The 105419-nt window shown below is 33.7% G+C and overlaps 18 protein-coding genes, 1 long non-coding RNA gene and 3 other non-coding genes across 32 annotated transcripts; 10 read left to right on the forward strand and 12 right to left on the reverse strand.

Annotated features, from left to right (window-relative positions):
* Positions 1–2823: 2823 nt before the first annotated feature.
* Positions 2824–6488, forward strand: LOC111200042. 2 transcript variants are annotated; one of them, XM_048738663.1, is made up of 2 exons: positions 2824–4221; positions 4393–6488. In XM_048738663.1, the coding sequence occupies exon 2, from the start codon at positions 5921–5923 to the stop codon at positions 6302–6304; it is 384 nt and encodes a 127-aa protein (XP_048594620.1). In that variant the 5' UTR covers positions 2824–4221; positions 4393–5920; the 3' UTR covers positions 6305–6488. The 2 variants fall into 2 exon arrangements, with proteins under 2 accessions (XP_048594620.1, XP_048594621.1); XM_048738664.1 differs by having other exon boundaries at positions 4410–6488.
* A 1368-nt stretch (positions 6489–7856) lies between these two features.
* LOC106360670 lies at positions 7857–11383 on the forward strand. 5 transcript variants are annotated; one of them, XR_007315711.1, is made up of 4 exons: positions 7882–8168; positions 8351–8421; positions 8517–8650; positions 11049–11383. It is a non-coding gene; the product is annotated as an uncharacterized LOC106360670 (long non-coding RNA). The 5 variants fall into 5 exon arrangements; XR_001272802.3 differs by lacking the exon at positions 11049–11383 and adding an exon at positions 10655–10931; XR_001272806.3 differs by lacking the exon at positions 11049–11383 and adding an exon at positions 10658–10931.
* Positions 11384–11681: 298 nt separating this feature from the next.
* Positions 11682–11755, forward strand: TRNAT-AGU. The gene has a single exon. It is a non-coding gene; the product is annotated as a tRNA-Thr (tRNA).
* Positions 11756–12288: 533 nt separating this feature from the next.
* Positions 12289–12402, forward strand: LOC125577489. Its single transcript, XR_007315901.1, has one exon. It is a non-coding gene; the product is annotated as a small nucleolar RNA Z107/R87 (small nucleolar RNA).
* A 1458-nt stretch (positions 12403–13860) lies between these two features.
* TRNAL-CAG lies at positions 13861–13941 on the forward strand. Its single transcript has one exon. It is a non-coding gene; the product is annotated as a tRNA-Leu (tRNA).
* Positions 13942–21047: 7106 nt separating this feature from the next.
* On the reverse strand, positions 21048–21580 carry LOC106360671 (cysteine proteinase inhibitor 4). Its single transcript, XM_013800309.3, has one exon. It carries the CDS (start codon positions 21510–21512, stop codon positions 21177–21179), a length of 336 nt encoding a protein of 111 aa, XP_013655763.2. The 5' UTR covers positions 21513–21580; the 3' UTR covers positions 21048–21176.
* Positions 21581–23779: 2199 nt separating this feature from the next.
* Positions 23780–24124, reverse strand: LOC106359606 (cysteine proteinase inhibitor 4). The gene has a single exon (XM_022690533.2). The coding sequence runs from the start codon at positions 24122–24124 to the stop codon at positions 23780–23782; it is 345 nt and encodes a 114-aa protein (XP_022546254.2).
* A 5642-nt stretch (positions 24125–29766) lies between these two features.
* LOC106358795 lies at positions 29767–32009 on the forward strand. The gene is made up of 2 exons (XM_013798596.2): positions 29767–30957; positions 31014–32009. Exons 1-2 carry the CDS (start codon positions 29767–29769, stop codon positions 32007–32009), a joined length of 2187 nt encoding a protein of 728 aa, XP_013654050.2.
* A 923-nt stretch (positions 32010–32932) lies between these two features.
* On the reverse strand, positions 32933–34858 carry LOC125577315 (golgin subfamily A member 6-like protein 6). Its single transcript, XM_048738665.1, has 2 exons — positions 34777–34858; positions 32933–34693 (listed from the first exon to the last, which is right to left on the reverse strand). The coding sequence occupies exon 2, from the start codon at positions 34402–34404 to the stop codon at positions 33199–33201; it is 1206 nt and encodes a 401-aa protein (XP_048594622.1). The 5' UTR covers positions 34405–34693; positions 34777–34858; the 3' UTR covers positions 32933–33198.
* A 1776-nt stretch (positions 34859–36634) lies between these two features.
* Positions 36635–38584, forward strand: LOC106440554. Its single transcript, XM_013882255.3, has 5 exons — positions 36635–37015; positions 37116–37193; positions 37271–37355; positions 37424–37512; positions 38265–38584. The coding sequence occupies exons 1-5, from the start codon at positions 36731–36733 to the stop codon at positions 38400–38402; spliced, it is 675 nt and encodes a 224-aa protein (XP_013737709.2). The 5' UTR covers positions 36635–36730; the 3' UTR covers positions 38403–38584.
* Positions 38585–38653: 69 nt separating this feature from the next.
* On the reverse strand, positions 38654–39239 carry LOC106440538 (protein GOLVEN 1). The gene has a single exon (XM_013882234.3). It carries the CDS (start codon positions 38996–38998, stop codon positions 38753–38755), a length of 246 nt encoding a protein of 81 aa, XP_013737688.3. The 5' UTR covers positions 38999–39239; the 3' UTR covers positions 38654–38752.
* A 717-nt stretch (positions 39240–39956) lies between these two features.
* LOC106440553 (autophagy-related protein 8f) lies at positions 39957–41314 on the reverse strand. Of its 2 annotated transcripts, none has more exons than XM_013882252.3 (6): positions 41165–41314; positions 40885–40939; positions 40744–40799; positions 40524–40576; positions 40325–40443; positions 39957–40253 (listed from the first exon to the last, which is right to left on the reverse strand). In XM_013882252.3, exons 2-6 carry the CDS (start codon positions 40919–40921, stop codon positions 40162–40164), a joined length of 357 nt encoding a protein of 118 aa, XP_013737706.1. In that variant the 5' UTR covers positions 40922–40939; positions 41165–41314; the 3' UTR covers positions 39957–40161. The 2 variants fall into 2 exon arrangements, with proteins under 2 accessions (XP_013737706.1, XP_013737707.1); XM_013882253.3 differs by having other exon boundaries at positions 41120–41236.
* A 3532-nt stretch (positions 41315–44846) lies between these two features.
* LOC125576918 (protein ALP1-like) lies at positions 44847–45862 on the forward strand. The gene is made up of 2 exons (XM_048737456.1): positions 44847–45792; positions 45834–45862. The coding sequence occupies exons 1-2, from the start codon at positions 44847–44849 to the stop codon at positions 45860–45862; spliced, it is 975 nt and encodes a 324-aa protein (XP_048593413.1).
* Positions 45863–47147: 1285 nt separating this feature from the next.
* Positions 47148–48705, reverse strand: LOC106444522 (putative 57 kDa heat shock protein). Its single transcript, XM_013885991.3, has 5 exons — positions 48470–48705; positions 48021–48356; positions 47870–47905; positions 47697–47759; positions 47148–47611 (listed from the first exon to the last, which is right to left on the reverse strand). Exons 1-5 carry the CDS (start codon positions 48504–48506, stop codon positions 47286–47288), a joined length of 798 nt encoding a protein of 265 aa, XP_013741445.2. The 5' UTR covers positions 48507–48705; the 3' UTR covers positions 47148–47285.
* A 2216-nt stretch (positions 48706–50921) lies between these two features.
* Positions 50922–52231, reverse strand: LOC106444521 (zinc finger protein ZAT9). The gene has a single exon (XM_013885989.3). It carries the CDS (start codon positions 51827–51829, stop codon positions 51200–51202), a length of 630 nt encoding a protein of 209 aa, XP_013741443.2. The 5' UTR covers positions 51830–52231; the 3' UTR covers positions 50922–51199.
* A 4994-nt stretch (positions 52232–57225) lies between these two features.
* LOC106440552 (WAT1-related protein At4g16620) lies at positions 57226–59581 on the reverse strand. Its single transcript, XM_048738666.1, has 7 exons — positions 58896–59581; positions 58707–58772; positions 58500–58616; positions 58167–58401; positions 57915–58079; positions 57681–57832; positions 57226–57583 (listed from the first exon to the last, which is right to left on the reverse strand). The coding sequence occupies exons 1-7, from the start codon at positions 59081–59083 to the stop codon at positions 57430–57432; spliced, it is 1077 nt and encodes a 358-aa protein (XP_048594623.1). The 5' UTR covers positions 59084–59581; the 3' UTR covers positions 57226–57429.
* A 6621-nt stretch (positions 59582–66202) lies between these two features.
* Positions 66203–70734, reverse strand: LOC106440550 (DEAD-box ATP-dependent RNA helicase 28-like). The gene is made up of 19 exons (XM_048738667.1): positions 70270–70734; positions 70008–70193; positions 69865–69933; positions 69670–69776; positions 69497–69575; positions 69123–69296; positions 68797–68945; positions 68618–68713; positions 68399–68501; positions 68252–68314; positions 68089–68150; positions 67893–67989; positions 67676–67794; positions 67561–67603; positions 67377–67478; positions 67190–67282; positions 66962–67081; positions 66586–66890; positions 66203–66494 (listed from the first exon to the last, which is right to left on the reverse strand). The coding sequence occupies exons 1-19, from the start codon at positions 70681–70683 to the stop codon at positions 66479–66481; spliced, it is 2397 nt and encodes a 798-aa protein (XP_048594624.1). The 5' UTR covers positions 70684–70734; the 3' UTR covers positions 66203–66478.
* A 4096-nt stretch (positions 70735–74830) lies between these two features.
* Positions 74831–77977, forward strand: LOC125577316 (O-fucosyltransferase 29-like). Its single transcript, XM_048738668.1, has 10 exons — positions 74831–75284; positions 75352–75442; positions 75613–75689; positions 75804–75892; positions 75985–76174; positions 76265–76446; positions 76525–76627; positions 76715–77043; positions 77328–77674; positions 77750–77977. Exons 1-9 carry the CDS (start codon positions 75093–75095, stop codon positions 77665–77667), a joined length of 1593 nt encoding a protein of 530 aa, XP_048594625.1. The 5' UTR covers positions 74831–75092; the 3' UTR covers positions 77668–77674; positions 77750–77977.
* A 227-nt stretch (positions 77978–78204) lies between these two features.
* Positions 78205–79677, reverse strand: LOC106440549 (pheophorbidase). Of its 2 annotated transcripts, XM_048738669.1 has the most exons (4): positions 79102–79610; positions 78785–78839; positions 78711–78730; positions 78205–78625 (listed from the first exon to the last, which is right to left on the reverse strand). In XM_048738669.1, the coding sequence occupies exons 1-4, from the start codon at positions 79477–79479 to the stop codon at positions 78344–78346; spliced, it is 735 nt and encodes a 244-aa protein (XP_048594626.1). In that variant the 5' UTR covers positions 79480–79610; the 3' UTR covers positions 78205–78343. The 2 variants fall into 2 exon arrangements, with proteins under 2 accessions (XP_048594626.1, XP_013737703.1); XM_013882249.3 differs by having other exon boundaries at positions 78711–78839; positions 79102–79677.
* A 721-nt stretch (positions 79678–80398) lies between these two features.
* LOC125576919 lies at positions 80399–82040 on the forward strand. Its single transcript, XM_048737457.1, has 2 exons — positions 80399–80407; positions 80760–82040. The coding sequence occupies exons 1-2, from the start codon at positions 80399–80401 to the stop codon at positions 81045–81047; spliced, it is 297 nt and encodes a 98-aa protein (XP_048593414.1). The 3' UTR covers positions 81048–82040.
* On the reverse strand, positions 81912–83210 carry LOC106440547 (60S ribosomal protein L15-1). The gene is made up of 3 exons (XM_013882247.3): positions 83069–83210; positions 82784–82950; positions 81912–82511 (listed from the first exon to the last, which is right to left on the reverse strand). The coding sequence occupies exons 1-3, from the start codon at positions 83070–83072 to the stop codon at positions 82068–82070; spliced, it is 615 nt and encodes a 204-aa protein (XP_013737701.1). The 5' UTR covers positions 83073–83210; the 3' UTR covers positions 81912–82067.
* Positions 83211–90114: 6904 nt separating this feature from the next.
* On the reverse strand, positions 90115–94427 carry LOC106440546 (probable glycosyltransferase At5g03795). Of its 4 annotated transcripts, none has more exons than XR_002662643.2 (7): positions 92906–94427; positions 92222–92823; positions 92031–92143; positions 91730–91956; positions 91598–91642; positions 91316–91475; positions 90115–90770 (listed from the first exon to the last, which is right to left on the reverse strand). XR_002662643.2 is itself a non-coding variant. In XM_013882246.2 (2 exons), the coding sequence occupies exons 1-2, from the start codon at positions 91526–91528 to the stop codon at positions 90396–90398; spliced, it is 588 nt and encodes a 195-aa protein (XP_013737700.1). In that variant the 5' UTR covers positions 91529–91591; the 3' UTR covers positions 90115–90395. The 4 variants fall into 4 exon arrangements, 1 of the variants encoding a protein (XP_013737700.1); XR_007315713.1 differs by having other exon boundaries at positions 92222–92462; positions 92565–94409; XR_007315712.1 differs by having other exon boundaries at positions 92222–93592.
* Between the last annotated feature and the right edge of the window lie 10992 nt (positions 94428–105419).

The following is a 105419-nucleotide window of genomic DNA, read 5'->3' on the forward strand; positions in this document are numbered from 1 at the left end:
TATAAGGAATAGTCTTTCCTTTTCATTCCTTCTCATTCCTTTAATTTTAGAGGAATATAGAACAAATTTGTTCCTCTCCCAAAGTGATGAGGAATAATTTTCCTTTTTATTCATATAATTTTATTCCTCTGCGTTTTTTCCATACTCATTTCTAATGTTCCTCTAATGGTCATCAGTTAGATCCTGAGTAATATTTTTTCCTTCTGCTTGCTGAGTTTGAAAAACATGTCACTGATGATCCCCAAACAATAGTCATTCCACAAATGTCTCCAGTCACCCACCCTGATCTTTCGTGTCCGTTGTTTTTGAACAAACCTACGTCAAAGTTACATTTTACCAAACCTGGTGGTGGTCTCTGCCAACGAGTGTTATTATTTGGAGACTATCCTTGAAGTAATTGTTAAGAACAGCTGTTGCACTAATCCAGGCTTTTACAACCTCATGTGTCCTTTTTTTTTTTTTTAAACACCAACCTCCTGTGTCCATTTTGGTTGAAGTTGAGGATTTATTTTTTTGTTTTTCTATTTAAATTCAATTGCATCTTGATTTCCAAATTCTCCATAAAATCCAAAAAGACTAGAGTTGTTGTTCCGTAGGAATGTCATCCATTCGTTGGAAATTAAGTAATGATTCTATCATTTTCACCATATAGAGTGGAAAATAAAAATAAGGGTTTGAATGGTAGCATGCGGTGTAATTCTAATAGTATTAAAAACATATAAATAACTATATATAGAAATATTTTATTATTAACTGCAGTGTTCGTCCGTTGAGTAATTAGTTTTACATAGAGTAGTTGTAAGAGCATGATTAATGGGGGATTTCTATGGTGGAGTTCTTAACGGAATATAAGAAAATATCTTTTAACTTTTAACTAAAAAAACGAAGAGCCGGTTCTTAGCTTTTTTAATTAAAAGTTAAGAGACGGTTTCTTATATTTCTCTAAGAACCTCATCCCAAGAACCCTCTATAATTGTAATGGGAGTAAAAGAAATTGGCACGCCTTGTCACTAATCTCTCTCAACTAACCTAAAGACATTTTATGTTTTGTCTCATCCGGTCCCACTTAACTATAATTATGTTAGTCCTCTCTATCTAATTGGGTTTATCATCATATCAGAGCACTATCGATAAGTTCGCAGATACCGAAGCTGAAATTAACAATAAAGAGAGAAACGATGTAAATCCAAACCCTAAACGTCGTATAGCAGCTTCAGCTTTGGTGTATGCATGCCATTACATTCCAATTACTTCCCGACAAACATTTGCTCCCACCACTTTTGATGTGCCTTTCAGGCTTTACATCCCCATGTCCACTTCTCCCTGTTCAAATCCCGCTCTATACTGTCTCGCTTCTTTTGTGAGAGATTGCTACTAATCAAACTTTCCAGATTAATCTAATTAATCAAAATGAAGACATATCGATGATCATTAGGCGGTGGATAACTGGATATATAAGTTTGCCACAGCTCTATAAATTTACATTTTTCATTGTGACATGATAAAAAAGCAATTTTTAGAGCATGATTAACCCTAAAACCTATTTGGGTTTCTTAATTTTTTTTTTGATCTGATTAAAAAAAATAAAAAAAGAACCAATTGCGAGCCGCCACATGTCAGTGGGACCCGCGAGTAGTGTCGGTCCTATTTCAACATTTTTGCAACCGATTCTTGGGCATTTCGGTGGGGCCCACCCCTTACTTTTTGGGAAGAACCCCCAAAAAATACCCCGATAATCATGTTTTTACTTACTTTGAGTCTGTCTCCGTTCTTGCCCAAAGCAAAATAAGTATGGACTTCCAACCGCAGTTAAAATAAATATTTAATCAATAAAAAAATTAAAGTGTTTTTAATCAATTTGGTTTAGTGGTATCTTATCAATTTAAAATGAGTTGGGATTGAATCCACCCTTGTGCATTAATATTTGCATAAGCTTTTCATCATGGGAAGGGAAGTTAGGCTAATTTCGACCGAGAGATAAAACGAGGAGATCGAGATGGAAAATCTTTGGTGACCAGGGAACGGCAAGGAATACTGCATTCCCTAAGGTTCCTAAAAAAATCACCATTCACAAAGAATAATAATTCCCTCTAATTTCCTTTCATTCTTTTGTTTGTAGAGAATTAAATAACAAAATTATTTCTTGTTAAATTTGATAAGGAACAATCATTCCTTTTCATTCCTGCTATTTTATTCTCGTACATTTATTTTTTATTCGTTCCTCTTGTTTTCCGAATGGTCACCAGTCAAATCCACTAATTTATTAATTTAAAACACATCCTATTATAAAAAAAAGCACATCCTATTATATGCTGATATCATTATTCCCTACTCTTGAACTCGTTTTGTCCTTTTTCCAATACACTACTTGCCAAATCATAAGAAGTTAAAATATAAAAGTGGATCAACTAATTTATAGAAACCACTAACAACTTTTGACACCCCTCTTGAAAATGTGTTTCAATTTAAATTTTATGCCAGTAATATAACTTTAACTCCACCGTGAAGATTTGATGTAGAGACAAATAAGTGGCTCCATTTCACCATCTCCCAAGCCACCAAAATCTCTCCTAAACCCTTTTGTCACTCACTCTCGTTACTTATTCACTCATTGCCCAGGAATAGTATAATCTCATGTGTGTTTCTTAAATACAGAAGATATGAATATATATATATATATACTAGGGTAAACCCGCCCTACGGGCGAGCGAATATATAAACTATTAATATATATTTATTTTAAATTTTTTATTTATTTTAAATAAAAGTATGATTAACATTTATAAATTTATTAACAATTTAACTATTTATTTTACTATACATTTAAATATATTATTTTTTTCTTTCAAATTTTATTATAGTTTAACTATAATAATTGTCACATAGATTTTTATAAAATTACAGTCGATTGGGTTAAGCATATCGAAGTTATTTTTCTCTCGGTTATATATTGGTTTCATGAATTAAATTATCTTTATATAGCAACACATTGATCAAGCTATCGAGAAACATTTTACATATACTTATCCACAATGCAAAATCCAATTTAAAAAATTTGCCCACAAACAACACCTCATAATTAAGATTAGTATAATACTATTGATCCTTTTGCAACATCAATTTTAGAGATTCTCTTATTCTACAATATATAGTATCTGAAACGTAGAGAAAAAACACATAATGTAGGTATTTATAAAGAAACATGAATATGAACTCGAATTCCGAGGCGAGAAACTGCTTGACATAAATATTGCATATTCTTAAATTTCAAAAAAAGAAGAAGATATATTGCATATTCTTCCCATACGGAAGGCGATAATCAATTTTGGTTTTGTTAATTTTTACAATGAGGCGAGAATCAAATCATTAGTTACAGATGCTGTCACTATAAAAATAAAATATGTTTTTTTTTCAAATATAGCCTCCGAAACTTCATAACCGACACTGCTTCTTGACCAATTAACTCTAAATAATATCTTCGTGAGCATCATATTTTGAAACATCATAAGATAACAGTTCCAGATGAGCTTTTTTAAATTATAATAAAAAGATTCATGAATTTTTCATGTTTCTTTTGGTGTGAGTTCTCATATGTTCACATTAGTTTTTGTCGTGTTAGCTTTCAAATAGAAAAGATAATATAAAAAATACTGCAAGAACACGAAACCTAGTAATTATTAATTATTAGATTTAATTGGTTTACAAAATAAATATAATTTACAAATTTAAATCGGTTTATAAATAAAAATTTGGTCTACAAATTAAAATTGGTTTACAAACCTAAACCAACACATATACTTAAACCTAAAGGGTCATTGTCTTCTTGCGCCGTTAGGGTATGGTGTGTCTCTCTCTTTGTATCTCTCTCTCGATCAGTTCATAACTCTGGGAAGGAGAAGCTCTGCTTGCTTTCCTTTCTAAATTTATCTCAAATTGAGAAACCTAGAGAGATGATAAGAGAGTTTGCCAAGAACAGAGTCCGGGTTCCTTCATTTCTCAAATCAGCGAAATTGAACTTCACCGAACTCGAAATCAACTCGTTGGTTTTGATGGGTTTTTCTTAATTCTCTAGATCCTGAGAAAAATCTTGAAATTCCCAGAAGATGTTTGGGTTTGTGTGTGAATGTTTTTACTTGAGCCGAGATATCTCCGAGTTTGATTTGGAATCGTCCGAGCCAAAGCCCTTCTGGTTTCCTTCTCCTCTTCCTTGCTGGCCACATGGTAAAAGAACCTTTCTTTTCTGGAAATTGCGATTTTTCTCTTTAATTATGATACTGAAAACTGCAATTTTTAGCTCAGTTTTATTATATTTGAGTTTAGAAAGGAGATCAAACATTCTTATGTTGTTTGATCTGCTCATCACATCTATTGTCTTTCTCTCATTCCCCACAGATTTTATTTCCATCTAGATCCTCGCTGCCGATCAACCTCCATGTCCTGTCGATCGCCTCATCTTCCGCAATACTCCGGGTACCAAAAATGTGCTCAACCTCTTTCTCGATCTCTGTGACTGGAGCCTTCTCGCGCTATTTCCACACCACCGATGTGCACCGCCAACGTTGTCATTACCTGTGTGATCGGAAAAAGATGGAAAAATCCTCATGGAGTCTCACCAAAAGAGATCCGACGGGAGTATCCACTCCTAGTTTCTTCCTTTGTCGGAGAAGGTGACGCCTGAAGAAACACTCGACGAAGCAGTCTTTGCAACGTTAAAGAAGAGTTTATATTAGTTTCTCCTTCCTATTCAGTAACCCTCTCTCTTCTCCATGGTAACAAAAGATAACAGGGATCGTAATGCTTGAGTGCAAGAAACTGATGTATCTCGCAACACCAAGCACTGTTATTTATAGTTCTAGATTGAGCGAAGAGTGGGTGCATTGAATGAAACCTTGTGGGTAGGTGAAGTGGATCATTGGTCTTTAAGGATTCAACTAATATCTTTTACTGGATGCATCGGCGGTTACGCATCCATGTCATCGAACTGGTTCGCATGAACATAAAAGGACACCACATGTGACTTGGGTTTCAATAACATAAATTTCATGGCCCAACTACGGATCTCCCTCTCTGCTGAAAGGTGCCATAAAAAATAGCTCACCTACATATAAGCCCAACAAAACATACATCCGATACATTTAAGTTCTTGCTGATGTGTCACTCTCTCCTTGCACTATTTACTGATGTGGAATCCTATGTGGCAGCCTTAGGAGTGATCCAAACACTACTTTATATATAAAGATGTATGTATATCAGTATATAAGCTTTTAATTAGTCTTCTTATTATTAATGGTTAAGCATTAATTCTCCTTGCATTACATATGCTAGGTTTTTTGGTATTTTACCTTGACATTAATCCACGATTGAACATATTGATGTAGTAGATCGATTCAAGCATTAACAATACATATATATAGTCTAGATTAGTGGGAAATAATAAAGTTTCTATTAGAAAAGAGCCCTTAGGGGAAGGTAAGTGGGACGCATGAATAAAGGGGGTTTATATCACCCAACAATAAAAATCACCCAAATAAAATCAATGTGCTTCCCTTTAAACATTCTTCTTGTCATTTTCCTCACAACCATCTTCTACTTTGGCCAACTTTTTATCTTTTGTTGCCGTAAAAAAGAAATTCAAATATGCAAATCTCCACTCACACATTATACATTCTCTTTTTACAATCCTTAGAATGCCCTTTTTGCCGTCTTCCCCTTGTCCTCTTCCTGCTGTACTCCTGATTCTCTTCCTTTCGGAATTTCGTCGAAATATTCAACAACCCTATATTTTTAATTATATTCTCATGCAGATTAAATAATAAGAATATATCGCCCCTTTTCTTCCATATATAACACAACATACGTAACATGACCCCAAACCCTATAGCAACACACTCTCCACGACTCATATTATACCGTGTACGTCATGAGTTCAGTAGCAAGAGACCGAAAGGAACAAATGGTAATCCAGTCTTCAATCGTGTTGCTTCAAGAAAGATTCAGACAACTTCAGAGAACGCGAGAGTTAAGAGCTGAGCGAGAGCTCCTTAACCCTAAACCTAACCACCAAGACAACAATATCTTACAATATTACACCCAACCCGCGAGTTTTGATTTCTTCCAGTTTCTACCTCTTAACTCTCAAACATCCTCGTCACAGCAGCTCCTCTCCCTCTCCTTATGCCCTATCTCCACATCTGATTCCACTGAAAAGCCTAGCTTTTATCATCACTGGCCAAATAAAGACGACAAGAAGAAGGTGGTTGGGACTGATCGACACGACGATGTTGATACGTCTCTGCGTCTCTAAGTTCATAAAGTTTCTCCTCAGTCTTTTTGCTTTTTATTTATACAAATGTGTGTATAACCCTTTCTGGTCGGTATGCTCTTATAAGGAGTCTTGTATCTCTTAGCGAAAAAAAGGCGTCTTGTAGGTGGTAATGATATGTATGTTCAAATGCAATCATATATAGTATTACATGTTTCAGAGCTAATTCTTGTGATATATATCTTATTACAACGATAACGATCTACGTACTCATAAAGTTATTAATTATTGTATGATTGTATCATGTTTATGGATGGTTACCATCATTCCTTCAGTTGATCTACTTATACGTATCGCTGTAAATGTTCCGTCTTTGTACTTTACTATATATATAATTATAACTTATATTCAGCCAAAACTCCATACATTTACTTGAAACTCGATTTCTTTGGTCTCCGCTTGCGCATGATCAGACCCTCTTTTGGTTTTTAATTTTTAATAAATAAATATTTTATAATACAAGTCATGTCATTAAAAGTTGTCGGTCACAATCTAAACTTATTTGCATGTATTTGAGTCAGTACTCTTTAACTCTTATATATGTCAGTAACAATGAGAGATAGATACATAGAAACTAAAAGGCCATTCAATCATAGCTAAACGTTAATTGGAAAATATGTATATTCACACATAATTTAATCTATTAAATTATAGTCTTGTTTTTATCTACTGATAAAGATTTATCATTTAAGTTTTACATGATGATCTTAATAAAACTGACTTATATCATATGTTATAATAATAATATCCTGATTACTCTAACCAATTAAACATCACAATAGAAACAAACCGATTAAATATAAACAACCCGGTAGTAATTAAAATTTTAGACTACATACGATCAACATTAACATCATATCATCTAATTTAAATGAACAATAATACATTAACAATCTGAGATTTGTTTCAGCTAATCTTCGGAATAGGTTTTAACATAAGATAAAAACATGCAATCATTTGTTTTGATAAAACAAACATAAGAGAAAATTTAATTTAGGATAGATAATGGAAGAAGAGGGAGCAGAATCTAGGTAGGAACAAGAAAGGGAAAGGATACGTCTTAGAGATAGAGAAAGAAGACAGTTTATGAGCCAATCTGAAAGAGAAAGGCATTTGGCTCAGCGCCGCAAAAACTACCAGCTCCGAAGGCAAAAGCAGAATCGCGTCGACTCTCAGACCCAAGCGATCACGAAGTGAACCAAGAAACATTAAGCTCACATTCTGATCCCGGAACTAGTAATATATCCACGCTAGCTGAGTCTGATCAATGTAAGGATGTTGTCACAACATTCCCAAACATAAGGTTCATTAAGAACTTGAAAAGATTTAAGAAAGGTTGATAATTACATGATTACAAATTGTATCTTTTAATTAGTTCTTTCCACAAACCTGCATTCAAATAAGAAAAATTTACACTCACAGACACATTTTGACTTTACAATATCACAATAAGACACATTCCACTTGCAACACACATTCTACTTGTGTAATGTCCATGATACCCTCTTAACCAGCACCTCGTTCTCGCTATCTTTTTACTTTTTTGTGCTTTAGTTTTTTTTTTTTTTTTTAATTTGCTGATTTAAAGAAAACAAAGAAAGTCACTTTCCCAAATTCCCAATTCACGAACCCTAATCTTATTTGTTAGATTTTCTATGGTTGCAATTCATTGTCATTTTCTCACCCTAATCCATTTCAGTCCCTCACTCCGTAAATCATTCGCGAATCAAAATCATTTTCTTTTCCACATTTATCTGTTTCGTAGCGGTAGTCTCTGAGCCACCGGCCCACCGTCGAACAAAGCCCCCACACCTGCTCCCGTGAGCAACAGATTTCTAAATGCAAGGTTAGTTAGTTTGCTTTTTTGGCTAATTTGGGAACCCTTTGTTAAAGCAATTTCAGTCAAGATTTGGATATGACAAAATCTCATATCTGGAGTGTTGTTCATTGGTTAAATCTCCATCTCTTTTCTTTGATTGTAATTGGTTAAATCTATAGTAACTGCCCAAAAAATTGGAACTTTTTCAGATATTGTGGATGTGCTGGAGCTATCACAGCACCAAGATGTCTCGTGAAACTACACAAAGAAGAAAGTTTTGGTGAGTTTCGTGCTTCATTCAATACAACACCAATAGAATTTGATTCTAACAAGGCTTGTGAAATTCTTGTGTGTGTGTGTTTTGTCATGCAAAAGAATGGAAGATTTTAATGAGAGCAAGAAAGAGTAAAGATAAGTTTACGCCGTGGAAGAAGTTAGATGGTAACGAGTTCGGTATACAAAACTCCATGAATCTACACGTATGGTTCCCAATAAGCTCAGGAAAAGAGGTACCTCTTAGTTTTTCCCAGGCTTTGACTTAGGCTTCTGGTTAGCTTATATAGTGTGTCTAAACAATTTTTATTAGCGTACGTTAGAAAGCTTATGTTTTTGTAATTGTTAGTCGAATATGGACCTGACAAATCTCTTTAGATTGCTTTATCCAGTTTTTTTCTGTTTGATGGAGAAAGAAATATGATATCCATGTTCATAGTTTTTGTGTCCATGTCCATAATTATATTATAACTATATTATCCACAATAAGGTATCAATATGGTAAGCATAAAGTACTTGTCCACAGATACTAAAAAATTATGTAAGATGATTAAGAATATAAAAACTTGTCCAAGAAAACACATCAATGAAACTTAGTTCATGAAACCTCATCTACGAAAATTTTAAAGAGATTTTCTATATTTTTTATCCATCCATGTCCACATCTTTTTATGTTCACGTATTTTTCTTACATGTTCACAATTTTGCATCCACACTTCTTATGTCCATACATTTTTTTATATAATTGTTGAAATATATAAAATATATATATGAAAATGGATGTTAAAATATAGAGAAAAACAAATTACAATTTATTGTAATAATTATACTTTCTTCAAATGTCTTAAACTCTGAGAAAAAAACAAATAAAAACATAAGAACTTTGCAAAAAGAACAAAGAAAAAGTTGAGAAAAAATAAATAAAATAAAAAAATGCAGCCATCCTCTAGTTTCTCTGAACCAAACGTGAAGGGTACTGCTGTAAAACCACAAGGGGTGGAAGAGGACAATGTGTCCCTCAAGTGGAAAGTGCTTTATCTTGTAAAAAAAGAGAATAATGTGTCTGATGATGTAACGCACTCTTCAAATAATCTACTAACTAATTTTCTTCTTATAGTTTACCGATTCCAACTTTATTAGTTCACAAGTTGAATGAGAACTTCATCAATTAGTGTTTGTAAAAGTGAATCTATTTTAAAGATAAATCTTAGATTTTTTTTTTTAGAAATTCAATCCTTTTGTTTGTTTTCAAACACAAATGAAAATACATGACATTATTCATTTCTTATTTTGGAAAGAAAAAAAATATTATTCAACAAAAAAAATTTACAAAGTCGGAGCTGTATTCAATGTTAAGGTTTACCTTGAAAAAAACATAGTAAAGCTTTAGAAGAAATAATAAAACAGAGCGTATGTTGGAACAAATGCTATAGTGACCCACTTGAGTATCAAAAAATCTATTTTATACCTCTTTGAATTTTAATTTCTTTTTTAATTAAATTTAATATAAAAAGGAGCAAAATGTCCCTAAAACCTGAAAACTTTAAATTATTTACCAACCTAACCATGTAAGTCCGGACCCAAACCCATATATCCAAAACCCAGCCCAGGTTGATTTCATTTTTTAATATTAAAAATTAATATTATTAGTTATACCAGTTGTACTAGTTATATCAGCTGTATTAGTTGTACATTAATTTGAACTAGTTGTACAATTTTATTAGTTATATTAGCTATTCTAGTTGTACAGTTGACAAGAAAAACATAAATTATCATTCAATGGATAACGGTGGCGGATAAATCTGAACAGAATTTTACCAAAGCTGACGTGTCCAAAATCAGACCACAGATCCATCTTTTGATTCGTCAATACCACTCACAAAGGCAACCCCCAACCACAAAACCTTGACTTCAAAAGAGAAGGTTTGGCTCTGAACCCTAGCCACCAAATCTATGAATAATGTTTGTAAACCTCATCCACCACAACTATTATTCATTGTGTGATTAAACTTGTAATATGTTGTGATTAGTTTATTTTCTATAACATTATATATATATATATTTTTTTTCTTTAAAATATAATATTATGTATAACACTGTAATATGTTGTATTAGTTGTATTAGTTATAAAATTTAATATAAAATTATTTGTTTTAACAGTTATTAGTTGTATTAGTTGTACTAGTTGTATTATTTTTGAAAAAAATGCATTTTTATTTTTTTTGTTCTCGAAACCGAAGAAGACATCTACGGAGCCAAAAGGTTGCAGTAGAAGAAGATTCAAAATTCTTTTTTTTCAAAAAAAAAAAAATCATAAAGAAGCCAGCACGATCAAGGTGAAGAGAATGAACAAGCATTCATGATTGGATTTGGACTTGTGTTGGAACCACTTACTCTTTGTTTTTTGTTTCAGATTTATTGTAGTTTAAAGACATGTAGTGTATTTTTACACTTAAGTTATATTGTATTTTTTGACAAATGAGTGGTATGACTACAATAATATTACTAGTTAATCTACAGTAGTATTAGTCTCACTGGTACAATAGGTTTAACAATAATACAACTAGTTTAACTACGTGTTACTATGTTGCCTTAGTTGTACCACATAAAAATACAATTAACTCATTTGTACAGCTTGGCCAGTAGTGAAGCTCGAGATAGTGGTTGACATCGCGAATTGATGACGACCACGACGATGAGTGTGGCGGTTCTGGTAAAAAACAATGTCTATTGCTATGGTGGAAAAAGATGATTGCGGTGACAAACGGCGAGCTTGAATGCCATTTGAGACCACGGGGAAGAAGATCTGCAACAGTTTAGATTGGTGGTCAAAATTGTTTAAATACGCAGTAGAAGCAGGGTCTTAGTGTAGATAAGATAGCGGGTTTTGGTAGAAAGCATTGACAGAAACTTGAATCATGTAGAAAGAACACGATAAAGGTAATAAGATAATTTTTTTAATTCATTCATTAAAGTTGTTAAGGTAATTCATATGACAGAAGTTCATACAAATTAATTTAGGTTGTAGTAGATTTTTTTAAGCCTTTTGGTCCATTTCAAAATTTTGTCCGCATATATCTTTATCAAAGAAATAAGTAAGGTGCAGAGCTGAGCGAGGACTAAAGCTGGAAAAAAAACATGTCTGGATTTATTTCTGCACCTAATATTCCACAGTAGACCCAATGCCAAATAGTGGAGTAAGAACTGACGCAGAAGCCGTGTCCTACATATATAAACAAATACTACTTGTAACAAAAACGTTGTCAAGCTTTCATAGCTCAGTTGGTTAGAGCACCCGTTTAGTAAGCGGGAGGTCTTGAGTTCAACTCTCAATGAAAGCATCATACTTTTTGGGTTTTATATTTCTGATCTCTTTTATGGACCACATTTTGAAAGGGCCCATTCCTTAGTTTGGGTTGACAAAGTATTGACCATATTCTAATTATCTTGCTTCAAATCACAGAATTAATTAGGGTTTTCGCCTTATTTCATATAAATACTGCCTTGGCACATTGCCCATTGTCATCATCTAACTTCGTTCTTCTGTTCTAAATCTTTTCTCCGGTTAGAAACCTATAGATGTTGTTTAAAATGTCTTTATGAAACGTGACGCGATTTTCTCTCCAAGAAATCGATTACTTGACAAGGGGCAACATAGAACAATGATGGTTGCATAACCCTAAAAGTAAACGTCACAAAGAAACCAAAAGGTAGAAGGAGCCTTAAAGGGCTTCTCCGTCAGAAGCATCGTACTAAGGGTCTCATATTCCATCGCCTTGCGGAGCGGCGTTGCTGCCTTTACCGTTTGGGACCGGCCATGACACCTACATTGATTTATTAGTTTGGTGATAAACCTCTCAATTAAGTAGAGATGAAAGGCAGTGATGACTCGGAAATATTCAAGCTCAACAGACCGGAATTAGGCTTTTCTTTCTTTTAATTTGAGAGATTCGTTTCTGTGTCGATAATCCCACTGAACTGAGCCTTTCCAAGCATTGAGTTTCCTAAAAACACTAATCCAGTTTTAAACAATCGTTCTCTCCTATTAATCTTATCAGTGCTTCCAACTTACTTTTTTTCTTCTTTAAACTTGTGTCTGAACCACGACGTATTTGCCAGAGACTCTTAGCAATGAAATGTTTTTACTCAATATTTAGTCCATTTAATTTGTTTTTTTTTTAATCTTTGCCGGATTTGGTATGATATAGACTCTGTTGTAAAGACATTTTTTTTCAAATAGTTGTAAGTTGTTGCGGTCGCACAAACCGAAGTCCCAAGTTCTTGAAACTATCGACCACTTATCTACCTGCTAACAAGAAAGTGACGGGTAGCAAATGGATTTACAAGGTCCAACAATTTTGTTAATTATATTTTGATGCTAAACTGTATTATGAATGAAAGATCGATATATTTCACTCACTTCAGATTAGTACGATGTGAGCTGACAACAATCAGAACGACATTTTTCTAAAATGGTAAACCATCAGAACAACACGCCATCATAACTTATTATGACTTCATACCTTCAAAGGGATGGCTAGGCGCTTTAAAAAATAATCCAATCAAGACTTGAAAATTATCTTACCCTCGGCAGTCTCTTGTGGCATTTGACCCCATCCTATCACTATTCTAACGTGCTGTGTCGCCTTCTGAACCATTTACATTCACCAAAGAAATGAGTTATCAATCAGTACCAGCGAATCGCATTCATTACCCAAATGTTCTCTTACTGAATCGAGTCTCAAGACCAGCACTCTTACCAATTAGCTCCTTAGCCATCCAAACCAAACCTATATATGAACACGTACATTTTATTCAATCTGGCTAGAACCTGGTTCTTTTTTTTAACTCCTGCTTTCTCCATTATTCTTCTAACCTTTGAGGCAGCCTCCAACAATCCACAACGTAATTCCCCCCGTCCTTCGGATCCAACTCGAAATATTTCGTAGCTGCGAGTTCTGGACCACCTACTTTCTTCATGTTCTCGAAGAACTTAAACACCTCTGAAACTTGCTCATGATACCCATACCTAGAGATCAATGAGGTAGGTCCACATAACCTCTTTACTGGTGGGAACTTGATCAAAAACTTTATGCATCAGAGACACTGCTGCATTATTTGAAGTACATATCAACAAGAGACCTATTGACTATAATATTCAAGTCAATACAGCTCTTTATCATGACAGCATGGAGGTATACTGGTCTGGAACTATTCAGTGGAGCCTCATATCGTAATTCATAAAAGGCCCTTCTTGCTCAAGACCCTTTCTCACACACCCTGATATCATTTGCAACCTACGAAAGAGAACCCCAGCTGTGTTGAAGATCACCTGATAAAGCGTAAAGTATTAACAACTTGAATTTCAAGAACAACTAGAGCATATATTCGTTTCCCTTTCAACGTTTTCGTATTAAAATAATGTTTGAAAATTAGTAATCAAAATGTCAAGATGGCCGAGTTGGTCTAAGGCGCCCGCTTCAGGTGCTGGTCCGAAAGGGCGTGGGTTCAAATCCCACTCTTGACATCAATTTTTTCTTTTTTTTCCTAAGTATGGCTGTGGTTTGATATAAACAGTATAAAAATTTATGAATCTAACAATTCTCCTGGATCATTCAAAGAATGTGCTAGCAAGTAGTGAAAAATTGCTATTGCGATAATGCTTTGACTACTTTAACTTTTTCCATGTTATCTGACGACTGAGATAATATTGTATAGAAAACTGCTTGAGCATATCTTTCACAAGAAGATTAACGTGTGTTTTATAGTGATGGTGAAGCTGAAATGCATCATTGGGTCTTAAACAAATTTTATGTCATTGTGCTCTGCAACACATAGCTATGTGTGTTTAACATGAAAAAATTGCAAAGATTGGGTTAAAGCATTTTTGCAGCTAATTATCTCATAAGTTTACCTTCCTTTGCACTCTATAAATTCTTTACGCTGATTCTTTGGCTGTGCGTGTTGCACTTGCAATCCTACTCCAATCACTTGATCCTAGGAAAGGAGACACATGAGAAATTAAAAGACATGATCATTAATGGTTGAGATTTAAAAAAATCATCATTAGTGAAATTCCGAAGATGCTATCTTATCATCCTCTCTTTTTTACTATTCTTCTTCAAAATGTACTTGAAAAAACAAAATAGTTGTCTCACAAATACTGTGACCAAGAAAATGCACAAAGGAATGGAAATAAGGTAGACTTAGAATGCATATATATGGAAGGGCCGGAACCTATTTTCCTTTTCAAGTACATATTGAAGAAGAATAGTAAAAAAAAAAGAGGATGACCAGATCGAACAAAAAAGAGAGAAGAGTAAATCTAATATCAGGTAATTCAATTTATTACTCACATTATTTCGTGTTTGCCTGGCTTGAAAATACTAGATCTCGCGCAAAGACTTGTTCTTGCAACAAGAAATTTGTATGAATTATACCAATAATAGCCAGGTCCAACTATTACAGTTTTTAACTAACACTACACAACTTTAGGAGATACGGTTATTTTATTTGACTATGAGATTGAGGAAGAAAACACAACAATTAAACATTACCATTTTCTACTGAAATGTTCTTAATTAATCTTAAATGTTTACTGAAGGTTCATCCTTAAGACATACAATTTTTGTGTAGCAAAAGCATCAAAGTTAATAAGTGAAATCTTATGTTTTGTGATTGTCTATTCAGAAGAGTATGGATCGCCCAATGGATCACTCGATATCACTAGACACTATTATCCAAAGCGCATTTCATTATTACATACTCCGCTATACTCAGAATGAAGGTGCAAGACGGGTTTGTTATAACTTATAAAGAGTAATACATATAACTACAATGTTCTTTTTATTTCACAAAGTAATACCGATAATAATTAAAGTTTATCTTTATATAGATAAAGCGTCTTATTATCTCTCTTCCGAGTTGACTAACATGTTACACTCAGACAGAGACACCAGTCTAACACGTTCTTAGATCAAACTAAACCAAGAACCCCTCTGACCTCCTCATGATTCCTAGCCCTTATATTTTGTGTCTACCCTTATTCGACACCAAAACCCTTATGGTTACGGCCTTCTTTTGAGGTGTTACATAATCCTAGGCACGTCTTTCTCTACTTATACTTGTAGATTTCGTGGCTTGCCTTAACCAACTTCCCAAGGAAGAGATATTACCATATCTTCCTTTCTGGAATATTTCCAAATCTTCTTCAAAGTCTTTTGGAAATCTTCGCTTGATGATTTACATTTTCTCCAAAGTAAATCATAGCTTGCTTAGCCTCTAAGTAGTCTTTACTTCAGCTCTAAGTCGGCTCCAATTTCAGTCTTCAAGTCAGCTACACAGCTTAACTTCAGTTTCATTTCACGTAGCACTTCTTGTACGACTTCATGTAGTACTTCACGACTGGTACATGGACACTCCGAGGAGTTGTTTTTCTTCAGCTTCTAAAACTCAATCGTTACTACACTAACAATCTGCCCCTTGATGATTGAGTTATAGAATACAACACCCATACACTGCTTTAGCGCCCATACACTGCTTCAGCTCAGCCACCATGCTTCATGCAGTACTTTGTCTTAAGTCTTCCCTCTTGCCTTCAGGATTTTCAATAGTGACTTAAGTGACCTGCTCTGATACCAATTGAAGGTGCAAGATGAGTCTGTTACAAAGAGTAATACATACAAGTACAATGCTCTTTTTTATTTTACAAAGTACTATAGTAGGATAACAATGAAGGTTTATCTTTACATAGATAAAGTGCCGTACTAGCTCCCTTACGAGTTGACTAACATGTCATACTCAGATAGAGGCACCAGCCTAATACATTCCTAGATCAAACTAACCCAAGAACCCCTCTGACCTCCTCATGACCCCTAGCCCTTATGTTATGTGTCTACTACTCTCATTCGACACCAAAATCCTTATGCTTACGGCCTTCTTTTGAGGTGGTACCTAATCTTAGGCACGTCTTTCTCTACTTATACTTGTAGATTTTGTGGCTTGCCTTAGCCAACTTTCCAAGGAATAGATATTACCATATATTTCTTTATGGAATATTTCCAAATCTTCTTCAAAGTTTTTTGGAAATATTCCTTTGATTATTTACCTTTTCTCCAAGGTATATTATAGCTTGCTTATCCTCCAAGTAGTCTTTACTTCAGTTTAAAGTCGGCTTTAATTCCAGTCTTCAAGTCAGCTACACAGCTTAACTTCAGCTTAACTTTAGCTTCATTTCACGTAGCACTTCTTGTACGACTTCATGTAGTACTTCACGACTGGTACATAGACACCTTGAGAATTTGTTTTTCTCCAGCTTCTAAAACTCAGTCGTCACTGCACTAACACAGAATATACCGAAGCACTCTTTTCCCATGGCTCATGTCTTCAGTACAATTATCGGTCAATTGGTTCATCATCAGGAGATCTGATTGAAACTCCTCAGCATCGGACTTCGGTTAGCCACAGAAAAAGCCGATAACCCATATCCTTGATCTGGTCTATGAGTCAAGGGGACATCGACTCGGTGTATTCGGGATCGTGGTGATCCGTATTCTGTTGGAAAATTGCTCATGACAGAGATTCAGATAGGAAGCAGTATGTGTGATATTTATAGGGTATGAGGGTGATCATGAGTGGTTTATTGTCTGAACGGATGTGTGAGTCAGCCGAGTATGGCAAAGGATCGTGATCTGAGCAGGACTAAGGCAGTTAAGTTTGAGCTTTATGTACATGTATCGACATGAATCAATGCGAGAGTTTATCAGCCATGATAGAGACGAGTAAAGGACAGGTCAGGGAGATGACAGACAGTGGGTCAAGTCAAGTGCTGATCGGCAGGATCTGTGAGCCTAAGGATTGTTGGGCCAAGTTACTGTTTTGACTAATCATGTGATGATCATTGTCTGACTGTGGTGTTAGCCTGGTTATCAATCTGACTCTACTGAATGGCTGGATTGGAGACCAAGCCATCTCTCTTTGTTTATTTGGTCATTGAGGATGGTTGGTTGAGTAACTAAAGAACAAGAGGATTCAATAAATTATTTGATCGAGCTATTCGCTAGAAAAGGAAGCATGGCGACGGTGAGGACTAGCAGTCAAAGTAAGATCGAATCATCTCGAGACAGTTATGTACATGTTTTATATGCTGTCATTCTTAGTAGTAATCCAATAGGATGTTGGATTAGACTAGGTGAACAATGAAAACTAAACTAAATCTAGTTGAGGAATATTGCATAAAAAATCCTAAATACATAGAATAATCTGGAAATGACCTCGTTTGGTCCATTCACTATGCATGTGAAGTGAAGCTTCGGTTAATACTTTTGCTAATTAAGCGGATTCAGTTCATACTACATGGTAATCATATCCACGATTCAGAGGTTGATTGTTTTCAGTTTCTAGTTTAGTTTTTGGTTTTTGTTTCTTCCAAAACCATTTTCTATCCAATCAAGTTTTTGATTCCCTAAAAATTAGAAAAACTGATTTTGCAAAAAACTAGTTTAAAACCAATCAAGATTCTGACAAAAAAAGCTTTCCTATAAAATAGGGAAACTGGTTTTTAGATCTTTTGACCAAATTCCAAAGAAAAACCAAAAGCCATGTTTTGGTGGTTTTGTAGAGTGTACGATTACTTTTCATATATTTTTTTTCTTATTTTTTGTAAATATCAATATAAAATACATGACCATTATATGTATAGACTTTCTATCTTTTTGTTTAAGTAATTTTGTTTTAATAATGTGAAATAATTTATTTGTATTTCATATATGTAAAATAAATTTAGATATTTATTTATAATACTAACTAATTGTAAACTAATTGTAAAAACTAGTTATTAAATTCTATAAATATAATTATTGAATAATTATAATAATTATTAGACATTCAAAAATAACTAAAAATTATAAAAAATTAAAATATTTTTTAATAAGCAAATAGAATATATTAATTTTTAAAATAAAAAGTTGCCATTCAAGTTTTAAAAAATAAAAATAATTTAGATATATTTATGATTTGTATTGTAGTATAATATAAGTTTTTTTTAATAAAATATAGTAACTAAAAACACGTTAATGTATTTTTATGTTTTAAATAAGAACTAGCTGATAACCCGCGCTCTGCGCGGAGTGAGTAGATTTAAAGATATTATCACTTTGAATTTGTAGATATTATAAAATTAAAAGTCATAGAAAAAAATCCCCTATATGGTATAAAGTATAGCTTTCACAATCGAACAATACTCACCTTCACTCTCCACATACTCTTAAAGAGTTTCAAGTCGGCAACGGAGTTAAAACAATTTTTGTGATTGCTAGAATGTAAAGCTAAGGAGACAATGGTGAGGAGATGTAGTAACACGTCTAGTATTTATATATGAAAAGCGCCTAGATATAGGGTCTGCACGATTTCATTAATTACGAAACAATATTTCAGTATTCAAAATAAGGTGCGAATATATTACTTGCCATGTTACATAGCAGTGGGATATGTTTGCTAAAGTAAAATAGGAATGCTACATTCGATCTGGTCACGCCAATTAAGAGTAAGAATCAAATATGGATGATTACATATTTGTTTTCAAAATGTCGTGATGATATCATATCAATCAGCAAAGAAACCACATTCGTCAAAGGCCATATACAGAAAGCTCCTCTTTTCATGTCCACCATATTTTCTCACGTAATTCTCGGGGATTGACAATAATTTATTTCATCTGTGATCGACAATTCATATTTGATTCAGGAATTATGGCAAATAACGTATCAACGTATTTAAGTTGGGTGCCTTTGATGCTCAGTATTGACACAAAACTATAATAAAACAATCTCTGATGGTATATTGCATTTATAATTATGGAAATGATAAATCATGGTTAATGTGTACGAACATTTGAAATTGTAATCGACCTCTGGAAAAATATATTGGACATATTAAAAATGTGGACATATTAAAAAATTTCTTGAACTTTCTCATATAAAAATTCTTAAATTCGTCATATAAAAAATGTGATTTTGCCATTAAGAAATTTATATTGCATTTATATATATGTAGTCAAAAATGTTTCAAAAAATAAAAAATATATATGTGGGCTAACTATATAGAAAATGCTATATGATGCATGATAATGAAATAAACTATGAAGAATCTCTGCATATCCCGTAATGAAATACTTGTGTATATTTTCAGCGTGGTTAAAGCTGCTTACGTTTAAACAATGAAAGCGTATGTAGTTTCCATGTAGGTATGCATTTTGTTAGTCAACGTTTAAGCATTAAATGTTAGGGTGGCCAGGTTATTTATTTTGTTAGTCACGAATCTTATAGTATATCTCGTTTTTTATAATGTAATGAGCAATGGCAAATATCGTAATTAATCTAGTTAACTAAGGGTTTTTGTATATATCATGTGAGAGAACTTGTGGAACTGTCACGTAAAAATGACATTTTTGAAATAAACACATGAAGTAAAGGTTAATTTTCTACAATGCTCTTCAAATAATAATAAAGGGATCACAATATTTTGATCAATTTTAATAGTAACTTCTAAATGTTTAATTTGTATTTTTGTTGTATTATTTTAAAATAATGTATTACTTGCTTTTTTTGAAAAACTGAAAAACTACAGCAAAACCAAAAACCAAAATCAAAATCTAAAAACTAAAAACCAAAACAAAAAGCTGAAAATCAAAAATAAAAAGCTAAAAACTAAAAACTAAAAACTAAAACCAAAATCTAAAAACCAAAAACTAAAACTAAAAACTACTCCAAACAATCATCACCTCCATATTTTATTTCATAAGAACGATTATATTAAAACAACTTTAATCATGGTATCTTTAGCATGACCCATTAGTTAATGTTTAATAAAACAAATAAGAATTGACTTGTGGTGTTTCCGAGTTTGATGAGAAGAAAACTCAGCGGGCCACCTCTATTTCACACATTGGTTACGATAAGAAGATATGTAGGAGTAATGCTCTTTTATAGTTTTGGATACATGTTTAGGTTTGTACGTAATGGTGAAAAATAAGAAATAAATGGACATGGATAACATGAAAAAGGTAAAGTAGTCAAAGCATTATCGCAATAGCAATTTCTCAGTACTAGCTAACACATTCTTTGAATGATCCGGGAGAATTGTTAGACTCATAATTTTTTTTACTGTTTATATCAAACCACAAATGAAATGTGCTGGTTCAGATGGTTATTGTGTGATTTTTTCAGTAAAAAAAAAAGAAATAAAAAGGACGTCTCAGCTTATTAGAAAGGATGAGACTACATTCATATGACGCATTGACGCCATGCTTTTAAGTTTTAATACTTAGACAACTCTTTTGGGTTATTCCAAAATTTGTCATTACAGTCGTTGTGCGTATAAAAATCTAAACGCTTCCATTCTCAGGAAAGCTGTCACTTAATTGTTTTAGAACGTGAAAGTTTCCCTCCCATTCCTCATAAACACGCACGTGCCGGTCTCTTGTATGTAGCGATATAGATAAGATAAGCTCAAAAGCCACGAGCAACGCACGTGCCGTCTGCAACACCAGCACATTCTCGTCGATGAATCACCCCCAAACCAAGAATCAGAGCTCCAAGTAGTAACACACATCTTTTTTTTGTTGTAAATTAACAGTTTTCGTAACACACATCTTTTTATTGAATCTCAAGAAGACATTTTATTACAAAAACAACAACATATAATGTCAAAATCTCAAAATCATAGAAACCTAGATAGATATCAGATCAAGATTCCAAATCAGATCTACACCGCCTGGAAAGACTCAAGACTTCTGTAATGAGCCCACACCCTTTCCACCACCACGGCCTCGTAGTTCTTCGTCACACCACCACCATCCTTAGCCGCAATCTTCAGATCGTACTTTTTTCCGTTGATCACTTGCTCCTTCCCCTCGACTATCTTCACGAACACCAGATTCGCTTTCGACTGCTTGTTATGCTCATCAACCGCATACTTCGCGAGCGAAACCACGTTCGGATCCGATAAGTTGTCGATCTTCTTCCACCCGCCGAGATTGCCTTCCACGACGGCGATGAGAGGGAGGAGGATGAGCGAGAGACAAACCAAAGACTTCATCATTTTTTTTCTTTTTCTTTTTCTTTTTGGATCTTAACGACTGTGTCTTCGTGTTTGATGGTTTTTATAGATTTTTTTCAAGAAATGGTGTTGCTTTGGAACGTGGGCAGATAGTTCCAGAAATTTACGGACAGCCCCTATCATCTTACGCGGTGATGAGAGTCTATTGTCGTTCTTACACCGTCAGATTTTGACAACTGGATAATGTCCCACGTGGTTTAAGTTACGGACACGTTAAAGAGTCAACGTAAATTGTCCCGTCACGTGTTTTTTTTTTGCCAAAGATTTATAGTGGAGTAATGGAGTTTATTGGTAGAGCACTAAATGGGCCCATGTTTGTTGGTTTGGGCCGACGTGGAATCGCGTCGGCAATACAGTGATGAATTTATATGACGTCGTTTTGGGTAATGTGTCAAAACCTCTTGAGCAAAGCCTTGTTCTGTGGCAAGACTGACGATATCGCTGTCGTAAAAACCTACGTTGCACGGAAGCTTCATCGAACGTACGCTTCCCGCTTCGGAATCAGAATCGGAATCAGAACCTTGTGGAAGCTTACGGAATCTTGCTTCCAAAACGCTTCTAAAATATTCTCTTTAAAAACACGTTGGAAGCTTACGATTCCGTTTTGTCTCATATTTCTCGGAGCCGTAATGGTCGGGCAGATGCGCTAGCAAATAATGCAAGGAACAGAGTCTACATGTTTACCCATATAGATCAGACCCAGATAGATGGAGGTGCTCTTAGGAGAACCGGCTCGTCTACTCTTCACTTGATCTAGTTTTTAGATGGGTTGGGAGAAAAAAAAAAAAAAAACACAATATCTTATATCAATAAAAATATAAAATTTTAATTTTAATTTATATAAAATCTAAATTTTAATAGTATTGAATAGATTGAATAGAAATATAAAACAATTAAAATTAATACTATAAATTATCTTTATGCATTGAGATATTTATTAAAGATAAATCATATATTCAAATATATTATGTCAATTAATTATAAAGTAATAAAAATAATTAATATAATAATTTAATTTATGTGTATTTCACAGTTTTAATATGAAATCATATAATTATCATAAATATAAATGATTTATTTTAAATTTAAATAATATAATTTTTAGTTCTAGATTTTTTTTAAAAATTCTTATATATGTATATATATATATACGCTTCCAATACGTACCCGCTTCCTAATTTTTTTTTAAATCTCGCTTCTGCGCTTCCATACGCTTCCATACGCTTCCGCTTCCACGTACCCGCTCCCGTTTCCATGTAACATAGGTAAAAACTGTTTAATGATAAACAAACATAAATTACTTCAAGTAATTGTCTATATATAGTGTACTAATACGCCTAGCAAATTTCGCAGATTTAAAAATTAAAATGTTCAAGTTCTAGGATAACAAGATCAACTCAATTGTCATTCCAAACTCAAATCACTAAGGTGAATTCAGCTTAATCTCATAGTTATAACGATTTATCTCTAATTATTCAAATAATCAATTCTCATCAACAACCAAATATATTAATGATGTAAATAAATTAATAACGCAATATAAAATCAGGTTTGATATGTTTGCCGTATTACTTCAAGTAATTGTCTAATAATGTATGTATCAGTATGCACAACAAAAACAACATTGTACATGGTGTAGAGTCTTAACCTAATTTGAAAGCTTTATCTAGTCTTATCGATTGATCTTCTTTGTTATCCCAAAACCAACCGTTTGCTTTTTTTCTTCATTAGTTATTGACATATTTTAGAATACCCTAGCTCATAAAACAATTATATTAACTTTCGATTTCTCCAAAATCAACGGTAAGGAAGAATGGAGATAGTCACAATAAAAACAATACCATGGGTTGATCAAAAAAAAAAAAACAATACCATGTAGGGGTTGGTGCACATGTCTTATCTCAATTTCCATGAAAAAGAGAAGTTTTGTTTTGGATTAGCGCGCTTAGCAAAGGTTGCTTTGTAGTCTATGCATTAACAAACACTTCGCTGCTAAAGTTTGTACTAGGTTAATCCCCAAACCTTCTATGTCTCCAATATTCATTTACCAAAAAAAAAACATTATCGTTAACACCAAAGTATATATACTTTGATAGTCTTATTTATTTTATTCCAAACAAAATACGTATTTACAAACAACAGTACGATATACAAATCTCAAATCACCAGAAATCTTATATATATATATATATTTTTTTTATCTTATATTATATAATTTCTGATGGAGATTCAATTTTACAAATCCCAAATTACCTTATCTTCCTGAAAAACTCAAGGATCGGAGCATTCTTATGTTCCTTGTCAAACACTGATGCCTCATATATCTCTGACCAATCTTCACTATTCCTGACCCCGATTTTAAAGTAGTCTCTTTGTCCCGTATCCATTTGCTCCCTTCCCTCGAGGATTCTAATGAACACCAGTTTATTTTTTGAACGCCTGTTATGCTCATCGACTGCAAACTTGGCGATGTTAACGAAGTAATCACGATCTAGATTCCTAATTCTCTTCCACCGACCCGGTGGCGCTTTTTCTCCTACAACGGAGATGACAGGGAGGAGGATGAGACATAGACAAATCAAAGCTTTCAACATCTTTTCTTTGTTCTTGAACCGTTTTCTTTTCTGATCTTAAAGGTATCGTTGGTTTTGTAAGTTTTATAGCTGGGAAACTTCTTAAAATATAAAGACTAAATATAAAAAAATTGAAATTGATTATTAACAACTTGATAAACTTAGCATAATTATATTTATTTGGCTAATCAAAATCCATTTGATTTTCTCCTCAAATGCAAAAAATACTATTTATATAACAATTTATACTATTAAAAGGGAAGAAATCTTTAAAAATCTACTTATAAAAATCTACTTATTAAAAAACTTTAAAGTATTATCAAGTTTCTATACTATTAAAAGGGAAACAATCTTTCATTAGAATGCTATATTTTATATCACCTTAATTAATCATCTCTACATAGTATGTTTAATATTTGTGCCAAACTAAAAGATTTTGTGACCATATTTTGTGCTTATTAAGAGAAAATAATTATAATAGCATTTATTTTCAAGGGAAGCAATCTTTAAAAATCTACTTATAAAAATCTACTTATTAAAAAACTTTAAAGTATTATCAAGTTTCTATATACTATTAAAAGGGAAGCAATCTTTCATTAGAATGCTATATTTTATATCACCTTAATTAATCATTTATTAAAAGGGAAGCAATCTTTAAAAATCTACTTATAAAAATCTACTTATTAAAAAACTTTAAAGTATTATCAAGTTTCTATACTATTAAAAGGGAAGCAATTTTTCATTAGAATGCTATATTTTATATCACCTTAATTAATCATCTTCACATAATATGTTTAATATTTGTGCCAAACTAAAAGATTCTATGACCATATTTTGTGCTTATTAAGAGAAAATAATTATAATAGCATTTATTTTCAAATATCAAAAAAATAGTGTTTAGATATATTTCTATTGTCATCTATGATGATCATTTATCTGATCCACATAAAGGATGATTTACAATATTTATTAACATATTATATGAACCAAATTTTTTTATACAGAAAGTACAACTTTTATGTAAAACATAATGTATAGAAACATGACAATACTTTAAAGTTTTTTAATTATAATCAAATTTTATACGCATACACGAAATATGTTTCTAAAAATCTAACATTTTATTTGAAATCTAAAACATTAACCAAAAACCGAACCTGAAACACAAAAGAATAATTGTGATACCAAAGACATATTCGAAACAAAAAAATATATTTAATATACACAAAACATTTTAGATACTCAGGATACCGGTTCAGATCTCTGTAAAATCTAAACCTAAACCGACACTGCGGGTCTGAAATATACCCAGTAGATACTTTGCAGTAGACTTGGATCTGAACCGAACATGTAAATTCGGATCGGTTTTTATTCGAACCAGACAAAATGTTTGGACCTAAGAGAGAGTTACATAACAATATACATACAAAATTTTAAATAAACTAATTCATAAATCATATAGTTTTATAAATTCTATGCTTTGATATAATTCAATATTGTAACATAATAACATACAACAACCATTAACATTATTAAACTTTTTATTGTAAAAAAACATGCGCTTTTGAAGCGCGGGTCAAGATCTAAACATATATCCATAGCAAATTTCGTAGATTTTTCTATATGCGGCAAAGAACATTATTTGATAGCTTTATATAGTCTTATCGATAGATAGTGTCATCTACATCTCTTCCTAAAACCAACAATTTGCTTTTCGTCTTTAGTTTATTCAACATATTTTAGAGTACTCTAGCTCAATATACTGTTATATTAACTTCTGGTTTCACCAAAATTGGCATACGATAGGTATAGTTCGGGAGACATCTGATGATATACGATAGTTTTCCTGGAGAAATAGCTCGTTGATCTTAGTTTTAATGATCCCGTTCACGGATACAGTTTATCTTCAACCATTTAAGGTGATATAAGGTGCATTCAACTTACTACCATAATAATAATAATTATCTGTCTCTAACTATTCAAATAATCAATTTTTAACATCTAAATTAATTAAAAAAAACAGTATGAATTAAGTTTGATAGTGGAAGCCTCCTTGGTCTTAAGGGTTCATTAATGCTTCTACACTAAGAGGTCTGGGTTTTGAATTCTAGAAATGTTGAATTAAGTGAAAACATGCTTACAAGAGATCTGCAACATGACGCAAGGAATACCGTTAGGTGTGGATCTCATAGGACAACGCAGGTGATGCAGTCGGGTGTGAATCCTTATAAAGTAGATAGAATTGGCGGTTATAGTGTAGAATCGTCTATAATATTTCTCGCAATTTGTAATAGCATAATTATCCAGTACTAAAAATTTAGGTTTGATATGCTCACATGTTCTTTAGCTCAATTCTTATTGCTTCTAAAATAGAATTAGACTATTATGGTTTGGCTCTCGCAATAGAAACAAAAAGGAGAAAAATTAGACTTCTCACATGTCATGTTAGATGCAGTCTATGAAGTATGACGAGAACATAGCAACAGAACCAACGGTACCGGAAACATATATACACAATGTAGAACCCATAAGTTTTACGATATGGCTAACTAAATAATTTGATATATCATGAAAAAAACTAAAACTAAAATTGTAATATTAATACTAAAATGCGATCAATAAAAAATAGTTTCAAGATGCTTGTTCATTAATTTTTTAACTGTTAGCGACTGTTTTAACGCAATCAGAATTATAGGCTACAATCACATCACAATACCCGAGAATACAAGTTATCGAACCCAATATTAATGTTATACTCTCAAACTAGAAAACCAAAAACGAAAAAAGAAATCAAATGGGAAACTGTTGTTTTGTTTATGTGTTGCTTATATGTTTTTTCCATCATGCTAACAAACCATTTTATAGAAAAATAATTAAAAACACAAATTTCATTTTCCAACATAAGAAAATAAAATTGTTTGATCAATTCAAACTAAATAATATACTTGAAAATTAATTTCTTTTATATATTTTATCGAATTTAAAAGATCAGTAAATATTTGGTTTATATGGATTAGATTAATTGATAAGAAGTTCAATTAACAAATCTAAACTCGAATCCAAGTTCAAATGTGTATATTTGTTGCTTTGTAAATTCAACCAAATTTTGAAATTTTACAAGTTTTTCAAATCACCCACACTGAACATTTATTCCTCATTCAAATAAATTTTATTTTGAACATATGAATACATTATTTGATCCCTTCTGAGTATATATCTATATATCAAAACATACTATTTTGGAGGAGAAAAGAGGTGGGAACTAGTGTTCCACTATTCAACATTCTTCCATAGATCATTTGGTACATTTGAAAAGCAAAGATAACAATTTTTTTAATGGGAAAGACACCTCTCTAGTTAACACTCTCCAACTTGCTTCTCTTGAAGCAGAATGCTAGCGAAAAGTGAACCTTAAAGAGGAAGATGAGGAGGATCCCAAAGATCTTCCCAACATACTTATTGTGACAGTCCCTTTGAATATCTCAAATCCCGATTTGTCAAATTGATGCCTCATGGATTGATAATGACCCATATAGTGGCTTAGAGTAGTCTTAAGGATCAAATGGTGTTGAATCATTCAGACTTCGTGGTTTCAACATAAGCCTCTTGATCTTACATGTTGAGATGGAATGATTGCTCTCGACAGCGTTGTGTATGAGAGATATGCAAGTCCTCGTGGTCATATTTGGGACTAACTGTTTAAATTTAGTGAATATAATACCAATCTGATGGACTGGCCGGCCTTAAATTTAAAGAAAGATGTGTTTCGTTTTTGCAAGATAATTTTAAGAGTGTGAGTTTAATTCTTATCCTCAAATACAGATATGTTTGTGCGGATTCACTAACAGAAAATGATAGGAATAGAGGCAATATATTTACCCATGTAAACCATGTACTCATCTTTAAATATTTGCTGTGGAACTACTTTGATTATGCCTTAGAAGATCTCTTTGTAATGGTGTTGCATCTAAGATCATCTTCAGCCACACTCAATAATTCATTTCAAAATGGTGTACAAAGTAAGAAATGCTCTAATTGCACATTATTTTCCACTTTATAATGGAGTAAACTAAATATGAATTTATTCTATAAATGGAATAAATTTTTTATTTTTCGTTATTTACTTTATTTTTTCCTCTAAAATACAATAGGATTATAGTAAACTCAACTCTATTAAAGAGTTAGTCTATTTTTTTAAGTGAAGTTTTAGTTGAAGATGTTCTAAATCAACCTCAAAAAGATGTTTTTTTGTACAACTCAAAAAAAAACCTTTTTATTTCGTGAAAACATTGTATTTGTATCCATGACCACCACCAATTGTATCATCGAAACCAAAAAAGAAAAAGTATTTTTTATGTTTGCTAATTCGTATTGTATCATACAAACTCTAGTGTTTCTTCCTCTTATGTTTGTTTATCTTAAATGTGTTTTACACAAAACAAAAAAGAAGAATGTTGATGTTAATGTGTCAAGGGGAGGCTGATCATCCTAGCTCGGCGTTTTATTTCCCATCTGAAGGATCAGGCCTGTGAAGGACTCTAACTCTAGATGTCCTCATGAGAAAAAAACTAACCTTCATATCCCCTTTCTATTCTCAATACCCCCATTGTCATTGCAAATACCAAATTAGCCTCTCATTTCTTTAATATATTTCTTCCACCTCATTAACTCATTTATTTCTTCACTTAAATAAACCAACAACCAAGATGGCCCACCAGAGACAACCTTAACCAATCAGAGAAGACCTGGACCACATGTCTTCAAGTTTCTCTCTTTCTCCGCGTGAAGCTCTCCTTCCTCACTCTCCATTGGCGAATTTGAAGCTTCATAAACAGGTTATTCTTGTCCATTTTTGATGTTTTTTTTGTGGAATAGCATTTAAATGTTGTGTATATCATGTGTAATGTAAAAAAAGTAAGAATTAGTGAAAGTTTCGAGAGAGTAAAAACGAGTCTGAAAACTGTGAATATAAATTTCGGGTATATTTTATGTCCGGTTTTGATGAAATTTTTGCTTGACTACTATTAAAAAGAAGCGTATATCTCGCCTAGTATTTAAAAAGAAAGATCGGATGCAAATTTTAAGAGATTTAAAAAGATTTTGAAAACTATGTTTATGGGTTTATGGTATATTTTATGTCCATTTTCGATGATCTTTTGTATGTAATTTCATTAATATGAATTATATATCATGGGTAATGTAAAATCTGAACAAAATCGTCCTAAAAATTTCATTAGCTAGTGCAAGGATAATTTCTGGGTATTACTATGATAACTAAAGTTTACTAAGGTAAAATTGTTTTACTAGTAATACTAGTATTACTAAGTATATTACTGAAATGAAATGAAAAAGTATTAGTAAGAGAGTACAAGCTTCCTAATAATGGTAATTAAATGGTAATATAATTAAAATTCTATTTTATTTCAGGAAAAATGCAAAATCCACCTTGCACAATCATTTGTTTTGACTACGGGGGATATTATATTAAGGATGGGGCCGAAATGAAATGGATTTCGGGAGATGGTGAAGGAGAAGATGAAATTCACACGATTGTGTTTTAGAAATCAGTGGAGGAGATCACATACTCTGCTTTGGTTGAGCGTATTTGCAGAAAGATAAAGGTAGATGGATATAAGGTGGAAACGAAGATTAGTTACTTTCCAATGGTCTTGTATTCAAACAAGCTATCATATGTCTGGAATGATGAAGATGTTTTTGGTTATCTACTGCAAGTAAATCATGAGAAGTGTAGAAGTGTTCTACATGTGGAGTTCAACAAAACGGTTCAAGAAGAGGATGATGAAGCTGATGTCTATGTCGGTCTATCCGATAGAGAGGCTACTGATGGAGAGGCTACTGATACATGGGCTACTGATAGAGAGGCTTGTGAAGCAGATGGTGTGCTCACACTTTACGATGACATTGAAATTCATGGTAATGTCACCGAAAGAGATGCAATTGTGATTGAAGATACAGAAGCAAGACCATCAGTTGAAGTAACCCCAGCTGTCAAGGAACGGGATGATGGTATGGATTTGGCTGTAGGTCAAGAATTTAGAACCAAGGAGGAAGCACAAGTTCATATTCAGACGGCTTCACATCTGAAGTGTTTTGAGTATGATGTAATTAAGTCGGACACTAAGAGATATGTGATAAAATGCCGAGCAGCCAAAGAAGGCTGCAAGTGGTATGTGCGTGTTGCAAAGTTGATGAATTCAGATAGTTGGACGGTTAGAAGTTACATCAAACAGCATAGATGTTCTGTTGTTACTACAAGAACACTTCCTAATAGAAGGGGAGGCACACCAGGAATCGTTGCAGCTGTTTTGGCTCAAGATTATCCCGGTAGTTTAGACACACCAGCTCCCAACGCCTTGATCCAGCTGGTTTATCACAGGGTGGCTGTGAAAGTATCATACACAACGTCATGGAGAGGAAAAAGATTAGCTGCTAATAAAGTGCGAGGAAGTCCAGAAGAGAGTTATACTTTATTAAATTCTTATATGCACATGCTAAAGCAGTCGAATCCTGGCACAGTAGCTCGAGTGGTTGTGGATGAGGCCCAAAAGTTTAAATATCTGTTTTTTGCTTTGGGAGCTAGCATAAAAGGGTTTACCGCTATGAGGAAAGTCCTCATTGTCGATGCAACACACCTGAAGAATGTTTATGGTGGAGTTCTATTTGTTGCGACTGCTCAAGATCCCGATCATCACCACTATCCAATTGCATTTGGTATTGCAGATGGTGAGAAAGAGCATAGTTGGGTGTGGTTTATGGAACAGTTGAAATCAGTGATATCTGATGTTCCTGGATTGGTGTTTCTTTCAGATAGAAACAAAAGCTTGATCAAGGCAGTAAGTCTAGTGTTCCCTCAGGCCGCTCATGGTTATTGTATATGGATTTGGCTCAGAATGTTAAAGTACATGTCCGTAACAACAGAGAAACTTGCACGTTTAAGTTTATGGGCTGCGCACACGCTTATACAGAGGCTGAGTTCTTGAACCTTTATAATGCTTTTCGCATGAGGTATCCTAGCGCAGCGGAGTATCTTGACAAAAGTGTTGAAGAGAGGAAATGGGCGAGATGTTACTTTGAAGGAGATAGGTACAATGTTGACACCACCAATTCAGTGGAATCTTTTAATGGTGTTATTAGTGACGCGAGAAAGTTAAACATACTACCAATGTGTGATTTCATCATTGGGAAAATGGCTGAATGGTTCAACATACATAGGAAGGAGGCAGCTGAAATACCACCCGCACTAAAGCTTGTTCCTATTGTGGAAGCGGAAATGTCTAAAAGATGTGTTGATGCAGGGTTTCTTTCTGTTGTCGAGTTAAACAGCTTCCATCTTGAGTACAGTGTCTCAGGAAGTGACGGGAAGCATTATACCGTTGATATGGCTATGATGACTTGTAGCTGTGAGCAATTTGATAAAGACAAATACCCATGTGTCCATGCAGTAGCTGCTGCCACATTCATGACTGATAAAGCGGGAAAGGAACTTCATCTATCTGAGTATTGTTCTAAGTACTATTTAGTGGAGCAATGGGCTTTGGCTTATCACAGGACAATATATCATGTTCCTCATATGTCTGATTGGATTATACCTGAAGAAGTTAAAGCAATGAAAGTGCTTCCTCCAGATTATGAAGTCAAAAAAGGAAAACCGCAGCAAACTCGATTTCCATCGGCAGGAAAATCTCGTGGAAGAGGAAAAAGAGGCAAAGGGAGAGCCAGCGGCACAGGTAGAGCCAGCGGCACAGGCACCGCTAACGGCACAGGCACCGCTAACGGCACAGGCAGTACCAGTGGCGCTGGCAGTTCCAGCAGCACAGGCAGAGCGAGAGGAGGAGGTATGGGAGCGTATTTTGAATATGGAATTGGTGCAGGTCCAGGTGTTTGATTTCTAGGATTACTGGGTTTACTGAGTTTACTATGTTTTGTTTGGATTACTGAGTTTACTGAGTTTACTATGTTTTATTTGGACTACTAGATTTTCTGGAGTTACTATATGTTATTTGGAATACTAGATTTTCTGGAATTACTATGTGTGATTTGGACTACATATATATTAGTACGAGTATTTATGTTTAGTATATAGAATCCTTATATTTTTCATGAGTATTATCAATTCGTAGACTATATATTTGATAAATATATATATTAAAACTATTTTGATTATTATTTTCAATAGTTTAAGAAAAACCTATTCAGTTTTCTAAAAAATGTCCTTAACTTATATTGTTACTGTGTGAATGGTTAGACTATAGCTAGGAAAATCTAACAAAATACATATTCCTGGAAAACTTCTGCTGCAAATGTTTTCTTTGATGATAATCATAGTGTAAAATCATTGGTTTTACTAAAAAAAATTTTATATTCTACGGGTTTAACTAGAAAAACCTAAAAATTGCCAAAGAATTACTATGTGTAAGGTAGTATTACTAACTCCTTGAAGAATACCAAGAATTACTAAGTGTAATTTGAATATTATATTTATGTATATACCGATTGCACGTTTTACATGAGTACATTTATTAACATGTGCTATGAATATATTTATGTATATACCGGTTGCACGTTTTACATGAGTACATTTATTAACACGTTTTTGGCCTTAGTAAACCTAGTAGTAAGACCAGTTATCCATCTGAATCATTTTTGGACATAGCCTAACTTGAAAACAGTTTCCAAACCTGTTTTTTAACATCCAAAACACATTATACAACCAAGTTTAAACATCCAAAAGCATACCACAACCAAGTTTAAACACCCAAAAGCATATTACATCCAAAAGCATCCTATCAAGTTTTAAAGACTTCAAATACATAAATAATTTTCAGACGCCTACTTAACCTTTGTTTTACGCTTCTTCTTAGGCCCGTCAATGTCTTCTGTCTTCACCTGCGTGTAGGGACTCTGCAGCCGCTGAGGTTTTCTCTTCTCCCTTGGCGTACGTGCAATCACAGGTGCTGATTCTTGACTCTGGGGCCGCTGAGGTTTTTTCTTCCCCCTTGGTTTGCCATACATCATTATCTTCTGTTTGCACCTAAGCTTGAACCCTGTCCTCACCTCATTGGTTCCATCTCTCCTCACCTCAGTGGTCCCATCCGCCATCTCCTCACTAGCCTTGTAAACGACCAAGGCCCACATTTGCTTTTCTTCATCAGTGTATTTATCACCCTCTTTCTCGACAACTGTCTCAGCCTCTTTCTCAACCACTTTATCCGCCTCTTCCTCTGCTTCCTCAGCTTCCTCTGCTTCCATAGCATCCTCTGCTTCCTCTGCTTCCTCAGCTTCTTCTTCCACCATTTCTTCAGCATTTTTTTCGGTGGGACTCTCCTCCACAGCTTCTTTTTCTCCACCATTTCTTCAGCAATTTTTTCGGTGGGACTCTCCTCCACACCTTCTTCTTCCTCCACCATTTCTTCAGCTATTTTCTCGGTGGGACTCTCCTCCACACCTTCTTCTTCCTCCACCATTTCTTCAGCTATTTTCTCGGTGGGACTCTCCTCCACACCTTCTTCTTCCTCCACCATTTCTTCAGCATTTTTTTCTTTGAGACTCTCCTCGTCACTTTCTTCGGCTTCAACTGCCATCTCCTCACCCTCTTCCTCGATAACTGTCTCAGCCTCTTTTTCAGTCTCGATAGGTGATGGCGCAGTTACCGTTGGTCCTCTTAAAAACTCCTCTGGTGGTGTAAGTACTATTTTTCTCGCGGCCAATCTCTTCGGTCTACCACGTGGTGGTGTAGGAGTTACCTTGGCAACTTTCTCAGCCTCTTTCTCTAGATACTCAGTCTCTTCAGAAAGAATACTCTTCCATAACGCATCCGCCTCTACTCTCCTCTTCTCAGCCTCTTCCTCAGTATCGTAATCTTCTTCAGAGACCTCATCTTTTTCTCTAGTTCCCAGCTCTGTTTTATCAGCCTCGTTCTCCTTCTCTTCTTCTTCCTCCACGTTTCCCTTGTCTTTCTCACCATCCTTACTGTTTTCCCCACCCGAGACCACATCCTTTTCCTCGCCAGACTCACTGTTTTCCTTGTCTTCCTTAGCCTTTTCACTGTTTTCCTTCCCTTCAGCTCTACCATAATCTCTATCATCCCATCCAAAATCCATATCTTCACCATAGTTCCTCTCCTCATTTTTGTTGCTCTCAATAGAAGTCAGCTTTTCTTCTATTTTCTTAGCCCTTCTTTTTAGTTGTCGCTGGTTCTTTTCAAATTTACTCATCCTCACATCCATATCACCCAGCTTTGCCTCCACCACTGATTCAAGACCAGAAAACCCTTCACTCATGGCCCCCAAAATCTTTTTCTTCCAGAGCTTTCAAGCTCTCCAACCCAGATTTAGAAGACGAATCTTCTAAAAACGTCACCTTTTCTTTGTCCTTCTTCTTCTTAAACACTCGTGCAGCAACATCTAAGTCGTATAGCTCTTTCCAAAATATCTTCTTCTGCTTCACATTTAGCCAGTGGTTCCAAGTATCACTTGTGCTTCCCTCACAATGATACTCTCGCTCCTCATCAATTATACGAGCCAGCATGATTTCCTCACCCACAGTTGGCACCAACACACTGTTAATAACCTGAAAAAAAAACGAAAAAGGAAGATCAGTTTAAATTTTATTATATTCTTCTAGTTTCTACTACAAAGTATATATACATATACCTTTGTGTGTCCAAGTGCAGCATATATATCTTCCAAAGGATAGCCCTTCATGCTACTCTTTGTAAACCGGCTCTTGCACATCCTAGGACAATCTTCAGAAGGTGTGTCTGTAGATAGTCTAAATGTTTTCCCCAGCTTAGGAATACATTCAAAAGCCAAAATCTACAGAAATATTGTAGCGCTATCAGATTTACAGTTATAAAACAACTCATATTTGACTAAATTGTATGCTTTACCTCTAATGGAATTATGAATCCAGGAAAGCCGCATGCCGAGTGCACTTCACCCTTCAGAAGCTCCATCATATGCTTGATGTTCTTTATTGCATCTTCAAATGTCAAACGACCCCATGGAAATGTTCTGCAAACATCCAAATCTTCCACGATCCTTAAGATGAACGGGTATACTGGTCCGCAATCCTTTGCATGTCCTCTGATAACCCGACCAAGGAAGAACAAGACAGCCATCTTCAATCTATCATTGCATGGCGTCTTCATAGACAACAGCTTGTGCTCCACATCTGTTATGGTGATCTTCTTTAGTCCACCAAAGTAATAATCCACAAACTTCGTACTCCCGAGCTTCAAATATTTCCTCGGATACTCATGGCAGTCTAAGCCCGAGATGATGGCATGCTCCCTCATAGAATAGCGGATGGGAACACCATTCACACCAAACCATGCAACATCTTATTCTTCAGTCGAAATGGTGCGCAAGAGTAACATCCACATTCCTTGGAGCTTCAGGTATTGTTCATCAGGCATGTGGAAGAAGTGACGAAATTGAGGATGGGTTGTGAACCATTTAACCTCCTCCTTAAGCTTCTTAATCACGTCCACTGTATTCTTCACAAGGCACTTGGTTTGAATCTTGCAAGTCTTCGTGAACTCTGTGCTCTTGAAGCATAATTCAAGGGGCTGTGGTGGTTGTCTTGCCTGCAATCATAATATATATGTATTAGTCATTTGTTACTACTAAAATTAGTATACTTTCACACTGACAATGATTAAAACGAGTGCAAAAACTACCTTAGATGATACAGCAGACTTGTCATCACTTTCTGAATCAACAGAGAGAGAAACTACAGTCGTTTCTCTTGCCGGCTCATTCCCAGCTGAGACCGCCTTTCTAGCTTTAGTTCTACTGGAGACTCCAACGCACGTAGTAGATGGATTCTTTCTTTTGCGGCCCTTCATTTCCTGTACAAGAAATTAGAAACGCTGTTAAAAACACAACAAGTCACTGTCAATTACTCCAAATGCAAACTGCATAGCAAACATCAATTATTACATCTCAACAATGTAATACTCAAAGGAAACTACTCACTTACGAAAAGGAACGAAGATGGAGACTAGATTTCGTCGGAGAAAGAAGAAGAAACGAAGCAGTTCTCGACTCTAGAGAGTTGAGACCCGAGAAATAAGAGGGAGAGAAGACGTCCACAGAGAGATTGATTGATTCTCGATTTAGACGGAGGAGGACGACGGAGAAAGCCACAAAGCACGGAGGCTAGGGTTTTGCGCAATCGCAAGAGAGAAGCCGGAGAGGGACGAGACGGGATTTAGATTTAGATAGAGAGGGAGAGAGACGAAACGCTTCGTTTAGAGAATAGGATCCGGTTCAGTTTGGTTGGGTCGGGTAAAGTAGGTCGGGTTGGTAATAAGTTGGTTTCATTAAGGTCCCTAGCGTCTTTAACCACGATCTACCCGATTTTATATTTAAAAAAAAAATAAAAAATATATTATTTTTTATTACAGGGTGAAATCAGCATTTCTAATGGAGAGGGAGGGGCATCTCGAGTTAAACTCCGCCTGTGAAGGATACAAGATAAATTAACGACTCAGATTATACTGACCCTTTCTAATCTACCGTAGACACGAACACATGTGATCACAAAATCGTCGTACGAGGAGACAGTTTCTTACGGCGAGGAAGTGAAAATCGGAATAGAGGCATGGGGGAGGCTTCAGCGGCGGCGGAGCTCGAGAGACTCCAAATCGATATCCTCCGTAGAATCTCGACTCTCGAAAGCTCGATTCTCCCGGAGAGTTCGTCGCCTTCTCTACCGGATGATGAAAGCCAAACAGTGTCTCGCCTCTCCGCCATTCTCCGCTCCGGCGGCGTTAATGACTTCTCCTTCAAGAGGGTCGCTCCAGATTACTACGACTGGCCTCTTGAATCCCGCCGCGACGTCCTCGGAGCTTCCTCCGTCGACCATCTCTGCAAGAGCATTGTCCTGGTACGTCAAAGTCTACTGCTTTTTAGGTTGATAGAGTTTCTTGTTACACTTCTTGAATCAATGCCATAAAGGTTGTTCCTTTTCATATGGGTTTACTCAGGTTAATACTCAAGCCTCATCAAATGTTTTGGATTGCAGTGATCGCAACAACTCCAAATACTATGTGGTTGTTGTTCAGGTGCTCCTAATGATTCTTACAGTTACAGAACAGCATTCGCACCTTTGTTTTCGTTTCTAACTCTATTCATCTGACAGTATACTGCCAGATTCAATGCGGAAGCAGTGAAGAACTTTCTTTACTCACTAAACGAGGGCAAGATCCCGAAGAAAAGATTTAATCGTAAGTGTGATCATGAGCTAGTTATTTTACTTCTGTCTCCTGATGCTTTCTCTAATCTCTGCGTGTAGTGAGACTTGCTCCCGAGGAGACGTCGATTGAACTGACTGGGTTTGAGCACAATTCGGTAACCTGTGTAGGGATGAAGACAAGCATACCGGTAAGTTTTCTTTCCATTGTACAAGGTGATCATCTGCTGGTGCTCGCTCATTTGATATTAGACATGTTTAAGACATGAGAGTAACCTCTACCCACTTGTGTTTTCTTCTCCTAGACAAACCAGTTTTGCACTGTCTTTTGTGTTTATAAATAGTTACAGAGAGTTTGCCCTTTCACACACATGTGCTTGCCAAGCGTTTTCCAGACATCACAGTCTATTTGTTTCTTGTCCTAATTGTCAAAGAGGCCCTGAAGGGTACAATGCCCAATGGGTTACACAGCTACTTTTTTGTCTTGTTTTTTTTTTTATCTTTAAGGTCTGTGATGGAGGTGTGGTACATTTTAACACTGTTTGCATTTTATACGGACACAAAGTTAGTTAAGAGTTTTTCTTGTGAGCCAGATAGTGTTAAGTGTTTGTCCCACTCATTGTCTTTTGTAGTTTCTCCATAGATAATTCAATACCTTCTTTGAAACTATTCGTACAAGAGTTAGTAGTAATAGGCGTCAGGCAGAGAGACTTAAATGGCGTTAATTTTGTTGAATGTGTAGATCTGTGCAGAAATAGCCCACTTTAACGTTCAGACCACACTACTTTTGCGACTGTGACACATTACTCTTTCAGAATAATTTTTTAGACCTAGTTAGTATTCATAGAGTTCGTTTGGTGGAGATATGTATAACATGAAATCTAGTTTTCTGTATTGAGATTGAGCAGTACTGATGAGTTGGATGGGGTTTGGGAAATGACAGGTGATATTGGATGAGGCCATAGCCAAACTTAGACCGGACTTCTTCTGGTTGGGCGGGGGAGAGATTGATCTGAAGCTTGGCGTCAGAACATCTGAGTTCCTTGATTTTGTGAAACCATTTGTCTTTCCTTGTAGCTGAAAGCTAGAATCTACTTAACAATATTCTTCATGTCATTCATCCTAAGTAGACCAAAGGTGTATGGTCGGTACTTTGTCAAATGTTACCGTTAGCTAAGATTTGAGCTGGCAGTGAGGGTTTTGTACCTCTCACAGACATTGGTATTCTTGGTAATGAATGACCATGTTGGTTACGTTCTACTATTCTTGCCTTGAGCTAAAAAGGCGGTGAAGAGTTCTCAAATCAGCACATTCCAGAGAATTACAAAATACTTTGGTCATGAAATATATTTATATTAGCACAAGAGTCATTACAAGTACAACCACCAAAATGGTGAATGCATATGACAGTATATGATGTGTGATATATAATCAAGCCTTCTCGTTGTGGATGGGAGGCTTGCGATGAGGCTGAGGATAATCCATGACTACTACATCTCCCCCTGTCTCCTCTCCACCTAGCACCCTCCTGACGTCTTGTACCAAAGAAGCAACCTTATGATGATGCTTGTGAAACCTTAGACGCCGAGCAGTGGCACAACCAACGTTGGATGACAAAAGCAGAAGAATGAAACAAAACACCATCGAAGAGAGCCTACGCTTCACAGAGCAAGACATGACCTCCTTCTTGTTATTCTTCGGATACTATATGCGTGTGTCTGTTTATAGGGAGATGAGAGCAAGACAAATATAGTTTAAAATTTGTTTAAGTGCAAGAGAAGAGAAGAGAGAAAGAGTATTTGTAGGCAGAAGAAAGATAATAGAGAGGGTAAGACAAGCATTGAATGCAGGTGGGGGGAAGGTCCTTCACTATCACAACATGCTCTTGTTCCTCTCTTGTTCTTTTACCTTCTCTCTTGTCTATCTAATTCAAATATGTTTTCTCACTCATTTATGTATTTATATACGTATCTATCCCAAGTATAGTGGGTGTCTTGATCCGCCGAACCTTTTGTCTACTTTGGGGGGTCAATATCTCGTTTTTTCCTTCTTCCATTTACTAATAAGCTTATTCTTCCCCATCACTATTGTATCCAACTATTACAATTTCAACGGTAGTTTAACTCACATAGATCACTCTCCTAACTCCTAGTCGACGTGGACAGGACAAATTGACAATCATATCAATCTTATAAGGACACTATTACATATTATGTTTAGCATCAACGTTATTTCGTTAACGTTGGGGACCTTAAAATTAAAGAATCTTTGAGGATGGTTCATAACTAAATGATATTTTAGCTAAAACTTTTGACAAGTTCAAACAAAGAAACAATAACAGTACTGAAAGTGTAAGAAGTTAGAACAAGACAGCATGGTCTGACCGTCTCCTCCTCTCTCCCCTTCCTTTTACGACAATGTGGGGACCCTTTTCTTAACATCACCGGCCATTCTCAACCGTGTATCCCACGTGGCACAATGCTGTTCTGTTTCGTTGGGTTTTATAGACTTTCTTTTTGCCTTTGTCAATACCATGTTGCCCTCACCGTATCATGTGAAGTTGGCTTATAGAGCGGAACACGTAAGAAAACACAATCGAGTTGTGATGATGGTTCATAGAAAGTATGTTTTCAGATTATTTTGAAGAACTAATAGATATTATTAGAGCATGTTTTATATACATTATTATTTCATGTTTACTGTACACATTAACGCCCAACCGAACGTTCTTAGAGAAGTACATAGGCTGCTTGCTTGCTTGCTTAAAGAACTAATAAGATGACGATGATGTATACAGCGAAATGAGAAATGAAATATCCAGCGTGAGAGATCTATGGAGATCAATATCCAAAAGTGTTTTCTCCGCTGTAAGTGACATAGAGGAACCCATCTTCCTCCTTTTTCTCTTCGTACACAGCTGACATCAACGCACCTGCAAAAGTGTTGTTATCAACATCAGACGTTTATAAGTAGACGCTTCTTGATTGTGTTGAAAAGATCTACCTGTTGGAGGAAGAACATTGTCCACAAAGATAAAGATAGCCTTCTCTGCACTCAGTTTGATTCTTTTGCGAATGACATACACGAATTGCCCCACTGTCAAATCAGCCGGGACTAGGTATCTACTCAAAATAAAAAAGAAGCTTAGTTGTTAATAACAAAGTCAGGTCCGTTAATGAGAGATGGATATTAATATGCATACTTTTTCTTGTCGATGGTTGGTATATCACTCTTCTCAGCCTTCTCAACAATCACCTGGATCCCACAAACACATACACTCAAGTGTCACTTCAACCATTTGATAAAGAAGTTAGCAGTTATGGATTATGCAAATAAACTCAAACGAAGTCGTAAAATGTCATCAAGTTTCAGAAAATCACAAAAGGAATTAAGAAAGAAAGAAAGAACACAGAGGGTCTCACCGGAATCCTATCTGGATACTTCTCTCTGATCCGAGCAGCCTCTGCGCTTCTCTTCTCTGAACGTTCAAAAACAGGATCATTTACATTAAAAAAAGGGCTTTGAGAAACAAAACACAAAAACAAAGGGTAACCGAACCAAACCTAGGTCATGCTCTTGCTTGAACGTGCTTTTTGCCATTACTTCTTCTTTCACACCCTACAGAAGCCAACCATCAAAAACAACCGATCATTATCTCTTAGTGGTTTATAGAGTTCAGCGACTATAATCTAACATACCCATCAATCAATCAAAGATAACCCTTTTCGTCTCACACATATAGAGACTCTCTCCTAAAGCTAAAACTTAAATCGATTGATCAACATAGAAAAGCCCAACCTTTAGTAATCTAAACGAATTACGAGATCGCGATAATGATCGAACCTGTTGATTACAAAGACGAAAGCTTTCCTTCGATCGAAGCACACTTCTCAAGAACTCGATGCTTTCGATGACAAATAAACAAAGAGCTACGAAAGTTCTGCGATTGAATACAGATGGAACACAGTAATGTCTAGACTCCTCTGCTGACGTGGCTTTTTGATTAGAACCATCTAAGAAAATCGGACGGTGTATATTAGCTGTTATGGTGGAACAAAAAATCGTAACCGTTAATCTAACTGACGGTGTACGAGGGAGCTGTGCACGTTATTATTACTGCCTCGAAAAAAAAGGATAAACAAGAACCGCATATTACCGGGATTACGTTTCCTGCATGGGATATGACATATTTACCCCTTGTAACTTCTAGTTAGATTCAGAGTAAGAAAGGGTCACAATGGAATTGACAACTCAGCTTTTAATAATCTCTTTTACTTTTTGAGGTCCAGTTTGGTAGTTAACAGGCCTTGCTTGGGTGGTCCGATTGTTTGTGATTTTCAAAACTTTTACTGTTAGAATTTTTAATTTTAAGTTGACTGTTAAAATTTTATTCTTTAGAAAATAAAAATAGCTTTAGAAATAGCTGGAAAAATAAATTACATTGGCTCTAGAGTATAGTCAACACCTTTTGTTGTTTCAATTTTCCTGTCTTTCACCTCTTCAATTCCAGTGAATTTGATGTCGTATGTCTTTATGATCTACTTCAAAGGGCATATATTCATTATACATGTTATATATGATTAGATCGAGGATGTCAATAGGCTATGGAGTATTTAATTCATCTTCATACACATCAAAGATTGGAGCTCCGTGGATCTCTTTGATAAGATCAAATCCTTTTTTCGTTAGAGTAGACGTCATCCAGTTGAGGTAGAACCTCTTGTTGTTGTGTCTGGATTTACATGACTATAGCATGTTCTATGGTCTGTATAAACTCGTCACGTATATCGTGTTTGTACTCCGCAAGTGTTTCTCGGACGAAAGTAGCTAGTTCATTCTTATTTGTTGCTGAATCTTACTCGAAAACATGATAAAAAGACCATTTTGTCTTTGATACCAACTGAAAGAGAGCTGAATCTTAGTAAGGCCGTGTTCGTTTGCTGGTCGCTAGCATCAGCGACCAACTTCAAAAACCAAACGTTATTCGTTTATCGGTCGTGCGTTCAGCGACTGATCTCAGCGACCAAACGCTAGCGATCAGCGATTTAAAATTTTGAACGCTAGAAATTTCAGCGGCGCGACCACAATCGTATGACTAGAAGAAAAAAAACTTAAAATAACAAAATTACCCTAAATATATTTACAGAATCACAATACATTGCCATTAACCCTAATACAAACTCAAGCCAAAAAAAAAATCACAAGAAACTTCTCGCTCTCCGATCTATTTCCTGGCCACACATAAACTTCTCTGCTCAAGCTCTCTTTCCGATCTATCTCCGGCGGCTACAGGGAACCTTCTCTGCTCAAGGTCCTCTCTCTCTCTGCGTTTTGTGTTACGATAATGGAACCTTTAGATTAATTAAGTTGGCTGTTGGATTTTTTGATTCTTGGGTTGTTTTTAGATTTAAGATTTTGATTATCAAATCTTTGTTTTTAATCAGATTATCAAACATGGGTTTGAGTTCCTGTGAATGTTTTCAGACATGGGTTTGAGTTCTTTTTGGTCTGTGACAAAGTGTTCTTGCATTTGCTTTCAAGTCTTTTATAGTTTGGTCTGAATAAAGCTTCGTTAAGTAACATATTTATACGTTTGATGCATAGATGATAAGAAGACTAAGAAAATGATATATTACTACAAGACTCTTGTTAGTTCGTATGCTTATGAAATATTTCTTCCATATTATAACAATGATAATAGCTAGGTAGTTTAAATTGGTTGTCACATATCATGCACGCACCTTGGTTACAATAATCAAGTCGATATGAATTGTAGTTTTATGAATGATTAATCATTTCTATCCGACCAAACCACTCTTGTCTTTACTTTATAACCTCTTTTATGTCTTTTATAACAATCAATTCACAAGAGTCAAAATTTATGTGCTTTTGATAGATTGTTGTTTCAGTTTTGCTTTCTTAATGACACAGTGTTGATAGATGTCAATGATTGGCTTATATTGTTAGCTCGTCACCCTTGATTCACTTAGGTCTATATTATCTTTTCAGTTTTGGACATAAATCACAACAAGACAAGACAAAAAGAATGACTGATGACGTAAGTGTTTTAGGCAGTTCTAGTTTCTTAGATCTTTTTTGATTGTTTTTTCTGCTAGTTTAGCTTGTTTGTCTATTGATGAGACTTGTTATTTAGAAATTGACCGATGAAGAAGTTAGGTATTTCTTTTCTCTTTATGCTGATGAGAAAAGGAAAGGGAACAGACCAAGGAGTGGCATGAATCTATCTGGAAGAGAGTTCATCGTAAATAAGTTTGAAGAAAAATTTGGTAAGAGATGGGTATGGGACAAGTTTAAGAACAAGGTTGATATTAATAGAAAAGCATATGTTAAGTTCAAGAAGCTTACCCACAGTAGAACATGGCTTGTCTATGATGCTTTGGGAAGGTTGGAGATGTCGGATGCTTGGTGGGATCAACGCATTGCGGTAAGTATCGTTCTCTTAGTCTTCAGTGCTCTAATAATGTCACTATTAGAGTTCCCTTTCTGCTTAGAGTGGTGTTTAGAGTGAAAAATATTAGACATTGAATCAGTATTAGCTTGAAAAAAATATTAGACATTGAAAAATACTGTATGTTTCAAATATGCTAAATTTTTTCTTCTTAAACAGGAATGGCAAGGTGCAAGAAAGTATAAGACCAAAGTGTCTCCAAACATGGATGTGTTTGAAAGAGAGCTTGGTGCTGTTACTGTAACTGGAGCAGAAGGATGGTGTGCTCAGCAAGGAGAAACTAGCTTAGATTCTAGAGTAGATGCAGAGAAGGATGACGAGTCTGATTCAGTTGACACTGATATGCCAGCACCAAGAGAAGGAACAAGTAGAGCTGGATGTTCAAAAAGAAAGCGTAAGGAATTTAATCAAGAGCCTTATGTTCTAAGGAATGCAATTATGGCTGAAAAAAATAAGATAGCAGAAAAGATGGTAGAGATAATGGCAGAGGATCGTGTGGTGTTGCAGCAGGATCACAAATTCCGTGTGCACTCTGTGTTGGAGATACTTAATGAGCTGCCTGGAATTATAAAGTGTTCACCATTTCACATTGCTGCAGTTAACCATCTCAAAGCTGTTGAAGAAAACAGAATGGCTTTTATGTCTTTCTCTAGTGATGATGATAAGATTAGCTATCTTGAGAATATGATTGGAGTTAATATATATGAAGGATTGTAGTGTCTGTTTCAGTATGATTGTTTTAATATGACTCAGATTGTAGTGTTTCTTTTAAGTATGACTTTTGTTTCATTTCTTTTGTTATGACTCAGATTGTAGTATTTTAATGTGATAGGAAGTTAGGAACCATGACTATCTGGTAGCATTATTCTCGTGTATGTCTGCTTAAATTGGAAGTTGGTTTTTTTTTTTTAATGTGATAGGAAGTTGAGTTTTTTTTAACCAACTTATGTTCAAATTCGCAACTTATATATATATATATATATATATATATATGTGATTTTAATGCTTTGCAGATGGTTAGGTGGTACTTGGATGATGATGATGATGAGGATGATTATGAGGAAGAGCATGAAGTTGATGTGCTTAAGCCAGAGAGATTGCTTCATAGAACAGATCGAGGTGCTGGATGGAATCATGTTCAACAACTTATGCACGGGTAAGATCAACAGTGATGATATTCTTTGCATGAATCAGAGAACATTTCAAGATCTGTGTAAGATGTTAGCAACGAGATATGGGTTAGAAGAGACACACAATGTCTATATTGAAGAAGCGGTTGCAATGTTCCTTGAAGTTATGGGTCAAGATAAGACAGTACGGATTATTGCACAAAGATATCAGCGTTCGTTAGATACAGTCAAAAGAAAACTTGGTGAGGTTTTGAGTGCTCTCTTGAAATTTGCTGCAGATGCACTAAAACGAGAAGATGGTGAGTTCACAAGAGTATGTCCTGCTTTGAGAAATGATGATCGATACTGGCCATTTTTTAAAGACTGTATTGGAGCATTGGATGAAACTCATATCTCAGTTCGCCCTCCTAAGCGAAATGCAGAAGCATACAGGGGCAGAAAACAGGAGCTAACCATGAATGTCCTTGCTATATGTAACTTTTATATGAAGTTCATATATGCTTATATGGGTGTGCCGAGTAGAGCTCATGACACAAAGGTATTGACTTATTGTGCGAGGAATGAGCCCTTTTTTCCACATCCGCCAAATGGAAAGTATTATTTGGTTGATGTTGGATATCCCACAAGAACAAGGTATATTGGTCCGTATCGTAGAGTTCGATATCATCTCGATCAGTTCAACAGAGGAGGACCACCAACGAACACTCGAGAGGTGTTTAACCAGAGACATTCAAGCTTGCGATCAGTGATTGAGCGAACATTTGGAGTGTGGAAAGCAAAATGGAGAATTCTTGACCGTAGGCATCCAAAATATGGTTTGATCAAATGGATAAAGCTAGTGACGGCAACGATGGCTCTACACAACTTCATACGTGATTCACATCGAGAAGATAATGATTTTGTGCGTTGGCAGAAAAGAGAAGAATATCATACACATGGTGATAATGATGAAGAAGAAAGAGATGAAGAGGAAGATGATGAAGAAGAAGATGGTGATGGTTATGATGGACATATTCCATATGAGCTGACTGGTGATAAAGCCATAGAAGATTTACGTGATCATATTGGTAATGAATTGAGTAGAGAATATCGATTACCTTACTAGTTTATTTGATTTGAGTTTGTACTGATGTTTATTAGTTACTCGTATGACCACTTTCTTTATTATTTAGACTTTTTCAATATTCTAAGTTACAAAGAATGATATTCAAGTGTAGACTTTTTAATTAGAGTTATAGTTTATTAATGTGACAACTCATAAACAAAAGTGAACTTGTACAAGAAAAAATATAAGAAACTGAAACGATTAAACATATTTCATCCATGTGTGATTTATTACACTTTACAGTTTAATGATTTAGCCACATTTTTGATGAAACTTAAGTACACAAGAGCAAATGTATGTCAAAAATAAATATTTGGTCGCCAGCGATACCGAAACGAACAACATAGCGACAACCGCTGCGATCAATCGCGCGACATGGAAACGAACAACATAGCGACAATCACTGCGGTCAATCGCGCGACCTTCAAATGAACAACTATCAGCGACATCATATTGCAGTCGCTGGTCACTGACTCTAGTCGCTGACGCTGGTGACCACGAAACGAACAGACCTGATGCTTTCGACTCAAACAAGAAAGGTCTTTTGATTTTGGTGACACTCTCAACATGTCATAATAGGGTTCTAAATGCTATAAAGCTCTTGTTGCAATTGCAAATATAATTCAATAGAAAGGTGATTTTTTACACAGCCTAAAGTGAATATTTGTACTAACGATAGAAGATCGTATATAATCAATATTCTTTTTTTTTTAATAATCAATATTCATATTGTCTAAGTCCTAAGTACCAGGATTACTACTTATCCTAAAGAATAATAATAGAAAATCCAACTAATAAATAAAATAGGAAACACGTAAAACATTTTTACGAAGTCATAACCATAACGTAACGCTGCATCATATATTAATTTCCGCACTTGATAAATTGTTAGTGTGGTAGATATATGAGGATCCCAGGCACCACTAATTTACCAGTTCCTAAATTTTATCGAGTTTTCAAGTATAGAGAAGAGAAGCATGGGTTGTTCGTTAGTTTAATGGTAATTAATATTTAGAAACTTAATTTAGAACTAATGTGGTTGATGTTAGTTATCTTGTTTCAACATTGGATTAAGAGAACTGTTTTGGTAGCTTAAACTCGTATGTCATATGAACTTGAAACAGCACACTAAACTTTCTTGATTTGATGTGACGCAAGATCTTCTCTGTTTTATCGCAACGTATCCAAAGATTACTTATGGTCTAACTCATAAAACGACATCATCCTCAAAGAAGGGGCCCACAAACAACATGAACAAAATCAAGCGGGTGGGATGATTAAACGGATGACACCATTCTTGCTGATTATTTTGATCTGACGAATAGGAATGTCAATAGGATTGGAGAGCATAGCCACTTCACCAGAGTAGAACCGGCCACCTGAGTCGTGACTAACGGCAGGAGCGTCACCAGTCACCATCACCATCCCACTCTTGACGGAGACTGTGAATCTCTCTTTGGGAACGCCTGGCATGTCTACACGAACGTAGAGGCATCCGTTTTGGAGCTGCTTCGACTCGTAAGACATCAAAGATCCTTGCTTCACCCATGGGTGTGGCTGCAGTACCCGACCCGTCAACACCGGATCTGCTCTCCCACACAAAACAACAAATTAAATGTTATATATTCCCTTTACAACAACCAATTAAAGTCCACGTAAGCATTTGGATACCATGTGGATCCGTGCCATAAGTAACTTTGTGAGAATCAGTCCAAGAGTGATCTTTGACCACAACTAGAAACAAAACAAAAAATATAGAGTTAATTAGTCAAGAAAAAACAGAAAAGATAAATCAAGATTGAATTTTTTTGAAAGAAAAAAAAAGAGAATGAATAAAACAATACCTTGTTCGGAATCTGAATCTGGGACACCAAGAAAAGCTGTATATATAAAAACTTTAATATCAGACAAATAAAACAAATATTCATATAAATTTAAATAAACAAAGAAGAAAAAACAGAGTAAAAGAAAATGTGGGGTTTGATATGATATTACGTGGACGTTGAGTTGCGATTTGAGTCTTGGAGAGGAGAAGGCGAAGAACACCATCGGACATGTGTGCTGCTACGGCTGAAATTTCGCAGCATTTGCAGACGAGACCGGTAGTGTAGATGTAGTTCCGAGGAGAGGAGTCGTGTTTGTGCTCCTTTGGTGCGAGGGCGAAGACAGTCACAGCTTTCTTGGTATCATCAACCACAACCTTCATGGCGTCTTCTGGAACGCCGGGGAAGTCCACCCGAATAAACATGTCCTCGTTCTCCAACGTCTTCAACTCCTGAAACCCTTTTGGCCCGTTTGCTAGAAACTGGTTGTTGATAGCGTAAAACCCATCTTCTCCATCCATTAACACCAAACACAGACATTAAAGAACATCAAATAAGTAAACATTCATCGACCCATTTGAGTGAGATGTTAGATCTGAGGATGGTTTGAGAAGATCTTACCGCGAGATGGAGGGATAGCACTAAGAGGGACGACCATGAGTAAGCGACGAGATAGAAGTTTTCAGTGAGATTTCTAAAAAATTAGAAGCTAGTTAACTAGTGTTTTATCTCTTCTCTGCGTTTTGGATATTTGATGTAGAGGAAAGAAAAGAAGGCAATGATGAGACAAGGAAAACGACAAACTGTATGAGAAACGTGTCCCTTGACTATTTGTCATTGACCGTGACCCTCTCATTTGAAAAGCAAGTTTCTTTATACTAGTATCTTTACATTTTTAACAAAAAAAAAAAAAAAGTTTCTTTATAGTGTTTGTTAGCAGACTACCTCGTCAGGTTTTGATTGAATTTGTTTTGTTTCGCGGTCGGTTGAGGTTCGGAATTACTTTTGGTCTCAGCAAACTGTATTTGATTAATACAGTGATATTTTGATTATCTGATAGATTGTTTCTACTTATATATTTTAGATTAGCAAAGATAACATGTTGCTCTATCTTCTTTCATTTTTTTACCCTATCAAAAATAAATCTCTCACATTTTCTAGCTTTTGTTTACTGTTGAGTTTCTAAAGAACTGCTGCATAAATGGAAATCTAGATTTCAAATAAATGAGTAAACTCTTATTTTCGATGACTTTCTGTTATCTTGAAAAATTACATAATTGAGCACGCTAAAATGAGCCAAATATATTTTAACTTAACGGCCTTCGTCAATGGCGAGGATTTCCAAATGAGACCCATAAATGGCCCACTAATCTTTTAGATTTGGAGGGGTAGATACACCAGACACGTGTTGCTTTGCAGTGAGGTTTTCTCAAATGTCACTACACTCAGTCTTCTGCGATGAGTTATACATCAACAACAGATGTAACAATGCTATGACTTTGACCCAAAAAAAAGATATTATGAGTCTATGACTTCGAACAATTTTTTTCTGAACTATATTTGTGTGAACTGTGAAGATGATAAAACTTCACCGAAGTTATGGTGAACATTATACTTGTTAATTTAGGTTCATATTTTGTTGATTGTTCGTCCCACTTAACCCACATATTTACTATCAACGGAAGCTTAAAGCACAAAAGATGATGCGACCACATACCCCACATTTATGTGAATATCACCAACGAAATCGGAACTACAAAAATACCCTTGTTCATCTCATGTTTTTGTTCAGACAAACATATAATTAACTCTTCTCCCTTCATTTTTTCTTTAAAAATTACAGTTATTATGATGTCGATTCGTCAGTGGATAAAGGTATATTTAACTCTGAAAGTCAGGTAAGTGTAAACATGCATGAACGTGATTTTAAAGATGGATCAGGGATATTTCTGTAATAAATGAGGAACTTACTAAATGATGCCCATAAAAAAAGGTATTGTGTTTCTGTTTCTTTGTCAAGAAAGAAACATGAATGGTTCGGTATAGGTGGTATAAAACACTACCTCTCTACAGAGTCACATGATGCAGCTGGCGACACAAACTACACCACAATAAAAGTAGTAAGTAAATAACCATACAAAATAGTAACTATTATCCCTTTCATACTATAAACTGTTTTAATTTAAAAATGAATATTTTTCTTCAAAAGTATTGCTAAATACATAAATAAATATAGTTAAACATGTTATAAAATTACAAAATAATAATTAGTTATACAATATTCAATAAACATAAAATTGTATAGAATACGAAAACAATTTATATTTTAAATAAAATATATTTTCTAAACAATTTATATTGCCTGTAACTGGTTATTTCTAAAAATAATAGGATAAACAAATGAATAATTATTTATGTAATGAAAATAGAATAATGAATGATATCATAATAAAAATTATTAATGGAATATTAGTTTTCAATCATTTGATTAGCTTTATAAGTTTATGATGTGGAACAAAATGATAAATTTTGTAAGAGATTTATTTTTATTTCATTTAGAAAATGGAAAATGGTGAAACTGTTTATTAAAAAAAATCATTATTGTAACTGGTAAACATTTTATGAAATGCTAGGGAATAACACATTTCAAATAAATTTATCGCACTAAAAATCATTGATTGTTGTAGCCATTATGAAACAGAGATTATATTGTGCTGTTACTAGTAAAATGTAGTAACCCATAAGGTGAGTGTAGACTGATATTTCAATAATTTATGTAATATCTGATTCAGAGATTAAATATCTAAGTTGTTTTTTGGGTCTAAATATCTCACTTATTATGGAGATAATTGAATATCCATGATCTGATTCTTGGATGATTTGAGTATTTACCACACTGTCCTAGTTATTCCAACACACCTAATGATATACGTGACAAGAATAATATTCACATTATTTAACAAGCTAGCAGCCTTGCACACACTTGTGTCATAAAAAATATGCAGCTAAATTAAATAGTTTCTTCAAACACACATTAATAATCAAAGATCTAAGATCCAAACCTCATGCAAAAGAATCATCTCAAGAATTTCAAAATATCACAAAGTCATAACAAAGATCCAACAAACAATTATTATCATCCATAACCCTGAAGGAGAAATCAAGAAACAGAACTTGTTTCTTGGGTTTTCAGTTGTGTCTTACATCAAAAGTACATTGCTTGAAAAAGATCGTCCAAAGATTCCAAAACCACTAAACGTTTTCTAACTTTAAAAGAATAAACGATGTTGAAGAAAACCAAATCAAGAAGATGCTTTGATATCCAGTAATCTCTGAAACCTCCAACTGTTATTATATGGCTGAAACTACGGTGACAATGTCGCTTTCTTGCGGCGGAGGAAGATTCAGATCTATCACACAACGACGGAGCTCTGGGAAAGGTATCTTCTCCGGCTTCGTTTCTTCCGCTGCAAGAACATGTTTCTTCAGTTCAATCTCCCTCGTATCTCTCGATAGCATCATCAAACACATGGCCAAATCCTGTTCCGGAGAACCTTCGGAGACAGAACTCGCCGGTTCTTGAGACTCGTTCGAGTTAACATGACTCGTCTTCTGCTTCTTCCCCGACTCGAACACTCTCTTCTTACTCCTTTTCTTCGTCTTCTTCTTCTTGGAAACCTCTGCTCTGCTACGTTTCCGAACCGGGGCCACAGACTCATGTTCTGTCTCGGTCTCGCTGTTGTAAATGGTGGAAGACTCAGGATCCGGGTTGAAGACCCGGAGACTCTTCCTCGGGTTCTCTCGCAGCCCGTAGACCAGAGTTTTACAGTCTGAGGAGGAAGAAGAAGAGGAGTAAACCGAGTCACCGAGTTTCTTCCGAGTGGGCGTGTGTGATGAGACCAAGTGGGACTTCATGTGACCACCAAGTGCTCTGCCATTACAGAAACTCTTGGAACAGAGCTTGCATTTGTGCTTCTGCATTTTCCAAAGTAGCAAGAAGAGAACAAAAAGAAACCTTAAGAAGACTTTTTAAGTTTTATTTGTCCCAGTTTTGCTCGAAGAGACTGTTGTAGAGAAGAGAGAGATTGAGAGATAGGCAGAGAAGTTAATAAAGAGTAGGTAACAAGCATTCCTTTCTTTTTCACAAAACCCCAAAATTAACAATAATGACGTTTTGGTCCATACGATAACTAATAGGTAAATATAACTTTTTTAGTTAGTTTTAGTAAAACATTTAAGAGAAAACCATACTATTTTTAATTGGACTGACAACGATAACCACTGAGTATAGAATCTTGAATTAATCCAAAATATTGGAATTTTATTAATAAGAAGTTTGTATGTATCGTGACTGGAATTATTCATGTTCTTACAAAAAAACAACTAAAATGATTATTTGTTTAGTAAGAGTTTGTTTAAAAGATAGAAGAAAGGTGACAACAAAGCACAAAAAGAAAGTTGTTGCTTTGCCTTTTATTGACTAGACACTTCTGAATGCATAGACAAGTTTAGAACCTTAATAAAGGATTTGCAAAAATAAACAAAATTAAGATTAGAAAAACTTAACAAAGTATGTGTGATGTGAATAATGTTTGTTGGGTTAGTTGAAAGATTTGACGATATGTGATGGCAGAGTCGGTTGAAGCGTCGAGGTTGATATGATACAAACGGTTGTATTATTTAACGTTGATTTAATTGGACTTTGAGATTTAAATGCTGATTGTTTAAACATTTAAATAGCTTGATTTAAACATTTAAATACTAATGAGTTTTAATACTAGTCAGAATCATTTAAACGAAACGATCTAAGTAAGCATCACGTCTATATAATTGTGAATAGATTGGTACTGTACTATCTAACATACGATGGTCGACCCAACGGTAAATGACTACACAATGATGGTTGGAAAGGTCCACGTCTGTTCTGAGCCATTCCACCTTAGTTTTTCTTTTGTTGGTTTTCTGTATTGTTTTATTCTATGCTTTATTCTGATTTTTTTTTTCTAAAGGAAAATTAATACAAGACTTTTAGTTCGGATTCAGAGAAATATGTTATACTCCATCCATTTCTGAATAAGTACCACTTTTACAATTTTCACACAGACTAAGAAAGTAGCAAAAATATATGTAATTTGTTATTAATTACATATTTCTGACCAATAGTATTTGAGATAAATAAAATTATTTATAAAACCAATGCAGTTTGCAACTAATTTTCAGCTGAAAGTAAATATAATTTGTATTAAAATTGTAAAGTGATATTTTTTTGTGTAACAAAAAAAAACTAGAATAACACTTATTTTGAAACAAAAGGAGAAATAGATTTCGTATTATAGAAATGTGAAGCCTAATTGAAGTTAGTTTCTGAATCCGTTTTCATTAGTTTATTTGACATGTTTTCCATTCTTTTAAAAGATATGACATGTTTTGCATTTAATTCCAATTAGTTTAGCTGAGCTGAGAACTACTGGCTGTCATTCTTTTGTTTGAGACCGAGATTATTGATTATACTCATTACTCTCATTTCGAATGAAAGAATAAGAGTATAAGACCAAACAGCTTTGTCATGGGTTCAAGTATAATTATATTAGTATAGATAATGATCAACATACGATAATGACTAGATTAAATATATGAAGTCATTATCGTGTGTAGATTCGGTCTTATCATTAGGCTCCAGAGTTGTATATATACAGATCTCATAATATCAATACGATCATCCTTTGAACAATACTTCTATACTTCTATATGGTATCAGAGTAGGTTTCGACCTAATCTCTTCTTCTTCACGTCTAATACAACTCTCGTCTTTTTCTCTCTTTACCTGATCTAACATGTCGACCGAATCCTCTTCTTCTAAACACTCTGAAACTACGGTGGTATTCAATATCACTGACCCAAAATCAACTCTCATCTCTCTCAACATGTCTAACATAACAAAGTTGACAGCAAGCAATTTCATAACGTGGCGTCTTCAGATAAGTTCTCTGCTTGAAGCTCATGAACTTCACTGTTTCATCACAGATGATGATCAATCACCACCTGCAACAACTTCAACAACAGATGGACAATCAGAGACTAATCCCAACTTTACAGCTTGGAAACGTCAGGATAAACTCCTCTATAGTGTGTTACTTGGCACACTGTCCATTCCCATTCAACCTATTGTTGCTCGCGCTACAACCTCTCGTGAAATATGAGATATTCTCTTCCGTACCTATGGTAAACCATCCAGAGGACACATAAAACAAGTAAGGCAACAGCTAAAGCACAACAAGAAAGAGAATAAGTCTATCAATGAGTATATGCGTGGCATCATTGAGAAGGCGGATCAACTTGCTCTTCTTGGCTCACCGTTGGAACATGAAGATCTTCTTGAACAGAAGGTCTTGGTGAAGACTACAGAGCAATTGTTGAGATGGTAAATGGAAGAGACACTCCAATCACAATCGATGAGCTTCATGAGAAGCTAATCAACCGTGAGAACACTCTCAAGAGCACTACAACAAGTGATAGCAACATGCCAGTGACTGCTAACCCTACAAACGTTCGTACTAATCAATCCACAAACTCATTCAATTCCTCCCGTGGTGGTTCCAACTCAAATCGTGGAGGATCTAGACAGTCACGACCGTATCTTAGGAAGTGTCAAATCTGTGGGGTTCAAGGACATGGAGCTCGAAGATGTCCTCATTACCAGCAATACCCTATACACATGGCTCCTGGAGTGCATCAACAATATGGGCAGCAACAATCTCAACCTCGTGGACATGCATCATGGCCTGCACCACATCTTCCACTACCTACACCACAATGGCAACAACAAGCGCATCATGCAACAATGTCCTCTCCTGATTTCTCTCGGTGGTTACTAGACAGTGGTGCCTCTCATCACATAGCAAGCGACTTCAACAACCTCTCATTGCACACACCGTATAATGGGAGTGACAATGTCATGATTGGAAATGGAACAGGACTACCGATCACACATACGGGTTCAGTATCTATTCCCTCCAAAAATCGCAATATACTCTTACACAATGTTCTTTGTGTACCGGATATGAAGAAAAACCTTATCTCTGTCAACAAGTTATGTAAAACTAACAATGTTATGGTTCAACTCTGTCCCTTTGATTTTCAGGTGAAGGATCTACACACGGGGACAACTCTTCTCAAAGGCAAGGCCAATGAAGGAGTGTATGAGTGGCCATCAATCTCTTCTCCTATAGCTTTTGTGTCTCACAGATCTTCTCCTTCACAATGGCATTCACGCCTTGGTCATCCCAACTCTCAAACACTTCGTTTTATGTTGTTTCGGTTTTCATTACCTTTATCTACAGCTTTACCTTCTTCTTCTGTTTTATTTTGCAATTCTTGTTCAACTAATAAAAGTCATAAACTTCCATTTTCTACCTCTACTCTCACCACTTCTCAACCCCTTGAAATTTTATTCTCTGATGTGTGGACATCTCCCACTACTTCAGTAGATGGCTATAAGTATTATGTCTTATTTGTTGATCACTATACTAGGTACACATGGCTATATCCTCTTAAAGCTAAGTCTCAAGTGGCTACGATATTTCCTCTATTCAAACAGCTTGTTTTATAAATTAGTGGTGTCTTAATATTTTGAATTTTTGACCCGGGGATGTATATTGTTTTGTGACTGCAGTTTTATGTAACATATTAAGACTGAAATCTCTTTTTCACTTTTTTTAATGTAAATGGTTCATGTCTTCATGATAAGCACTGTATTAGCATTGAATATTAGAACAGAAAAGATTATTACCATTGGTTCGATGCTATAGTTTTGTTGGTTTCTTGGTTTTGTTTGGTTCTTAAAATCACAATTCTTATAACAAATGTGAGCGAATTTTTAATATATATCATCATGTTAGATTGTAATGACAAGATTCTATCTGGCAACGATAGCTGCATCGGTGTATAAGCTCGACCCTTCAAAATCACGAGTTTGAATACCGACAATATAAATTAATTTCGCTTCCCGTGTTTTCTCCAATTTACACATTTTGCGGATTCAAAATAGATATGGTTTATAAGTGTAATTTGTACTCAATTAGAAGATAACTATTTGTCGTAATGACTAGTCACAGATTGTTTGTTCCATACAGATCATTTGGATATCAAATAGTAAATATGGCTACTAATGATAGTAAGAATAAACAACATTAAGAGATCACAAACATCATGTACATAAAAATCGAATATTGCATAGTCATCATACACTACACATACGCGCACAGGTAAAGCAGTAGACGAGAATGGACAAAATTATTTACTATACGCATTGTAATCATGGTTTTATTAAAAAAAATAAAGCTGACCAAAGAACGTACTCTTTCGAGAACGTAAGATTTTTTTTAAGTGTTCACGTTTATTAAAAATTCAATAGATGTTTATAATTTAATTTTTTTTAAATTTTATTATACAATTTTCAATAATTTTTTACCAATGAAATTTAATCAATTCAAATATTTTCATTTAATATTTTTTAAAAATAAAAAAAATTACCTTAAACATATATAAAATCTATCTTTGTAGAACAAATAAAAAATCTAAAACATCTTACGTGAGATTTTCAGTTGTTGGAACTTTAATAAATAGTTGAGTAAGGAAGAGTCTTACACAAAGGAATATATAGTGTGAACTACTTAGCTTTGCTTCAATCTCAATTTTCACCCAATACATAACTCTTCAGTGCGGGAAAAGAAAAAAAACTCTGTGCGCTTTAATAAAAATTAATCTATAATCAACTGGAAGAAAATGCTTACCAATATTTAAAGGAACCGACGGGAACAACAAAACCCATCACTTTCCTCTAAACAGAAAGCATGATCCAAGAAAAATGTTTACACACTGTATAAAACTCGCCTTTAATCACAAACGAAAATATTGCTTTTATAAAAATTATTTGCAGCTTTACTTATGTACTCAAAACATTTTATTTAAATATTTTCAAATAAAGAAGTTTGTTTTATAATATATTTTAGACATGTATTTGGGAGTGAATTTCGTTCATTAAGTATCTACGACTTAATCAGGACACTATAAACCAGTTATCCAAGTAGATTCATGACAATCTTCTAGTTTACTACTGTCCAAGAGGTGCATGTGCATTACCTAACGTAGAAGTAACCAAGCGATTGGAGATGTGTAGCATAATGTGTATGCGTCTAAACCCGTGTGGTATAACACATCATTGTTCTGGTTTGCTGAACTTGTCAGACGCACGCACTTACCCCTACAACGTGTAGTAGGAACGATGTCGTTAAGTCGCAATTGGATAGGAAATTTAAGAACTTGAAATATAACCTGTAAAAAATAGACCATAAATAATCTTAATCAAGAAGATGAAGGGGAGAAGTTAAATCAGCATACTTAGGAAAAATAGTGTACAAACTTTGGCTGTTCAACCCATATTACTTGACAAATATATAAGTAATTAATAGTTCTGTTGTATGTCCCAATATAAAATACATAATTCTAATCTATAAAGTAAAATTGATCTTACTTCTTTAAAAACATAACCAAATTAACATGAACACCAAAAAAACAAGACTTTAACGCAAGAGAGGCTTCTCAAGATCAAACTCTGTCCTAAGCACACTTTCTTCTTCATCTTCTTTTGATTCATCTCCTTCTCCAGACTCCTCTTTACCTTTAGCCCAGAGAACGAAGTAGAGTCCTCCAAACATCAAGGCCATTCCCGCAAAGCTAAATTCACAAATACAAATACAAGAAACAAGATAAAATGACTTTCTTTCATGTCCAAAAAGATCATACTTTGAAAGGAGAAAAGCTGCAAAAGTACCTTCCGAGGTTGAAACTATCATCCCTGGAGAAAGCAGAGACAACAACACACACAACAGTTGCAATTGGACTAAAGAGTGACACAACCACTGGTCCTTTTCTCTTAATCACCCATGCATTAAAACTTAAACCTCCTCCACTCACCAACCCTCCCTACAAACAAATTCTTAAAACATTTTTAGACATGTTCAAATATTACAGACCATGATATATGATTCTTGAGGAATATATGTACCAGCACTGCGTATCCCAAAAGGTTCTTGAGACCGATTACTGATGCACTTCCCATATCCATACTCCCCTTAACAACATACTGCAAAGCTACCGTGGTGAACCCACCGATCAAAGTCACCACTGAAAACATAGAGACAGGCGCCGGGAACTCGACCAGTATGGATGCCTAATTAGGACGATCAAATAGATTAGAATCAACTGTGAATAATATATACAATGTGTCTTGTGCTAAGAAGGAGGCATGAGGCCGAACCTGGAGGACAAGACTTGAGGACAAGCAGCAGATGGAAAGGAAGAGACAGAGGCAACCTAAGATCTTCTCTTTGTCCAAAGCGACGTCGTCAGGGACAATAGGCAGAGCCTTGAGCGAGCTAGAGGTGGCTTTAGTACTGTGCATTAAGCTCATAATGAGAGCTCCCATCACACATAACACCGTCCCTCCCATCTTAACTCTACTGTACATACAACTTAGCTTCACTTTCTCCATCCTTAACAATGTCAAATTCAAAACCCATAAATTAAAACTCTAATATATATATATATATATTTAACAGAACAAATGAACAGAAAAGTAAAAGGGTTTTACCCAGTAGCCCAAGCGATGACGAAAATGAAAGCAGGAGCGAGATTAGGCATAGCTGTAGCCATTGATGCAGAGGTGTGTCTCATTCCTTCAAAGAATAACCACTGGAACAGAGTTACTCTGTTTCAAACAGATATTCTCTCTTAATTAATCACATGTTATGATCATAAGTAAGCAATCAAAAACATGCAGGAATCAAAAGGACGCTACCCAACAAGAGAAACCAAAACCAGTTTTGTCTTCAACTTGAAACTTAGGCTTCTGGGCCACACTTCCCTGCAGATACCAACCACCAAAAAAAAACACTTTCAACAATCCACAATTAAAAAAAATGAAACAGAAATAAAATTTGAAACTTTTGTTTTAGTTGAATTAAAGAGTAGTGATAAAAAAAGTTACCTTTCAAGGAGAAAAGAAAGAGGACTGATGAGAAGAAATGATGCAAAGGTGCAGAAGATAGCAACAAGAAGCGGATCAACTCCAAGAGACAAGACCTGGCTCAGTACCTCCGAGTTTCCAGCGTAAATCACCTGAGCTCCGACCAACCCTCCGACTATTCCAACTTCTTTTAACGTCTCTCTCTTCATCACTTGTCACCAAAAAAACACACAGAAATTTTGAGAAAACAAAAGGAACAATACAGCGGAATCAGTTGGAACAAAACACGAGTTTTCGATTTTCGTGGAGGAACTGAAAAAAGCAGAGAGACACTTTATCTCTTCAGAGCTTTTATTTCTTATGGGAATGCGTTTACTTGAAGTTGAAACTTTCTCTCTATAAAATCTCACTTCTTCCCTTTCGAAGACATGTGTACATGCACTGCATTGGTTTTATGGAGGGTCTCGCCATTATAACTCCTTTGGGAAATGCATATTTTTATTTATCTATTAGACTTTTAAGTTTTAACTCTTACTAGTAGTATTATTTTAATACAAGAGTCCTTAAATTTTGGTGTAACGGGATGAATATTTTTGTTTGACATGTGAAATAAGACGCTCAAAATCCGGTAGAGGGTTAATCTGTCAATAAATTTGACTTTTTGTTTTGAAAAATATGAATTATATCATGAAAATTCATCTCATATGATCAGACGTTGATTTGAGAGTTTTGAAAATCTGTGGCCTAAATTCTGTTATTTATCACACCAGACATATATATATATATATATATAGTGTAGTTATTTGTATTTGCACGTTATGATAGTTATTGGATATTTCTCAAATATATAAGAAAAAGACTAAAAGTGCAATAAGCCAAACCGAAACATTCAGATTCGGTGAATTCAAACTTTAACACAATTTTGTGTGTGTTTAAAATATGATAAACCAGTATAATCTAAATGAAACATCTTTCTTTCTTTTTTGTAACTGGACACATCATATTTCTGATGAACAATTCTGCATAAAAATATATAAATTTAATTTTGTTTACAATATGGATACGTGTAATTATTAATGTGCTGTAAGATTTTGTAAAGTCGTATTTTGCTGGATCGTGAATCTCCGTCACACATATTCATGTAATGATGAAATTATTTCGTGACAAAGAAAGATGAAACTATTTCGCCATTATGTAATTGTACTATTTTCAAAGCAAAATTTAAAACATGGCGAACAGGAAAGGAAAGATACAACCGGGAAAAGAAGTAAAAAGACATGCAATGAGCTCCGTCAGATACGGGGAACCTCAGGACTTTGTTAGGTAGTGTTGTTTGTATTGTTATTTTTGGATAAACAAAACGACAGTGTACCACCACCTATTCTATTTTTCGTTTTATGTCAACATCTGTTCACTATAATTTGTCTTTGTTTTGGTGTGGCATGCAACCTCTTTCTTTCTTGTTTTCCGTTTTGTTATAGGATCAATAGATGTACCTGTTTTTCTTGTGATAGTACACACAAAACCAATCTCTTAGGCTTCGAATATAAAAGCAGTTCAAACATGACAAATCAAACAGATCATGCAGATCAAGCATGACAAGTGCAGATCAAACGAGATAAATGCAGATTAATTGGATCATGCAGGAGAAAACCTGATCAAATAATTTATTATAACTTATGAATGATAAAATCAGTTTAAAATTATAACTCATATATTAAAACAATAAAAATGATAATTAGATATGTAAACAAATATTTTAGATGTTATAGGATCGGCCGAAATGCCTGTAAATATTTTATAAGATACTTATACTTCTTTTATTTTCTTATTTATAAAAATTAAAAATTATATGACAAAAAATAATAAGTAGAGAATGATAATTTTGTATTGTTAAAGTTGTAAATAAAATAAAATAAAAATATTGTATTCATAAAACTAGATAAATATATTTTTAAAGTTATGTGTTGTAACAAAGTTATTTATTGACCAAACAAAAAAAAAAGCAGATCAACACTACCAAATGTTGGCGGGTGAGATTTGCATGCAGATCTCCTGCTTTTTCTACAAAAAGACAAAAAAATATTAAACTGCATGCAGATTTTCCGCTTGAACTGCTTTTGTAAAAAGAAAATGATAAATGGTGAATGCAGTACGGAAGAACTGTATGTGCAAGAGATCTGCACTTATCCTGTTGCTCTATTCGGGCACTTAGTTTCTCCTTTTTTTTTCTTGGGAGGAAAAGGTATCCAACCAAAAAAGCTCTCCCACCCAGAAAAAGTCCATGATCAAATTAAATGACATATTTTTACCCAAGATAATTAATTATGTCTAATAAATATTTGGTAATATAAATATATGGTTTGGCCTATAAAGGAGATGATGTGCAATAGAGTTGTTGAGTGCAAAAAAAAAAACTGGTGTGAAGCGTAAGAGAAGAATAAAAGAGGAGTCTAAAAAAGAAAACTAAGGTCTTGTTTAGCTTTTAAAGATTAGATTGTGTGTGACAATTGTGTGAATCATATATTTTAAAACTAATTATTTGGGTTGGAGTTAGATCTATTATTAATAAAGTCTTAGAATCATGTTTAAAAATGTTAATTGTGATTCATCAATGGATTTATAGCTTCATAAACTTTACATTCAGGTTTATCCTAAAGATTATGGGAGATGTAAGTCCCACATCTAAAGCTAAATGTTAATGTAGATATTCTTCATCCTTAAATCAGTTCAGGTCTGAGATAGCTCTATTTCTAATATGGTTTGAATATTTCTTTAGTGATTAGCTAATTAGTTGAGATAAAAGGCCTCCTCCCACCCAAAAAACCGTTTAATGACATATTTTAACCCAAAAGAAATTAAATATGAGTCTGATAACGATTTGTTTATATAGAATAATTTGCCTATTAAATTAAGTATTTGGTTATATAAAATAATTTGTAATAGAGATGATGTGAAATGGAGTTGTGGAGTGCAAAAACACTTTGTAGTGAAGCGTAAGAGAGAAAATAAAAGAGGAGTGTAAGCAAGAAAAGAAAAGAGGAAAGTTGGGAGGCTTACACGTCACTTTATGTGGGCTCCAACTTCCACTTCATTTTCCCACGACTTGTGATTGTGAAGCGTGTGCTCGTCTTTCTTTTGGCCGGTTGTCTTGCCCCCCCCATCAAATGCGATCATTTTGTTTCTCAAAAAAAAAAAACTTAATTAAGATTATAATTCTGATCCACGGATTAGTATTCAAACTATATTTGATAAGATGATCCGGAACCGATTGACTCTCTTAGAGAGAGACTGGGAAGGGAAAATATGCTAAAGCGACGGGTGTATGGTTCGCTATTAGATTATGGGTCTCAAAAACCTTAGTTTGATGTATCAAACTCAAATAGCCACATTCTTTGTAAAAATGTATTTTTATTCTAATAAATTTAACATTTATTCAAAAAAAAACAAGTTTTGGGTTTATATATCACTAAACATATTTTCAGCGTTGACAAAAAAAACATATTTTCAGCAAATTCTGTGGAAAATGTTTTGGGTTTATATATCACTAACATATTTTGAGCAAATTCTATGGTTTAGCAAGCTTAGTTCATAGTATTGATTTAAAAGATGGATGATAAGCAGAATCACGTTTGATAACTTAAAATACTTTCACTCCACAAAATCTTTGGCCCTTGTAGTTTAGTTGAGTCTAACGTCTATCAAAGCCACAAAATTCTTCGACAAAAGAATTGGAAATGAAATGTTTTTGAATGAATGTAAAATTTATATTCATCATAAAAATTTTTTTACATCAAATGCAGCAGGTAATCAAAATTTGATACCACTATACATACTCTATAAAATTATTTATCTACTACCAAACCAAAAGATCAAAATACTTATTTTTTTTAACTCCGTTTTTGGTTATGAAACTCATTTTATTTCTAACATTCTATTAGGGATGGCAATTAAGGATCAGGACCGCGGACCTGGCCTGTAAAGGCTTGCTGCGGGACGGGATTGGGCCTCCATTTGGTAAGCCCGCAAAATTGCGGGCTTCGCGGGACGGGTTCAAAGCGGGACGGGTCAAAAACGGGACGGGTCGAAAGCGGGATGAGCTTAACCCGCGGGATTTTGAAGACCCGCAACCCTAAGTCCCCATTTCTGCTTTCGCCTAAAACATTGAGAGAGAGAGAGAGAGAGAGAAAACGATTCTTGTGACTTTTCTCCTATAAAACATAAGGAGTTCTGGCGATGATGCATGATTCGAGCTCCGGTGATGATGATTCGAGCTCCAGCGATGACGACTCCAGCTCCAGCGATGACGATTCGAGCTCTGGTGTTGTTTTGATTTGGTTTTCTCTTTTTATTACACACAACTATGAATTGCTTTATTACAATGTGATATTTCTTGTTTAAGTTGATTGGTTTTGTTTTCAGTATTGTGAAGTGGTGTTTTTCTTAAATTAAATTTGGTTACAGTGGTGTTGTTTAGGAGAAAAGTTAGTTGTATAACATGTCACTTGTATAATTTGGTAAAGTGATTCACGATTTTTTTTGCAATCCAAATAATTAAAAAGAGAGATGGTTTAATGAAGACATAAAACACTTGAGCCAACTTATTACAAAAATAACAACTCAATCAGATTCAAACTCAACAAAAGCTTATGCTGATAACAAAAAAAGGCTTTTAACTCAAGAACGCAAGCACAAACGGAGCTTTGTGGCATTGATTTTGATAAGTCTTTAGTGAAGCTAAATGAGCTCTCTTCAACTCTCTTACACAACTCTTCTACTTGAGCATTCATGAAAAAAACTGTAGTAGGCGGTTTGATAAGGAGGCGTCCCACGGGACGGCCCGCGAAGGCCTATATATTTTGTGGTACGGGTTTGGGCCGACATTTTGAAGACCGCAGCCCGCGCGGGACAGGCCCGCTGTAACCCGCTCGACGGCTAACCCGCTGCGGTACGGGACGGAATGGGATGGGTAAACCTGTTTGACATCTCTATGCAGTTCTCTGAAGAACTTAACATGCATATGTGAATCACCATACCATCTCTTATTTCTTTCTCTCCACACTGCATATATCGCTTTCTTGCAAAACATATCATATACAAAATATTTTCCCCACCCCATAACTATAGAATGTTACTAAATCCTTAACTACATAAATATATAAGTTGTATCTATTAATTTTATAGATATAATGGCAGATTACTAAATAAAAGAGTTTCTTCTCAGAAAATGACAACATAAGTTTCCAACAAATTTAATTGAAGTGTATATGGATAAGTTTCTAAGAAATGTCTTAGAAAAATTTAACCCCCAATATGTTCAATTAAACTTGACACTTTCTTAGTTTATATCAATTCCAAAATATTGGCTACCTTTAAATTAAGGAACTAGTTATGAAGATCTATAACTCCTCTTTTTATTTTCTCAAAATATGTTTATTGAGATATAAACATGTAAAGATGTTATTATTAGAGAAAAAAAACTCTGGTGGAGATATATTCTACCTCAAGTAAAAAACTCGAAAGGAAGAAGGGCTGTGATCATTAGGGTTTCTTAAAGGATCACAGGTTAAGAACCTTCTCGAGCGTACTTGGTGAGTGAATCTTATTGATACGTCATGTTAATTAATTAGTTAATGAATAGGGCACACATGTCCCTAGCTTCGTAAACAATTCTGACCTTAACTTTGGTATTTTTACTCAGGATAATCAGGAAATAGGGTTTTGTTGAATGATGGACAAAGTTAATCATTTATCTGGAGATTTGCTCTTGAAGATACACCAATTTTTCCTACAACGGAAGTCCCGATCACAAGTGTTTTGTTGAAACTTGTCGTTCTCTTGTGGATGTTTGTGCCAAAACTGGATAATTGTCGTCGCTATTAATTATGATACCAAGAAATAAAAATGTTTTCCCATTTTATTAGCACATATGTTTTACTACACAATACTTCATTTCTGGAAAGTTTCCACCTAAGTTTTGATGGAATATCTTATAATGCCGATAATGCGTTATGCATTTAACTCAAGTCCCTAAACATGAATCTATAAACCTCAACACTCATGTATTAACCTTTTTTTTTCTTGTCAAAATACATGGATTAAGTCTGAAATTCATTGTTTGAACATACAAAGATAATTATGAAAATATATTACATCATTCAGATTCATCTTTCAAGTTATCATCACTACATTTATCATCACTTTCATCAAAATTGTCTTCGTTTACTTCATCTATCATATCGTCGAGAAGATCTCCATATTGACAGTTATCTGGATCAAACTCGAATTTGTTGTATTTTCGTCCCAAATTGACATCAACAAGTCCAAATTTATTAAACCGAACACCTCTGTTGAGGAGGGGGTCAAACCATTCACATTTGAACATGACATATTTCAACTTCACTAATCCAGGGAATTACACTTCAATAATCTCTTGTAAGAGCCCGTATAAATATGTTTTAACATTTCACATATGTTCTCTAATTACTTATTGCTAGAAGTCTTACATACACCTACTATTTCAGCTTATTCGTACATTCGTTGTTAAAGAATTGTAACACTTCCCTCGTAAATTGGTTGTCATTTTACAACTGTTTTACGAGGAATCTTCTCTTACATCGTACAATCGTTATAAAGTTACGTACAATTATTTTACGAGAAGCTATTTTTCTCGTAAATTTACTTCTGAGTTTACAACGATTTCCTTTTCCCTTAATACCATTGTAACCTCTTCCTCAATTTACGATACCCCATATCCTTGAATATATTCCTCGTTATAGACATGTTTTCTTCTAGTGCTTACTTTATAATGCTCTTTGTCTTAGATTTTAATTTTCAATGTTTTACTTCATATGCTGGACCTTACCAGATACAAAATCTAACATGAATTTGGTCAGAGCTCTTTGCCTATCCACTCGTGATGAATATACATGCAATAGCCTTGAGCAAGGCAGACACATACGTTGATTATTTCAGAGTACGTCTTTGTAAGTCTTTCTGAACTTGTGGTTTACATTAATTACTGACCTACCTAGCTAGTGTTGTTATTTCATTTTTTTTGTTTGTTTGCAGGTTAACATCTGGGCCGCAAAATTGAACCACGACTGGTATGTTCGATTTGCAAGGACAACAATGTACCCTGAATATTGTTTAAGGTCTTGTTTGTTGCCTCCTTTTGGATTTCTTGAACTTCTGTAAACACCCATGTTATTGCTGAATAGTGTTTTTTCTTTCTTTCTTTTGAACTAATGCTAAAGATAGTTGACGTTTTGAGAAGAGCATAATAAGAAAGATTATGTTTTGCTTTGATCTCCTAAATGGCGTTGAGATGATAAAAGGTAAAATGAAGAATAAAAAGTAAAAACATGCAGATGGAAACATAATCATCACATGCAGGTTCAGACGTGTAACCAAACCCAAGTTCTAATACGCTTCATGAAAGATTATAAAACCATTGGGAAAACCAAAATTTAGAAAACATTCAACCTCTTGTGTCTGATCATATTACAATAATAATGAAATTGTTTAAACCCTTAGCCAAAAATGTATTTTTTTCGTTCTGGTGGATTGCCCTTCGATATCTTCCATAAAAGCTCGTCACTTTTCTACCTACGCTTATATCTGCATGAGAATTATTTTACCTTAAAATTCATGATTATATATGATTAAGAATGAATCTGAGAATTGGCAAATGAAAGTAAGGATTACTTACCGGCCTTTGCTCTTGAAAGAGTTCTTAGACTTCCCGCGAGGTTTCGCTGAAGCCGCAGCTCCGCCTCTGCCTTGTTTCTTGTCGCTCATATCACTCTTGAACAGATCTTTCATCTCTTCATTTCGAGGCTGCGTTTTTGGTTTAGTCCGGTTTAGGTTTTGTTTCTTGTTCGGCGTTGGTCTATCCATCTTGCCCGAATCAATTGCTCTCTGTTTTGCTTTTACCGCCTTCGCTCGTCTGTAACCAAGATCCACAAGTGTCAATCCTTTCTTCTCTGGTTCGTTCTTCTTCTTCTTGTCTTTCCCCTGAAACACAAACACGTTGATAATCAATACAATGTTTGATCCCTATCACAGAGACACTGTAAGATACTTACTCTTGATCTTCCTCGTTTTTCATCTTCTCCTTCTTCTTCCTCTTCGTCTTCTTCTTCGTTATCCTCTAGCATCTCTCTGGCAGCTTCAAGCTTTCTACGTTTTTTCCTTGGAAGATTCTTCTGTACTTGCATGATCAAGCGAATTGTAAGTTCTCTAGAAAGAAGATAATGAGAATCCAACAACCCCAAACAGAAAAAAGATTATGCAACTGAAAAGTGAAGACGAACCTCGCGTTCGCGTTTTCTCTTCTCCTTCATCTTGAGGTCCTCTGCTATATCAGCACTAACTAGTTCGTTTCCAGAAGGGTTTCCAGCAGAATCCTGTTCAGAGTGTACCCAGAGTGATTCAGACAACAATTTCAGAAAGTTTCTGTTAAAGTTCTGACGAATGAGAGTGAATTAATTAAAAGGACACCTTTTCAGTTTTCGCCACGAGCTTCTTCTCCTTCTCTGTCATGAACCAAGTCCTTTTTGGGCGTGCGAATATTTCATCTCTGTGTTCAATCATGTTCTCCGCCTGCAGAAATAAAACCATAATCAGCTATGAGATATTAAGCCAGTGACACAACTTATCAAATTCAATAACTAGAGCTTCCTACCTTTGCAAATTCCATTTCAGCTTTCCTTAGAGCTCGCTCTTCCCTGAAAGCACCTCAAAACTTAAGTATGCAGATCAATGAACAACGTAATTATTTGACTGGTGTGAAATGGAACCTCTCTAGTCGAATAACAGCAGAGTATTGATCTTCCATTTCATCGATTATCTGAGACCACTTAACGATTGACTGCTCTGGGATGATTCTGCTTTTTAACTTTGAACCCACCTTCTTGGCCTTGTAATCGAAAAACAATTTCAATTAAATTGTCAAAACTAAAGCGCTAATCAAAACGGGCAATAGCAAGATCCATCTATATCTGAAGAATCGCTTACAATGACTTTCAAAAGGGATCGGTCATTGTCAGTAACAAAGGTTACAGCATAACCTTCTCTTCCAGCCCTAGCTGTTCTACCAACTCTGTGAACATAACTGCAAAATAAAAGGAAAAATTTATCCTCATATCAGTTAAGAATAAAGCTGAGAGCTTTCTAATTCAATCATATCATACAGAGAATATCTCGTAGTTACCTGTCTATTTCCCGAGGACAGGCATAATTTATAACAGTTTGGACACCAATAATATCAAGCCCCTAGAATGTTCAAACAAGAGTGTTCAAGAAGTGAAAAAAAAAAATAAGCAGAGCAACTGTGAGATCATTTGGAAAATAAGTTATCTGCTTCTTATACTTACTCGAGCAGCCACATCAGTAGCAATGAGAAAATCAACCTCTTGCTTCCTGAAAAGTTCCAGAGACTGCAAAACGATACCAATAAGCTCTTGCAAAGAGGGAAACAGAGTTATTCATGAACAAAAAGATGATGGGTACAAGTTTCTTACATCAAGACGTTGTGCTTGAGTTAGGTTTCCATGGAGCTCAGCTGCTTTGAGGCCAGCTAGTCCGAACAAAATTTTCAGTCTATGTGCAGCCTGTTTTGTTCCACTGGCACAAGAAGAAAAAGAAAATCTGTAAGTGAAAATGCGCAAAAAAAAGCAAACTTTACAAGCACTGTGTGGAACTTGGATTAGAAAGGTATCACATTTCAAGTGAAGTCTAACCTAAAGATGATGACTTTTGATTTAAAAGTTCTTGTGCATAATGAAAGAAGAACAGCTTCCTGATTTGCCTCACGCGTCCTGCGTATTCTTACCACCCTACAGTTAAAAGCACGAGTTAGTTGCAAGTCATATGTTATTTATATTCAAGATCATAAGCTGATGAGTAGAAGCTGACATACTCTTCAGTAAGGCCTGGAGGCCTTCTAGCCGATGGATCAGCTGAGAGACGCAGCGGTTTGTTCAAGGAAAGTTTGACAAGCTCTTTAACTTCTTCAGTCATTGTGGCTGAGAAGAGCATTGTTTGCCTTCTCTTGGGACATAAGCGAACCTGTAAGTAGACATAGGCTCATATTTAAAATCAAACGACGAATACCTAACATAAACTCTTTAATCAAGTCTGCCGACTAGAAACTATCAAAGATAAGACAAATTCACAAGAGTTCAATATCATATGTTCATGAGAACTGAACATCAAACATAAAATGTAAAGAAATAGGATAGATACCAGCTCTTGTATTTCAGTGGCAAACCCAGTCTGTAGAAGACGATCTGCTTCATCGAGAATCAAAACCGCTAGATCATCCAAATCGACAGACATCGAATTACGCAAATGATCTATCATACGTCCAGGAGTAGCGACAACAATATCTGGCATAGACCTCAAAACAACCTCTTGCTCCTAACACAAGAAACATGAAGGATTAAGCAAGCTTTCTAGTTGATACTATTCCAATTTTTGAATTGTAAGAGACATTTATTAGAGAGGATTTAAGCTTGCTCTCAAACATCAAATAATGTAAAATGAGATCTATAAATCTCAAACATTTAAACACAAACGGTTACACAAGAAGTCTGACACCTAACAGATAGAATGCATACCCTCACAGAAAGCCCTCCTACAATCAATCCACATTTGATATCAGTAAACTGTGCAAGCTTCTGAATCATACTGTGAATCCTGAAACAGATTAAAAAAAAAAACAAATAAGCTTTTCGTCAACAGGAATCAAAAAGACCTTAAAGGTTTAGTCTTTTTGCGAGAGGCTACTTACTGGACAGCCAGCTCCCTGGTTGGAGTGAGAATAAGAACCCTAGTAGCAAAGACCCGCTTAGGACGAAACAGCAACCTCTCAAGAGTAGGTAAAGCGAACGCAGCAGTCTATCACAAGAAAGAAAACTAAAATCAGCATAATAAAAAAAACTCCACAGTTTTAACAAAACCTTCTAGTTATTATTACTGCTCTCACCTTCCCTGATCCAGTGATTGCACTGGCGCAAAGATCACGCCCTGTAAGTGCTAAAGGTATACACGCTGCCTGCATTTGCAACATTCCACCATTCAGAACAACCTCTCTTAATAGTAACTGAAACTAAAAACTCAGTACTGAACCTGAATCGGGGTAGGTTTCTTGTATCCAAGAGTTTCACAAGCTCGAAGCAACGGACGAGAGAGGTTGAGCTCCATGAAAGAGTTGGCATGAAACGAAACTCCATCCACGGTAGAGAAGAACGGCTTGGCTGCAACATTGTCTGCTTTCGAATCAGCTGCCTCTTCGTCTTCCGAAAGATACTCCTCCTTCAAAGAGAGAATCAAATTCAAAGTTCAAATTTCTCAAGAAAACAAAATGATTCAATCAATTCAGTGTTTATACTTGTTTGTCAGGTTCAGCCTCGGAGACATCTTCTTCATCTTCCTCTTCTTCTTCTTCTTCTTCTACTTCCTCAGCGGAGATAGGAAGAGGACGATGCTTGATAGCTTTTGAAATCTTCTCATCTATAGAGGTTGTGTGACGGCGGGCGTGTTCTTCCCCGACGGAGCTTGAATACGACGCGAAATCCCAAGGAGATTGAGCATCGGTGCTTCCTTTCTTTGTAGTTTTCTCATCTTCCTCTTCTTCTTCGCCGTCTTCATCCTCAACTTCGCTATCTTCTTCGTCTTCTCCACCACCTTCTGCTCGAGCTTTACGCTCTTCTGCTACTACATCTTCGTCGCTGCTCTCCTCTTCGTGGTTGAGGAAGTCGAGATCGTCGTCGCTAGCGGCGTCGTAGAAGAAGGCCCCGGACATTGCTAGGGTTTATGAGGTTTCACAACTTTCACAGAGAGGCGATTAACAGATTATAAGCGATTACTAAATAGGTCTGGGGAAAAAACGAACCGAACCGAACCGAGTTCATTTATATAATTTTGAAAACCGATTTGGTTCGATTTAAAACCAACTTTGTTTCTTCCTTCCATTCTAAATTTCGAGTAATCAATCAATCTTCCGCATCTTGGGCTGGGTTGATAAAGTTAGATCTAATGGGCTTATTCTGTTATCTTCTTTCCTTTACCAACGATTTTTATTTCTAATGGGCTTATATAAAATTTAGCCTCTTGAGTTTTTTAGATTTGGTTCGGATATAATCACAAACCTGTTTGAATTCCATATTAAATCCGGGTTTGATTCTAACTTAGGTTTTGAACTTTTGATGATCCAAATACTATTCGTGACTTGAAATACATAATTTAGTTTATAAACTTGGTTAGTTTAAATAATGTGCACTAACAAAATTTTTGTAGCATCTAGGTGATTTTTAAAGAAGAGAAAAACATAAATAAGTTTAAGATAGCTATTTAAAAATTAGAAATCATTTGAACCTCGAAATAAAGCAATAATGTTTAAATTTTAGAAACACTTATCATAAATAAATTTCAAAAGCAATTATCAAAACATAAAACATCAATATTTGACCAAATACAAAAATATACATTAGGAAGAGTATTTAAGTTAATTATTCATGTTATATCAATTAGTTATGGAGTTTTTTGGTGTTTTGGATACATATTCGAGATTGAGTTTTATATGTGTCTTTTTGGGTTTTCTGAAGTTTTTTTTATGTTTTTCTGGATATCTGTTTGGTTTACATGTTCTTGTAAAACCCAAAATATTGTGGAGTAAGATCCATTTTAGGTTTCTATTTCAGATTCAGTAGGGGTTATTGGTTGTTGTATTTTAATAGATTTGAAAATCCGAATTAAATCTAGTGTTATTGGTTCTATGATTTTCAAATCTGTATTAAAATCATGTGTTATTGGTTTATTGATTCATAAATTCTATATCAAATCAAGTGTTATTCAATCGTACGGATTTACTAATATATTTGATTTTATAATGGATTTGAATGGATTTGTTTGGATTTTTTTGTTAAAAATACAAAGACTCAAATCCGAAGGAAAACCTCCGGATTTGCATAGTTTACTTGGATTTATAAATACTATATGATTTCCAAATCAATCAAAATATATAAACCAATAACACCTCATTCTTTTTGAATTCGTTAGGATCGGTTCAAATTTCTGGGTTTTTTTTTTGTCAAAAGGCCCAAACCTTAATTGCTCTTAACTGTGGTCATGGGCACATAGTGGATATCTGAAAGTCGGTATATTCATGATTCACCATATTCCAATCAAATAATTGTTTTTGCGCCCATTTTGATCCGAAAAAAATTAGGATCGAAAATCCGGATAGTCATAATTTTTTATACATTGACGGATTTTTTGATTTAATACTTTATTTGTATTAAATAAATTAAAAGAAAATAAATATAACTGTAAAAATTAAATACATATGCCATCATACATCATAGTAAAGGTATATAAAATGATTAGACTAACAAACTAAGAAATCATAAAGCAAACACAAACAATTTAATATTAGCGAGCCTAATAAAAAACTCATGTTCTAAAATTAGGTTAATCACATAAATTAAATTAGGTCTGGAATATCCAAAAATATATATTTAAAACACACAATTAAAAATGGACAAAAATTGTACATATGAATATAATGACTTATACATAATTACATTATACATCTATATACGTACACAAATCAAGATTGGATATTCTACTTTTTCTAAATAATATTTGTGATTTGTTTTGGGTTTTAAGATATCACATTTTAATGCGATTCAAAATTTTACGGATATTCAAATTTATTAGTGGAATCAAATCTAACGAATAATATTTTAGTATATTAAGAGGTTGATTGAAAAGAGTGGTAAGTACTTAATTTGGAATCTTTATAACCAAATCATGTTTTAGCTTTGAAAGTAAATCTACAGCACATAAATAGAAAGAAAATATATTAGTTCTGGAAAATATTTTTTTTTGCAACTTTTATTCATTGTTTTAAATATATTTGAAAATAATTCTTTAGCAAAAAAACTCACCGTCTTTTTTTCCTATGTAAATTTCATTAGCAAACCAAGATGAACAAGAACAAATACAGACATTAAGCATACAGAAACATAAATATCCCCCAAGTCTAAGTCCACATATGGAAAACAAGAAAAACAAAATGATTAAAATTACAGAACAAAGCACTTAGTTAGAGAAACATCATCTTTTAAACAAAACATAAGATTAGAATGTTGAAGTCCAATGGAGCAGAAGGCTTCGACACCGAAGCATCTCACTCAGCAGATGTCACAAAAGCATACCACCAACGAAGACAAGATGCTCTTTCTTAATCCGGCGAAGCTACAACACTAATCAACACAAACTCGAACATCTCTGAGAGAGAACAAATTAAAGACTCACCCTTAGGAAAATAGAGATATCTCAGAACTCGCAATTTCCAAACCTTCAACCGGCTAACGCAGAGGGACCCTCGCAAACACAGAGAGAAACCCACAAAGATGACTGCGAGAAGGATAAATGGAGAAGGTATCGACGACAAGAGAAGGAAAACAAAATAGCTTTTTGAAGAGCGTATCCATTCCAAAGTACTATTTTTCATAGGCAAGAGAAACGAAAACAACATATACCATCATTCCAAAGAGCAGCCAAAACTAATCTGACAACCATATCTAAAACCAGCAGAAGCAACGACCACCGAAAACTACCGCTGCAACTAGGCACAAACCGACAATAAAAAGAAGATGATCTCTAACCCATCATCAATAAAGGAAAATGGAGACAACCCGAATGAACCAAAAACATAACTAGTCCACTTCGATGATGTCGTTGATGGGCCTCGTTACCCGAAGACGAAACAGTGCATAGCCGTTTAAAAAAAAGTAAATCACAAAGGGAGTTCAGCTCTGGTGCGAACGGAGCCACCATAGTTGATCAAAACTCAACTTGTTTGTTAGATCTGGTATTTTTAGAGGGAAAAGAGAGAGAGTGTAGGTAAAAAAAAAAAACTACAGCACCATTTCTTAAACAGTTGACTATTTGTTGTTATAAAAAGTACATTTGACTTTCCTTTGGCAGTGATTGTATGCCACCAATATTCTGACAAAAGAATTATATCCACGCTAATTAATTGCTAACTTAATTAATCATTGCGCTACGTAACGTGACCATATTAATTAAGCTAAATATCAGGAAGTTGATCAGTGGTCCTATCATGCAACTAAATAAAACCAGCTTGATATACTAAAAAAGGCCTAGTTGGTGTTGAAAACGGTACATAAGAGTAATTTTCAATTTGGTTTGGCCTGGTTATCGTATGATCATAACTTGCCGGTGGGTTTGCGACTGACCCGTGGGTTGATACTGAGTATCACGTGATCTCATTACAACTACCTTTAAATTCACAACTGAAATTTCCAGAATCTCATGTACATCTGTGCTTTCTTCTTCTTCAATCTATTTTTGTTATGTTTCCAAAAAGCCATGAATGAAAAAACATTACTATTTGACCAAAAACGAAAGAAAGAAACATTACTATTTTTTCTTTATTGTTTCTATAAAAGATAAAAGTCCTAATTCCATTTTAGAAGATTTTTTTTGTTTCAAATTAAATCACATTTTTATTTTCTAATGTAAAATTGGTCTATTTTGTATTTTTTTGTTGTTGTGCACCAATTGGTCTATTTTGTAAGTTATACAAATTTGCATTTTATAATTTATTTTGCTATTAGGTTAAACGTTATTTTTTGAAAATATAAAATAGATATTTTAAATTTTATGTAGAATGCTAAAAATCAAATATTAGAAAAGTTAATCTAATCATATACAGTAGATGTTGAGTTGTGGTTCAAACTTAACCAACAAGCCTTTTAAACCAAACTTAACTAGTAAGTGGAGTATAAACCGGTTTTAACATCAATATCACTTTCGGCGTGATTGTGTTGATTTGGTTATCGTGAGTAGTAGTTAACTAATTTAATTAATTCAGGTGATTAATAATTTTCTCAAGAATAAATACTTTGCTCGCTTTCTGAAAAGAAAACAAATACTTTGCTCGGACAAAAAGGCTACGCCTGCACGCACTGTCTCTTCACCATCTCTAAAAATCTCAAAACTTTACAGAGTGAGAGAGAGAGAGAGAGAGATCCTTACACATACTTTACTCGCTTTCCTCAAAACCCTAATCCTCCGATCTGCACAACCTCAGATCAAGAACATTCCCGATTCTTGGTGGGTTTCGGGGGAGGATGGCATTTCAGTAATAATGAAAGTGGTGGTGAGAAGTCATTTGAATCAATGGGGGTAGCTCAGCTCAAGAGCGGGGGGTTATGGAAGTGGAGATCTTTCTCGGGGCAGCCCAAGAGGACCGTAATGTGTAAATGGGTTTGCGGTTTCATGCTTTTCTCCTTGGGTGTCATCTCTCTCTTCACCGGCCACGTTGTCTCCCACCTCGAGTGGGCTCAGCAGCTAAGCAAACGGAGCTTACTGGTATACCCTTTCTTTACTTTCATCACTCACTCTTCTGTTTCTGATTATTGAGATTGGATGTGTTCAGGATATTAGCCGTAAGGAACCTATTGATGTGTGGAAGTCGAAGTACTCCAAGTTCTTCTATGGATGCAGTGAGAGAGGAAAGAGCTTCCCACGTAAGTGTTAGATCATAAAGTGAAAAGTTATGTCTTTTTTCGAATTAATTTTGGATTCTAGTTGGAGAAAGTCTGTGACTTTATTGATCTACTAGCAAATTTGGCTCTGCCCTTTTTGAGTTTGGTTTTAAAAAAGGCACAACTTGCTAATTTGTTTTCTCATCATGCAGCTGCTGTTCAGGAGCATAAGTCTAATGGGTATTTGCTGATTGCAGCCAGTGGAGGTCTCAACCAGCAAAGAACAGGAGTAAGTGACGTTATTTCTCAAAGATTAAATGTGTTAGGATATGCCCAATAGAAGAGTATACATGTTTGTATTGCTCATTGTCTTTTCGAAACTGAATGCTTTCTTTATGATCAGATAACAGATGCAGTGGTTGTTGCACGGATTCTTAATGCTACTTTAGTTGTACCTGAGTTGGATCACCACTCTTATTGGAAAGATGACAGGTAAAAAACTCTAAGCAAGTTTTGCTAAATGGAGATGTTCAGTTACCTTATTAGGCATCATCTGAGTTTGTTTTTTTTTGTTTTCTGTGTAGTGACTTTAATGACATTTTTGACGTTAACTGGTTCATCTCTTCCCTCACAAAAGATGTAACTATAGTAAAGAGAGTTCCTGACAGAGTCATGCGGTCCATGGAGAAACCTCCTTACACCATGCGTGTGCCTCGGAAGTCTACTCCTGAGTATTATCTCGACCAAGTATTGCCAATTCTCTCGAGAAGACATGTAAGACTCCGCTTCACCCTAAGAATCTATTTGTTTATGCAGTCACCAAAAGTTCTATTGTTTTGTGGAGCTTATTCATGTTTCTTGCAGGTTTTACAATTGACAAAGTTTGACTACAGACTAGCAAATGATCTAGACGAAGACATGCAAAAGTTGCGGTGCAGGGTCAACTATAATGCTTTAAGATTCACAAAGCGGATACAATCAGTTGGAATGAAAGTGGTCAAGAGGATGAGAAAGATGGCCAAACGTTTTATAGCTGTCCACTTGAGGTTCTCCCATTTTAGATTTTTCTTCTTAATGGTCTTTCCTTCATGTGATGACTTCATTCATACATTCGTTTATTGCAGGTTTGAGCCTGACATGCTAGCCTTCTCTGGTTGTGACTTTGGGGGCGGTGAAAAAGAGCGAGCTGAGCTGGCAGAGATAAGAAAACGATGGGACACTTTGCCTGTGAGTGCACCAATCTCTTCTGCATAACTTTCTTACAATCCCAAATCCTTTTCTTATGTAAACATCTCACTAAGCAAATCAATGCAGGATCTGGACCCTCTAGAGGAAAGGAAGCGTGGGAAATGCCCACTTACCCCTCATGAAGTGGGCTTAATGCTGCGTGCTCTTGGTTTTGCTAATAACACATACATATATGTTGCTTCTGGAGAGATATATGGCGGTGAAAAGACACTGAGACCACTCAGAGAGCTGTTTCCAAACTTTTACACAAAGGAAATGCTTGCCAATGATGAGCTCAAGCCTATGCTTCCCTTCTCTTCACGCCTTGCTGCCATTGACTACATAGTCAGCGACGAAAGTGATGTCTTTATTACTAATAATAATGGAAATATGGCCAAGATTCTTGCAGGCCGAAGGTAACAGTCCTTCCTACTTGTTCCCCCATTAGAGCTCTTGCGTTAACACATACTCTCTCGTTCCATTAAGATAGATGTTTTAGAAAAAAATTGTTTCACAAAGATAGAATTTTTTTGTGTGTTTTGTAAACTTCAAGAAAAATAATTAGCTAAAAGTTATTGACAATAGTATGTGTTTTTTCAATGTGTGAAAGCACTAAAAAAATCTATTTTGTGTTGGAGGGAGGGAGTATATTATTAATCATCAGACATGAGAATAACCACTTTTGAGTATGTGATCGCAGGAGGTACATGGGGCATAAGAGGACCATAAGGCCAAATGCGAAGAAGCTTAGTGCATTGTTCATGGACCGGGAAAAGATGGAGTGGCAAACATTCGCCAAGAAAGTGAAATCTTGTCAGCGAGGATTCATGGGAGATCCTGATGAGTTCAAACCAGGACGGGGTGAGTTCCACGAGTACCCGCAAGCTTGCATTTGTCAGAGACCTTTCTCTTACGACAAAACCTCAACGGATGATGAAGAAGAAGAAGACATACCAGGAGAGGTCCACAACAACACCAGCTCTGGACATGGTCATTTGTCTTCAGCAGACAGTGAGCGCGACGAAGTCTTTCCAGACTAGTAGATTGGTTCGTTGGATTTTACTGTAACATACTACCATTATAATCTACATGGTTTTAACTACAAGTGTTATTTTGTTTCAGCTGTGTAAGGAGAGTTGATCAACAACACATTTAGAGGAGAGAGGTATATAGGAGCTTCCCATGTAGCTACTTGTTGCTTCAAAGTGTTTATAGATACTTCTATCGAATAGGCATACATAACCCACCTCTCTTTTGTTTCTTTACTGGTTTTGAACCATCTAAACTATCTCTTGTCTTGTATTTTGTCTTATATTATTACTTCAAATCTAGTTTTTTTTTTGTCTTCAACCGTTTGTTTTTTTTGTATTTCCTAGATTTCCTGAAGTGTAAAATCAAGTTTTCCTCTCTGATCCCTAACATTTTCTGTTTGTATTTTTTTCTTTGGAATCAAAGAAACATGTTGGTTTTGTCAATTCAAGTTTGATTATTTTATTTTGGTCCTATCTCAAGAGTCTTTGGAAGCACTGTGACATGGTTTGTTTTCAAGCTTATTTAAACTCAAATGAGACGCATACTAAACGAGAAACTACTTGATAAAATAATAATCTCACAACAAATCACCTCCCAATAGTTATTCCCCAAGCCATTCCTACCATTGAATCAACAGAGTGTACAGAGAATGAGGCATGGTCAAACAAAAAATGAAGTTTGAAATTATAGCTCAGGAGAAAATACAGCACGGATGAGACAAGTGAACAAGGTAGTTGGGACAGAGAAGAAAGCAGAATGGTCACTCTCCTCCAGTGTATACAACTGAGACGGTGGCCACTTCTCCACCATACGGTCTTGGAGTATAGGGTCACATAGGTTATCCTTAGCAGTCTTGATGTAAACTCGAGGAACTCTCTCTGCTTCAGGGTTTGGAGGCAGCTTATCAATACCTCGCAAAGCCCTTACCGGAGACGGTCGCAACAGCTTAGACGCCAAAATTACATCCTACCAACAATGCAACAACAACCATATATATATATATCTGATCACCGCACTGAAACATGATTAGAGAAGTAAGTAAGAGAGTAACCTCAAGAGGACTTTGGCTATAGAAATAATGCCGTCTATATTCTTCTTTCATTTGCGCACTAGTAGGTGGTTTATCATCGCCTTCACCATATGTAAACTCCCATATGTCTTCCTCTTCTCCCACAGACATCTTTAAAATATTCACAATAGTTTAATACATAGATTTAAAATATGTCATTATCAAAACCAGTGTTATAAAATTAGGTTAATATGTAAACTAACTTTTCAAGACGGCCCCTGGACACTGATTACCACTTAACAGGTTTTTAGACATTGATCAAAAGATTCAAAACCAATTAGTGCAAATGTTTTTTAAATGATTAGAAAGTCATGGGCTCGTCCTACATAAACCATGTCTAATAAACTGATAAGTCAAGAAAAGAGTCACTCACTATTGAATGAGGAGGAGATGTGGTTCCGGGTTGAACCATGTCAGCAACGAGGTAAACGGCCATGGAGATTTTGTCTGAGAACTTGCAGAGAGCTGCGGTGACACTTGCTCCGCCGATGCTATGTCCCACGAGTATGATCTTGTGGTGATGAGGGATATCGGAGAGGAGAGAGAAGAGAGGACGGTTATAATGGTCGAACTCGAAGACGGTGTTAGCGTCGGTGAGGTTGATGCCGGCACTGGTGAGGTCGACGGTGGTGGCTTTGAATCCGGCGGACAGAAGAAGAGTGGTGAGTCTATACCAACACCAAGCACCGTGGCAGGCTCCATGAACGAGTACAAAGTGAATTATTGGCTCATCACCCCCGTCTCCTCCCATCGCAGTCACTCACACACTTACTCTAGAGAGTAGATGTTTGAAGTTAAGTTTCGTCCACTTAATTTTAACACCAAAAGTGAACGTGGTTTGGTTCACATTTTGGAGATAACGATTACAACCCCTTACCTGTTTCTCCGACCTGTGGGACCAAACTTATCGTCTCTCTTATAAAAATTGTCCAAAGGTCCAAAACAAACAAAAAAATGAACATTACAAAAGATTATGTTTCGATAGTGAACTTGAAAAAGACTAATAAAAAAAAAAGGGCAATTATCAATAGCACCTTTTGAAGTTTATGTCTCAAAAATATCACTAGAAGGAGAAAGTCACAAAAATAACATTCATTAAAGGGTAAAATTTCCCTAATATCATTGATTTAAAATTAAATAAACAAACAAAAATAAATAAAAATAAATAAAATAAAAATAAAAAAAATGAAAAAAAATAAATTTTTTTATAGTTTCAGATTATGTGTTTTCAGATTCGAAATTTTTATAATTTTTTTTTTGAATTTTTTTTTCGAATTATTTTTTAATTTTTTTTTCAAAATTTTTTTTTATAATTTAAAAATACTTTTTGAAACTGTTTTTAAAATTTTATTTTTTATTTTAATATTTATTTTTTATAAAATTTTAAACCCTAATTCCAAAACCCCACCCCTTACCTCTAAACCCTAAGGAAAAAAAAAAAAAAAAAAAAAAAAAAAAAAAACTCTAAACCCTAAGGTTTGGATTAATTAACCCAAGGGGTATAAGTGTATATTTACCTCTTTAATGAAACCTATTTTTGTGACTTTGAGCCTTGAGTGCTACTTTGGGAACAAAAACTTGGTTTGGTGATATCCTAGTCTTTTTCTCAAAAAAAAATCTAATAATACATGAATACTGAAACAAAAAATTCCTCTATTTCGGATTAATAGATGTTTTATGTTCTCAAATATTTTTTTTTGTCACGAAGTTCTCAAATATATTAAAATAAAAGATTAATTAATAAATTCATCATTTTATTTTTAAAATATATTTTTACTAATTTTAAATTTATAGGGATTCAATAACATAATTTTAATTAATAGAATATATAAATAATATATATTTTTTTTGACAAAAAAAAATCTTGTAAAGACATTCATGAGGCAGTATTATATTATGGGATCCAAAACTATTAGGCTCATTAATTAGGTTTCGGCTCACTAAGAAATTGTAGTAAGGATATATTGGGCCGTAAAGTAAAGGCCCATTAGAAAAAAAGACGATTCTCACCGGAGAGAAGTCGTCATATAGAGAGATCTCTTCGTTTGGTTTCGTCACCGGGCGGCGAAAGGTGAAATCCTCTTCTCCCGACGTTATTATAATGCCGGTAAGTTCCTCGCTCAACGCGTAATCCCATATCTCACATTATCTGAGCCTCGGAGTATATTCCGGTACTTGATCGGAGCGGCGGTTATGATGATCGGCGTCGTGTTACCGGTTGGTTACATGATGTTCCGCAACAAGCGCGTCCCCTCCTCGTCTTCCTACTCTAAACGCTTGTTTAGGGTATTATTATGTAGAGGAAGGTTTGCTTGCTAGTCAAGTAACTCTGAGAGTTTTATCATCCTCAACGATTGTTACTAACAGTCTTGGCTTTTACTTTTCAGGAACAAAGTTTTGATTTTTGACTAGGATGATGATGACATATTGATATCTACGATTGTGTAAAAGTCATAAACCTAAGAAAATGTTGATTTTCTTCTTGGTTAGGTTATATTCGAGATCTGTTATGTAACACAACCTCTTGTCTTTGGTGGAAAGATAATATTTGATATTGAGATTCGTTCATTTTAATGTACCTTCTTGTTTTGTAATTTGATTCTTCTGTTTTTCTGCGGTGTTAAAACTAGAATTATATTCAAAGCTTCAAAATAGTAGATCAATAGGGGTAGGAATATAGGTCAAACTACAAAATCTGTTAACTAGAACATGTCAAAGATTTGGAGTAAGAATTGCACCTTGTTTGGTAGGATGACAATGCTAAGAGACTAATGTTTGTGATTGTAGGAACAACGAGTTTTCGATGCTCTTGTCAACTCAGTGAGCAGACAAAATGTCAAAACTCAAAAGACACCAAGTGTTTTGTATCAAGAGTAACTCTGGACAATGTGACACAGATTCATATTTTTCATAAATAGCAAAACCTTGTTTGATAAACATTAATTTGTTGTTTTTGTTACAACTAGAAGAAAAATACAGTATATTGATCTAAAACTGAGTTTTTCTACTAATTTACATACTTGTTAAAAATTATGGAGTTAGTCATCGCTGATATATTTCGATTGCCCATATATATATATATTCATAATATAAGATCAAGTTGCGAATTGGGTTGATAAACAAGAACTTTCACGATTGAACCTAAAACTGAACTAACGATGTAACGGTATTAACGCAAGCAAATATAAAGGTATTCGTTTAAAACCATAATCCGAAGGCAATTGTATAGTCTCCAAAATTTGCAAAAAAACACAAAGTCATCATCAAGCAAGAGATAAAACAGTAACACAACATGTAACCTAAACGAAGATAGAAGTAACAACGATCGCAAAAGAGCAATCAACGGTAACGGCGAAGGGAGAGAGAGTTGTTCTTCTTCCAGGTTGCTCTGCGAGACGGGCGGTTCTTGTGGTTGTTGTGACCTTTTCCGCGCAGTCCTCTGTTCTTCTTTCCCTCAGACGTAAGTCCTCTGAGCTCACGGTGTTTGTGCACCGGGTTGCAGATCCAGTTGATTCTCGGGTCGTTACGCACTGCGTTGTGCGCCGGGTCAACCAAGATGATCTCGTAGTACTTGTAGGTTGAATCCTCGTTGAGCCAGTAGGAGTTGACGACTCTGAGGCCGCCCAGTTTCCTTCCAGCACGCTCCTCAGCAACGGAACGCTTGCTCCTCTGGAACTTGAGTTGGGTGACTCCCTGGTTTGTGGGCTTACCATACACAATTCCCTTTGGCACTGGCCTCTTGCGTCCACCACGTCTCACTCGGACACGGTACACCACAAACCCCTGTCATTCATTAAAATCCCAACACGATTAGTAACAGAGTTTAAGGTACCAATCAGAACAAGAGCTAGATTTTCAGACAAGTGTAAATCCAGCGAGTGAGTAAGAATAAATGTTTGTTTAAAAAACACAATAAACATCAATATCTCTCCACTAACAAGGCAACTTCACAGGAATATCAAAAACATGTTGTAATTATCTACACTCCTTTTACCAATAAAAGTCATGTTTTATAGAAAAACAAAACATATTTTGGAAGCAGAACTAAAAATCACCTGTTTGGCTTTGTAACCCAAACGACGAGCCTTGTCGGGACGAGTAGGCCTGACGAGACGGACGATCGAAGGCTGCTGTCTGTACTCCCAGCACCTAACCCTCTGCACGAACCTCATGACGTCGGACTGCTTCTTCCTCCATAGCTCAGACACATACTTGTAAGCACCTAGTGTTCACCAAAATCCATCTAATTATTAAACTAGCTCGTAATTACAGATCCATAACACAACACATCATTTGAAACGCTAAATCGATCTAAAGGAAAAATGAGAAGAAGGATTTACCCATTTTCGAAGTTTGCGCAGAGCCGCACAACAAAGAGTTTTTCCCTGGCTTTAAAGAAAAGGACTAGGGTTTTAAAGAAACTGGGCTTACTGATTAATGATATAAAAGCCCATTATGTATGGGCTTGAAAGTTTGGATTAAACCATATAAAAGCAAGAAGTATACTAGCATGGTTGATTTGATGGTTCGGTTCCCTCGTGATAGATATTTATTTACGTTTACATGTTAGCTAAATGACACTGATTAGAATAATCTGTGTCTTGGTGTTCCATCTTTTTTTTCTTGGAATATTTATTCGGCGTTCTTTCTCTTGTTTCCTTGGATCCATTTTCCAATGCACTTTTGATTTTGGGAGATCTTGGTGTTGCAAAATGCAAACTATAGTTTTTTGCCAGCATTTTTTTCAAGACTCTATTCTGCTGAGTTTCGGTTCCCAGTGTTTTTATATTGTTTTGGGATTATTATGGCAACAACTACGGAGAGAATAGCTATTATGAACAACTAGATCCTTGTCCGCGCTATGCGCGGATTCTATATTATAAAAAATTTAGCTTTTAAATTATTTTGAATATTTAAAATTATTTTGAATTAATTTAGAGAAAAAAAGCTTGGAATGTTTAAAACAATAATGCAGGTGATTATAGATGAAATATTTCATTATAACTTTTAAAGGGAAATTTTCATATTTACCACCTGGTACATTATGCATGTTTACCTTCAATAAAAAAATATTTTTAAAAAAGAAATTTTCCACGTTTACTACATTATTGGTATCACTATTCATGTTTACTTTCACTAAATAGACATTTTCAAAAATACCATCTTCATTAAGAATCAAAAGACCTTGCTTTGTATATATAATAAATAATTATTTAACTAAATAAAAAATTATGTTTTTGAATTATACTTTTTCAAATTTGAACTTTATAATAAATTTTTTTTGAATTTGTTTTTTAATTATCTTTTGGAAACTACTTTTTAATTTTCTAAATAATTATTCGTTTATATATTTATTCGAATCCTAAATTCCATATTCCGAAAACCTAGTATTAGGAATGTGGTATTTTTGGTATTTCCCTTTTTAAAACATTGTTATATTGATAGATTTTGTATTTCAAAATTTTATTTATTTGTTTAATAATTTGATGTTTTTATTGTTTTATTTTCAATATTTTCTCCATGTATCTTCTTTTCTCTTTCACTTTTATCAGGTTAATTATATTGACAACTATTATTTTATTTTGATATATTCAATTTCCGTATGTTTGACATAATCTTTGATTCATTTAAAAATATTTCATGTTATTTCTTCAAAAATTTAGCATAGATATCAACTAATTTTAGATGGTATTTTCCTTTTCTAATTTATTTTTACATTGATTTTTTCTTTTTGATAAATATGATTATTTTTAAGTTGTGCATTCCTTAAGACATGTTTAAAAAAAAACTATTAGCTAAACATTTTCATGTTTCTTTTTCAAAGAGCTTCCATATCAAGTTAAATTTCTTATTGATGTTTTTTATTTGTTATTTTTTCTAATTTAGTTTGGGAATATGATTATCATGTAATCTACAGTAAAATAAAACTTGTTAACATTGTTTTGTTGTTTTGTTGGACTCTTTTGAAGTTAGTTTCGATAAGTTAGTATATATATATATATCTATTATTTTTTTAGATATTTTTTTTAGCAAAATTTTTTTTTTAAATATTTTTCTTTTGATTTCTTTGGTAGCTTATTTTGAGAAATTGTTTAAAATATCATTAATTAGATACTACATTTAAAGATGATTTTGTCAATGAATCATATAGTGAGAATGGGACTTGAACATGTCTTTGCTTGAGTGGTTGCATAGAAGTTGGTGAGACTGTATAAGAAGTTTGGTTTCAGGCACGTGAGTAACAGTTGCCTTTCAAGGCGTGGACAATGTTTGGGATGGAAACTACATTAGTTGTTAATGTGTTTATTATTTAGAGAAGGGATGAAAGGGAGAAGTTGCATACATGTTTGTTGTTGCTAATATTATTAGAGCAAGATGAGTAAACCACTTTTGTTTGATTCTGCACTTTCCATAAACAGATGACTCCCAAATCCAGTTTTTCATTGCATTAGTCTGATTTGACACCACTGAAAAAAATTGTTTGCCTCTTGATCTCACCTAAAAAGAATCCATAAAACCTTACTTGAGTGGTCATCTCCTTTGGCATCTTCGTACCAGTGTGGATACTGTAAGCATATAATAAAATATCAAAACAACTATAACAGATACATATCATTAGCAACATGAGACAAACTACTTTAAACACTTTAAAATTAACCTGCGATTTATAATTCACAATGCATGTTATCGTAAGAGCCAGCTAATTGTTCTTAAAGGTAAAATAAAATGCAACTTTATTTCAGAATAAAATATGTTGTTATAGTGTTTTTGATTATCAAAAGTTATGTCATAAGAGATCTTACTATATGGGGCTTGTGGTCGAAGAAAATCATGCAAGTAACTACCACCCATTTGCTTGACATTCGTGCTTCTTGTCTGTAGGGCATCGTCAATCTCGTAATAATCAACGAAAGCTGTCGTGTGTTTCCAGAGAAACCTAAATCCTCGATTTCTAAATTTACTAAACTATACCTTCAGGTCATCATTTGAGACACTCAGGCTTGTTCTGCCCACTCAGAAACTCTTGCAAGGTTTTGCCTGCAAAAACAAAAGGTCCATCAGAAAGTGTCACGATAATATCATTACCAAGAATAGAGTCATGATAACATATGAAGCATCTCAAGGAATTTAAACACATACCAAAAATAATTTCAAGAACATTTTCACTAATTCATATCAATTGCAATTAAGGGGAACAAATTTATTGGTTTGAGAATATGAGGCTGTACCTTATCGTCAAGGAAGAGCAGCTCAATGCCAATGAGCGTCCCAAATTTCACTGGAAACTGCCGATGGAACCATGAAGGTTGATTTTGAAGCCATAAAATCTGGAATCTTTTTTGCTGGCCTATGGAGTAGTGCAAGATCGATAACCCGAGGAATATATATATATATATTGCTGGGGAAATCGAAGGGGCATCTGACATTGGAATGTTTAATTATTAAATAAGGTTTTCAGGAATCTAAGTGGTCATTACGGAGCTGCTGAACGGTTGTCTTTAAGGTTTTTGGATTGTCTTTAGGAGCTATACTGGAAACGTTAGAGAAATGAATAGATACAGATTTAATGGGGTTAGATGATGACATGTAAATCTTGATGATGTGGCACTTTTATTGGATATAAATATTTTGGTTGATGTGGCATAGTCTATGAGTCTCAAATTTAGTACCTTTTATATAGTAGGATTATTAGTACTAGATCGTTTTTCCGCGCTACGCGCGGATAATATACTTTTAATTTTTTTTTCATATTTTTTTCACATGTAAATTATTATCTTAATTTTAGTTTAAGTTTTTTTATTTAATCAATTGCAACTTACTATTTTTACTTTTATGGTAAATATTTTGTATAAATGAGGAAATTTAGTTTTAAAATTTTATTTATCGTTTTAAAATTTTATTTATATTAATCTCAAATAAGTTTCAATGATATGAAATGAAAAAGAGTAACCTGACGGTCATTAGGCGCTAGTTGGATCCTCTCGAGGCTCAGAACAAACAAATTTGTTCAATAATGCACCTGCATTTATTATTATTGTTTTACGTAAATTTTATAAAATTGATGATTGATAACTGTTTTAGAACTGAAACTGTTTAAAATTTATCTATGCATTATTAAATAGTAAAAATATTAAATTATAAAATAATATTAATATTAATTAGAAGTGACGTAAAAATACTATTATTAGTGACCAATAATTTAATTATAAAAAAATTATTGATCCGTACTTTGATATTTCTTAGAAATATTATTTATTCACCAACCAATAAAAGTCTGCAAGCTCATATTCAGTAGTTGAAAAAAAAGAAACAAAATAATAGAATTTGCCAAATTATATCATATATTTTTTTAAGTAAAAATAAATAAAAAATAGTACAAACCTTTTCTAACATTGTTAACGCCGTCATCAAAACAATAAACCTTAAATCCTAAACATTAAACCCTAAAAACTAAACCTTAAATTTTTAGGTAAATCCTAAACTTTTGGGTAAACTCTAAATCCTTGGGTAAATCCTAAATCCTTGGGTAAACTCTAAACCCTTAGGTAAATCCTAAACTATAGGGTAAATCCTAAACCCTAGGGTTTAGGGCTAAGTTTTAGAGTTTTGCTGACGGCGTTTAGAATTTAGTGTTTAGGATTTATTGTTTAGTTTTTACGATTTAGTATTTATGATTTACCCAAAGGTTTAGGGTTTAATGGTTAGATTTTAGGGTTTAGTGTAATTTTACTGACAGCGTTAATAATGTTTTAAAAAAACTCATTTTTTGCAGCTTGTACTATTTTTTTAAAAAAAAATTTTACTTTTTATTTTATTTTAAAAACAAAATATGACTTAGCAAATTTTTGTTATTTTGCTTTTTCTAAAAAAAAAAATATGATATGACAGGCTCTAGGGTAAACAAAAAAAAAACTCTTCTTAGAGTGTATAAATGTTGTTTTTGTAAATTTGTTCTAATAGAATTTTGATAACATTATAGTAAATAAGTCTTATGTGGCTTTGGACTTCTGTAAATTGAAATACAATTATATATGGATAAACTTTTTTCTAATTAATTACAACGCATAATAGTGTATGAACCAAAATTTCTTTTGAAAATATAAATTTAAATATATGGAAGGAAAAAACATTAGAAGCTGCAATCAGACAAGAACATCCTTTTTTAGAATTTTTGGAGAAACAAATGTATGTTATGATTTCTGAGAGAATTTTAATTTTAGCTTTTACCCCAAATTTGATATCATTATTTAAATTTATCTTTAAGATATAACTATTTTCATAAATGCTTTAAATTTCTGAAAAAAATAAAACTGACATTATAAATCATTTAAAAATGTATAAAATCATTTATAAAATATTTTTAAAGGTTCATAAATTCAAACCCAATCCATAAATAATGTAACCTTTATATTTATAGACTTACTTTTAATTTTTAAAATATTAACTGAGATACTAAGGCAGCATAAAACAAAAACTGATAATATATTTTTGTCAGCCGTGACCATGACTGGAGCAACATCAGGACCACGACTATTTCTCTCTGTATCTTCAATAGTGCTCTGGAATCGTTTATCCTCAAAGATGACGTTATTGTCATCAGAAACATAGCTTGTGTGTGAACGCGATGAAGCCAAGCTTGACTGTTTCTTGAGCTGAACAGCTATCGTTGACATCATCTTTAATTGGCTGCTGCTTTGCTCTGCCTATTTTAGCAAAGGAATCATTCTGCCTCATCTCCAATGAGTTATCTCGAGAATGACCTTTCTTCCATGAAGCATGTTATGATTGTTCATCAACATTTTTCTTAGAAAGCTCTGCCCTGGTAGTAGATTGATCTTCTTCTTCCCTGCAACTGCTTCTTGGCATTTCTTCTTTAACAAAACCTCCGCTTTGCACATTTGATCTACTATGTCTATGTGAAGGTTCATTTCTTATATTATCATAAGAGGATGAGTTCGGCGACTCTGTGAAACTCTGCATCGTCATCCTCATCCTTTCTTTGCTTGAAAGCTCAGCAGCTGCACGTGCAGCAAAACTTAACTCGCTCTTTCAGCAGACTTCTATATATTATAATTTTGTAATCATTAATTTGTATTTGTTTATAAAAAAATTTAAACCATGGATCATAAAATTTGAATGTTAGATTTTTTACAGTTTTAATAATTTATATTCGTTTTTAAAAATTTAAAATATAACATATACAGAAAATTTATTTTTTATTATATGGTTAATGTGGTTGTTTAATTTATTTTAATAGTTCAAAATTAAACAAATAAGATAGACGATAAAGTATTTTTTATCAAATCTTTATTATTCAAAATCATTAATTGTCATATATACTTTAGCCACATTAGGCAATTTCATAAGTTCTAGTTAAGGAAATAATAAAGAACATTAATAATGAATTTATGGTTAGTTTAATAAAAAACTTATTAATAATTAGATGAACCAATATATTTATCTTGTGATTTTAAGAATCATCATAATGATGACATGTGGCTACAAAAAGAAGTTATAAAGTTTCTCAATTAATATATAAGGGATGTTATTTTTACAAAAGAAAGCTGTAATTTTTGCACAGTGTAATTTTGTTGCAGTTGATTAAGTTTTTTTTATTGTGTTCTAATTCGTAGGGAATATTTACCACATGTTAAAAATTCAAATATTTTTAAAAGGGGGAAATGCTAATTTCAGTAAAATTGAAATGCAATTTCTTTTGTATGATAATTTTTTTTTTGAGCCCGTATAATTTAATTTAAATGTTAATGATGCAAGTGATAATTTTGAGTAAACCATACATCTTTTTAAAATGAAACTAAATTCATTTAAATTAATTTTTTGGAAATGAATTTTTCCTAATACAACCTAAATGTGCGTGAATTTTAAAATATCAATTAGGTAATCTAAAGTTTTAACCCATGTAAATTATTTAATATTTATCCTAAACTTCTTATCCTAGTTGTTCTCAAAAAAAAAACTTCTTATCCTAGTTCCGTCGACTCCTTTGTTCCATGCTGCGTTGTCTACAGATATAGAAAATACATTTCTATGTATATGTTTGGTGAAAAGTTAAAAACACTGAAAGTTAGAAATGATAAGGTTTATGTTAAGAGACAGACAAAACATATGATAAAGAAAAATGTCTCCAGTCACGTCAAACACCACCATCTGATCATGAATTACCATGAATTCATAAAAAGAAGATAGGCTTTAGGAAGATAACTCCAGAAATATTACGTACTGAGACTGAGATTGGTTTTCTGATCATTGCAGTTTCAGTTCACATGCGACTCTGCTTGGCTCGTGAATGTAGTAAACAATATAATGTATCACTAATTTTTTTTTATTTAAAACTCCTATTGGATTTATCCTGTGAAAAAATGTATAAATGAATTGTTTGTTTGATAAAGAACTTCTAAACCGAAATTTGGAAAACTCGGTTAAACCAAACAGAATGAAGAATCACGTGAAACATATCATACTTCTCAGGCTTCACATGCCACAAAAAAATGCTTCTGTACTCTCTTCACTCTCATCTGCAATTGCTTATACCTACGTTCCAATATAGACATCAAAATCTTCTTCAAGTTGGGTATATCTTTCTCCAACACAAAAACCGCAAACGACTCCCACTTCAAAACCTCGAAGAAAGGTGGCACAAAGTTATCAGATATGATTACTGGAACACAACCATAGAAAATAGTATTTGCTCGTCTTCATGAACTGAAGATAGTTCTTGTTTCCTTTAGACCTCAGAAGCTTCCCGAAAATTTTCAGGTCAGGATCTTTGTTGTTCACCCCAGTAAGAGAGTAGTATTGGCCTAACGTACCCGTGATCGGGTTGACCAGCAAATTAAAGAAAGCTACTGTTGGCCTTTTGGACGCAGACTTGCCACCGATGTTACTTAGTGGTTTCTTGGGATATCTAACGTATGTCTCCGGTAGAGATGTGTCCTTTCCAAAGACAAAGCCTTCTTTAACATCCGAGTTACACAACGCCCTTATAGTCTTGGAAAAATGCTTGCGTGTCTCCGATGGAACCTGAAAATGTAACAAAACGACATACATTTATTAGTAAATGATCTAAATGATCCAACCGTTATAACCTCATATAGACGAAATGTCACAAAACACCATATAATATTCTAAAAAAATGATCTCAAATCTCACAATATTTACAATGCCACCAAAATGTTACAAACGACATGCATTCGTCAGAAAAATGATCTCAATGATCCAACCTTCATAACTTCACATAGATCTCAGAAAAATGATCTCAATGATCCAACCTTCATAAAAATGATCCCAAAGCTTAATTACAACTCCATAGCATAATGTCACAAGACATACATGTATCAGACAATGATCTCAGTGATCCAACCTTTATAACCTCGCATAGATAAAATGTCACAAAAGACCATATACTAATTTGTTCTCAAAAACTCACATATTTACAACTTACATAGAGTAATTTAACAAAAAGACATTACGGTTTCAGAAAATGGTCTCAAAGATTGCATCTACATAACTCAATAGATATATCAGAAATGTCTAAAAACATTCTCATGTCAAGGAGGAGACGTTACCCAGTCATGGCAGGCGGCAAGGAAATGATCAGCTCCAGAAGTTCGATTCCAAAAAGGATATTTTGTGGAAATGAAGTCAATATAGTCTTTTAGATACTTAATGAGATTGCGGTGTCTGTGTGAGTTCTTTACATATAGTGTCTCCTCGAGCATCTGGGAACTGAATGGTAAGTAGAAAAGATGAGCTTTTGTAGAGAGAGAAAGAATCATCATGAAGAATGATGCATCTCTCCTACGAACATCAGAGAAAGGAAAACAACAACACAAGCAACCAAAACTCACCAAGCGGCTCACACCAGAATCGTGACTTCTGCAACCCAACAGCAGCTGAAACAAAATCTTTGCCAATTAGTATCTATAAAATCACATCAACAGGGATCTCTCAAAAGGTTGGAAAAGCTAGAAGAAGCAGACTTTTGAGTCAATAATATCCTTGAGACGGTTGAGCTCTTCAAGCGCAATGTCCCAGTTCTGCATCAATATCTCAGATGCTAGCTTCCCCCACAAGGCACTCATACTTCTCTCAAGGTTAGAGCAAAGAGTCCTGTACTGGAAAGATAATCAGCGGCACCTGAATAATTCCCACATTCAAACTGAAACTTGGCGTACTGATTCAACGCCTCAATCTGGTCTGGACCAATCTGATAAAAAAATATTATACATCAAAACTGAGTTCCTCATACTAAACACAAACGAAACAACACAAAATCACAACCTGGTAACGTTCTTTCAGCATCTGGAGATTGTATTTCTTATCACCTCTTAGCTCCTGGACAGCATTAGGGTTCAAAAGGAACGTCACGAGCAATGCAGCCGCTTCCTCCATATCTATCACCAGAAACATTCATGATAAACCAATCAACCAACAAAGACGAAAGAGGCAAACTTTCACAGAGATTATTATACCTTGGGGAGCGTCTTCTGTGTGGTCGAGACTCTTGTGGATGTCCATGGCGTAATCAACCATGTTGGTCTTGTTCAGAAGCTCGATCTTGAACTTGAGGATCTGCTCATCAGGGTAAAGTTGATGCTCTTGAAGGAACTCGAGTATAGGGAAGACCAGGTGTCTGTACCTGGCCATTTTGGCTTGATTGACCTCTTTCTTTGAATTTGCATCCCCACCTTTTGCTGATCCCTTTGTGTCACCCTATTGATAATTAAAGAGAAAATGAGCGGCTCAACTGCCATAATTGACGTAGTCGTTTTTGGAGGGTGAATGACAATTTCGAAGTTACTTCTTTTCTCTCACCCTTCGTCCTTCCTTTTATATAAACCTTCCTCTCCTCGTCCTCTTTTCTCATCTCCTCAAGCCATTTCAAAATCAAATCTAGTTTGAGAGAGATAACACAGACGAAACCAAGCTTCTTCCATCTCGTTGCCGCAGATCAAACTTTCCTATTCCTCGGATAAACCTCTCCTTCTGCGGCGGCGAAACAGAGGAACAAACCTCACAAACCAACAAAGGCAATTCAATAAAAATTGATACTTCTCTGAAAACTATCAAAGATCTGCATCACCCAAAAGATTTTCTCAGTAAAAAGCCTTAACTACAGAGAATTAGAACACAAAACAGGATCAAAAGACCTTAACTTTTCAATCAACCCACCAAACCGCAAAGGAGACTCGTCAAGGGAAAAACACATTTAGTTTCTTCACCATTCCTCATCTCAACACCCACCGACTCGAAGGTATCGTCGGAGGAGGTTCGGAATCAGGTTCGGGATGGCCTTGTGGATTCATCATTGGAAGAGAGACATAGAGAGAGAGACAGAGAGGAAGAGATAGAGACAAAGAGATGTTTGAGCAAAAAAAAAAAGAGACGAAGAGATGAAGAGAATAGACGGCTCTTCCACACCCTAATTAGGTAGGACCGTAGGAGGCGTTGAAGAATGAAAACTTGAAGAAAAAAAAACAGTTGGAATCGAGGAAGATGAATCACAATCGAAGTTGGTTTCCATGTTTTGGGCTAAAATAGCATACGTGGTAAAAAGAATAATTCTTATTGGCTGATTTAAATTGAGGACGTGGACACTCTCCCTGTTGATTATATATCCCTTTTAATATAGTATAGATTAAAAAAAAGAAGAAAATCAGCATTACTAATTTGAAACAACGTCGAGTGTTGAATTATAGGAGTACAATCTCAATCGAAATTTTTGATAGAAATAATTGGATACAAAAATGTTGGTATACAATATTTTTTTTTGGCATATATTACAAGTATATTTTAAAGAAAATCAGTAAAAAAATTGTAACTATCCAATTTTAAACGAGAGGAATTTGCTAAAAACAACCTAAATATTCATTTTAAATCAAAAAGTAGCACACATATTCAATAAAATGCAAAATCAACCTAAAAGATGGTAAAATATTATTTAATTCTTATGACCAAATAAAAAATAAAAAATTATTTTATGATTCTGTAATTCATAAGTCTACACGTAACCAAAAAAATCTAAATATCTGTAGACCTTCAGAGAAATCTACTTGGTAGACTTATTTTATAGTCTACATCATAATTTGATCTAATAAATCAAGGGGAATTGCATCATACATCCATCAAACAAATTATAATTCATCCACTACTTAAAAATCATGGTTTTTCAAAATACACTGTACACATTATAGATTATTGACATATTACCCTTTTCAACCTACCGGTGAAACATACTAACAAAAATAATTAAAAAATATATAAAAAAATTTTAGCCACATCTTCTAATCCATCACCACCACCGCCACGTCTCTACTCCACCATCTCTTTCCAGTGTTTCTCTTTCTTCTTCAGATTATCAACAAAATCATACATTTTCTTCTGTCACATAATTCTTCTCTTTCAATACTTCACCAAAAGAACAATCAATTGTTCTAAAGAAAAGACAACGATGAAGTTATAGACGGTGAGCACACACAATAACTCTTTTATTTCTTTTTTTTTAAAATCAATTGATTTTCACAATCATGCTTTTGTTTTTATTTATGTTTTTGTTTTAAAGATCCACTGGTGAAGAACAGACAACGATGAAAACGTAGACGGTGAGCACACACAACAACTCTTTCATTTTTTTCTCAAATCAATTGATTCTCACAATCATGATTTTGTTTACATACTATGTTTTCGTTTCTGTTTTTGTTTTACAGATCCAGTGGTGAAGAACAACGACGGCGATTCGGTAAAAGCATCATCGTGTCGGGAAAAAGAGAGGAGATGAAGACGATCTCTATATGGTGGTGAAGAATAATGATGGTGAACAAAATGAATGTGTATCAGCCTGCCTAAAAAGAATAGAATTGAAGAAGATGAACTCGCCGTCTATACTATATTTGGTGAAATGAATAGTATAGTATATATTCTTAAGTATAGCTACCTATGTACGGTTACCATACTATTTGAGACATATTTCTATACTACTCCTTAAAAATGTAATAATATGTCATGTTTTTAAATTTGATAGGTCTCTTCTTTGTCATTTTGTGTGATTGATTGTAATATGAAATTCATTTTTCGAGTGTTGGACAAATTTGATTATTTGAAATATTCGTTTACTATACTACTTAGACTATATGGAGTATAAGATATGCAACATGCTAACCAAGTAAATGTGCTTTCAAGTGTTTAATATTGGAAAACAATTTATAGATTGTATTTGGATTTATAGGTTCCTGCCTAGGGTTTAGATTTACTAAGTAAATGTTTGGATATAGTAAACCTTATTATATACATTCTATTTGGGTTTATACTTCCTTGATTAGCGTTTAGATTAATCTATTTATTTAGGTTTAGGGTTTATGGTATATTTGGATTAGGGTTTAGTGACTAAAATTTAGGGTTTAGTATTTAGAAGGTAAGGGGGTATGGTGGGGTGAGCATTAACTTCTTTCATGCACTCATAGAGATTTTATAGTTTCACCAATATGTACTATGTTATTTATTTTGTTTCATTCTATTTGAGTTTTGTGTTTATATTTGGATTTAGGGTTTATATCTGAGTTAGGGTTTAGTAATTAGAGTTTAGGGTTTAGGGTTTAGTATTTTGAAATTTATGTTTGGGTTTTGTGTTTATATTTGGGTTTAGGGTTTATACACTTTTTATTTTTAAAAAATTTATGTTTCTATCCACTCATTCTACTGCATATAGTATATAAATATGTTGTAAATAAATTTGTGACATGAGTTATTTTAAGTGATGTGTTCGTAAATAATAGTGATTCATTATTGACCAGCAATATAAATTTCTTAGATGGATTAAATTGGTATGTGGCTGCATGTGTTTCAATCAAATAAAATACTCTTAATTTAATCTTCACCCTATGTTATTTTAACTAAGTCATATCTAACAATACAATATTACCGGATGATTACAGGAATAAAGAGCAGAACCGGATAATAATTGACATAAATGATAGCTATTACATTACGTCAAAATCAATGCCACTCACTTAATTTTGATGCCAAAGTTGGTTATTCAGCAAATTCACCCATAAATTAATTTTAAAAATGTAAGAAAATTTTTTTTTGTAAATTTTTTAATTAATCATCAATATAAAGGTTAGTATGAAGTTTATTAATTAACTTTATATAATTTAACAATTTAAAAAATATATATTGATTCGGTAACCATGTGTTAGATAACTTTTTATGGTTTAGCAACAAAATGTTCTAACATGTTTTATCTTTAAGGGTTAGATTTTAGATTGAGATTTTTTTTTGTTTTATTAATTTAAATTTGCATATCAGTGTTGAGTAGTTTATATTTTGTATAAGTAAGATTAGCGACTCGTGGGAAACCCACGGTGGGACGTCGTAAACTTTGATTTCACTACGGCACACACTTCTTCTTTTCTTCCTCGTGGTTTTGTGCATCCGCTGCAGATCTTAACCGTGTGGTACAATGTATATACTTATTAGACACAAAGTATTACTTATCGGTAGTTGGAAGAGATCCTAACTAATATATAAAATAGATGGGTCAATCCACTTATTACCAATTGGTTTTAGGTTGAAAGCCATCAAGCTTAACATGGTAACAACAAGCATTATTTTTGTCTAAAATAATCATAAAATAAAATTTAAACTTTATATACATATTTCAAATCAAAATAATAATTTAAAGGTGATTTATATTAAAAAAATGATTTAAAATATACATATATTCAAAAATTTATTTTTACTAAAATATTTTCCAATAACCATTATAAAAATAATGTTTTCAATATATATAATTAAAATACAATAAAAAGTCCAATTTCATATACCAACTTAAATTATGGTTTTTATATTTCACATTAAATTTTAAAAATATTATATATTATTTTATACGATGAAACATATAAAATACTATTAATTATATAATTAAGTATATGATGGTACATATAAAATACGATTAATTATATGATGACATATATATGATATATAATAGTGACTAGGGGTAGGATTTCGGGTATCCATTCGGATTCGGTTCGGATTAGTTTGATTTCGGGTTTCCGGGGTCAAAGATTTCAGACCCATTCAGATATTTCTAAATTTTGGTTCGAATTATTTTCAGATCTTTGCGGGTTTGGGTTTGGGTTCGGATAACCTATTTAAATTATTTTTAAAAAATTTAAATTCATTATATACTTTAAATTTCTCAAAATCTGTAAACAAAATAAAATATTACATATAAATTTGAATAACATATGTTAGAATACCTAAATTTAACATATAAATTGGTTTGTTTTAAATATTTGGATCGAGAATCAATAATTATTTTAAATATTTTTGGTATTTTGAGTATACTTTAAATATTTTAGATATTTATTTTTGACTATTTGTAGATAATCTCAAGTATTTAAACCAACTTAAAAGTATCATTTGTATTATGGATGTCTTTATATACATTAAATTTAAAAATAATTAATATGTATAAGTATGTAAACCTTTTTCGGATACATTTGAGTATCCGAAATACTTCGGTTCGGATCAGATTTTGAATCTTTAAATATCAAAATTTTGAATGATTTGGATATTTAATCAATTTATATTCGGTTTTGGACTACTTTTTCGGATTGGGTTCGGTTCAATTTTTCAAATTTGGATTTTTTTATCAAGCCCTAATATTGACATGAAAACCAAATATTAACATATTTTGAAAAATACATCTGCGCGGGCGTGCAGGTCAAAATTTAGTGAGTCTTTACGAAAAAAAAATAATAAGGAAAAAGAAAAGAGACGGAGCGAAAGGAGAAGTTCATTTGAAACACTAGTTTTTCTATGATAAACTTCTAGCACACGTATCTTATATCCACTATAACGACCAATGTTTTTTTAATGTTAGAATTATTTTATGGAAACTCTGCGATGCTCTGATATAATATATTTATCTTGGTCAAATTTAAAGCAGCAGGTACTAAATTGTCGGATTCAGGAGTTACCATATTTAATTATGGTGTTCCAATGAACGGACCGAGATAAGTTTGTTGCAAATCAAGTTATCAATCACCATCTTCAATTTCAATGTAGAGAATGGACGCTCAATGTGCCGTCTATTTTTACGATCTCGACTGAAACCTAATGTATAAACTATAAGATGTGAATGATAGAGAAGACAGAACTGATAGGGCCTTGAGTGTCCCATGAGATAATAACGTGACGTCTTTGCCCACATGTGCTTACTCGTTACAACCACTTCTCTTAGTTAAGTGGTCCAACAAATTTGCTCGTCATTTCTCACGGAAGACAGAAACAAAACGATCTTATATAAGATGTACCCATCTCTAAAAAAATGAATATTTAAATATTGTTTTTCCAGGATAAATTCTCTCAAATAACATAAGTTTTTAATTTATTTATTCTTAAATCAGTTATTATCAATAAGCCACATTGTTAAGACAATCATCAGAGATATCTACTTTCTCTTCTTTTCCTCACATTCTCTGTAAGAGCATCTCTAACATCACTCTATTTTTCACTCTAAAATATAGTTTAAAGTAAAAAATACTTCAATGGTACTTTATTTCTCACTCTAGAATAGAGTAAAAAATAGATTTACTCCAAATATAGAGTAATTTATTTATTTTTTGTTCATCATTCTATTTTCTACTCTAAAATAGAGTACCATTGGAGCAAACTCAAACTCTATTAGAGAGTTACTCTATTTTAGAGTAAAAAATAGAGTAAGCCATTGGAGATGGTCTAACATTCAAAGACAATTTTTTTTGTTAATTAGCATAGAGTATGTGTGACATTTTAGAGTTTAATTTTAGTAATATATGACCTTAAATCTTAGTTTTGACAGTGTACAATTTTTCTTCTCAAACCAAATGTATTATCAGAGGAACCGTGTGATTAAAGTTTAAAGGTATGTTTATGTTAGTAACATGCATAGCCGTGCGAACACCTGTGACTAACAGAAGCGTGGGTAGAACAAAATGTCCAAAATTTTAAATTACAGTTACAAAATACTACTGTTACATAGCAATCTGTTTTTAAAAAATCAACAATTAAAATGTTCATTTTAAATTTCTAATTATAAAATTTTCTTTTCTGTAAAATTAATAAAAAAATCAAATGTTTTTGAATCATTTTTAGTGCAAAAATTAACCAAAATTACTTAATCTTTTTCTTTATCTTAAGTTTTATAAGATTAACAACTTTTTATTTATTTATTTTGGTTATTTTACTATTAAAACTAGGAGAATGTCATTAGGTAGCCATTGGAATATTATAACCATAACAATCGACATCTATGATTCTCTTCATCTAGTCTGTATTAAGCTTACCCAAATTACTGACATAACCCATATATATATTTCTATTATGTAGGATTAAAAAAATAAAATTAATAAAAGATATGATTTAATCAGATTAATAATTAATGAAAGTTACCCTGATGATCCAAGAAAAGGTGCCCTATAAATTTCGTAAAAACTGATGCCCTTAGCGAAAGCTTCATTTTTAACAATGGATGCGCAGCTCTGGTAACATGTGAACTTGGATTATAACTTTAACAGTGGGAATTTTATCTATTTCTTAAAATCAATTATTTTAATATCCAATTTATTTTAAGAAAAATCTAAATCAATTTTGCACGTTTTCCATCTTATTTGTTTGTTTTATAAAAAAAATATGATGGTTATGCTTTTAATTGTTTTTATCTCATATCAGATTTGAATATCCATAAGATATTTCTTACTTTTATGGATATTAAATTTTGGATATCCAAAAAAATTGATCTGGATCCGGTAATCAAACTGAAGATCCAATAAAATTAGAGATGGGTACTGGAAGTTTTTTGAATATTCGAAATGTTTCTATTCCTAAGCCATCAAAGATAGCGTAATTTAAATATCATATATACCAAAACTTTAATAGAATTAATCCCAAATAAAAACTTATGTTAAATATGGACAATAAAAATGTGTAAAACGAAAACTATAGGTACGTGATTTTGCAATCTATAAGAGAAACATATATATTAGTTTCTTTTGTCAACGATATATTCATAGTTAGATGAATAGTTATGATTTGACCTACGTGGAGAGTTGGTCCTTAGTAGAAGCTGCTAGCTGAAGCATGCTGTGTGCATGGGCTTGGAGCCAATAGGTTATAAATAGATTTCAGCCGATTTCTATGTGGAATATGAGACACTGTTCATAAATATACTAGAGGTTGATCTGCACATTCGTGTGAATATTTTTCATTTTATAAATATATAATTTCGATGTTGTCATAAAGGTTTTAAATAATATATAACTTACATTTAGGGTGTTATACATTGTAGTGATCTGTTATTTTTGTTATAGAGTGATTTGTTTTATACATTTCATATTCTTATTAATTGTTATTACTTATTCATATATTTTTGAGTTTGATACATAAATTATAATCTGATCAAATCAAATATATAATCTCCTTTGCTATATCATCTTAATTTATATAATTTGCATACAATACATTTTAAAATTTATTTAGTTATAAAGTAGAGAGATATTTGTTTATGATAATTTATATTTCCATGTTGTGTTTACAAAATAATACTTTAACATTTATCACTTTGGTATTTTGCGAGATTTTATAAGTAAATACATTGTTATGTTTAAATAATATAGCTCTATTTTTAGTAAATTGTATAAATACAAGTATCTATCATATTATTTTAATAAATGTTATCAATATATGATCTTTTTGGATGTCATGGTATTGAGTTTTCTGATTTTTTATTATTAAATTAATATAACAAAATATTCTATTACTTTTAATTTTTACAACATATTTTTTGTGTTACATTTCAAAACATTATATTTTAGCATTTATGATTTTATATTTTATAAAATTTGGAATCATTTTGAGTTTTTAATTTTATTTTAAAATTCTATATTTGGTCAAGAAAAATATAGAAAATTACAAAATTAATTTTTTAGTTTGGAAAATTAAATGATTTTTGAAGTTTTTTGTCACTAAACTAGTTCAGTATTATATAAAAATATATTTGAATTTTTGGTAAATGTTTTTATATTTTCTCAACAAATTTTGTTATAATGAAAATAAACATTAATTTATAAGTAAAATTAATTTGTAATTTATATTTTTAATTAATTATTAAAAATTCAATATTTTCTAGTAACAAATTTTGTAAAAAATACATGAACTAAGGGTTAGTTATATACAATTATATTTTATATATAATTATTTATATATAATATATTGCCGTGAATTTCAAGTTAAATAAAATGATAATATATAAATATAGATATAAAAGTTAAACATATGTTAATAATTTTAGTTTTTGTATAAAATATTATTTAGTTTATGAATTTTAACACGTTTTTGGACGTTGATTGATGATTTATTAAAATGAAACCGTTTAAAAAAATCTGTTATTCTACTAATTAAATATAATTTTTGCATATTTAATTTATAGTGAATGTATATTTTAATATAATATAGACTATAATTGTAAAATTTATAAAATATCAAATAATTTTTATTTTGTGACAAATGTTTTAATTATTATTAATTTTTAATAAAATTACATTAATAATTACGAAATTATAATGTGTTATTTTATTAAAAATGAAATGTTAATTTATAATTAAAACTAAAATTGTTTTATTATTAATATATTTATAGATTATTAAGATTTAATGCAAATAATAAAATATATCATATTAAGTAGTTAAGTAAATGATCTTACCATGACTTGTAAATGTAGATAAACTAGGACTCAAAATTAATATATTTGATATTTTGGATGTTATGGTATTATGTTTTCTGATTTTTTTTTATTAAAATAAGATTTCAAAATATTATATTACTTCTATTTTACAGTATAATTTGTTTTTTTGTGTTATTTCAAAAAAAAATATATTTTAGCATCTATGATTTTATCTTTTATAAATTTTGGATATTATCATTTTGATTTTTTAATTTTATGTTGAAAATTGTATACTTGGTCAAGGGAAATTTGGACAATTACACAAATATTTTTTAGTTTGAAGGATTATATGATTTTCGAACTTTTTGTTACTACATTAATTATATATATTATAAAAATATATTTGAATTTTTGGTAAGATTTTTTATATTTTTCTCAACAGATTGTTTGTAATTAAAGTAAACATTAAATTTATAAGTAAAAATTAATTGCCATTTAATTTTTAATTAATTATCAGAAATTCAAAATTTTGTAGTAACAAATTTTGTAAAATAACACATGAACTAAATGTTAGTTATTTACTATTATATTTTATATTATTATTTTTTAGATAATATATTGCTGTGAGTTTCAAAAGAAATAAAATGATAATATATAGTTGTAGATATAAAAATTTAACATATGTTAATAATCTTAGTTTTTTTTGTAAAATATTACATAGTTTACGAAATTTTAACCCTTTTTAACGATGCATGATATTTATTTAAATGAAATTGCTTTAAAAAAGTCTGTCAATATACTAATTAAATATAATTTTGTCATATTTAATTTACAGAACATGTCTATTTTAATATAATATAGACTACAATTGTAATATTTTTACATTACTAATTATACAATTATAATGTATTATTTTTTTTTATTTTTTTGATCAACAATTATAATGTATTATTTTATAAAGAAATATTAAAATTTTTGGTACGATTTTGTCAGATTTTTTTCTCGATAGATTTTGTTACAATTAAAAATAAAATATAAATTTCTAATTGAAACTGATTTATTATTAATATTTTTATTGATTAATAAAATTTAATGCAGATAATCAAATATATTACATTAACTAAATGATTTTATTATAATTTATTAATAGTAGAATATAGGACTTTAAACTAATAGAGTAGATGCTTACTAAAGTTGCACGTGAATAAAACGTCCCTTGTGTTTTCTGTTAATAGTTTGGTATGATCATGGTGCTTAAATTCACACAAATGTACGTTCAAAACCTTTACATCCACAAGAAATGTTGTATGTGTGCGATGCATGCATATCGAGGACATTTGCCGAATGTTTGATGTTGTCTTGTCACTTTCGAACAGCTGTCCTTATTTTATATTGTCCTTTAAGTAACATATATCTTTCTTTAAAAAAAAATAATATATATATATATATATATATATATATATCTTTCTTTTTAGGGAAATTGTGCTGTATAACCTTCAAACAAATTATAATTCATTACATAACTAAAACCCCTAACTTTCATCTACAGTACATGTATTTTATGTAATAATGCTATATTACCCTTCAATTCAACCTGTGTGACCTGCTGAGAGATATTTATCAAAAGAAATATTAAATAAATAATTTAATAAATTGTGGTTATCATTCTTCCACATCTCTTTCTCTTCTTCTTCCTCTTCTCCTCCAATCTCTGTTTTTTTTATACATACGAACACAAACCACTAGATTAAGAAATAATATAGATTTTGGGCTTGTGGAATTGAGTTTGGAGGAGAAGATGACACCGTAGACAACAACAAGGTGACATCACAATTTCTTTTTTTTTTAGTTTTTTTCAATGTTGTTTATCTTGATTTTTTTCATTGTTATTTAAATTGTTATAGTATGCTGTATTGATATGGTATGATGAAGAATAATTACTTTGGACTAGTGAATGTGTGTATCACCATGTCTGTAAAAAGAGGAAGATGTGAAGAAGATGAACTCGTCGACTATACTATATGTAGTGAAAGAAAATTATAGTATAGTACGATTCTTATATTTTTGTACAATTCGCAAGTACCAAACTAAATAGTATGCTACGGTTGTTGTATTATTGTACCATCGATTGTTTGATAAATTCATTATTTATCAATTTCTTGTTTACAACTATATGTGCTATACTATTTATTTTGTTCTATACTATTTGGGTTTAGAGTTTATACTTGGGTTTAGGTTTAATGATTAAGATTTAGGGTTTAGTATTTGGAAGGTGGGGGTTGATGTTTTGGTTTAGTGACCGTATTATGTATGTTCCATTTGACGATTAAAAAAGAGTGTTTTTTTTTGCTTACCAATTTATACTATACTATGTATTTTGTTCCATTCTATTTGGGTTTATAGTCTATACTTGGGTTTAGGGTTTAGTGATTAGGATTTAGGGTTTAGTATTTGGAAGGTAGGAGTTTAGGTTTGGGTTTAGTGATAGCATTTTTGGGTTTAGTATTCAAAAGTTAGGTCTGAGTTTAGCATTGAGGAGTTTTGTTTGGATTTAGTTTAATATTATATAATATTATATACTATTTTCAGATTTTTATAATTGGGTTTAAGGTTTATATTTGGGTTTAGGGTTCAGTAATTAGGGTTTAAAGTTTAGTATTTAGATGGAAGGGTGATGTTTAAAGTTTAGGGTTTATTATTTTGGAGTTGAGGTTTGGATTAAAGTTTAGTATTTACTAAGTGTGAGTGGATTTTGAATCCTATTATTTTTAGTAATATAGTATAGAAAAATTAGATGTATATTTATGTGTTAAATAAAAGTGTGGTGTTGATTGAATTACGTGTGATAATTAATTGTGGGGTGTCAAATTGTTGATGTCATCAGTTTCTCTCTCTATTACTGGCAACTTGAACAAAAAAAAGGTATTACCGGATAGAAGTTGACATAATTGTTATGGGCTTTATTATGTCAAAATCAATGCTATACACTTAATTTCCTTTTCAAATTTGGTCATTTGGCTAATTCACCCTTCTTTTTATAAGGTGTGGGTATCTGAAGCGACTTAGACTAATTTTCAAAAAGAAATATATCCCACGAATACATTCTTTTCAAATATTCATATTCAAATGGACTATAGCAATAACCCTATTACGTGTGGCATTAATGACAGGAAAGCGATCCATTAATCTTTGCTAATTAAAACAAACAAAAGGAGTACGAAGAAACTGGTTAATCTTTTTTTTTTTTTTAAAAGAAGAAACTGGTTAAGATTCAATTGATAGTGATATGTAGAGATAGCAATTTTACATTATAGGGAAATCAGTTTTTACCCTAAACTAATATGGCGATTCCTCATCCAATGAAAACCATTAGATCACCACAATGTGGTTACATATATCTATGTTCGAAAACGCGCCACCGAGGGTCGTAAAGTCGCTGGAAAAACGTTATCCTGCCATCAACCGTGAAGAGTTATAGAAAATCGGTGGAAAAATCAAATCTAAAAAAAATCTGAAGTTATTGCTTGTTTTTCCCAGTGAATCGATTAATATTCATAAGATTTATGATATTTGCAAGAAAACAGCAGAAAAATGAAGGAACTTGGCTAAAATTCGTCAAAAAAAGGAGTCGTCCAGTATAAATTTGCAGAAAACCTAAAACTGTAAAGAGGAAGACAATGAGGAAATGACCAAATAACCTTTCATTTAAGTTAAACATTAAAAACATCCAAAAGGGTCTCTTCCTTGCTTCGAACTCGGGTTGTTATCACGATAGGGGAACCCCGAACCGCTGAACTATGTAATCATGATTGTAATTTGTTACAAATGTATTATATATATAACCAAACAAAATCGCCGATTAATCCCCATAAAATCTCAGATTTTTTCATTCGGCGCTAGGCGTAACCCGAGCGTACCAGAAACGCCTAACGAGTTTCCCAACAAGGTATATATCTTATATACCAATA

This window comes from Brassica napus, chromosome A8 (genome assembly GCF_020379485.1).
Source record: "Brassica napus cultivar Da-Ae chromosome A8, Da-Ae, whole genome shotgun sequence".
Lineage (NCBI taxonomy): Eukaryota > Viridiplantae > Streptophyta > Magnoliopsida > Brassicales > Brassicaceae > Brassica > Brassica napus.

Excerpts from the sequence above, each read along its gene's own strand:
- LOC111200042 (XM_048738663.1), top strand. The coding sequence starts at position 5,921 with ATGAGTTCAGTAGCAAGAGACCGAAAGGAACAAATGGTAATCCAGTCT.
- LOC106360671 (XM_013800309.3), bottom strand. The coding sequence starts at position 21,512 with ATGATGAAGTCTTTGGTTTGTCTCTCGCTCATCCTCCTCCCTCTCATC.
- LOC106359606 (XM_022690533.2), bottom strand. The coding sequence starts at position 24,124 with ATGTTGAAAGCTTTGATTTGTCTATGTCTCATCCTCCTCCCTGTCATC.
- LOC106358795 (XM_013798596.2), top strand. The coding sequence starts at position 29,767 with ATGGTCTTGTATTCAAACAAGCTATCATATGTCTGGAATGATGAAGAT. Across the intron at positions 30,958-31,013 it reads ACAAAAGCTTGATCAAGGCA|AATGTTAAAGTACATGTCCG; the intron begins GTAAGTCTAGTG and ends GATTTGGCTCAG.
- LOC125577315 (XM_048738665.1), bottom strand. The coding sequence starts at position 34,404 with ATGAGTGAAGGGTTTTCTGGTCTTGAATCAGTGGTGGAGGCAAAGCTG.
- LOC106440554 (XM_013882255.3), top strand. The coding sequence starts at position 36,731 with ATGGGGGAGGCTTCAGCGGCGGCGGAGCTCGAGAGACTCCAAATCGAT. Across the intron at positions 37,194-37,270 it reads ACTATGTGGTTGTTGTTCAG|TATACTGCCAGATTCAATGC; the intron begins GTGCTCCTAATG and ends TTCATCTGACAG. Across the intron at positions 37,513-38,264 it reads GGATGAAGACAAGCATACCG|GTGATATTGGATGAGGCCAT; the intron begins GTAAGTTTTCTT and ends GGGAAATGACAG.
- LOC106440538 (XM_013882234.3), bottom strand. The coding sequence starts at position 38,998 with ATGTCTTGCTCTGTGAAGCGTAGGCTCTCTTCGATGGTGTTTTGTTTC.
- LOC106440553 (XM_013882252.3), bottom strand. The coding sequence starts at position 40,921 with ATGGCAAAAAGCACGTTCAAGCAAGAGCATGACCTAG. Across the intron at positions 40,577-40,743 it reads AGTATCCAGATAGGATTCCG|GTGATTGTTGAGAAGGCTGA; the intron begins GTGAGACCCTCT and ends TGTGGGATCCAG. Across the intron at positions 40,254-40,324 it reads CAATGTTCTTCCTCCAACAG|GTGCGTTGATGTCAGCTGTG; the intron begins GTAGATCTTTTC and ends ACACTTTTGCAG.
- LOC125576918 (XM_048737456.1), top strand. The coding sequence starts at position 44,847 with ATGAGGAAGAGCATGAAGTTGATGTGCTTAAGCCAGAGAGATTGCTTC. Across the intron at positions 45,793-45,833 it reads GGCTCTACACAACTTCATAC|AAAAGAGAAGAATATCATAC; the intron begins GTGATTCACATC and ends GTGCGTTGGCAG.
- LOC106444522 (XM_013885991.3), bottom strand. The coding sequence starts at position 48,506 with ATGGTCGTCCCTCTTAGTGCTATCCCTCCATCTCGCG. Across the intron at positions 47,760-47,869 it reads AGATTCAGATTCCGAACAAG|TTGTGGTCAAAGATCACTCT; the intron begins GTATTGTTTTAT and ends TTTTGTTTCTAG. Across the intron at positions 47,612-47,696 it reads TTATGGCACGGATCCACATG|ATCCGGTGTTGACGGGTCGG; the intron begins GTATCCAAATGC and ends GTGGGAGAGCAG.
- LOC106444521 (XM_013885989.3), bottom strand. The coding sequence starts at position 51,829 with ATGCAGAAGCACAAATGCAAGCTCTGTTCCAAGAGTTTCTGTAATGGC.
- LOC106440552 (XM_048738666.1), bottom strand. The coding sequence starts at position 59,083 with ATGAAGAGAGAGACGTTAAAAGAAGTTGGAATAGTCGGAGGGTTGGTC. Across the intron at positions 58,773-58,895 it reads CTTTCTTTTCTCCTTGAAAG|GGAAGTGTGGCCCAGAAGCC; the intron begins GTAACTTTTTTT and ends TGGTATCTGCAG. Across the intron at positions 58,080-58,166 it reads CCTCAAGTCTTGTCCTCCAG|GCATCCATACTGGTCGAGTT; the intron begins GTTCGGCCTCAT and ends CGTCCTAATTAG.
- LOC106440550 (XM_048738667.1), bottom strand. The coding sequence starts at position 70,683 with ATGTCCGGGGCCTTCTTCTACGACGCCGCTAGCGACGACGATCTCGAC. Across the intron at positions 69,777-69,864 it reads CAATCACTGGATCAGGGAAG|ACTGCTGCGTTCGCTTTACC; the intron begins GTGAGAGCAGTA and ends TTCTTGTGATAG. Across the intron at positions 69,297-69,496 it reads TAGGAGGGCTTTCTGTGAGG|GAGCAAGAGGTTGTTTTGAG; the intron begins GTATGCATTCTA and ends TTCTTGTGTTAG.
- LOC125577316 (XM_048738668.1), top strand. The coding sequence starts at position 75,093 with ATGGGGGTAGCTCAGCTCAAGAGCGGGGGGTTATGGAAGTGGAGATCT. Across the intron at positions 75,443-75,612 it reads GAGAGGAAAGAGCTTCCCAC|CTGCTGTTCAGGAGCATAAG; the intron begins GTAAGTGTTAGA and ends CTCATCATGCAG. Across the intron at positions 75,690-75,803 it reads TCAACCAGCAAAGAACAGGA|ATAACAGATGCAGTGGTTGT; the intron begins GTAAGTGACGTT and ends CTTTATGATCAG.
- LOC106440549 (XM_013882249.3), bottom strand. The coding sequence starts at position 79,479 with ATGGGAGGAGACGGGGGTGATGAGCCAATAATTCACTTTGTACTCGTT. Across the intron at positions 78,840-79,101 it reads CATCTCCTCCTCATTCAATA|ATGTCTGTGGGAGAAGAGGA; the intron begins GTGAGTGACTCT and ends AATATTTTAAAG. Across the intron at positions 78,626-78,710 it reads ATAGCCAAAGTCCTCTTGAG|GATGTAATTTTGGCGTCTAA; the intron begins GTTACTCTCTTA and ends CATTGTTGGTAG.
- LOC106440547 (XM_013882247.3), bottom strand. Across the intron at positions 82,512-82,783 it reads TGGGTTACAAAGCCAAACAG|GGGTTTGTGGTGTACCGTGT; the intron begins GTGATTTTTAGT and ends AATGAATGACAG.
- LOC106440546 (XM_013882246.2), bottom strand. The coding sequence starts at position 91,528 with ATGATGATTCTTTCTCTCTCTACAAAAGCTCATCTTTTCTACTTACCA. Across the intron at positions 90,771-91,315 it reads TTGCCGCCTGCCATGACTGG|GTTCCATCGGAGACACGCAA; the intron begins GTAACGTCTCCT and ends TTACATTTTCAG.